We start from the raw sequence: 144,179 nt of genomic DNA, 5'->3' as shown, positions 1-144,179 counted from the left end.
GAAAATAAATAGACACTAGGATCAAAAGGAGTAACAACATGCTTGCATCCAACATAATTATATTTTTTAATAATTTTTCTACGTAATGCAATTGATCAAGAAAAATATCATCATATGTTTTGGTGATTTTCATACCCAAAATAACATTAGCCTCATCAAAATCTTTCATATTAAAATGATTACTCAGTATGTTTTTTGTTTCATCTATAACATGCAAATTAGAACCAAATATCAATAAATCATCCACCTATATGCTGATAATAACATGAAAATTATCTCAATATTTATAATAAATACATTTATCACTCTCGTTTGGCTTATAGTCATTCTCAATCATGCAAGAGTCAAATTTTTCATGCCATTTTTTCGGGGTCTGCTTTAAGCCATATAGGAGTTTTGTTAACTTACACACTTTTCTTTCTTGGCCTGACTCTATAAAGCCTTCGGGTTGATCCATATAGGTCCCTATTCAAAAAGGTTGTTTTAAGATCCATTTGATAAATTTTTAAATTATAAATTGCTGCAATGGTAATCAATAATCTAATGGATGTTATTCTTGTAACCAGAGAAAAGGTGTTGAAAAAATCAAGGTCTGTTTTTTGTTTAAAACTTTTTGCGACAAGCCTAGCCTTGAATTCTTCAACTGTTCCTTTCGGTCTAAATTTTTTCATAAGGACCCATTTATACCCTATGGTTTTGCAACCCGGTGGTAACTCAACTAATTTTCAAGTTTTATTAGAAATTAGTGAATCCATCTCATCATTTACAACCTCTTTCCAAAACACAAAATCAGGTGAAGTTAAAGCTTCTTGTAGAGTATTTGGATTTTCGTCAATATTATAAATATAATAGTTGGGACCAAAATCATTTTCAATTATAGCTTACTCCTTAATTCAAAATTTTCTTCATTTTGTTGAGGAGAATACTTGTTTCAGAAAAAATATTTTGTCTAAATTCTTGACCCCTACTATTTTTGAATTTAAAAGGAAATTTCTCTTCATGAAAAATCGCATTGCCTGATTCAAAAATCATTTTATTTTTAATATTAAAAAATCTATAAGCTGTGCTATTTTTTGGATATCCAAGAAAGACACAAGTAATAGTTCTAACACCCAATTTGGGCCTTTTAGGATCTTGTAGCCTTACAAATACCAAACAACCACAAATTTTAAAATATTCCAAACTTGGCTTATACCCTCTCTATAATTCAAAAGGTGTAGATTTTGAATTTTCATAAGGCACCTTATTTAAAGCATGACAAATAGTCAAAATTGCTTTATCCCAAAAACTTATGAGAACGCTTGAATCAATAAGCATGGCATTCGTCAATTCAATTAACGTTCTCTTTTTCTTTTCAGCCACACCTTGAGAAACATGTGAGTATGGGGCAGTAGTTTCATAGATAATTTCCAATGACTGAACAAAATAATTAAACTTATTTAAATTATACTCTAGGCATCTATCACTTCTAAATCTTTTAATTTTTCTACCAAATTGATTTTCAACTTCATGGAGGAATTCTTTAAACTTTTCAAAAGTATCACTTTTATTTTTTAATAAATAAACATACGTGTATTTTGAAAAATCATTAATAAAAGTGATAAAATATCTATTTCCTCCATGAGTTAAAATTCCTTCAAGTTCACAAAGATTGGTGTGAATTAAATCTAACAATTTGGTATTTTTTTCAACACTTTTATGAGACCGTTTTGTAATTTTTGCTTGACTACAAACTTCATATTTTTGAAAATTCTTTGTCAGTTTGGGAATTAATCCTAAACTACTCATGATGGCAACATATCTACTATTGATATGACATAAACGTGCATATTGAAAATTTAAAGAAGAAAGCATATAAATAGAAACATTCGATACTTTATTCTCAACGTTCAATTTAAACATTTCATCACAAACATAGCCATTGCCCACAAAAACTCCATTTTTTGTAATAGCATATTAATCAGATTCAATAGTTTGTTTGAAACCCGTTTTATTGAGTAAAAAGACTCCACATCAAATTTTTCCTCATAGACATGTATAGAGCACATATTTGAGCGTCAATATATGTCTAGATATGAATTTCAATTCAATCTCACCACTCTCAACGACCCTTGTTTTACTTGGACTTAGCTGATTCATCATGGGGTCAGGAATATGATGCCCAAGAAGTTTTCAGATGTATTCAGATTGGACTCCAATGTGTTCATGAATATTTAGCGGCATATCATCGGCCAAGCATGCTAGAAGTTGTTTGCATGTTGGGAAATGAAATAATCGTTCGATCTCCGAACAAGCCAGCATTTATCATCGGAAGATTCCTCAAATTCTACAGGAGTGCCTACTTCTCTAAATGGCCTGACCATTTTAGCCACAGAAGCTCGTTGAAGTTTTCTCTTACCAACCAAAATATAGTTTTCGTCCTTGAAACATAGTTTCTTGTATTATTATAGAAAAAAGTATCAATATTGATACTTTGAGTTTCAAGATTTTGTTGAACACTGATTGATTTCCTCTCCCCCAATTTTTGTTTTTTGTACAAATGTGTCTATATTATTGACGAAAAACTACACAAATCTTATTAGAGTGAGACTATAGCGTACTGTCGAAGTAATCTCCGTCGACGTTGAAAATAATAACTTATAACCTCTTTAATTTTGTCTAGACTTTACAAGAAAAACAATCCTTCAATTTTTTGGTTACAATTTGAGGATCTAAAGTGGAAACGAGAAAAATTTATGAATTGGGTTTTACAACATATATTAAATATTTCATGTAACATTAAACAAGCAATAAATGATATAGAGCCTACTTCGTATACTTATCTTTCTCCCACCTAATGTTTTTAAGTTTAGATTGAACATTGATCCCCTTACAATGACTTTTATGAATCCATTAAAAGACTTGACTAAATTTAAATGAAAAATGCTGATTTAATTTGATATGTTATATGCGATTAAATGACATGAACTTCAATTACATATATTATACAGTTGTACTTGAGTATATATATGGTTAGATGGGAGCAATATTTACACTATATAATAATAATAAAAATAATAGGATGAATATAGATAATGCAGAATAAATGACATTTTTTAAACTAGAATAAATGACATTATACGAAATACATTATTTTCAATTTTTTTTTTTATTTTCACCGGGTGTCCGAAAACAGCGACCCAACTAATCTTGCGGGTGCACTGTTGGGTTGGGTTGCATGTGGAGCTTGGTTTGTGAGTAGAAAAGGGCATAGACAGAAAGTTTGCTTAACTGTTGCTCGAGCAAAACTCAACCCGTGAGTTTGCTCGAGGTGCGCTTGAGCGAAGACCAGACATGTTGTTTTCTCAAGGTTCGCGTGATGCTAGGCTCGAGTGAAGCACTGTCCGTTCGCTCGAGCAATGCTTGATGGACTGTTCGAGCCAATATTCTATTGGTTGTCCGCTCGAGGTGTACTCGACACCCGCTTGAGCGAAAAATTTAGTTTTGTCATTTAGGGTTTTCAGCGTCGTTTTCACTATATATATATATGTAATGTTTGTTTTCTTGTAGGGAGATTCAACAAATCAAAGTGAACAAAAGAGGTAAAGGTTTGAGAGTATATTGAGAGAGTGAAAAAGTCCTTGATGGTGAGAGTTGAGATCGTGTGAGTAGAGTGACACTCTTGTAACTCACTGTATATGATTGTAATCTTATCTGAAATAAAAACTCCTGCAACTCTGTGGGAGTAGGCACGTTACCGAACCACGTTAATTTAAGAGATTATTTGCATCAAGTGAGATTCAAACCTTAAAATCTTGGAGGGAGCATATTGCATAATACCAAAATTAAGCTTTTATCACTTGAACCAACCTCGAATTACATTTTCACCAACTTATCTCCTGAGTTAGGTGTATTAGTTTTCTTTCTTTTTTTTTTTTTTTTTTCTTTAATATGAAAGTTGGGAGCAGTTGCGAGGGGAAATGGGCTAATAAAATGGACGAATGATTGAAACTGTAACGCCCCATCCCCGGAGGTTCGGAGAGTTAGCTTTTAGCCTTTTATAACCTAAAATCATCTCCCATAACATATTTATATACTCCAAATTTTTCATAAAATATAAATTCATTTATTCAAAACCAAAAATATATGTTCCTCCACGAAGGCTGGAGACACCGAAGAAATACTTCAATGAAATAAATTATAATCTCCACAACGACTCCGAAATATCCATTACTCAAAATACCAAAATAACATAAAATAATTTCCTTACTAAATAAAACTCTCCAATAAATATTTGTATCCTTTGACACTTATTCCTCTAAAACCATTAAACATTACTAACACTTTCTACTCTTAACTTTCAGTTGAGGTATCAAAATTATTTGAAAAATATTGTGGAGATACAGGGTCAGTTATCAACAGCTCAATAAACAAAGAATATATACTAGTATGTAAACATGAGTATTTACAGAGTTCAAAATGCAGAACAAAATATTTTTATTTACAGAATGCATAATTAGCATATGTTATAAAAAATATCAGAGCGAAATTTCAAAAATATTCTTATTCAAAATTCTTTTGACATAGCATAATTGAACATCATATTAGAACAAAATTCCATATTTAAACCTCGTGGTAGGGTTGTGCAAACCCCGGCGGCCAACTGAACAGAAACAAAATGTGAAATCTTCCCTTATTATTCTCAGAGTCCCGAGTGTGCACATAGGAAAGCCTACACAGAAAACCACTTTGCTTTCAAAGTGGGTGCACCAAAAATAAAAAAGTTGGTACCAACCTGAATAGAGGCCACAGTTTTATACCAGTGGTAAAGTCAGAACAGAACAGAAACAGAATGTCATGGTAGAGGTTTTCAGAAGTCACATCATATCATATCAGAGTACAGCACATATTCAGAACAAAACAAAATCATATCATAATCATATAATTATGCACAAATTTTCATATTCGCTCATTTTTGCACAGTTCATAAACAAAATGTCAAAAATAAGCTCATGTCTACACCAGTCATGACAGAAAATACTTTATTCTTATACAAAGTTTCATGAGTAATTTAGAACAAGTAATTGAGGTATTTCAAATTTATTTTCATAACAAAACATGTATATTTTTTAAAATCAACCTCAGTTCATTTCTTTTATGCAAAGTCTAGCATATGAACCCCGCTTACCTGAATTTTTTAGCTTTTCAGGATTTTCTCACGACAGTGCCGAGCAAATATTAATCGTTACTTATAAAATAGTCACGTAACTTCCTTAAATTTTCGATCGAACATGTATTTCGATACTTAAACTGAAATGCTAACATAACATATTTTTCCTAAATGTAAAAGATTCTCTTAACCCTAAAATATCAATATTTCCCAAATTTCATCAATATCCATTTAATTCCTCTAACTAATACATTGATTGTAAAATAAAATTTTTGTGCTAATATAAAGTGAGACTATGCCCACTAAAAATATTATACTAATTTTTTGCAAACCAACTGAGGCACATGGTAAAAATCACGCCCAACATAAAAATACGAGTTCAAACTTTAGCTTATAACTCAAAGGGCATAAGTGTAATTTCATCAAATTTACTCTACTCTATGCTAAGCTTTACGGGAAACTAAAGAAATTCTATTTTGAAAACAAGGCAAACACTAGAGAGGGTGGTACATCTGAGGCTTACTGAGAGGGTAGCAGGCGTGCATCGGATCAAGGGACTAGGCGGCGGTCGTGGTGGTTAGTGAGGTGGAAGAGTAGTACAGTGGTCCAGGGAGTAGAACTACTGAGCTGTGGCCGTGTCGTGGGGCCATTTTCGACGAGAAATGTTGGCTGACAATGGAGGAACGTGGGTCTACAATGGTGTCCAAAGTTGCTCTATTTCCCTTGCCTAAAACAGGAGCTTATGTGTTGTGGGTGCAGGAACGTCGTGGGTGTGGAGGACGTGCGATGGTGAAGGCTTCTTCTGGGGGTTTTTTGGTTTTCCACTTGACATTGGCGGGACTCTCATTCTGTGCTCCGGTGGTTGGCTTTCATGGCTCTCAGTCTGGAGCTTGGAGTGGCATTATTTGTGAATGAGGCAACTGGTGTGGGTAGTGGGTTGGTTGAGTCAAAACTGCTTTATTTTGGGGAGCAAAAATAGAGGTCTTTGTTGTGAGCCACCTTCTTGGATTTTGGTGATGGTGATGGACGTGCTGCAGGGTGCTAAGGAGAGGAGATGATAGCAACGGGGTGGCTGAAGTGGGCAGCAACAACAACAACATGGTGTTTAGGAGGAGTGGATGCTGGACTTCACGTGGGAAGGATATTCTCAACGGCAACAGCCTACTGCTGCGGCTGAGGCCGTGCAAAGGGGCTTGTCGTGTGGCGTTGCGGCGTGGAGAAACTTGGCAGTAGAGCTACCCTTCAGTGGTGGTGGTGCAAGGACGACAACGAGGACAGGCTTGACTTTGGGGCATGGCTAGCAGTAAAAACAAGGGATTGGACAGTTTCTCCATGCATGAGATAATATATGTGTATAATATATATATATATATATATACATATAGGTGATTGGAAAAACCCTAGAGATGAGGGGAGGAGAAACGTGCATGTGTATGGGAGTAAGCATGGTGGGGAGTTTTAAAAATAAGTGCATGTTGGTCTCCCAGTTTAGAGCAAACGGATGTGGGCCTTGGAGTGGATCGGGTAGGGTTCATTTCAAAGTATTTGGACCTACTTGTTGTGTATGAAATTAACAAACGAACTACGGTTATAGCAGTTTAAAAAATCTCTTTGGCTTGTTTGCAATTTTTCTCATGGGTTGGGTATTTTATCGATACTAATGGGCCTTGACTCAAATTATAAAACTAATACAACATGTCTCATAAATTTTTCAGCCCACGACTATATAAACAAATCTACTTGATTCATAAAATATTAAATGATTTTAACCTAATTATCAGGCCCAATAAGAATTTACTTCCTACAAAAATAAAATTTTAGACCCATAACCTATCCAAAAAATTAATCGTTAATCATAAGTAAGTTTTTCATACCTATAAACCCAAAAACTTTTAGAATGTGAGCTTGGTGCTGGGCCGGGTGTTACAAAAACAGTTAAAACGGTCAGATTTGGTCTCTACCCCAACTCATGGTTCCTACCGTTAAGCCCGTTTGGATATAATCCAAGCCCGCAACAGCTACGTCTTAAACCGTTCTTTCCGGACCTGAGATTCCATCTCCCTGTCTGAGCTGTTTCTAGATTTCGGTTTGTCTTCCTGGCTCTTGTTGCACACGAATTCAGTTTGTGTGCATGGATCCAGAGGTTTGGAGGGAGGGGAGGGAGGAGAAGGAGGGGAATGCGAAGCACGATACGGCGGAGGAGATGCTTCTGATATCCACGGAGTTGGACGACGTAACTCTGGCGGAGCTATCCAAGACTCCCAAGTCCAAGCGCATTTCTTGGCACTCTTCCTGCACCGTCTCTCTCTCTCTTCCCGTTTGCAAATCTTTTTCTTTTCCATTTGTTGTGTTCTTTTCTGGATGTCAATGATGTTTGATTCATTGTTGACAGGGCGAGAACAGGAAGGCGATGGATAATAAAAAAGAAAGGCTCTCGAACATCAAGAAGGGCAATCCGGAATCCAAAATTAAGCACGTAAGAGTTTATATTTGCCTCATAAATCTATACAGCATAATTTCTGTTTGTTATGGCTTTTCTATACCCAGAAAACGACAGATAGAAGAGAAAAAAAATTTGGTTTCAATATGCTAGACGAAAAATTTACTTGATGATGGTATGCGCGGTTAAGTAGAATATAAATGACATTGAGGAATTGGTTTATGTTTTATCTAAAAGTTTACATGCCTTACAACTTTCCGTGACAAGAAGAGAATGAGATGGAATTGTTGTTTTACGAAATGGAACACACAATTAATCGTTAAATCTTACAAATGCCTGAGCAGGCTATATCGAATCAGGCAGCAGAGAAGGCAATGAGGTCAGTTGGGCATCTTAAATATGCTTTTGATGTGCTTCAATGTACTTTTTCTCTATGCATTTTTTCTGTCTACTTCATGATGAAATGATGAAATTAAGAATCTAATTCTGCTCTTTATTTAAGCTCTAAACAAGGCAAAACTCTAATGGATGGACGTGCTGTGATTCGAGCTGAGGAAATTCGGTCAAATCTACCGCCTGAATACCCTAGCTTTGTCAAGTCATTGGTCAGATCACATGTTGCTAGTTGTTTTTGGATGGTAAGCTTTGTTCCAATTGCACGACTGTGGAATTCTTTAGCTGTGATAATGCTGAATTTGGACAATCTAAAACCATTTGATAGAAATCCTAATGCAGCTGATAGTATTATTGTTGGTGAAACCGAAGGAATTATGTGGGTCAAATGATTTTTTTCTCTTTTTAAACAAAATATCAGGGGCTTCCTGTGGCATTCTGTAAGGCACACTTACCAGATAAGGATACTCCCGTCATTTTGGAAGATGAATGTGGAAAACAACATGAGTTGAAATATATTGCGGTCAAGACAGGATTGAGTTCTGGTTGGAGGCAGTTTTCTGTTGCACACAAATTGCTCGAGGGAGATGTTTTGGTCTTCCAATTAGTTGAACCTACCAAATTTAAGGTGATGATTTAGATTGCTTTTTTATGTTTATATCGACTGTCACTTCAGTGCTTCTTAATATTCATATGATATGCCAAGATATATAATATTATCATTAAACATTTATGAGTGGATTTGCTATGTGTGGGGAAACTAATGAGATATCATAAAATACTAAAAATGTGTCCTTCCATAATTCTGTTAAATAATCTTTAGAATTTTGGAAATATAACAAATGTATTCCTGAGGGATGAGAGTGCATCAGGTATTTTGATTCCCCTTCACCCGAATCAGTACAATGGATGGGAGAAATGTACTGCCACTGTTGCTTGCGTGTTTCTAGGAATGTGAAGACTCCACTGGTTTTGGCCTGTGAGGAGGATAAACTTTCCAGTACAGTCAATGAGTTCTTTGCTTTCCGGTGTCCACTTCTCATACAATATATTGAGGTAGCTGGCTTTACCATCTAACCTTCTGCAAGAGAATACTGTAAATCAATACTACAGTAAACTGAGCGAAGGACATGATGTCCTTTGTACCATACTTTTTTCCTGGTACAAAGGGATATCAGATTAGGATGTAATACAGTCTGCAGTACATACTTCTTCCTTTTTATCACAATGATATTTTATTACCCTCTCTAAGTTAAATGTTTGTAGTATATATCAACCTCTTTGTGGGGGGTAATTTATAGATATATCAACGTCATTTTGTAGGTTTACATAATTAGGCCAAATGACTTGAATGAAGTGGATGGGACTCTTGGGCTTCTAAACTTGGATTCTCAGACAAAACTAAATGGTGCAGGCAAGTTCACTGATGTCTATGTTTGAAAATTGCAGTGATATATATATATATATATATATATATATCCCATGTATCACAGGAGGCATGCATGCATTTAATTTTGTTTCTCATTAATTTCTTTTTATAATTATTTCCCTTGGATTTCCTGATACGCAAATAAATATAATTCAGGGATGGGTAAAGCAACTTCTAGTAATCCAAAGAGGAAACTGCCGAAGTGTCTACCTATTGGTATCGATGACAAGAAGAAAAAGAGTGGTCTCCCAAAGTCGGTTCCTTACCTTCGGCAGCTGGCAGAACAATCTCAAAATGAAAGTACTGAAGAGGTCGTTTCAGAAGTTATTGAAGACTTTAAGTTTTCTGAGCGAGTTCTTAAGTTCGAAGACATCAAAAGTTTTTTGAATTTCAGGATTCTAGTTGATGGAATGTCCATAGATTCTGAGTTCCCCGATGATATTAGAAATAAATACTACAAGCTATGCTGCAGTCAGAATGCATTTCTTCACGACCATCTAGTGAAGGGCATCAATTACAAGTTGGTAGCTGGAATTATATCTGAGACTGTTAACATTGCTTATGCCATTAAAGCTAGCAACCTCGCTACCTCTCAGGGGGAATTTTCTACTTGGGACAAGACTTTGCTAGGCTTTGAGCATTTGGGCATGGACGTCAAGTTCTTACGCTCTCGGCTACACAGTATCGCAAGCCTTGCCAATGAATCAGAAAGTGAGTCTTACACCAGGAGTTATTTGGAAGTTAGAACTGAACGAGGTAGCATAGAAAATGAAATGAGGAATATCGAAGTAAAGCTATCGGAATTAAAGGAGGCATGTTATGGATTTGGTGCTTACATTGATAACATGAAGTCGAAAGCTGAAATCTACGAGCTCAATTTCCAGGGAGAGGTTACCGCTCCCTGGTGAAATTGTTCATATGTTTTGGACTTTCTTCAGTCGATTTGCATAGTGGATATGCTCTTCTAGTCTCCCTCTGTAACTTAACTTAGAGACAAGAAGACAAGTATATATATAGCTTCATACGATGAAACAATCACTGCATACATGGAAAATGAAACAGGAAAATTTCCTAAAGGCAGGAAAATTGTGGATAATGTGAGAGTTTTGTATTGTTGTTGGATGTAATTTTTCTCTTTCCATTAAGGTTTCGGATGTTGAGATAAGATGAGAAATTTGTAAATAATAGTGAAATAATATGTAAATAATAGGTCTGTAAAACAACAGACAAAACTGGTTGGCACCGACGCAAACCGCCTAAAGAAGCACCGAACCGGTAGAGAATCGGTCGGCCGACGCTAGAAATTCTTTAAAGCCGACGTTGGCCGGTTCGGTTACGGTTTGAACTTGACTCAAACCGCTAAACCGACCAATAATAAATATATATATTTTTTATATATATCTTAGTTAAAACGATATCGTTCCACTTAAGTTTAAGTGAAATGACATCGTTTTAACACTAACGTATACAAAATCGTGCCGATATGGTCGGTTTTCACCCCTAATAAATAGTAGTGAAATAGTTTATATGAAGATATTTTATGAAATTTCAAAAAATGAGAGAAAAAACTAAATAAAAAATTATAAAGTTAAAATATTATTAGAATATAACTTTTTAATATAATTTTTGTTTAGAAATTTGAAAAAGTTAAATTATTTTTTATATTTTTTTTTAAAGTTTAGAAAAATTGTAATAATTAGATAATAATTAGATGAAAATTAAATTAAAAATTAAAAATTAAAAATTTAAGAATATTTAAATTTAAATGATATTAAAATATTAAAATAAAATGAAATGAGATATCTCTCAACATCAAAAGGCCTTATTCTCTAAATTTAAAAGTACTATTTCGCTGTTCTCTTTTATATTTTTCTTATGGTCTAGTCTACAATTCGACTTTAATGATAAGTACTGCAACGAAACTTTATTTTTGGTGTACATATTCAGAGAGTATTGACTTGACACGTAAGATTTTTAGATGCATTTAAATTCACGTGTTATGTCAGTACGTACTATATATTAAAATATTATATTGAAATAATTACGTGATTTCATAATTTATAGTATTTTTAGCAAGATATTGTTTTAAATGTGCATTTGAACAACTAGCATGCAGTTTAAAGGCCTGAATCATTTTTTGAGCAGGGAGAATCAGGTATAGGAGAATTCATCTATCGAGAGGGAGTTAAAACATGAAAAAAATTAACGTTTTTTTTTTTTTTTTTTGATGGAAAATGAGACAAACCAAAAGTCGTAGGATCAATCACTGATCAGTACTCGTTGGAGTTGTTTTTTTCAGCTAAACGCTTCTTGGGATTTTAAAACGTGAAATTATATTTATTGTACAGAATGTTAAAACGTCAAAAAAAAAAAAAAAGGTATAGCACTGCATATTCCTCCTCCCTGGGAAGAGGGATTGCGGTGTCGTGCAGGTCAAGGGTCGCACACAACCATCGCCTTCATGGCGGACTACGTCGAGGTGAGACTCTCATCCTATGAATCTTCTTACTGCTTTTGTAAATAGATCACAGTGCTTTTGGTAACGATAATGTCAATTTTATCTTAGCAAAATATTAACAAAAAAACAGAGACAAAAACCAGAACGTGCATGGGAACGAAGGTTAGAAAAATGACAAACGACAGCTAATGCAGGTAAGAAGTACGAGCCTAGCTTTAAGCTTGAAGAGGAAAACGTTGACCGTTTGACTAATTAAATATTTATCGAGTTATGGTCAGGCAATTTACGTATGGACAGACCCCTGTCCCCAATGCATTGCCACCCATCCAACTTTGAGATTGTGATTTCTTTTCCTCCAACTATATTGTGAAGTGTGAACAGCCTGTGGCCAAGCTGTCACATTTATATCACCCTACATCCCAAGGTTGAGCTTTATTCATTTATTTTTGGGTGTTTAGAATATTCATTTATATATATATATATATATATATATATGGTTAATTTGAAAGATGCTGGAACACAAATCTTAAATTTGAATCTTGGAAAGTTGCATGGCTAAGCAATCTCACATGGAGTCATAACAATTCTCTTTCTGTAATCAGAAGGCAATAAGACTTCTAAAGCCTCCCAATTATAACAAAAATATGATAAAGATCATACAGATAGATCCTCCAATATAAGATACAATTCGGATCGGATTGGATTCCAAGTAAAAACAATAACCTCTTAATTGCTTAAGAGTAAGTTACAAACTGAATAGAAAATAGATCTAAATACGTACGGTGGCACATGAACATGATCATATCACAGGTCAAAACATGACTCGGGAAGTTCAATTAACAGCATGCATTTTGTACAGTAAACAGCTACACCAGCAGGAAGAAACATCTATCTAAGTTGAAAACCAACCCATGCACTAACGCAACACGCAGTTCAGACCGGACCCTCAAAAGTTCATCCAAACACGCCCATTTTCCTTCCCAAAAGAATGCTACTCACCTCTATGTATCTATCACCTTCAACAATGCCAGCACGGTATCCCCATCTCCACGTTAATTTGTGTCTTGGACAGCCTTAATTCAACATCTCCTGCATTAAGCGAATAACCCGATGACACAAGTCCGAGATAATAAAACAAGCTACGTACAAGCTGTTTTGATGCGCTAAACCGCTTATCATCACTTCATTAAACATTAAACAGATGCCTTACATTTAACATTGATGTGCGGAAAATGGTTGCAATAAAACTTTTCCACAAAACAAAATGAAGAAAGCAAAACAAAAAAAAAAAAAAAAAAAAAAAGTGTATTTTTCTGCCTCACCTGCGAAGTCTTGCTAGTATGGGCTTCCTCGTGGACCAAACCATACCTTTTACTTTCAACCACTCTTTCCACAGATCCTTCACTCTTATCAGCTTTCTTCGACCCTATGTGGGTTCTTTTCAGACCCAGAAGCCCCTTCCACCCAGTCGATCCCTTAGGTGGCCTTGGAGAGATATGTTCATGATCATCATCAACAAGAAGCTCTTCCCTCAGAGTTGTAGTCCTCTGCGTCTGGTTGTAATTGTCCTTGAAAGGCAAAAATCTGCCTTTGAAGAAAAGCTCGTCAGCGCTCATCATGGAATAGTTTGTCACAGAAAACTCAAAGTCGGAGGAAACTGGTGCTTCCCTAGAGCTTCTCTCTTGCTTGGTGTTCTGCTGGACATCAACAAAATCGCTGGAAAAGGAAATCCTTGGGCTCATTGGAGCGCAGTGGTGACCCTTATGCTCGGAGTTGTACATGTCTAAGCATGCCATGGAGTTTCAAACAAACATGGGAAAAATAAGAGTGAAACAAAAAGTAAAACCCTAATAAATTCGACTCGGGACCCTCTTCTACTATTACAACCTCAGTAGATGTTTGTATTTATATCTGAGGTGGTGAGAACCAAAGGGGTAGAGCTTGATGGGGGCCTTTGTTTCTCTACATATATATATATATATTTTTTTTTATGCAACACATGCCATGACAACTTGACAAGATGTTTTTGTCTTGACTTGTTAAATTGCCATTAAATGATATCCACTAATCTTGAAGATGCGGCCACGAAATCTTTACTGTCTGCATCTGATGTTGGTGAAGTTGCTAAGAAGCCCTGTTTCATCTATCGTAAACATAAACAAACCTTGAAATAAAAAAATAAAAATAAACAAAGCTAGCTTCGCTTTCTCTGACTCTTTTTGTCCTCTAATGGCCAATTCCCTTGTATATGCCTGGTGTTTAGGGTAACAATTGAATTCGAAGAAATTACGACGAGAGATTTTACGAAGTTTCCAAGAAAACGCACCTTTTTACTGTAATCTGATACAGTGGTCAAAACTTCCTGACTTTTGTCATAGATGTTCTTGGAATAATGTGGCAGAAGCAGCAACCTGACAAGATTCTATACGGATGATCAGCATGCATAAATCCAACGGCTATAAATGATGTGGATGCATAAATCCAACGGTTATAAATGATGTGGATAATATCATCTGAGTCATATTTTCATAGGAATAGTAATTACGTAGCACGATAAGAAAAGAATGCATGCAAGATTTACAAGCTTATCCGAAATGTGAAAAAAGAAAGAAACGAAAAGGAAGAGTAAGATTTTTAATTTTCTAAAAAATGAGAAGGTGAAAAATAGGTGGTGGTGAATGACGAAGGTCACTTAGTGGATGAGGACAGTGTATAAACCCTAAAAACTGATGGTTGGGAGATATGAAAAATGGGTTCTCTCATATAGCTCCAGGTTTAATGGATGTGATAAGCAACTGAATTATATTTAACTTCAAAAAATAAAAATAAAATCTCGAGTGTCATTTCGAACTTAAAGTAACTTGTATTGGCCTGCAAACTGGCCAATGCTTTTAAATTTTTCTAGTTCAGTTTTGAGAGAGAGAGAGAGAGAGAGAGGGAGGGGGGGGGGGGGGGGGGCACAGTGGCAGAGTGCAGAGGGAGTTGGCATGCATTGGCCTGGTTGACTGAGCTTTGACCTATAAGTAAATTAGCAGTCGATGAGCTGGTGATGCCGACGGATCAAAGGGACCACGTGATCCGCAGGTTTATTAGGGTTTTTAAATAAATAAAAAGTGTGTGTATATAGATAAATTAATATATATATATATTTTTTTAATCTCTGCCTGTAACCCAATATTTGGGATCAAATAGATCTTTCCTATGTGGCGGTAAGAATAATACGAAAGTGGCTCTAAAGAATCCATAAAATAAAGAAAAAATAACTTGCACCCAAAGGACAATGGTTGTCGCTCACATGGTTTAACCAGGACTATTGCAGCTGGTCAGTCAAGTAGGGATAGGACGCGTGGCGTTTTCCCACAAACCAATGCCATTCAAAATAACGACCAGTCAAAAGCTGCTGAATCAGCAAGACAAAGAGAGCATGCATGCAAGGCTTTTTGGGGCTTTTTTTGTTTTGTTTTCTGTTCCTCGATTTGGTTTCCCATACTGTTAGCAATAGCTAGAACTGGGTGTCTTTCGAAGCTCCTCATACTATAATTTAAAACTTGCTAAGTTTTATTGTATTATTCTCTACTCCATAGATTGTGTGCTTTTTAATTAATATAAGCTCAATTTCCAATTTCAGATCTGAAGGAATTAAGATGGAGCTAATGGTCGATCTAATCTCTGGGTGCCAATTTATGCGACATTATATGCTCTTGGGCTGATAGAGTAAGGACTACGGAGGTGTACGACTAGCAATCTCTTGCAAAACGCTGGATTGGGTTAGCACATAGCATGCACACAATAGCATATTTGGGCATAACGATTCAGTCTTCTAAATTAGTCAATGGAGATCACATATATTGCGAAGACAGAAACATTCGAATACTTTGTTATTTTCAATTGCTTGACTACTTATCAGATTGTGCATCGGCTTCGTCTATAATTTGAATCGAAGTAGCTTTTGCATGACATCTTCATAGATGTATACGATCGAGTGTATGCCCTGATCTCTTGATATTGGACTTGGATTTTTCTAATTAATGAAGTTTAACTCATCCAAAATATGATTCAATTCTCATCAATACCCTTTCATCATCTTTTAATGGCAATAAATGATTTGCAGATAATTAAAGAATTACAAATAGTTTTTCAATAATTTGATACCATATGAAGAATGATAAAAGTATGATAATGGATAAATAGTTATTAGTTTACAAGAATAACATTAGTTTTGGTATTGTTATTTCTAACCCTATTGTAATTATGTGACTTATTCATGGGTGGCCGGCGGGGCCCCACACCTTATCTGCTAGCCCTCCACAAGCAGCCCCCGCTTGGGCGAACGGGTGACCTTGAGCGTCTGATGTGGGGTGTGGGCTCCTACAGCACCTGAGCACAAACGTGGGGATGGGGCTAGGGCTGGGCTAGGCCATGGCTCATTTGCATTGGGTCTCGTCCATTCGCTTATTATATATATATATTAAATAAATTATTTCCTTTCATAAAACGACGTCGTTTTGGGAGTTGATGTTGTTTTGATATATGGTTCTAAATAAAAATCAACCAAACCCTTCCTCAGTCCATCGAGTCCTCGCCTCTATCTTTCTCCTTGAATTTCTCTACCGCTAGTTTTATGGCATCGCCGTCATCCCGAACTGTTTGCCGTTGTGGCCACAATTTCCCTCTCTTCGCCGACCCTAGCCGATGTCTCTTTCTCTAGTTGGTTTTTGTTCACTGGTGATTCTTGGTTCATTGAGCCATGGCCGAACCATGATGGTTTTTGACATTTTGTATGGTTGTTGTGTCCAATTGGTGTTTTTGGTGGTTGACTACAAATTTGGATTGCAAATTGGTATTTTTTGTTTGGTCACTGAGGGGTAGACATACAAGGGGGTCAGCCCCCGACATGTGGACGGGAACGAGATCAAGTCGGGGGGGGGGGGGGGGGGAAGGTTTTCCCCCTCCCATGCCAGGGGTGGGGTGTCAAAATGGGATATCCTCATCCGAGGAATGCAAGTAGCACCCTTAGAAAGAATATTAAGCGAACATGCAATTTCTTAAATGTAAAATCTCTTAAAATATGTCACATTAGTAATGTAAAGGTCTCAACAACAATTTCCAACTTTCTTAGAAAGAATATTTAAAGATGCTAAGTGACAGCTGATGTCTGATGATATCTCAATTTTTTTTATGTATGCTTTTGATCTTGTTTATGTTCATTCAAAATCTAGGTACTAACCTAGATGCAGAATTAATGACAAATTGATCATGATCATTAATGTTCTTCATTGGCTATATATATTGGTTAGAACTCTGAAATCTGATTGCCTACCCTGATCTTTGGTAGCAAAAATCGACGCTGAACTTCTAAGAGTAATGAGCTCATGACACTACTTCTATCATCGAAGTGATAGCTAGACTAGTGATTTGTACTTCACTATTTTCATTAACTGTTAAAGTCGTGTTTCGTACACCTTTAGTCTGGTTCTAGCAACTCAGGTCTTGAGCCTTTCTCCTACATACTTAAGTAAACACAGAGAGTGGGGGCCTTAGTGGAGGTTGTGGAGTCTTTGATGCTTAAGTTAATATATCTCCACAGTCATTTGTGCGTGAGTTTAGAGGAATCAAAGAGCGCTCTTCATATATGGGGGTCACCTTTTATATTAGGTTTCTGGGTGGGGTGAGCTCATACCTGACCTCGGAAAGTTCATATCACTTCAATTGTTCACTTAGTCAAAATTTAATGCGGCATGGCTCTTGGGCGACGTTATTAATATGGCGTAAAGTCCAAAAAGTGGCATCATTAATGCAACGTGGCTGCCTGACCCACTTTACCTTGTGGATGTTTCTTGTTAAACCTCTTCATGCTTGCTGTCAGGAGATTGAGAGTTCCTTGTATCTCTATCCCACCTGCCTGCACAGGTTCCCAAGGGTTAGGTATAGCCGGGGGGTGTCAAGGCAACGAGTCTCGTCTACCCCTACAGTCTGCTTTTTCCACACGTGGGTTGTTTCATGGGTGAGTTTTGCTCATGTGCTGAGTACTCAGAGGCCCACTAACTCCTTTTAGAGGAGGGTCATTGGGCTTGATCGGGCTCTCTGACTCACTCCCCTAGAAATCCCTCATGGGCTTGCCATATGGGCCAATAAGAGGGGAAAACCCCCTTACAGTTACCCCACAAATTCTTATCGAACTATTCCGATGAGAATTCATTTTTGCCTTTTTTCTATGCTATTATTTTCTCATAGTTGCTACCATTGAGATCCTCTTCTCTAAAAATGAGCGGTTAGTACTCTCCCTGGCTCTGCTACATGTTAGGTTCTGGGCTCTAGGTTATGCTCCTTTTTTTCATGATTTAAAGATGTCGGGCAACGGTTCCTCTCCCAACTTTATTGGCACATTTTCTAACGGTTGGATTTTGTACTTGATTATATCTTTCCAGTTCCCTCCGCATTGATGGTGTCAGACAGCTTCTTCTTCCCACGTCGCATCATACAATACATGCCGCAGAATTCGTGCACATTTTGCTGGCTTTGTAGGGGCACTTGTGTTTCCACGACTTTGGGATGCTAACCGCCGCTAGGGTCTATTTAAATCCCCCCATCATCGTTGGATCCCACTTTGCTCTCTCCTTATTTCTCATATTTCTTCATGCTTCCTTCCTTTCTCTTCAAATTTCTCTTTGTGTGTATTCTGTCTTCCATCTTTTCATTGACATGGCTCCAAAGAACCCTTCACGCCCTACTGCTAAAAACCCAAAGCCTGCCAAGCCTTCTGGTTCCTAGTAGACTCCCGAGGGCCTAGAACCTCCTAAGGTTCGTGCTGAGTCACAAAGATTTGACAGGTTCTCGTGGCAGTTGGAATTGACTCCTGGTGAGTTGGAGTCGCTGAAGTCAAACTACAAGGTGCCTAGCATTGTTGAATTTGAGGTGTTGTCCCCTAACGAAGGCGCCGTAGATTTCTAAGGCTACGCATCGAAGGTGACTGTGTACCCTATCATGTTTTTCAGCTGCCTTTCTGTCGTCTAGTTTGTGATGTGCTGGACTACTTGCATTTGGCTACTGCCCAACTCCACCCAAATGAGTGGAGGATCCTAGTATCATGTTGTTTCATCTAGCGGTGAGCGCTGGAGGAGGTAGGTTATGAGTACCCAGATCTCACTGCTCCCTAGTTCCTCCTTACCCACAATCTTCTGAAGTAAAGTGGCAACACATGCAGTTTCCGGTCCATTTAGGCATTGGCTCGTTCAGAGCCGTAGTATAACATGGTAAATGGGTGGAGTCGGCGCTTCTTTTTCTTATCTAGCAAAAGGTGGGAGTTCCTGGTTGGGTAGACCAACCAGTGTGACTACCTCGTTCGCGCCATCTATGTACTTGATTATATCCAACACGCATTCTGGAGCTCCTGGCTTTACTTTTACCACTTCAATTCTCACGACGGGTATCTTGACAGTCCTGACCACCATTCTTTCGGGTAAGGGAGAATCTTCTTGCCCAAACTCTCCTCGAGCTAGTTTATCCACCTTTTGATTCTCAGCTCTCGGCATTTGTTGGATATGAAAGTATCTGAAGTGGGTGTGCTGGGCTTCTATCAGTGTTAGATATTTCTTCAATTTTTTGCTCTTTGCAGCGAACTCCCCCCATATTGGGCCGGTACAGGTATCATATATATTTCATACCGGCCCAAATACTGGCTGTACCAGCCTATATTTCGGCCTGTACCGGCCGATATTTCGGCTTTTAATTTTTTTTTTTCATTTTTCAAACTAAAAGCTTATTTTTTGTCCTCCAATTCAGACTAGCCTATTTATAATTTATATATATGTATTTATATATAATTTATTCATATATAGACTATTATTTTGGAATATAATTTATATATATTTATATATATAATTTATTCATATATCCGAAATGATACACGAAACTGTACTGGTACCGAAATATTTCATTACAGTGTCTTGACCGGTACGACATATGGTACGGCATTCAAAACATTGGTCGGCTCGCACCTTTACTTCTTTGGCTCCCAAAGACCTGGTGATCACCAGACCAGAGAGTAGTGCCTCGCACTCTACCTCATTGCTCGTAGTTTTCAATGCCAATTTAATAGCATAATTATACTCTTCACCCTCGTCTGTAACAATATTCACCCCCACTCCCCCTCCAGCCAATTGTCAATGAAGACTTGTCAAGGCTTCATGGGAGGTGCATGTTCGACCCCTTCTAGAAAGTCAGTGAATTCTATCATAAAATCTGCCAACACTTGGCCTTTAATAGAATTTCATGATGCGTACTCGATGTCAAACTTACTCAACTCCATGGCCCAGTTCGTAAGGTGGCTTAAGGCGTTTGGTCTTTGTAGGATCTTCTTTAGGGGGGTCTTGGTGAGGACTTTTACTGGATGAACCTGGAAATACAAGCAGAGTCTTTGGGTGGTCGCCACTAAGAGGAAGGCGAGCTGCCCTATGCTTGGGTATGTAGTGTGCTCCTTGGTAAGCCCGGCCGGTGTAGTACACGGGCTTTTGGACCCCACCTGCATCTCGTATCAAGGCCAAGGAAGCCACCTGCGAGGAGACTGATAGCAGCCTGCGAGGAGACTGATAGACACAAGATCAAAGTTTCTCCACATCTGGGTTGAATGAGCAACAAAGAGTTGGTAAGGTATTTTTTGAGAGCCTCGAATGCCTAGTTGCACTCATCATCCCATGCTCGCACCTTCCGCAATACCTTAAAAAATGGTAGGCACTTGTCAGTAGACCTTGACACGAATATGTTAAGGGCCACTACCCGTCCGGCAAGTTTCTACACTTTGTTTATGCTTCGAGGAGAGGCCATGCGGAGTATGGCTTCCACTTTCTCCAGGTTAGCTTCTATCCCTGGACTATAGAGATTTCACAGACGGCGCCACTATTAACGTCGTATTTCGTACACCATTGGGCTGAGTTCTAGCAACTCGAGTCTTGGATCTTTCTCCTGCACACTTAAGAAAACATAGAGAATGGGGGGCCTTGGTGGAGGGCGGGAAGTTTCCGATGCTTAAGTTAGTATATCTCCTTAGTAGTTTGTGTGTGAGCGTATAGGAATCAAAGATAATTCTTCGTACCTCGAGGTCAATTTTTATACTAGGTTTCTGGGTGGGGACAACTCATACTTGGCCTCGAGGAGTTCATATTACTTTAATTGTTTACTTAGTCAGAATTGGCTCCTGGGGCGACATCATTAATGTGGCGTAAAGTCCAGCGAGTGGCGCAATTAATGCGGTGTGGTTCCCTGACTTACTTTACCTTGTGGATGTTTTTTGTTACGTCCCTTCATGCCTGCTATCAGGAGATTGAGGGTTTCCCGTATCTCTCGTCTACCTATCTGCGTAGGTTTCCAAGGGCTGGGTGTTATCGGGGGGTGTCAGGGCGACAAGTCCCGTCTGCCTCCACCATCTGTTTTTTCCACTAGTGGATTGTTTCATGGGCGAGTTTTGCTCATGGACTGAGTACTCTGTAGAGACTCACTGACTCCTTTTAGAGGATATTCGTTAGGCTTGATTGGGCTCTCTGACTCACTCCCTCATAGATCTCTCATGGGCTTGTTATAAGGGTCAATTGGAGGAAAAAACCCCTTTACATTAACCATTATTATTTTTAAACACAAATTTACACCTGATATGCATTATTATATATTGATGATCTATGGCCGTAAAATGTCCATGAAAAAGAACCAATTTTGCCACCTGGAGCTCGAGCTTTTTGGGTTATTAATGCACAACTGCGTTTAAAGGGAAATGATCATGGACATAAAAGTCCAACAAGCAACTAGCTGATGATCAGAAGCAAAACCCAAAATGAATGCGGAAATGATCAGAATTCATACACAAATTAATTATCCCAAACTCATACTTGGAACTAAAAACACAAGCTAGCCCACATGCATGCACGCACGTACATAATTTAATTTCATTAAACGTCAAGATCGATCATTAAATATTTATTCTCGATTAATTTTCATATGCAAACGTTGTTGGGCGTAGTTCACCAATTTCTCTATTTCGTTCACGTTGTGCAAGTCGATTTGGCTATCGCGATTGGAGTCAGCTTTCTTGATTCCTTGACGAGCCTTCCACCACGCAAACCACTTCCTCAAGCTGGCCAGGGCTTCTTTTAATTCCTCCCGGCTAATTCTTTCATCGTGATTCGCGTCAAACCCACGAAGCCAGGCTTTGAATTCTTCCTCTGTCATCTCTCGGTGAGGCTCCACTTGCACGGAGCGCATGATTATAGCCATCGATCTCTCTCTGTGCAGAACTGTATGGCAAATATGCAGATAATAAAGGCAAGGATAATGGTAGCTTAGGAATGCAAGCAGCTGATCTTAAAGCTCAGGCTTGAGGTGGAGAATCGAATCTCTATTGGCAAGCATGGCCAACTTTTCTGACGGCATCTTTAGCATTTCTTTAGGACTATATATCTTCTTTAATTTCTTTTTTTAAATCCGCAACTTTATTCTTGCAGCCATGCACGTTGGCAATTAGTTATGTGTGAATTATATATTAAAGTGCAAGACTACTACATACATACATACATATATATATATATATATATATATATGAGGTCAGGTATTATATTCTCATCAGTGTCATCACGGCTTCTTCCTTTGGGAACAAGCTGTCTTTTCGAAACTTCAATTCACATTTTAATGAAATTTAATTGCAAAGGTTTCTGATCTATTCTTTATTACACTTCAATTTAATTGTTAGCTACTAATTATCTGGTATTTTGAAACTTAATTTGTAGTACAGAAGCATTTATATCATTGATTATGATCAATAAGATACGGACATGAAAAATGTACGTGACCAAAATTCCATGGTTCTATTTGTGTGCGGATCTCTTGCGATTTTTAGTGAATTTTCAATGAGATTTGAGTCGTAGAGTTAGGCTTGGTAGGCCCAAGCCAAAGCGATACATTGTATTATTCTTTTATACAGTCGCCGCATTGCATTTACTTACAATCTGAAATAAATTCATCTACAGCTCTTTGGACATAAGTACGTACTTACCGAATCACGTAAATTTTATATCGTCTGTGTGATTAATTCTACTTTTTGCTTGAATTTTATTCATATCATTCTTAACAACTGCATGACAATCTGTCTAAAATTAGAATAGAACATTATTGAATCATATTAGTATAGTATTAATATCTTTTACGATTCTATTCCATGAGTGGCTGCCCAGATCTGCAAAGCAGATGCTTCTACTTGTTATCTGGATGAAGATCATGATATATTCCCATTTCTTTGTCAATGCTTTTAATCGTTACCTTTGCCAACAGACATGATATATAGTAATTATTTGACCAGGAAGAAAAAGGGGGAGAAAAAGAGTACCAATTAGAGTTTAATTCGATCGATAATATATGATAGGCCAGACACATGATCATACATGCGCAGCAGCAGGTAATATTATTGTGCATACCAAACGTTAATTGGACCGACTAATTCCTGACAAATAATTAAAGTAAGTAATATAGAAGTGATGATCAAGCTAGATCGTTTGAATGGCATAAACTAATCGTAGTTTTTCTTCTGATAAACTTTTGTTGTCGTTTTCTTTAATTGCTTCAATGGAGGAAGCTCCCCGAACTTGATTAGTCATTGATACTACTTTTTACTTTGCTAAAAGGTGGCCTTCAAGATATTCCTGCCCAACCTATTTTTCTATGCCCATAGAAAACTTGGCCCTTCACTGCAACAAATACTGCATTTTCCCACGAGTTTTTTTTCCTAAGGCCTACCACGGTGGGAAATAGATAGCTTCGTGGGGAAAGAATTGAATAATCTTTTGCAACCTTGTAACGTCCAGCAAATGGAATTCGGTGGAGAAAAAGGTATTTTGGGGCGAGAAGTTGTTGTCGCTAAAAGCTTATTGTTGCGGTTGTTGTTGTTATCATGGAAACTAATTACTCTAAAATCGTAGGCTTTTATTGTTGTGGTTGTTGTTGTTATTATATATTAAGGTAATACCTATGATATTGATATAAGAACGCAAGAAATTGCTAATTAAAGGATTGTTATTTTCATTTACAGGACATGTACACAAAATACATGAAAGAAGATAAATTATAGCCTAAAATTTACAGATTGCATCATAAAGGATAAATCTATGTAGCACATGATAAGATAAATATATAAACATAGAGTACATAATATTATTTGCGTAGTAACGGTAGAATTAGTAAGCTAGTCTTTAATTGGCTAATCTATGGCTTGATTTAGGCATGAATGCAGAGATGTTGATGAGATGGAACTATTTGAAGAGATCTCGCTAACACCCCCCCTCCCCCGCAAGCGGATGGGGAGCCAACAAATCTTTAACTTGTCAAGAAGGCCCTTGGTGAAAATATCAACATGTTGATCTGCAGAGGATATGTGTCTGAGCTGAATATCCTTGTTCAATACTTTAGAGCTGAACATATTTTCACAATGTGGTGATGCTTTCTTTCGGCTAGTCCATTTTGTTAGGCTATATGCGGACATGAATTGCAATAATGAATGCCATGTGTGGTGAGAAACTATTTGAATAGAACGGAGATGAATTCACCCCTTTAATTAGATTGGAAGCTTTTGATCTTGTGGGAGAGTAGGTTTTCAAAAAGAGACTTAAATTTGATGAAGCCAGCTAAAACATCAAATTTAAGCTTAAGGGGAAAGAGCCATGCGAATCTTGAGTAATCATCTATGAAGATTACATAATATTGAAATCCTTCAACATGTTTTATAAGCAAAGACCAAACATCAAGATGTATTAGGTCAAGAGGAGAAGATAGAACTTTTAGTAAAAAGTAATCTCTTATTCTTACATAATTGACAAGCTTCACATAGATGAGGAGAGCCTACAGTATTGACTGGTAATTGAAATTCTTAGACTATATGATTAACAATATCCTTAGAAGGATGCCCGAGCTAGTGTGCCAAGTGGGAAGGGAGGTTTTGACACCAAGAAAAGTTGTAGGTGGCTGGGCTTTACTGATGAACAATTGTTTGAGATGCATGGGATACAATCCATCTTCACTCTTGCCTTGCCTTGTAAAAGGATTCTCAGTATGTGGTTGTCCTTCACAAAGTAATTATCAACAGTGAGTATAAAATGAAAATGGTTATCAGTACTAAATTTTTGAATAGACAACAAATTATCTTCAGCTTGTGGACAATGAAGTATGTTATATAAGTGCAACAAAGAACCATTAGTGAGGAGAGAAGTTTAACCAATACTAGAAATGGGTAGACTTGACCCATTCCTAACATAAACCGCCTCAATACCATAAAATGGTTGGTTGAGTAAGTGATTTTCAAGCTGAGAAGTTATGTGATTATTGGCTGCACTATCTTTAAACCAAGGTTGATCATGATCTTCATTGGAGGCAGCATTGGTTTAGGCAATCAATGCAGCTAGTAGGGAGGGTGGATGGCGCCCTTGGTCGGAAAAGCCTATTAGGTGATAACAATCTAAGACTTGGCAAGGAACTCTATTTTGTGGAATAAAAACAGTAGTATTTTTAGACCTAGAGTTCTGGTTGGTGGTATTGGAAGAGGGTCGATTTGCTAATGTCGAAGATAAAAGTTCTTGAAAGAGGTTTGAGTTTTGTTCTTGCGAGGAGGAAATGATTTTCCTGGTTTGTTGGAGAACATAGCAAGAGAGTTTGAGTCAAGAAGCAGAGATTGATTGTGGGATTCTAGTAAAGTTGAGAAGTTCTAATTGAAAGGATTCAAAACTCATTGGATGGTCTCGGGTGGCCAAAGAGAAGTACTTTGAATCAGAAGAAATTGAAGTGGGCATGGCTCATTGCCATCGATAATGCCCACCAAGTCATAGGTACGCGATATAGAAAGGGATTGGGACAACCATAGAAGATAATTGTGTTGATCAAGTTTGATTGAGATAAATTGAGTAATGTTTGGAATAACAAACAAATAATAATCTTCCATAAATCAAAGGTATCAATCACCGGGCTGCTGATACCATGTAAAAAAGCAAGAAATGGTCAAAAATATTGTTATTTTCATTTACAAGAGATGTACACTTAAATACAAAAAAGAAGAGAAATTATAGCCTAAAATTTAGAGATTGCATCATAAAGGATGAATCTATACAGCACTTGATAACATAAATATGAAAACATAAGAGTACATCATGTTAATTTCTCAGTAACTGTAGGATTAGTGAGCTAGTCTTTAATTTTCTTATATGTGGCTTGATTCTTGCATAAATGCAGAGATGTTGATGAGCTGAAACTATCTGAAAAGTTCTTGTTAACAATCAATGTCTCACAATTTGAGGACAAAGAATTATCTCAAGCTTTTAAATATATATATATATATATATATATCTCTTAAATTATGTTTTTGATGGAGCAGGGTCACATTGTGGGCATCCTAAGCCTTGAACTGTTATTGGAGTAGCCTATTTTTTCTTAACAAGTCATTAATCTGACTAGTGCCTTGCTAGAAGCACGACGATGATCAATCCAATTAGTCATGATCAATGATAATGGAGTAAAAACTAGTGCTTGTTCTTACTCTTTTTTTTTTTTCCTGATTAGACTTCTTTAATTATTTTGCGCTTTGCATATGATAATTAATTACAATGTGAAACCTTATGAGATCACGTTCAACAAGTATATAAATAATTTGAATCATTGAGATTTAGATTGGGACTTTCTACAATTTTCTATCTACAAACACTTTCTGTAATCAGGCAAAGATAGGTACGATATGTTGAGTACCTTACAATATTTAATATTAGATCATCTATATTGCCTAACTAAGAACGACATTAAATATCGTGCAATCCACATATTGTCAATTTCACAGCAATTGTAGAAAGTAATTGCGAGCAGATAATTGTAGTGGATCTTTGTCCTTGGTCGGGCTTTTTCACACCAAACGTTAATCCGGGCCGGGTTTTTTCCGGCCCGGTCTAGAACCTAGGTTGCCAAAACCCATACTTGCCCGGTCCTGGTAAGGGTTTGAAACCCGTACCCTGGTCTTTTTGACTTGGAATTTAGCTTTAAGATTATTTTCTACTCCTCTTGCCAGTATAAATAGAACCATAGATATTCGACAACTTTAAAGAAAAAGCTGGCTAGGTAGATCAAATTAGATAAATATATAAACCAAACCAAACCAAACCCAACCCACAACCACAACACCCACCCACCCAGTTTTGCTAAATTTCAATCTTCCTTTTCTTAAAGCAATCACAATAACCTCATCTCAGACTCTCCTATGTATCTCATGGGCAACACCTTGTTAGAAGCTCTCAACAACTGTGTGGAAGGGTCCGGCCAAAAGTTCTTGGTCCTCACCCATGGCTTCGATATCGACCAGTCCGTCTGGAAAGGCATTCTCCCTTCCTTCACCCCTTACTACCGCGTCATTCTCTACGACCTCGTCTGTGCCAGCAGTGTCTATTCTGATTACTTTGATTTTTGCAGCTATACCACACTTGACTCCAACGTCGATGACTTAATCAATATCCCCGATGCTCTCAAAGTCTATTAGGTTCAACTCTGAATCCAGATTCATTTGTGTTCTAGCCCTGGTTTGAAACCCGGGTTCTGGTAAACCTAGGTTCCCAAGCCGGAACCCGGATGAACAGTCTTACTTGAGATTCATATGGACATTACGAAATATTGGGTCTTTTTTTAATAAGCTCCAAGCCTTTCTGATGGACACAAATGTGGACCAAGTCTTAAAGATCCTTTGCAAGTTTAAGATGGGGCAATCACAAAATCAAGAGCTAGAAAGTGCAAGGAAGAAATACAAAGATTTGTGCAATCCACTTTGGACGAGTCTAGTAAGAGCCGAATATTCTAGATGGGCTTGAGTGAAGGAGACCCAGTGATCATCCACATGATACAAGCTATGAAAGAGTACAACATAAATTAGGGCATATTATTATGTTTATGTGGTTGAAGGCCTTGGATTTGTTTATTTTATTTAAATGATTTATTTTATTAGTTATAAGAATTAGTTTAGAATAATCGGGCTTGAGGATGCTTGGCCTATATATGTTTTATTTTTTTGAACTAGGACTTCAAGAGTTACTATAGTCGCGTTACTATAGCTGCGATACTATTCATCCAGGGGCATTTTGGGTAAAAGTGACCTTGTTTTGGCCTAGGGTTAATTGAGGTTTAGGTATTTAAATTCCTTGTAGCCGTCCAACACAAGCTTTAGACAATATTGAATTTTCATTGTGAGTTGTGTTTACTGCTCTTGTTCTTGATTGAATTTTTGAACTTATCAAAGGTAAATCACAACATTTGTGGCATTCCTCCTTGTAATTTGGATTCTTGAGACAGGTTATTCAACGGATCTAGATTTTAATATAATCTAGATTCTTGAAACGAGTTCTCAACAAGTCTAGATTCTTCATCCATTGACTTGATTTTTGACTTTCTTGGGTAAGTTTTCAAATTGATTGTGGGTTCAAGATATTCCATTCCCATGAGTTCATATCATTCCTTTCTTTGCTATATACGTTTCAAATTCGGCGCTTATACAGTATATCCTTGGAAAGTGTTCTTGCCTCTATCAGTGGATCAAGTACTCCCGTGTCCCTTAATTATGGGCCATGAATTTCTCTCTTGAGTAATGAAAATAGTATTTTGAGCGGTTAATATTGTATTTTACCTCTTTATACAAAGAGAAAATATTAGGAAAAGATTGTTTAGTTAGCTAAGTGTAACCTAAAACTTGTAATTATCACTTTAATTCAATTAGTATGTCCTTATATATGCTTTTTTTTTTTTAATTATGGAAATAGACTTTATTTCATTCAATGAAACCGAAGTTACAGCTGTGACTTAACAATACAAGAAAAAAACCCAGACTGCAAGCCAAACTACACATCTACTCTGGAGCATCCCCGCACAAAAATTTCTTTGTAATGAATATTGTCCTAACTTCTATAAACTCTCTCCTAACAAACATTCTGGTTTGTCTAAGAGAAAAGCGTTTTGTAAAACAAAACTAAACGATCCATCTCTAAAAAAAGAGAAGTACTATCACTCTCCGTCCTCCCAATGAGGAGTATTATCACCTTGTCTCCTCTCAAAGGAAGAACGAGACTCTGCTATTACGGATATCAATTCTAATAGCCTATCTCTTTTTATTTTTACGTACAAACAAAAAAAACAAAAAAAAACATAGAGCGAGGAAAAACACTGGACAAGGGATTGTCTAATGGGCCCAACCAGTGTTGCTAAGCATATTGAGAAGATACAATGGGATTTTCTTTAGATTCCTTTTTTCTACCTCTCCCTCCCTTTGATGCGCACGCGGCCAACCCTCTCTTTCTCGATTTCACTCCCAAGCAGCCCAGCGCCGCCGCAGCCAGCCCACTCCGACGACATCACCCACTTCCTTTGCCGGCCACCTCCCTTTCCACCAGCCACCGGAGCCTTCCTCTTTCTCCCTTCTCCCCGAGTAGCACCTCCCTCTCACGGGTTCTCCCTATCTCGGCCCAGAACCACCGCCCCCAGCCGTGCATTGCTGCCCACGAGCATGCCAGACCTCCTCCCCTTGGCCATGGCGTCCCCCACTAGCCACCGCCTAGCCCAGCCGAGCCTCCCTCTCCCTTTCTCCAGTTCAAAACCCACAGCGCCGCCATGCTTCTTGCACCATGCTGTCCACCACTGCATAGGCAGCCCACCAAATCCAGTCCGACGAGCGTCTTGGTCTTGACGATAGCAAACTGAACCGACGCATGCCTTGAGCAACGATGCATAATTTTAATCATCACGGGCATGTCTTCTATGTGTAATAATTAAAAAATGGAAATGTACATCATGGCTCTATCCATGCATCTTGGGTGACCACATGCTACAGAAAAAAGAAAAGTATGTACTGGACAACATAATAATTACAAAGAGTATGTATTAATACAATATATAAATGTGTTACAATGAGAGTATATATAGATGTCATATGACAAATTCAATTAGTAAGAGGCAACATGAGTGTCTTTGGCTTTTGGTCCTACACATGAATGCTTTCATCAATTTTATATTGTCAAAGCACACAACTGATGGATACCATGTCTTGCAGTACACACTAATTCTTACCATGAAATTAATACATTTTTCAACCTTTTAAATAATACAAAATTAGTTTTGTATTGTGAACTTCAAATTATCAAAACTTATAAATGATGCAACATTTACACCCTTCGAGTTCGTTAGCCCAAATCACTCATCTTTTCACCTACTTTTCATCCATTCTAAGTCATAATTGGGAGAGGCTCTACATTGTGCAATATGTAATTTTTAATATTTTATAATGACGCACATTATAAAATGTGATCTAATTAGAGGGTGAGAAGCTGTATATTTTTCCCTTTTCTTATTTCTACTATTGGTTCATAAGAATAAGAAACTTCGAAAAATATTGATAATCTAATAACTACTGATTATTCATTATTTAAATGAAGAAATCAAACTATTTCCCTTGTATTCTAGAAACTTGAATCCTATCATGTTCTTAAGACAAAACCTACTAGCTAGCTATATATATATATGCTTATCCAAGTCCATTAATAAACACATCACAAATCGAAGTTTCAAAATATACATATATATATATGTATATACATATATATATACATGAACAAGGAAATTAAGCACAATAATAGAAATTAATGGATCCCATGCACATACATAAGCTTTTTTATTTTCTTACTTGATCATCTCATTTCAATTATTCCTGTTCAGATTATGGAAAGCTAATATTACATCCACACAAGTTCAAGTACTAGAAGACTAGAGTTCAAAGTGAAAACATTCATGGCCGTTTCTTGACGCCTGCCATCATGCTCATAAATTCATTTATGTCAACAAAACCATCCCCATCGGTGTCTACTGCTTTCACCATTTTCCGGCAAGCCTGCAGGCTGCAAACCTCTCCTAACTTTTTCAGAATCTGCAACAATTCCTCCGCACTTATTCTACCATCTCCATCCAAATCATACACCCGAAAAGCACTTTGAATGTCAGATGCATTTACCCCACCTCCAATGTTCATGAATATCTCCGTGAACTCCTTGAAATCAATGAACCCATCTCCATCAGAATCGATCATCTGAAATTCCTTAGCCATCTCAGTTTCAGGAACAGTTCCTCCATCCAGTAGTACCCTTTGTGCTAACTTGAATTCCTCCTTCGAGAGTTTCCCATCTTTGTTGGAGTCAAATTTATCGAACACCCGTCTCATCTCCTCCACATTTAGCTGTAAACACGTCGACGTGTTTGAGCATTGTCTCTCCTTGGAGATGCTCGACTGGGCTTGCTTTGCTGAGGGCTTGATTGAAATTCCATACTGGAAATTGAGAAAGCTCAAGTTCGACATTCTTTAATGGTGCTGCAAGTTGCAGTACTGTTGCTATTTGCGCGTATAAACATGTATATGTAGGCTTCACATTCGTGGTTTCATCTTTCAAAAAAGATCAATTAAGTTTAAGCTAGAACTTAATTAGAATTATTCTCTTTCTCGTTCTAATCTTAAAGAAGTGGACAATCATGAAACACTAATTTGCCTATTCCTTTCGACAGTCACTTTCAAGCAACTTGAAAAAAATTCGATTCCAAGCCTAAGAAGCTCATCACATGGAGATAAGGTATAAAGTTTGTGTAGAGAAAAAGGAATTCTCTCTCTAAAAAGTTGGAATGCGTTTCATTGATTCTCCTCCCAAATTCCATTTGCTTAAAATATATACGTGCGTTTGATCATCACGTCTGGAATATATAAAGCAGAAGTACTTTATATATGCTACGTTAAAGAGGGATAGAAATTGAAGGAAGTTGATTATACATGTAGAAGGAAATTACTACTTAATACTCTTAAGTTTATGAGTTTTGTTACACATAAGCTGGTTATATATACGTTAACAGAATCACTTACAGTGAGACCTAATATTATAGAGTTAGTCAACATACAGTCTCCATTTGAAGACAATTCATATAAATTCATGCAGTTATATTTAAAAAAAATTAAAATTACAGTAATATTATTTTTAAAATGATGTTTTTTTTTCCTTTTACCTCTATTCATCAATGAGACTGCACACGCAATCTTATACTTAAGACTGTAAATACAATTTCTCAATATTATAACCTTTAAAAAAATTAAATCATCAATCTTTTTTTAGCATAGTTGATGTAGAAAGATTCCACATCTACGGTGTGTTCATGGGTGTGTAAAAAATAAGGCTTATAAATAAATTTTCATTAAATTTATTGCATTCTATCACAAGATCTGATCCTGTCGTTAAAATTATTTAAGGCCTTATAATTATAAGATCAAAGTATCATGAATATCTATAAGCTAAAACTACTAAATAATTGCACAAAAATGCAATCACCATTGCTCAACATTTGCATTTCTTCTTCTTCGATGTCTTCTTGATCTTTTCAACAATATCTTAAGCAACTTAGCTAGCTAAGGACATGATAATTTGCACGTGAATGCACTTTCTTAATTCACTCCCTCTAGCTGCATGCTTTAATCTCGACCTCAACTAATTTTGTCGGATTCAACTAATTCTCCGACTCTCCCACCACTGCAGAAAGACTCGATTAATCTCATTTTATCAGACGACAGTTATTATATATACGTATCAACAGTTTAGAATTCAGTTTGGGCAATGTGAATAAATAAATCCTTATCATGATATTGTAACCAGTAATTCTATAACTCGTAGCTCTATATACAAGCAAAAAAGACAAGACAAAACGTACAGTACTGCAGATGAAAAATAGAAAAAATAAGAACAAAAGTTGTACTTATATATATATATATATATATATAGGAGTTATAATCGACTAGAAATATAATTTAAGAGGTGCCCGATATAATTCTAATTAAATAAGATCTAAAATAAATAAAACTTGAGTTAATTCATTATTGATTCTATTAGTTTAAGATATAACTTCCACGTACACCACTATATGCCAGAGTTTGATTTGCAAATAAAAGAAAGAATTAAAAATCAAATCATGTAGTGTGAATGATATGTATATCACAACAGCTCGCAAATTGAATTTAAGAAACCTAACCATATATCGTTTTAGAAGAATTACAAAATCCTTGGGGCTTCTTGTAGACCCCTCTTGGATTCGTCCACGGCCACGTTGGTCGCCGCATGCAAAAACCGACATAATAACTTTATAAGTGATATAATTATTAAGATTCGAAAGGAGTTGGATAATCAGGAGGTATATATATGAGTCGTGTTATCCATAAGCCTCACATCTTGCACACTCATTTAAAAGCATGTCATTTTATTTTTTTTTATCCTATTTTTCTTACAAACATGTCTAGAATCATTTTTATCACGTAAATAAAAAAATAAAATGATATGTTTTTAAGTAGGTGTGCAGAGTATGAGGTTTATGTTTAGAATTTTTCATATATATATATATATATATACTAGTAAAGGGCAAACACGTGCATTGCACGTGTGCCCAATTGCATAAATATAAAAAATATTTTTAAAAATAAGAATTTTCTGTAAAAATATGTAATAATAAAAAAATAGATTAATATATATAATTATGAAATGTAATAGTTTTATCTATATTTTAAGATTTTCTCATTGGTCATAAAAAATATTGAATATACTATCTACAGAATATCCATGAATGCATATCCAAAAGCAACTATTGGAGTTGATGTGCTATCATCATACGTTTCTAAATAAACTTGATATCTAATAACAGTAAATAACGTATTATTTATTAATATTAACAATTAATATATTCTAATTATAATGTAAAAATTTTGAACTCCAAATATGAGAAAAAATGTTTACCTTCATAGTGAAGTCTCTATTTTTTTGCAACTGTAACAAAAAACATTCTTATTTTTTTCATATTCAGTTGTTAGCTATCAAAGTAGCTGAATGGGTTTTGTTCCTAGTCTTTGCCGTGCCTATTCACACCAGAGTTTGATATGTTGGTTGAATGAATAGCCATATACATTTTAGATGTAAAGTGCATTTTGAAGTGTATGATATGCCTATATAGCTATTCATTTAGTCAACTTGTTGAACTTTGGTATGAATAGGCATGGCGAAAATCAGGAGCAAAACCCATTCAATTGTTTTGATACCTAGGTTGGGATGCTTGACGATTATAAAAGTCGGTCATATACATCTCAAAGTTGTGACTTAGTTCTTGTAAGTTATTGTATTATAGTTGTAAACATTATACAAATCATGTGTATAATATGTATTGTAAAAAATAAAAAAATTCTAAAAATATAGACATAAATCTGTCAATTTATAGTTAAAATTTTAATGTTATGGTTATCAAGTAACCAATCTGAATCCTAAGTTGAATTATGAGATGTTAATATTATTTTTTCGTGAGATGTGGAGATTTATTTGTTTTTGATATATTATATGTCTATTGTCTTAAACCGAAACCTTAGATGTTTGAAGTCTGGGATGTTAATATAATTTCTTTTTGAGATGTGGAGAGTTATTTGTTTGGGACACATATGTCTATTGTCTTAAACCTTTTGTGACATATTTAAATTCGAATTTTGATATGCTTGAAATCTGAAATGTTAATATTATTTCTATGTGAGATGAGAAGATTTATTTTTTTGTGACATATATGCTATGGTCTTAAATTTGAAATCTTAGATGTTTTGAGATAATAACAAATGTAATGAGTAAAATAACAGATCTACAGATTTACAAAAACACAAGAAAAATCAAAATTGTTCCAAAAAAAAAAAAACTAACTGTAACAAACAATCAACATTCTAAATTTAACAACATGCACTATTCTAAAGTTACAACACAATTCAGAAATTAATATCCTTCATCTCTATTTCATCCCAACCAACCTCCAATCTCCATATCGTTTCATCAGTTGTCATTTGTTATGGCAAATAACTGACGTTGCATGGATTTAACAGACAAATCTAAGAATTAAACAATAATATATTAGACATACAAATATGGCAAATGAATAAACAAAATAAATATTAAATAATAAATATAAAAAACATACTTTAAATAAAAGCCATAAAAAAAACAAGAGTACTAGAAAGTAAAGTAGAGGACAAACAAAAGTACATTGCTAAGTGCTAACTAATTTAATTATACACAAATAATTTTATACAGTTTATATTAAATGAACCAAATGAGATAGTATATCTTAAAATAAAACAAATATATTAAAAGAAATTAATATGATGAGAAAAAGAAATATTCATACAACAAGAATACAATGTGAACAATTTATTTTGACTACAGGTGCATTTATATAAATTAAAAAAAATGAATAACATTTTCTTAAATGACGTAGAAGAGAATATACCAGAAAGTAGACAAGGAGTAAAAGAACAGTTGAAATAGAGGAAATTGACAACAACCGGAACAAGGAACAGTTAAGTAAGAACAAAAGCAGCAAATCTGTAAAAAAAATACATTAGAAAATATTAGATTTATATTAATAAAATATATATTTTTACTTTATGAAGATTTATAATTATATTAATAAAACTATTATTGTTAAACCCATAGAGGCAGTGAAAACGGCACCGTTCGAAAGTATTATAAAAGCAGCAAACTATTATACAAAACGGAACCGTTATGAGCACAAAGCCGCCCAACTCACCCCATCCCAATTCAAAAATGGTATTGTTTTCATTAAGAGGAAACCCTAATTCTACATCCACCACTATAAATACATCCTTATCCAAGTCTGCCTCCATTTCGTCCATTCCAGAGTGTTCTTCCCATCTAACTCTCTCCCTTTCTTTCTTTTTCTCACATTTCTTCTTCTCCTTCTCTCACCTCTTCCCTTTCCGTCTAATCTCTCTCTCACAGCTCGTCTCTCTTGTTCTTGCGTCTCTCTCTCTCTGTTTCTTTCTTTTTCTCATCTTTGTATTCTCCTTTCTCTCGCCTCTTCCCTTTCCGTCTAATCTCTCTCTCACAGCTCCTCTCTCTTGTTCTTGCCAATCACTACATCTCTCTCAACAGAGAAACAAAAATCACCACCTTTGTTTTTCGAAATCCTAAGAATCTGAAGCTCCATCTTTCAGATCAAAGGAATTTTTTTTTTTTTTTGGTTCTTTTGTTTAATGTGCGTTGTTTTGATCTTTTTTTTCTTTCTTTGTGGTGGTTTGTTTATTTTGCATAAATATTGTTTTTGTGAACGCACAGATCTGAGATTTTTTTTCTCACATTTCGAGTTTTTTCTATTTTCTTGTTTTTTTTTGTGCCATGGGTTGTTGTGGCGAATATTTTGTGCAAAAGCATTTGTTGTTACGAATGCTTATACAGATCTCTAGATATCTAAAAATTGCCACCTCTGTCTTCCTTTTTAATTTCTGATTTTTCCCAAGTTTCTATTTCAAAACTCTACTAATTTGAAGCTCCATCTTTCAAATTCTTGTTTTTTTTTTTTAATAATTTTGTTCTTTCGCTTGATGTGTGCTGGTTTGTTCTTCTTGGTCTGTTTTGTCTCTTTTTCTGTGGTCATTGCTTTATTTAGTATAAATAGTTTTTTCTCAACCGACGCAAATTTCAGATTCTATCTTCTTATTTTTATTTTGGTTGCAAGTCTATTTTTTTTTAAATGCATAAAGATCTCTAGATCTGTTCTTCGAATCTCTTGCTACGATCGTTTTTTTGTTTGGTAGGTATTTTTTTTCTCAATAGATATAATAATGTATTCCTTGGATTTTTTTTTTTTTTTTGGCTATTTTGTTTTATTTGTGTTTTGGGTTGCAGTGGTGCTTTTTTTCGTTGAAGAGCTTTCTTTTCCAGATCCCTACAAATCTGTAGATCTGTTCTACTTGTTTAAAAATGTTAATATTTCCTTATTTTCTTTTTATATATTTTTTAGTAGTTGTTTTTTTAACAACTATCGTTTTCATCTTATTTTGGGTTGCAGTGATGATTTCTTTCGTTGAAGACCCTTTTGTCGTTAATATTTCCTTAATATTTCTTTAACTTGCATATGTAGCAACTATTTGATAAATGGTTTGTAGTTTGCATTTTAGGGATGGTCATATGTAGTTTTATTCTTTTAGTTTGTAGTCTATAGTTTTTTAAGTTGCATGTGTAGCAACTATCTCATAAACACTTCATGGTTTGCATTTTAGCATCTGTCTAGATGAGAATTTTATTTTATAAGTTTTAAAGATGACCATATAAAGTTTTATTCTTCTAGTTTGTAGTCTGTAAGTTTTTAATGTGCATGTGTAGCAACTATCTGATAAACATTATACGGTTTGTATTTTAGGTAGTTTGCAGCTTGTAACTTTTTAATTTGGAAGTTTGTGGTTTGGATTTTAACACATCTGTTTAGATGAGAACTTTATTTTATACATTTTAAGTAATTATTCATCTGTTTATAAATTAATGAGTGCTATATATAAACAGAGTGAGTGTGTCTATATATATTATATAACATTTCATCTATATATTCCATAAAAAAAATGACCCACTCTGTTTACAGATGTTGTTTTTGTTTTTTGTAGCTGTAATTTCTAGTTTTTACATTATTATTTGTACGTAGAATTTTTTTTTACTTGCAATTTCTACTTTCTTTGTCACGTAAATGTCTACTATGTTATGAATTTACGTTATAATTTTAGATTGTAAGTATTGGGTCTGAAATAATCCAAGCTAATTTTTTTTTTTTTTTAGTTTGAAATTTAATTACATGTGTGCTATTTCATTAAAGCATAGAAAAGTTCACAGTCAACTGAGCACAAATACAAACTGAAAGATACCTACTTGATTTCGAAATTCACAACTAAATTTAGATTTGTTATTCCAAATATTAATGTAACTTTTTATTGTTGTTCTTTCGTTTTGACGATTTTTTTTATTTATTTCTAACAATTAATTATTACATATAAATAAATAACTGAAAAAATAGTTAGAAATATTTAGTTCAGAATAATGAACATAAAAGAAGGGAATAATGAATATACGAAGACTTACTTGTGAAACTGAAAAACTAAGAGGTAAATTTAAAACCCAGAGCGGAGAAACAGATTTGTGAGCAACATTGTAATGGGAGGAGTCTATTTATAGTAAATAACCAAGCGGCAAACGGTGAAAACAACGAACAGGAAAAAAAATCAGAATATGATAAGAGTAAAACTGTAGCAAATAAAGAAGATGAATTTGATTTCTATTCATAGCAGAAAGTAGTGGAAGCGGTGGAAAACACTAAAAGCAAAAATCACAATCTAGAAAAAAAAAAAAAAAAAAGAACTGTTAAAATTAAGAGGAAAAAATTATTCTCATACGAAGCGTTGGAAGCGGTGGGAAGATGAGAGAAGAAAAATTCAGAAGAAAAAAATCCAGATGGAAGAGGTTGCAAGATAAGAGGAAAAAAGAAACAGTGGGAAGACGGGAGGGAAAAAATCCAGAATCTTACAGAAGCTAAGCGAAAGATTTGGAGGGCCAAAAAAAAAGGATAAAATTGTAAAAATGGAAACATAATAAAAAAGAAATCTCGGATAGAAAGGGGAAATAAATATAAAAGTAAGGGCAAAAATGAAAATATATTAATAGGTGACTGTAGAAGCCAATGATAGAAGGGGAAGACAAATAGAAAAGTAAAGGTAATCCTAGCAACAAAGCATGACACGGCAGCAATTGAAGGACATCAACGGAAAAAGAATAGGAAAAATGGGTAAAATTGAAAGAAATAGTGGACGATATCTACCTGCTTATTGGCACTTATTATATATAAGATATATACAGTGACGTTATTTACAAGTTTGGTGTGTACGTAACACACCAGTACTTATTATATATATCAAGGACTTGATAATATCTTTCTATATAATAAGCGCCACAGGCCTACAGGTGTTTATCCACCCTTTTTTTCTATTTTTACCCCTGCTACTGTGATTAAATTTCTGTATTATCTGCCTCTTGTTTTGAAATTTTGGAGTAATGCTACTCATCATCCTAATTTCTATCATCCTCCCATCATCCTATGATGTGGCATTAGGTGATTGGAAATTATTTATTACATTTTATTTGTAAACCTATTATCTAATGCCACATTATGGGATGATGGGAGGATGATGGAAGTTGAGATGATGAATAGATTTTTTCTATTTGTAAACTTATTTCTTTTCTAAAAGAAAAAATCTACACAACTTCTTAGTTCTTACTATTCACACAACTTTTACATACTATAATTTTTTAATTTTTATTTTTTTTATTTTATTAAATATTTAATATATGAATAATAAATAGAAGAATTAAATTAATTTAAAAAGAATAAATTAAAAAAAATTAAAAATTTTAAAAAATGTGATGTGTGGAGATTGAATAATTGCTCTTTCCAAAATAGCCTCTCTTTTTTTTTAATTCCATATTTGCCCTTTGCTTTTGTTACCGTGTTTCTCGAATTTTTAGGTTTTGTTGTTATCAGATTCATATTATTATTATTGTTTTTTTTAGTCTTTCACCGCTTGCCAATTATCTTTTATAATATCCCTATGTAGATTATGTTTACCGCTTGCCGCTTCGTATAAAAGCCTCCTCAAGAGTTGGTTTTACACTGTCCGCAAATCTACTTCCTTGCTCCTCAGTTCGAAATCGTCCTCTTTGCTCTTCAGTTCTCCAGCTCTTTCGGTATGATTTCTTATGTTCATTGATGTCAATTAAATATTTTTGATAATTTCTTCTATCATATATCTACATGCATGGAGTAGTTAATTCTAAAAAAATAAATAAATAATTTATTACTATAAAATAATTTTGGATAATTGGATAAAAAAGATCGAAAGGAAACAAGGACAAAACAATGAACATGAATATTTCGATTTAGAAAAATAAATTTAATAGAAAAGAGATGAGGGAATCTGATCAACTTGTACAAAAAAAAAAAAAAAATCAACTATAAAGAAAGAAAATAAACCCCAAACAGAATAAGATAATCAAACTTCTTACAGCTCAAATCTTCCATATAGTGTTAGGCCATGCAAAAAAAAATTATGCTTCATATCGACTAACATAAACCATAGGAAATGTATATGTAACTAAAATAACACTAGAATCCAATATAGAAAATGGGGAACAATAAATAAAAAATTTTATTTAAAAAATTATAACTGAGCGGGAAATAGAGAAACATGCATGTTGAAACAAACAAGAAATAATAAAACTCAATATACAGCAACAACGAAAAAAAATAAAAACCTGATATCTGCAAAAAAATATCTTCACTGAGAGGAAATGCAACACAGAGAGCAAATCGCATTAATATAAATGCGCATCTAAGAGCATTTTCATTAGTTTAGCTAAATTTATTTTCAAAATTTAGTCAATATCATACTTTTTTATATTTTTTTATTCCATTTAAATTCAATCTCCACATTGGATTAGCCATTTACTCTCTATATAATAATAAAATATTATTAATTTACTAATTTTTTTATTTAATTTATTTGTATCACATTTTATAATTCTACCAAATTAATATTAATAATAAGTATATTCTAATTAAATTAAATTTATATTTATTACATTTATTAAATATTTAATTAAATTGGAGATTACATTTATATTTATTATATTTTGTAATCAAGAAATTTGGTTCGATTTATTACATTTATTTGTATCACATTGGAGAATCACTGTAGCAGAAATCTAAAATTTTATAAAGATGTTCAATCCAATGTGGTGGTTTAATTTTGGCACATATTGGCTCAAGTTTAGCTATCATTGAACTTTGACCAAGCCAATGAAGATGTTCTAAAGCAGATAAGGAAAAAAAACCAAACAACATGAACTGAAAGAGTTAAAAAAAAGATGATATTTACTGAGATCCGTAAGAACTCAAGAATATTTGTTCATTCGTCTACACGGTAAAGAAGGAAAAGAGGAAATAAAATAATAATATTCAGATGTATTAAAAAAAAAAATACGAAAGGACAAGAACATTACTCAAAGAAAAATAAGAAATAAAGAACAATGGAAAAAATATATATTAAAAGAAGAAACAACAATGTTCGGATCTAAACAATAGCTATTCAAATCTATGAAGATCTTTTAAGGAGTCTACGGGAAAAACAATTTATTATGAAGAAAAAAATGAATTAAAAAAATATTTCATAATTGGTCAGATCTGTAAGAGATAATGAAGATTTATTCTTTACTCTACACGGGAAAAATTAAACGACCAATAAGAAGAGAAAGGTTAAAAAAATTGCATTGAAATCTACTCAGATCTATAAAGAATGAACACGATTTCTTCATTCACTTACCCGGGAAAAAAAAAAATATCCACGTCTACGAAAAAAATAAGCAACCCGATAGGAAAGCACAACATTAGTGAAAGAAAGAAACAATAAAGATCAACCGGAAAGATAAATAAAAAATAAAAAATAAAATAAAACTAAGCACACTGAGATATGAACACGATCTTTTCAAATATATCAATATCTGTTCGAATCTACAAGGGAAGAAAACCAACAACCGAAATAAAAGGTTTTTTAAAAAAATGTATATTAACTCAGATCTGTAGGAAATGTGTTCATTTCCCTGCAGATCCCCAATGGAAGAAAAAACAAACAAAAGAGAAAAAGAACAGAGAAAAGGAGACTGAAAGAAAAAGAAAAAATAATGATCAATTGAAAAGAAAAAAAAAAGTTAACAACGCTGACATCTAACACGATCTCTCAAAATATATGAAGATTTGTTCGGATCTAGAGAGAAAAAAAAAAAGCAACAAAAATAAAAGGAATTAAAAAATTGTGCAAGAACTCGGATCTATAGGAAATGAAACATGCGTTAATTTCCTACAGATCAGCGATAGAAGAGAAAAATAAGAAAACAAACAAATAATAGACAAGACCAGAAATGAGAGAACAAGAAGAAGAGTCAAGTCAGCGTGTCGTGATGAAGAAGGTGAGATGGCCACGCTGTTGGTGTTGGTGGGACTGAGAGGAGGAAGAGATGGTGATGTGTGGAGTGATGGTGAGCGTAGGAGAGAGAGAGAGAGAGAGTAGAAAAAGAGAGAAAGAGAGAGGACGGGAAGGAGCTTCTGAAAGGGTGAGCGTATAAGACGGTGAGAAAGAGAGAGAAGGGGAAGGGGCTTTCGGAAGATGTGTGTTAGGGGAGAGGTGGAAAAGGACAATGATACACAACTTAACATTAAAATATTCAAATGTTTTACTTGATTTAAAATTTCTGTATTTACAACAGTTTAATTTAAAATTTAATATAATAATAATTTATTTTTATGGTTAGTTGTAAATAAATTGTAGTATATTGTTCTTATATAATTTTCCTTGTGGGTTAGGGCGGCGAGAAACAAAGAATTGGGAGTGGTTTGGATTCAAATATGAGTTGAGATGAGTTAAGATGGTTTGTAAATAGAAAAATAAAAGTTGAATTATTTATTATATTTTGTGTGGAAATTTGATAAAGTTGTTTTAGAATTTGAAAAAATGAAATTATTTATTATATTTTGTATGAAAATTTAAGAAAATTGTAATGATAAGATGAGATGGTTTGAGATGAGTTGATGTGAGTTTTGAATTCAAACAAAGAATGATAGATATTTTAGAGGGAAAGGAATAGTTAGGGTTTTCTGATTTAATTAAAGGGTGTCGTTGGGAGGAATGGGTGGGCTATATTATTGTGCTTTTTCTTCCTCTATAGACTAAAGATATTTAAAAAAAAGTCTTTAAGAAAATTAAAATCTGAAAAAAAAAAATAATGTTATACAACATTTAATATTTTTTTAAATATATATTGTCTTTTTATTTCATTAATCAATTTCATTTAATGATTTCTTTACATGTACAATTTCGAAAAGTGATTTTTTTTAATTCTGAATAATTTTATTTTTTTAATAACAAATCTTATATTGATAGCAAGTTTCATATGTTGAAATTTTAATATTATTTCTAGAATATTAAATTTTATATTAGTAATAAATCTAATATTTACGACACTATAATATTGTTATTAATAACACTATTAGTAAGAACTCTGATTTCTTACAGTATTTTATTCTGTTTAAATTTAGATTATATAAATATTGAATTTATTTATGATATATGTTATTATTGTTAATATGTTAATATAGTGTTAATTAACAACTATGACTATATAATTATTGTCTCTATTTTCGTAATGTGTTCTTCCTACAAACATGTTGTCCTTGTCTTTATTCTATTCTTTGTCATTCTGTCTTTTTTTTATGTCTTCTATTTCGACAGTTGCTTTATTTGTCATCTACCTTCTACTTTTAGGTATGTTGTCTCATTTTTTCTATAAAAAATACTTATTCTATTTATTTTTTTAGCAATGTTTTTTTTTTTTTTTTTGATAATAAGGGATCACATTTCATTCATAAAAGAGGACATACAACTTTGACTTAAACAAGTCAGTTACATACGTCAATAGCTCCCTAGCACACTTTCGTGGTTGACATGATCTAGTCCAGACGATAGAACTCTAAACACCTAAGTCTAAGAGATCCGTCGTGTATATCTCTGTTCCCAACAGAGTAAACAGTAACCAAGTGATAAAATCCATATCCCGACTACGCGAAGTAGGGTGCACCAACCCCATACACCGCCTAAACGGAGAGGGGAGGTCCGAAGGGACAAAATTTTTGGATTTTTTTTTTATTTTTATAGGACACGAAAATTACAAAAGAAAACAACTGTAACAACAGAAAAAGACAAAGCTCGAAGCGGCTACGGAGGCGCGTGCAGTACACACGCCACCCTGGGAAAAAACCGACGACCGATCTAGGAGGTTCCAGACTCACAGACCCCAGCGACGCCGCACGTGGCGCTTGCAGAGGGCCTCCTGGAGGCACGAGGAAGCCACTCGCCGAACGCCTCTGATTGTTTTGGTCGCGCGTGCGAGCAACTCGCCGCTCTGTTTGGCGCCGCCTTCAGTAATCTTGAAGATCGGCGGCTGGGCAATGCCATGGAGAGCCGGGTGCTGATCTATAGTCGCCGGAAGTACCAAATCCGCAATTCTCCCTTATTTAGTTCGCAAAACACAAAATCAAAATTGGAGCTCTACACAGAGGGGACGGGGGTGGGAAGAGAAGGAGGGAGGGGGGAGGAGCTGAAGCTCCCACCCCTCGAGCCAGAACAGTAACGAGAGCCTTGAGGGAGACGGGTCTTTAGCAATGTTATTATACATTATATTTGTCTTTCTTTTACTACTTTGAATATATTTATAATAATTCAAACAATAACAAATTAATAAAATGCATATCTATTAAATTTTTGTTACTATATCACCAATGCCTTTGTGATACAACTAGATCCAAGACATCAAAGAGAAGCATATGAGTATCATTGGATATTAAATTCAAAAACCATCATTGCGGATATCGAAGATTGGGAAACAGGGCTTAAACTTCCAGAATACAATATTATCGCTTTAAATGAACTTGACGTGTACAAAGACATAGATGCCAAAATACGTAATTACTATATAAATATATGTATCTCTTTATATAGTTATCTTTCATTAGAAACAAAAAAATAACTTTGTAAATTAGATATTCTGGGAATTGCAATTCATATGAACCCGCTAAAGGAAGGGAATAGCAACTAGGGGAAAACATTAGTTCAAGACACACATTATTGATCCAAGGTATGAACATATATCTACTTCCATTTATCAAGTTTTTAATTTAATCTCTTGTAATACTATTATTATTATAATTTTATTTCTGTTTATAATTTTGACAGCCTAAAAGTGTTGCATTTGATGATGTGGAATTTTTTGCTCGTGATGAATACCAAGAAATTTCTAAGCTTATTCTAGCAAAACCAATCATTCTGGGAACATGAATCAGAGTTTCTTCTTATAATGGTAGTTACCGTTAAATTTAACATTCTTATCGATTAGACATTATATATTTGTATATTTATTCGTATATATTTATAATGTAGGCCTATCTCTATCATCAAGACCGACCAGTGTCTTCACCATCAAACTTCTTCTTCGATTTGTTGTTGCATTGCGTACATGGTAACAACTTATCTAAAAAAAACTGATTTCATTTCTTATTTAAACAGAATGTAAATTTCATATTAGTTTCATATAACATATTACCATATACGTCAAACATATATTATGTCCTGTTTTAATACTTTACTTTCATTGTCAATCCAAACTCTTTGTGCAACACAAAACAACGGATTACTTGAATAAATAATTGGAAACAATTTCAATATGCCAAGTGGATTAGTTTCAACCAATTCTGTCGACCCAATAGCAAAGATCTCCAAAATTGCAAAAGCCGTCAAATCTGCATCACCAATGACGGTAAAATTTTATTCTTTAATATCATATCTCTTATTTCTATCTAAAATCGTTTTACGAGGTATCTGTGTGTAGTTATAAATAGGTTTGTAGAAATGTTTGTATTATAGTTATCAATAGTTTGCAGAATATAATATATATGATATATGTTGTAAACATGGAGAAATTTCTAAAAATATAGACAAAATTCTGTCTGTTTATAGTTAAATATTTAAGATATAACAAAACTCATGAACTGGGCCGACTTTTAATACATTTAATGTGAGCTAACATGGCCGACTTTCACATCAATACCATGTTTGGTACATTAATAAATTAATAGATTCATCCTAAACAAAAAAGAAAAAAAAATAGTTTCATTTTCGTTTTCATGATGTCTAGATCTCACTTCGCAGGATTAATAAAGTTTGATCACGGAACTTAACTATATGAAATTTCAATAGGAAATTGATCACCTTTAAAAACATAACCTAGCTATTCCATATATAAGAGTCCTCTCATTAGTTGTGCCCTCATACATCCCGAAGTTTTCAAGTTAGTGAGAAAACAATATGTATGCATGCTCAATGTCAAAACACTATGTGATAAGGCTGACCAAGGATCGGATAAGGATAAAGCTCAACAACAAACATATAAAGATCAAGCTGATAAAAACAACCTGATAAAATTCAAGCTTCCTAAATCTTAGCTTCCTAAATCTAACGTGATTGTATTTGTATAGTTTAATGCTTATCAATACTCTGTATTCTACTCTATAAATATAATACAAATACTCTCTCTCATTTAAGGAGAGTTTCCAAAACAATATACTATTATGGAAGGCTCAAATAATCTCATACTTTCGTGGTCAGCAACTCTTTGGCTATCTTGTTGGTTATGTATCTACCCCTGCAGTTTTCCTGCCCAATCATACCTACCATACTTGGTGTCAACAAGACTAACTCATTCTCGGCACTCTTCTCTCTTCTCTATCTGAAAATATTCTCTATCAAGTCCACACTCATACTACTTCACATGCCCTTTGGACTGCTCTCGAAAAAATCTTTACGTCACATTCTCGTGCTTAGATTGTTCACTCTTATTTACAACATGCCACAACCAAGAAAGGTGATCTCTCCATGGATGATTATTTTCACAAAATCAAAGGGTTTGTTGACCTTCTCGCTGTTGCTGGACAACCTCTTCAAGAGCATGAGGGCATCCCATATCTTCTTGCAGGTCTTAGTCCTGATTATGATTCTTTTGTCACCTCTGTTACAACCAGAGTTGATCTACTATCCTTAGATGAGATTTATGACCACCTCTTTAGTGATGCAAAAGGGTCGGAGTCAGATGATGCTGAGTTTTCAGATTGCATGTTGATCTTATTGAAATACATTGAGGTGGTAGATCAGCGCAAAGATGACAGGAAATTGTGATCTTTCCTTGATTGGGGCAGTTTTGGGCACGTTTAGGTATTTTGGCCATAACTTTGGCTACGGGTATCAGAATCACGCATATAATCCCAATTCGGAAAGCTCTTTTTGGTGCGCACATCGTGGGCACCCAGCTATGCTCGGTGTGCATCATTTTTTAGGTCAAATTCCACTATTTTTCCTCTGAATTCCTATTTTTAGTTATTTTTACACTTTATGGTAATATTTCATTTATGGTTTAAGAAGTGATTCTGAACTCAATCTGAGCCAAATTTTTTACAGATTACTTCTTTTATTACATGTTTATTTTTTGTGTGAATATTGGAGTTTTGCTATTTTTGGTAAAATTTCTGATATGGTCGATTTTCAACTATTACAGCCCGACTTGTGTGTTGATTTCATCATTCTTGGATATTGATAATTTTGAATTGAACATCAGAGTCATTCTCTCTAAATTTTTTGGGCGATTCTTTTGTCTTCCTTCCCTGTGAATTATCTGTTAAAACTAACCTGCAAAATAATCAATATTCTATCCTGCGTCACTTAGCCATGAACTTCGTCTAGAAAAGCATTCCTCTCCAGTGGATCTTTCTCAACCCTCAGCCAATATTGTTGCTCGTTCTAGTATGTCTTCTCGCCAAGGACATTAGTCCTCTTCTCGGTTCAACTCCTCCTTTAGAGGAAGAGGACTTGGGTTTGGCCGATCTTCCTAGAATCTTAGTGGGACATCCTTTGGTAAAAAGCCCATATGTCAAGTCTGCCATCGCACCAGCCATACTGCACTTTGATGCTATCACAGGTTTGATCTCACTTATCAAGCTGATAGTGATGCAAACCCATCTGCTCTTCTGGCAACTCTTCAGCCATCTCAGGCAATTGGTATCCCAACACTAGAGCCATCAACCATATCACCTCAGACCTCAGTAATCTCTCACTTAGTGCTGAATTTTGTTGTGATAAGAATGTGTTTTTTGAGTTTCACTATTCTCATTTTCTTGTCAAGGATCAAGCCACAAGCAAACTACTCCTTCGCGATTCGAGTATTAGTGGTCTCTACCTCTTTTCTTCCTCTCTTCAAATCTCCAAGAATAAAGCTGCCTTCCTCAGTGTCAATACATCTTTACAAAATTCGCATTCAAGATTGGGGCACCCTTCCTTGCATCTAGTTCATCACATTATCTCCAAGTGCAATTTACCTCTATCATCTGTCAAAGCTACTGCTCAGTGTCCAGCTCGTTGTGCATCTAAAAGTCATCAACTTCCCTTCTCATATCAATATCTCATTTGAATAAACCTTTAGATTTAATTTATTCTAATGTATGAGGAATTATTCTTATGTATGGGGTCCTTCCCCTATTTGTTCTTTCAATGGCAATAATATTACATCTCCTTTGTGGATGATTTTAGTCAAATTACATAGCTATTTCCTTTAGCTTCTAAATCTCATGCTTATGCTATCTTTGTGAAATTTTAGCTTCATGTTGAGCGTCTTCTCAACTCAAAAAGAAAGTCCATAAAAACTTATTGGGGCGTCGAGTATCGTCGCCTCCATCAACTTCTTGAATCTCAAGGAATTACATATAAGGTCAGTTGTCCTCATACTCACCAGCAAAACAGTGTTGTCAAACGCAAGCACCACCACTTGGTTGAGAGTGGACTTGCCCTCTTATCACATGCTAGTGTTCCACATCTCTTTTGAGATGAAGCCTTCACCACTGCCTGTTATCTCATTAATCGACTTCCTACTACAATTTTAAGAAATACACAACCATATCAACGCTTATTTCACCAGTTACCAGATTATTCTTTTCTCAAAGTGTTTGGCTACAATTGTTGGCCTCATCTTTGCCCATTTAACTCCCACAAAATTGAATTTCAGTCTCGCTGCTGCATTTTCCTTGGGTATAGTCTTCATCACCATGGGTGTGTGCTTTGATCCTACCAATAAAAAATTCTATAGTTCACGAGATGTTGTCTTCGATGAGTCTTCTTTTCCTTTTCAATCTGTCTCCTTCGATACTCACTCTGTTTTGCAAGATTCCACACCTGTCTCATTACCTCTGCAGATGCCTCATCCTAGATCTGGTTCTTCTTCACTTTTGAGAGAACTACTGAGCTGAACTCTCCACCTATTGCACCACAAATAGTTCACGATGCTCTGCCCCTCCACTCTCTGGAAAACTCACCAGCAGACCATCATCCAATCATCCCAACTGCTCGGGTTCATCCCATGTGAACCTGTTCTTAGAATCACATACACAAGCCCAAACAATTCCATGATGGCTCCATCCGCTATCCCCTACCTCATCCCCTTCTCACCACCTGCCTACCTGAGCATCAGGAACTAACATCTTTTACCACTGCATTTAAATCTCCAGATTGGCACCAAGCAATGAATGTTGAGTTTAACGCTCTTCTTCGGAATGGAACTTGGACATTGGTTCCTCTTTCACCATCCATGAATTTCATCGGCTTAAAATGGGTGTTTAAAATCAAGCGAAAAGTTGATGGCTTGGTTGAGTGTTAAAAGGCTCGCGTTGTTGCCAAGGGCTTCCACCAACAACAGAGGCTTGATTTTGGAGAGACATTCAGTCATGTCATCAAGCCTACCACAATACGCATAGTTTTTTTCCTTGTTGTCTCTCATGGGTGGCGTTTTTAACAGATTGATATCTAGAATGCTTTTCTACATGGACATATTACTGAGGATGTATATATGGCCCAGCCTCCTGGATTCACTCATTCACAGTTTCCAAACCATGTATGCAAACTTCGCAAGGCCCTCTATGGCCTAAAATAAGCACCACGTGCATGGTTCTCAAGCCTCAGTCAGTGTTTCCTTGATCTCAGCTTTCATGGTTCTCATTCAGACTCCTCTCTCTTTATCTATCGAGATGGACCACTGATACTACTTATACTTATCTACGTCAACGACATCATTATCACATGTTCTAATTCTGGTGCTATCTCCATTTTACTTCACAATTTGAGCTCTGAATTTGCAGTCAAGGACTTAGGTGAGTTACATTTTTTCCACGGCATTGAAGCTCTACCTTTCCCGGATGGTTTACTTCTTACTCAGCAACGCTACATTACCAGATGGTTTACTTCTTACTCAGCAACGCTACATTATTGATCTTCTACAGCGTGCAAGTATGTTAACTGCCAAGCCTATTTCCTGCCCCATGTCATCTCTTACCCCCACTCTCATTATTTACTAGAGATCCTTTTCATGACCCAACACTATATAAGAGCATTGTGGGGGGAATCCAATACCTCTCCATCACTCGCCCAGATCTAGCGTTCGTTGTTAATAAGGTCTGTCAATTCCTTCACAGACTAACCAATGTTCACTTGCAGACTGTCAAACGCATATTGCGTTACCTCATACACATCATTCATCATAGTCTCCTTCTCAGACGCTCACAGTCAACACAACTGATGGGATTCTCGGTTGTGGATTGGGCTGGCTGCCCTGATGACAGACGATCTACCAAAGGCTTTTGTGTATTCCTGCATCTTAATCTTCTCTCTTGGAGCGTTAAGAAACAACACACGGTGGCTCGCTCAAGTACTAAAGTTGAGTATCGCGCGCTTGCTAATTGCACTGCTGAATTGGTTTGGTTTCAATCCCTACTTCGTGAGCTTGGTGTTCCTACTGACAAGCTACCGATCTTGTGGTGTGATAACATTAGTGCCACCTACCTTAGTGTCAATCTTACCTTTCACGCACGTACTAAGCATATAGAACTTGACTTCCGTTTTGTTAGAGATAAAGTCACCTTTCGCAATCTTGATGTTTAGTTCTTATCAAGTAAGGTTCAGATCGCTGACATCTTCATCAAACCAATTGTTTCTACTCGGTTTCATTTCCTGAGTTCCAAGCTCAACCTACATGTTGTACCATTGAACTTGAGGGGAGTTGTTGAAACACTAAGCGATAAGGCAGAGCAAGGATCGGATAAGGATAAGCCCAACAACAAACAGATAAAAGTCAAGCTGATAAGAACAAAGATCAGCAACAACCTGATAGAATTCAAGCTTCCTAAATCTTAGCTTGCTAAATCTTACGTGATTGTAAGTATTTGTATATTTTAATGTTTATCAATACTTTGTATTCTACTCTATAAATATAATACAAATACTCTCATTTAAGGAGAGTTTCCAAAATAATATACTTTAGTTGTGTGTTCTATTACTCAAAACCAATAAAATCCTTGACGACCATGGTATACATATGCATGATATATACATATTTACATAATTAAATAAACATCTTATGTCATTGATCATTATGCGTTATAAATTTGGGGAATAAAAATAATGCCACAAAAACGGAAAATAAATTCTACACATGCATCGTAATACATATCATTTTTCATTCAGGAAAAAACTCCTTGCAGGTAATCAGTACAAATAATATAAATGGAAAAATTAAGTTGTCCCATTCCTTGACCGGAAATACATCATGTAGCCATGAAAAAACTCCTTGCAACATAATTCGATGCATGCATGCATTAATATTCCTTCCTAGCTAGCTAGAACTTCAAATGTATCAATTGCCAGATTCGGTACACAGATCGATCGAAGTGATAGTACTACGAACAATAATATATAGCAGAAACTCGAAAGGACCTAATTATAATTATAAGCAAGCATGAAGAAATTAAAACTACACTAATTTACCACAGAAATTGCATATGATTCATGCTAAATTAGGAGAAGGGAATGAACTGAGCAATACCTAATTCATGTCTTATTATATAAAACTCTTCCAAATTAAAGGAACTTCAAATTTACAAAACTCTTTAAGGGCTGGGGATCAGTAAACACACGAAAAAAAAGACCAACTATATATGAACTCTCTCTCTCTCTCTCTCTCTCTCTCTCTCTTCCATCCTATGGTAACTTAATTAACTGTGAACTTATGAGCGCTAATCCTAATTTAAGAGCATGACTGATAGTAAGCCCTCAAGGTCACCTTCATCATCACTGCGTGCTTCCACCACACAAGTACCAGTGAGTTTTTTGGCTCTGTCTACTAGTAGTGGCCAATCTGTTCTCATCAACACAACCACCATTACAGCAGCACACACAGCCTGGGCAGCTAGCAAGCCGAACCAAAGGCCTAACAATCCCATGTCCATCACGAAGCCCATGAAAACTGCCACCGGCAATCCGAAGCCGTAGAAAGACACCAGGTTGATGTTTGCTCCCAAACTTGGCCTTGCACTGCCCCTCAGCACCCCACAAACTGTGGTCTGCGGGCAGTTCCCGAGTTCACAGAGTCCCACCACCTGCATTGCCGCCGCCGTCAATGATAGTATCTCTTCATCGGTGGTGAAAATCCAACCCCAAGCGTTTCTCATGGTCATCATGAACAGCATGGCCGTGAGGCCGGTGAGAATGGCACATGAGAGTGCAACAATGGAGGATTTCTTCGCTTTGTTAGGCCGGTTTGCGCCTAGCTCATTGCCAACCCGCGTTGACACGGCTTGGTTCAATGCAATTGGGAAGTTGTAAACTAATGCAGTTGCCTGTATAAGAATTCCCATGGTGGCCACAGCCTCGGCCGCGTTTGCGAGGAGCCCTGAAAGTAGTATAATTATCTCGTACCACCACCACTCTAAGCACACGGAGATACAACTAGGGATGGCTTGGCCGAGAATTGGTTTCCAGTCCTTGAAGCATTGGCGTGACCAGCCTTGCCATGATTGCTTACAAGTGCCAGAAAAGCGTATGTAAAGCAAAAGCATGACAAGGAGATTTAGGTCTGTTAAGGCGCCGGCCAAGGCAATACTCCGAATGCCGAGATTGAGATGATGGACGATGAAAAAGTTTATGGGTGCGTGAAGAGTGAGAGAAAAAGCGGCGCTGAGCATGAGAGGGAGTGTTATATTTTGGCTTCTGAGGTAGATTTTGAGAGGGTTGATGAGGGACTGGAAGAGGAGGTCTGGGAGAGAAAACGCGAGATAGGTACTGGCAATGGATGAAATGGTCGGGTTTTGGCCCCAGAAGACAAGGATGGGTTCAAAGTTCAGCCACAATAATGAAATGGGTATGCAGACTAAACTGAGCATAATTATTGTGCGCTGGAGGGTTTGAGCCATGAGAGGCCATTGCTTGGCCCCGCAGGCTTGGGAAGATATCCCTTCCATGCCCAGCGCAAGGCCGGAAATGACAGAGCAACCGGAGATGTTAGCTACGCTGATTCCGAGAGAACCACCAGCTAATGTCTCCTTCCCTAATTTCCCCATGAAGAACATTGATATTATAGATTTACCGTAGATGAAGAGGCCTGTGATTATCATTGGAATGGCTATGATGTATAGCTGTTTGATCTCTTCAGCCACCTGAGAGACAGATTCAAGATTAAAACAACATGAATGCTAGGGTATAGAGAACATGCAGAGAAAACTACAAGACGGCTGGCGTCACAAAACTAACCTCTGAAAGACTGAGTCGAAAGTGTTGAGAATTTTGTTCATCGACACCTAATGATGCATCATTCTCTGCACATCCTTCCAACTTCGACGAATTGTAGTAAGATAATAATGGGGCTAAAGGCGCATCCTCGTACATCTTCGAAACGCAACAATTTCCACTCCAAATTGTTGTTGATAAAACTGTGTTTGAGAATACGTTTGCTTACAGGACAGCAAAAGAACGTGAAAAAAAAAATTTTGAGAAGATGACAAGCAAACTCGAAGAAGAGGAGATTTTTTCAGGAAATAAAGTTGGGACTTCCCTCCCTTTCACAATCTCCCTGCTACTCTATCTCAGACGTTTAGATAGTTCCAGAGTTTCAAGTCCCTTCTCTCTCTCTCTCCGTGGGTTGGTTAAGTTTATACTGGTGAAGAGATCGAAGACGATGTAAGGAGGTGGTCATGCGGGTTGTTCGTCATTTTCTGGGAGGGACTTCAGACAGTTGGTGGCAGTCTCTGCAAATGCCAAAGCATGTAAAGCTGTCACAAATCACAAAATCAGTACCAATACCCAAAACAGTGTGTTTGATGTCGGGTCGGGTCTTGATTCTGTATCAATGTTCTGCACGTGTGCTAGTGGACACTGCAACTCACCCACGTGCCTTCAAGGAAGAAATGCAGGGTTTCATACCATATACAGTGTGCTGCATTAGGAACAGAGTTCTGCAGAATGTATCAGACATTGAACTTTTCAGGGGTTGCGTGATTCGTGCTATTTATGAAGTGCAGAAGAACTTTATGCACAAAATAGTAACGAAACCTGGCATTTTGGCATATTACTGAGCGTGGGTTTGGATAAAGAGATGCACGAGATGATTTTAGATAAATGAAGTAAAATATTATTATAATATTATTTTTTAATATTATTATTATTTAAAAATTTTAAATTATTTATTATATTTTATATAATAATTTAAAAAAATTATAATAATAAAATAAAATAAGATGAATTAAGAGTATTTCTATATTTAAACAAGTCACATAAACGGTGCGCTTCATTTCTATTACAATCTAGTCTTGCTAGGAAATAGAATCTTAGAACTGTTCTGACGTGAGGATGGGGATTTTTCTTCCCAAATGGCAGAAGCGAAGCACTGAGATGTAAAAAATAGGGTTAATTATATTTTGTCCCTTCAAATATTCATTTAATTTATAATGTATCTTTGAAACTAATAATTACATCAAAGTGAATCCTCGAACTTTCAAAACTTACCAATCTCTTCTTCTATCTATCAACAACGTTAAATCTAAAAGAAATTTACTGTAAAGATATAATTTTCATTTAATTTATTACTATTAGCCATATAAAATAATAAATGCTATCAATTAATAATAAATCATTAATCATTAAATAGTTTTTTTATTAATTTATATATGGTTGATGAATATCAAATAATTTCATTGTGTACATAGATTATTCATACTTGCTTGCAACTAAAGTATCAAATAATTTTATATATGGTTAATGATGCATGATTTATTATTAATTGATAGCATATATTATTTTATATTTCATATGATCAATGATAATAAGTTAGATAAAAATTACATCTTTGTAGTGAATTTCTATTATATTTAACATTGCTGGTAGACAGAAAGGGTGATTGGTAAGTTTTGAAAATTCGAGGGTCTATTTTGATGCAATTATTAGTTTCGGAGACACATTGTGAATTGAATGAAAATTCAAGAGGATAAAGTATAATTAACCCTAAAAAAATATGAATAGCAAGACTAGATTATAAATTTTTTAAATATTTATATGTTAATTATTTTTAATATATAATGACTAGCTTCTACTGCAAATAATATGTTGACTGACCATCTTATAAATAACATTAACCCAGCTATAAGTTAACTAAGGGTGTTTGGCGGGCCTCCTTCGAGACATCTCCTTCTCTCTCATTTCCAATTATCTACATATCTGTGCTAATATTTACGGATCTGTACGTGATTAATTTTTTGAATTGTTGAATGATATATAACTATATATATATATATATATATATATATATATATAGTGATCTGTGATCAGTTCAAACAATACTTTTGACCGAAAAGGGCAATTCAAAACTAACTTCTTCTCCGACTACTTTTTATGATTCTCTGCATGATGGCTTCCTGTACAGAGCAATGAGCATTCATACTCCAAGCGCCTACGGTTTTGCTTTAGTGATTAATAATATTAGTGCACGAGGAAAAGGAAGAGCCTAAGAACCTTTTTATCTATATACATGGCTGCAAGTTGCAACAAATGGCACCACAGCCAAGCCACTCTTTCCATTTGTCTCTCTTTGGTTTGTGGGGATACGAATTAGGGCAAATGGCAATACAGCCAAGCCACCAACGTCATACCTGTTCATTTTCACAAAACTTTTATCTCATCTCATATTATCTAACTATTACAATTTTTTTAAATTTTTATACAAAATAAAATAAACAATTCAACTTTTTCAAATGTCAAAGCAAAGATAATATTAAAAAAATATGTTCTAATAATAGTTTATTTAACTTTCAATTTTTATCTTAATTTATCTCATTTCATCTACGAAAACAAACGAGGCCTTACAAAGTACGTACATATATACATGGCATGGGACACGACTTCTCGAACTTATGGAACAATGTCACAAACCATAATTGAAAACGAAAAATTTTATTTTTTTTATTGGTGTGTATAGCATACCTATTAAAGTATTTAAATGACATAATTTGATTTAGAAGATAAATTTTAAAATTTAAATCATACAAATCAAATCTTATCATTTATGAGACGTAGATAATATGCTCTACACAGCGACTTGAGAATAGAATAACTTATCCTGCCCTTATTATCACAGACTATGAAGATTCAAAATCATTAATAACCTTCTCCAAATGATAGGGATATCATCTTTGAGATTTGAACTTGGTAGGAGCTCTGCAAAATGCCAAAATTTTTACTGTAGTTTTCTAATAGATAATCTTTGAGAAAATTAAAAGAAATGCAATAAACATTTAAAAAAAGGTATCCTATTTTGAATAAACCTCGCTAATGACGAAAGAATACTATTCTATATGAAAAAGTTTGAATTTCAGAGAAGAAATGCAAAAAGAGCTAATGTTGAATTTATTTCCATTATTGTGGACCAGCCAAATCACTATATCTATTTTGGGTCCATCATGGAATAGGCCTATCTTTAACACAGGTGAAAACCCCTTCTCTTACCCTATAGAATCAGCCCATTGAATTTTATCGGCAGTTTGTAAGCTGTTTCGTGGTATGTTTCATCAAATTTTGTAGTGAAAATCTATATCGATCACATTCTGCCAGAAGGAATGGGAAACAGTTGGGTTTTCCCTCAATGTTACCAATCCCCTCCCTGGGACATAACTTTTCTTTCCTGAGATACTACACGAACTAGAGCATTTTGTTTTCTACCTCAAGTTTTCCCTTGCTTCTGCTTCAAAATTTTGTGATTGAAATCAACCTATGCAACCAAGCCAAGGCAGTGCTTAAAATAACACATAAATTAGGATGAGCCTGTCCCTTGATCAAATTATTGCTATTTCTCTTGCTTCCATGTTTCTGGCTAACCAAACAGATCATTTACTTGAAGGTACAAGAACTTTGTCTGTTTTTTAATAAGCTGAGCAATTCAGGGCAAAAAATCTATATTGTTGCAACTACTCACTGAAAATATGATTTACACGTGCCTCAGCCATTAGAAAGAGTACATGGAATAAAGTCCCCTGACATGTTTCTGGCATTGCAAAAGACCAAACATCTTCACAAAATCTCAGAGATCTGCAGCAGACCACATTTCAAAACCATCTCAGACCCAAAAACAAAAGGCAATGTGAAAAAAAAAAAAAAAAAAAAGAAAGAGGATATCCGGTTAAATGTAGTGTCATTAAATTTACAAGTAATTATTAATCGGAAAAAAATTAATGGCAAGCCCTCACTGTAAGATGCAGTTGAATGGGATTTAGATTCATATTTGTCAAAATTCATGTTGAAACATATTAAGTACGGGAACAAAAAGAAAGGAAAGAACTTACACTTATTGGCATTTCAGCTATGACAAGATTGCTGCTTTCTTCTATGCTTTTGAGAGTCACCACTTCACCCCCAGCCACCATATTGATTACAATCCCATCTGCAGATATTTATACGATGTCACTGTGAGTGCATACGTCCATGCCATCTGACTAGTAAAATGTTTATGACATAGGTGAAAGAACCTGCTGCCAAGCAAGTTGTCGTGCGCCTCATGTATATTTCCTGAAAGTCAGCACAAACATGGGAAACAGGGCTAGAATCTGTTAGAGAGGGTATCCCCTTATTACTCTTTGCATATCACACTCAACACAATTTATGCATACAACACAAAATTCAAACAAACAAAACAAATGGACATGCATCAAAGATATTTCAGAAAATAGAGTCCTGCAGTCTTTAATGATCCTTTGAGTGCTCTGAAATGTCCATGTTCGGCGAGGTAAAAGAAATGATTAGGTCAGGGTCTTTTGTATCAAAAATCAAATACCACAAAGGTATGTTTCTTCCTCCTGCGCCTACCACAGCCCGGCCTGCATTACAGCGGAAGATTAGCAAAGTGAGGTTTTTCTTTCTATCTTTGACTCTGTGAATTAGACAAACAGATGGCAGAACATTAGGTAGGTTCTTGTCAGCTAGTCTTTACATGCCCTTGAAAGACCTCTCTAGGCACCAGGTAGAAGAACACGTTGGAATGCTGTATTGGCAACTGGGATATTATATCTGATCTGAGATAATAAATTAATTTTCATGATGCAACTATCCTTTGAAGATAGGGTCCATCTGTGCCAACAGGACCATCAAGAGAGAAAAACTCCAAACAAAAGTTTCATTCATTAAGAGATGTGGTTGTATGGGGTGCTCAACATGCAACAACAAAAACAATGTGTACAAACAACAAAACGTTGATCTCACAGTTGCAATCTACTGAAGCAGACCTAAGATCTGTAGGATCATTGCAAGGCCAAACAAGCTGAAAATGAAATTGCAAAAGGATATAAAGTGACTTATTACATGACAAGAGATAAAGAGTTATCAAAACAGCAAAAGTAAAACGCACAATTGTACAAAAAAAGGCATGGAATTGTCCCACATTTGAAGTCATAAATGAAGAATGGACTGCACCTTCTTCGTAGGTAATTCATAATTTATCAAAACATGAGCAGAAATGGGCAATTCCCCAGAAGCAAGAAGTGGGAGGCAAACGTCAGTCACAACTATCATATGAGACTTCTGTTCTTCTTTTCCAATTTCACTGTCATCTCCTGGTTGAACACTGATGTTCTTGATCCAGTTCATTGTGGCTTTCCGAAATTTTTCCAGAACTAGAGCACGTTCTGCTTCAGCAAGGTCACTGTACTGGAATTTTGGAAAACAATATGCATGCAATATTAACAAACATTCAAAGTTCAGGGAGTCAATAGTTCCCTAGTTTCAATATTGGTAAATATGGGTGCTGATGGTCACAAGTACATTTCTGAAACGAATACCTCAAAACAGAGTTAAACAGAATGTGTCAACCAGAGAGAGCTATGTATGTGTTGCAAAACATTTATGCAGAATGAGTAAATCTAATATTCATAATGGGAGAGGCCTATGATATATACTTCAATTTCATGGGAAAAAAACCTGTCCTACTAAAATGCAAATCCATAAATGGGAACAACCATGGCCAGTTTTACATGCAAATCCATAAATCCATACATGCTATAAGAGAGCATGCTGGATTTATGAAATGACTTGATAACATCTGTAAGGCAAGTAGAGCACACTTTTGATCCAAAGAATGTGGATTGGCCCTCATGGAGAGCACAACAAGGAAGCCAATCTATCTTATATGATTGAACAACGCCTATCTTATATTACATCTCGGGTTAAGGAAGCCAATCTTTGGATTAAAAGTGTGCTCTACTTGCCTTCCTGATGTTATCAAGCCATTTTATAAATTCAGCATGCTCTCTTATATCGCTACTTTTATAGATGAACATCAACAAAACACAATTTGCTAGACAGTAAATTGAGAGGAATATATGCAACTAATTACAATACAAAATTGCCCAAATTATGAAAGAAAATGAGAGAAAGAAGAGTTACCAGAGGGGCCAAAGAAATATTGGGGAGGTTGGATACGGCGGAGCAGACTGCGTCAAGCTCGTCGCGGGAACTACAGCACACGGCCATCGGCAGGAATGGACGCCGTCCCGCGACGCCTAACAAATCCACCAACGTCTCCTGCGCCCCCATTCATACAACAAAATCAAATAAATTGGTTTTCGGACCATAATTTGAAATGGGTTATTGTTATATTCAATTATAAATGGAGAATAAAATGGAAAGAAACCATTTTGAACTGAAGCCTGTCCACAGCAACATAGAAATGGCGTTGTTGACTGCAATAGACAAGTTTTAAAATTAGTGGAAAGTTTTAAAAGTTATATAAAAATGGAAATAGGGAAAGAAAAATAAAAGAAAGAAACAAGAGCAAGAATAAACGTTGCCTGAAATGGGAAGGGGGCTGAAAAGGAGGAGAGGGAGCTTCGACGGCGTCCATCGACACGCCTTCCACAAACACTCCCTGTGCAACTCTCGACTTTGTGCAACTCTAAGCACGTCGTCGTTTCAAAGCACCCTTTTATTTCCTTTCCACGCTCTAATGAAAAACACGAGGCGTCAAGCCAAGTCAGACCTTTCGATCAATTCATAACAGGTTGATTTTTTATTAAAAGAATCAAGATCGACTCCCATGTATTTAAAAAAAAAAAATTTAAAAAAAAAAAAAAAAAAAAAGAAAGAAAACGAAGCATCAAATTTTTATAGAAAAAAAAAACACATATATACTAAATTAATTTCATAGAAAAAAAAAAAGAAAATTTAGAAAATAAGAGATAAAAAATTAGGATGGCTTATCCTACTGAGGATAGACTCAAGAAGAGGAGCCCGCCAATTCAGGATGAGATCGGACACCCCAAGTTATTCATCCTCCCTTTGAACATTTTGGCTTCATTTCGTTACAAAATTGAAGTTAATCTAATTTTAAGTTAAGTTTAAAATTATTAATATTTAAATACTTAATTTTTAAATTATTAAATTCATCTTAACTTAAAATATTTTTACACATAAAACTTATAATTTTTTTTAACTTAATCTATCTTTATATGTGAAACTCATAATTTTTTTTAATTTTTTATAAAAAATATTAAATTTATTTTAATATTTAAATATACTTTAAATTCAATTTAGATGAATTTCATATCATTCATAAGTTGAATGCTGAAAAAATGGCTTACTTGAGGGCGGGCAAATGCCAAGTGGAGGGTGATCTTTCCACCTGGTAAGGTGGGGCCTCCCACAAATCCGCTTGACAGGTAACACCCTTGGTATTAGCAATAGTATGGAAAAAGCCGGCATCCCCTTTCCATCGTGTCACTAAGGTGCCGTTTGGATTCGAAAATAAATTGAGATGAATTGTAAATAGTAATAAGATGAATTGAGATGATTTATAAATAATAGTGAAATGAGTTGAGATAAATTATAAATAGTAATGAGATGAATTGTTAGTTAATATGGTTTTAACTTTTTTTTAAATGAGATAGTTGTTATTTATAAATATATTATAATAAGTAATAATAAATTATTAATTAACTAACTACCTAATTTTTATTTTTTTTAATATAGTGAATAATAATATATTCCGGATTACAATTTTTTTGTAACGGAATTTTTTTGTAAAATATCAAATAAAAATTAATTAATAAAAAATGTTTCCAAAATGATTTTTAATTGTTTCCAAAATCGTTAAATAATACTAATATATATAAAATAATTGTATATATATAATGGTAAATGATAATAAATTAGAAAAAATAACATCATTAAATTATAAAATCACTTCTTTTTTTTTATAATTTTAGCAGTATAAAATTTACATATCGACCAATCATTGCATTAAACTTAATTTACGTGTATAGCTCATAAAATTAGCAACCATATTTTCTAAACAAATTTGGTACAAACTTCCCCATGTATGGAAATAAGTAATATATTGCCACACCAAATTCAAGTTTGTAATACATTTGAATCTCTAACTACGCCCTTATAATTTCAATATTTATTACATACATATCAATGATCACCCCTAGCTTCCCACATACGAATGGCAATGTCATCCCTAATTCCAGCCATAGCTCGGGCTGATTCGACGATCATGTCAGGATGACATACTGAAGCTGCGGCGTCACTATATGCACGACCGCTTGGACTCATCTCCCTATTTCTCCAGTCCTCGAACAACCAGTCATTCGGCATCATCATTTTAATAAAATTGTGTAACGTACAACATGCAATGATCAGATCCCCTTGCCTCCCGACTTTATACGCAGGCATGAGTCTTAAAATTCTAAATCGTGATTTCAAGACCCCAAATATACGTTCTATTTCGTTACGAATGCATGAATGACGATGATTAAAATAATCCTTATACCCCCTAAATCCCCTCTAACCCTGACTGTCACTTTTATGATATCTCTCTCTGGGATAGGGGCATAAATCCCCGAATACATGGGTACGCCGAATCGACTAGATAATAATGACTTGTTACATTAACGGGGAAAAAATCAGACCCTTACCAACCATTCCCACAGATGTAACAAAATACATATAAAGAGAAAGAATTTGCAAACAAAAATTATTATAATAATATAAATATTTTTACCATCGAGAGGCATTGGAAATTGGTTGCGGCCCTGACTCAATGCATCGATGAATACGCGTGCATCATGTGAACTTCCCTCCCAACCAGTGTACAGGAATGTGAACTTCATGTCCAAGTCACATATACACAACACGTTTTGGGCAACTCGCCCATGTCGGTTGCGATATGCCTCGCGTACCTCTGCAGGTACAACAGCGTCAATCATCGTCCCATCAATTGCACCAATGCATCCCTGCAAACGAAGAACCCATCTAGATATGATTGCATACGGTTCAAATAATTTATTAAACAATGACCTAATATAATCAAAATTATAATTAATTATCTACCATAAACAACTTACCTCAAACCAAGGATAACACCCCGAATTGGCTGCGATTGTTGGGCACCTCGGATGTGTGAGTTGGGTAAATAAGATGTGTCCCAAGCCTACACAGGGACTGCATAACTTTCTTTACGTGGGAGTTAACAGTTTCCGTTGAATGTTGAAATCATTGCCCCACTCCCCGTTGTTCTTCTCCAGCCGCCACTACCGATGTGAACATGCCTAATTGTTCCTCGACGGTCACCCCTTTTCTAGTGTCCTTCAACAATCTATTTGGACGTAACAAACTGCATAATGCGCAAAAGGCATCAACCTCCATTTGAAATAACTCGCAAGAATTCATTGGATTCCCATTCAAAACTTCCAAAATATATTGATGTCCCAGTAGATCGATATTATGTTGTGGTTGTCTAAGATGTTGTTGCGCTTGTCTTCTGGCCCTCTCAAGAAATGCGAGTGTCTCAAGATCATCAATTGCAAGTTCATCTCCACTACTATCAATCGAACCCACATCAGTAACAATGTCATCTGCATCAAGGTTCATGTTCATCGAGTAGCTTCCTGCTGACCAATTCGCATGGTGCACAGTGGGTTAATTCGCACTTTTATTTTAACAACAGTTTTAAGTAATCTCCCAAGTTTACAAAATAATCATGCATTATTATATTCAGATAATTATTATGCATTAAGGTGAACAATCATGCATAATCCAAACACTGCCTTAACCCTTAAAATCAGGCCCTCATCTACTTCATCTAAATGAATGGTCCAGACAACAATGGTCGAAAAATTAGCAGTTCATAAACTCATCAAACCAATAAATCATCTCATAAAATGTATGAGAATATAAATAGAGCCACAATGGCCTAAAGAATAAAATATAACTCATTATAAATGCTAATTTAACAATTAAGGGCCTAATCGTCCCCCCCGCAGCATCCATTGACAAGAAGAACTGCCGCATATCTGAGTTTAGTAATTCCTTAACTGCACGAACAAACTGTTGAGGTTCCAGCCTTGGGGAAAGCTTGCTGAGCAATGTCGCACAATGACTAATCGGATCATAACTGCCATTGGTGCGATCACTAGGCTGTGATCATTTGTTGCGCTTTGCTGAATTCACAACTTCCTGATCCTCATACTTCCTACGACGCGCAATCTACATGCGTTTCACCTCCTCAACGGCCTCAGAAAGTTTTACCTCAAACTCACTCTTTTTCTTCTTCGTTCTACGTGTTGATTGTGTCGGTGCATCGATTGAAGGTGACCCGATCCCCATCAAGTCAATAAAGTCATCATTGTCAATGGGCAATCCCTGTCGATTGCCAAATGCGGGAGGCCGCCGAGCTCGCATCTCCTGATCAAGCCGGCGCTCATCGTCGCTATCTGCGGGCAACTGTGTTGACGCATGTTGCATAGTCCCGTATGCAACAGAAGCGCCAAATATAGTGCACAACTCCTCGTACTTTGGGCAGCCAAAAGTACGAAACCTCCCCCATTTGGATTTAACCTAACAATTACATATTATACATACATGTTAATAATCAGATGAGTAGTGAGCAAACTTGCTTTTTGGTTAAAGAAAGATGGTGGGAAAGTTAAGTTTTACCCTAATAGCATTTTCCCAGCAGTCGTCGCTCGCGACTACTGTCTTCGTATCGGGATCCCAACCCATCCCGGTTTGGCTCAATAAATCGGTGAACAAACGTTGTAAACCCTTAAGCCTCGTAAGTTTGCCTCGAACCTGGTTCGCGTCAAACACTTTTACACCAACAGCGGTTAGTCGCTGAGCATAAATTGAATGCTCTCTAAACGTGATCTTTCCACCCTTTAATCTACCCTGAAGGGCATCCTGGTAGAGCATGTCAATGAATATATCCTCCATGCCATCGCCCCAAATCTCACGATCCCGGATCGTGTTTTCCAGATCATCCATTTCGAATAGCTAAGAAATTAGTAATATAACACAGAAAAAGACATTGGTTGTCAACTATGCAACATTAAAGGCAATATGCCTTAATATGAGTAATGATCCGGAATTAAAATATGAACCATACCTGTTGATATGGGCGATGTCTAGCAGATGAGCGTAAGGAGTATCGCTAGAAGATGAGTCATGACGGAAGTTTAAGGCCAAAAGTAAATTTTGTTATATAAAAATACACTACAATAGCATAACAAATAACAAAAATCAAGCATGCATACCACTACCACATTTAGGTATGCATACCAAAAACAAAAAGCAAAACAGACGACAATAATTATTTTTTTAAGTGAGCTGAAATGAGCCCCCAAGCAAACTACCATATTCAAGTATGCAAACCCAAATCCAAACCACACCACATGCACGGCAGTAGCAGACCAAAATACAGGAAAAAAAACACCCCACTACCACATTCAAGTATGCATACCAAAAACATAAACATAACACACCATAATAATTATTTTTTAAGTGACTTCAAATGAGGCCCCAGCCAAAGATCCAAATTCAAGCATGCATACCCAAAAAAAGAACCACATGCACGGCAGTAGCAGAACAAATAATAGGAAAAAAAAAAAAAAACCCCACTACAACATTCAAGTGTGCATACCAAAAACATAAACAAAACACACCACAATAATTTTTTTTTAAGTGACTTCAAATGAGGCCCCAACCAAAGATCCACATTCAAGTATGCATACCCAAAAATAAAATCACATGCACAGCAGTAGCAGAACAAATAACAGGAAAAAAAACTATAACCACATGCACGGCAATTCGGAACAAATAACAGGAAAGAAATCAGGCGCCAACCAAACTACCACATTCAAGTATGCAAATCCAAAAAAAAAAACTACATGCACAGCAAACCATAAACATCACAGCATTATGCATTGTTAAATAATCTCATTATGCATCATCATTATGCAATTTCAAACCATAACATCTAAACAAATGAAATGGGTAAACTGCATAAATATTTTCTAAACACCTAAATTTACAAATGAAAATAAGAATAACATGAAACTTAGCACTGTCGTGCTCATGAGCACAGCTTGCATAATATGGATAATAATCTTTCTCGATCAGTAACCACTACACAACAAATTTTCCCAGCAAATTCATCTCCCAACTAGAGTCACGCCAACTGAAATTTGTGCATTGCATACATAACAGCTAAAAATGATTTGAGATGAGTTAGATTCACATACTTGGAAGGACTGTGTTCTTGGAGCCGTGGTGGTGATAGAAATACCCCGTGGGTGTTTATGGTAGGATTTGAATCTTGAGGTGCGCTGTTTGTAGATTTTATGAAGGGTGGGTTTCATTTGTGTAGGTAATTTGTGAATTTATCATGCAAGAGGCAATGGAAATAAAATAATTCTACAGTATTAAACGCGAATCTCATGATCAAAACCCTAAAAGTGTGTTTGCAGGCTTTGGATCAGGGGGTAGGGGAATCTCTGTAAAAGGAAGGGGGATGTGATGTGGTACGGTTACCAGGCAGTACCTCAAACCCAGCTCGATTGGTGGGGATGGTGTCTCTCACGCGATCAACGGACCTGGGTTGCCTACGCCGTAGGTCTTGAGATGCTTCCAATTTGTGCGATTAGTTGGGCTGCCTACCAATTCGTGCGTTTCGTAGAGATTTCAGATGAGATGGCCCCTCAGCAATGCCGTGAAGTGGGCTGAACTGGTGAGCTTTGGCGTCGATGACGGCAGGAGATGGGTCTGGCATCGAGTAGGAGCTCTGCGTGGTGATGAAGATGAAGGGTGCGTGAAAGGGGTAGGTGAGGGATTTCAAAACCTCTGCGTCGAGATGAGGGTGCGTTTCGAGCTTGGGTGAAGGGGTGGGTGAGCTTCGTTCGCCTTCATTACACCCGTGTAATGGAAACAGTCGAAAAGTAAAGTAATGGTAAGAAGGGTTTTGTCTTATATGAGAACACATCAAAGACTTTTCCGTCAAACGGGTTCAAAAATATTGAAGTCATCTTCAATATTACTTTCCGTACGAAATGAGCTGAAGTCTCCTCAAGTCTCCTCCGAATCCAAACCGCACCTAACACTTTTTTCTTTTCTTTTCTTTTTTTTTATCGTCTCACTAATACGTGTTGGATAATATCATCTCAGTCCAACCTGTCCGCATAAGGATAATATGTTGTCATATGATAAAATTTTTTAATTGTCTATAAATAAGTTGGGTAGAGTTTAGGTTGAAATTGGAAGAGAAAGTGCTCAGATTGCAAATTCGCAATAACTAAGGAGATCAACCTATCTAGAATATATCGGTTATAACTTTTGATTTCCTTATCAATGGAGGTGATCTCATGTCATGTTAGGAAGCTAACTCAATTATATATAAATTTATTTTTGACAAGGATCTTCAAATTCCAAGATTAAAGAAATTGTACTGAAAGTTCACTCAACACTTGCTCGATAGTTTACTAGAACAAGAATTTGGAAATCTAATTTTTCATTAGGATTTGAACTTGATAAATAGTCTATCCAAGCCTTAAGTATATATAGAATAATATATATGACTTTTTAAGTCGTGTAGAGATGCCAGAATTGTTGTATTTATTGCATTCTTAAAAGAAGATTCTATAAAGATCCATTAAACATTGAAATTTGATTCTCTCTTAATAAATAGGCCTCCATAATATTATGCTCATGTTTGAGTACAGTTGAATCCATTGATGTGGACGTGTTCTTTGGCCAGAATAATTTTTGAAGCTACCGTTGATGCAAAGATCGAGTTGGGGCTCATGGTCAAACTATAAAAAGGTCAATGGTGCAAAGCCACCAGTGTGCAAAAATCGAGAGGGATACTCATAGTGTTGCAAGCAAGATTTAGTTATTTCAAGGATCTTGTAAATATTTCTAAATTGGTTGTAGCGAATTCGATTTCTGTAGGGGATTTTAGGTGGTCACTTATACCATGAGTGGTTTTAGATTTTGAAGAGACGTTTTTCAAATAAGTTTCCACTTCGTTACCAAAATTATTGTATTGATTATTTTTTGTGATTTGATTCAATAATAGGTGCTTAGAAAACACCTATTCACCCACTCTAGATGTATTTGGGATATGAACCACAAGTTTTTCCCAACCAATATATGAGTTTTGTTTCTCTTGTACAAAAAATGTTAAAATAATAGAAGAATAAAATAAATTCTTTAATTTTATCTGGTTGAAGAGAAAAAAAAAAAAAAAGATGAATGAACATTTATATTAAATTTATGACTGCACAAATTAAAATACAATTAATTAGCACGAACTCATAATTTAAAAAGTATTTATCTTCTTAATATATAAATGAGGATATTCGAGATAAAAATAAATAAATACACTTGTGGTAACAAAAATAAATCACATTCTCATTGATAATGTCGTATCTCATTCAAACGCAAATAATTAAGAGAGAGAGAATATACATATATAAACACCTAAATATTGCAATTTGCAAAGCTAACCCCCACAAGCTAGTTTTTTAATTCGAATTTCGTCTTTGCCATTACACGTACGTACGGGTAGAAATTCTAGAGCTACACGACTCACTCAAATAGCCCAACGCATAAGCATTTGACCAAGAGAAAACGTACGCCAACAGGATGAGACTTTTCTGACCTTAATTTCTACGAGCTAGCCAAAGCTTCATGCATGTTTTGAACCGTACGTTTTCCTTGCATCTTCTTTCGGTCTTATTCCACTTGTTCTGTCTTTTTGTACTAGTAAATATATAGTTATTTCCATGAAATGGGCGCTTTTTCGTTTTTTCTGTCATAAGCACGCGTTTGTAAAGAAAAAGATGGATCGATAGACAAAATAAAAAAGAAGAGGTATGTTGGGCAGCCGGATACTGAATATGGATCGTTAATTAATATGAGATGTAAAATCAATACCAAACCGACCAGTTTGTACTAATTATTAGCATAATCCAATCCATGCATGCATGGCTGGCTCTAACTTTGAGTTCCCTGATGTAAACGTTTACGCGCGCGGTTAGAATTACAAAGATAGGTGCATGGCTGGAACCCAGATTGGGCGTGTCACTCGGAAATCGGAATAACCCTAAAACATATGTAGTACTACTACTTACCGCTACTTACCGTCCCCCACCTTCGCTTTCTTGGCCGGTTCGATTAGGCTGACTTAGGTTACGTTTTGACGTTGACATCATAAATTGAATTGAGTTAAATTATAAATAATAATATTTTGTAAATCTAATGAAAATAAAATTAATTTTTTTAAGTTGAGATGGTTTAACTTTTTAGATTAAAATGTATCGAATAAGTTGAGATAAGTTTAATTTTTTTATGAAAAGTTGAAAAAATAATAAGTTTCATCACTGATTTGTTTGAGATGATTATAGTTTAATTTGATTCAACAACTAAATATAACTTTAATTCGAATCAACTGAAAGTGATTTGAAATTGTGTTTTTTTAATTATATTTTATTAATTTCGCGTATCATATCATTTGTTTTTTAGTAGTACTACTATGCCGTCTAGATTTGACTATTGGACGTGCCCCTAGTGCAAATTATAATTTTTTTTTTTTTTACTTTTTGTTCTAATATGTTTTAAACATCTTTAAATATTTTAAAAAATACTAATACATTAAAAATCACTTTTTTAACTATTAAATAAAAAAATTAAAATAAAATATATAGACAGTCAAATTAAGGGAGTAAACTCAGGCCGCATAGTATATATATATTTTTTTTTTTAGTTCTTTAGTAGAACCTCTTTGACTTATGATCTTTTCTAGACATAATGAAGAGGTTCGGTACTTATTACATCAGATTGATTAACTAGTTCTATTAAATATTAATATGAGATCAATAAAAAAAATCTAAAAAATAAGGTCTTAAAAGGAAAGAAATTAGGACATTAATTAAGATCACTAAATTGAAAACACAACAAAAATTAAGCTATAAAGTCCAGCTAGCTAGCTACAACAGCAAGTCCCATCAAGTTTGCTCAATATATTAATCACCATATTAATGGATTAAGATGAGAAGGATCGAGAGAAATATTAGGTACCTATCAGAAATAGTACTGAGGATCGATCGATCCTTGTGATGATCAACCGATTGATCGAATTGGGATCTCCTAGACTATTTTCAAAATTAATACATATCTGGCAAAAATATTGATAATAGTACTATTTTTGCTTCTTCTCATAAAAGAAAAATACTCTATTTATAAAAAAGTTACATAAAAATAATCTTATAAATTTATTTAATTATAAATTTATTTTTATTGTAAAGTAAATTTAACAGATAACATAAAATCACGTCAATTTATAAAATTATTTTAGATAATCTCTTTGTGTCTATAATATTCTTCTTTTCAAAATACATATCATGCGAATTTTTCTACTTTTTCTTTTTTTTTTATTTGTTTGCATCTACATATTCTAGAATGAGTCATCTAAAGTAGTCTACTCAATCGGATCGTTTGGCTAAATTGAACGTTTTATATTTTAAAAATTTTTTAATTCACATTTTTTTTTCATTTTAAAATAATTTTAAAAAATATAAAAAAAATCAATATATAAATAATCATTTTTTTAACTATTAAATAAAAAAATTTTAAAAAATAAAATACAAGTATCAAAATGAAGAGATAAAATAAATAGACAAAGTAACATTTTCTTTTAGAATTTGATCGTGATTTTCTCCAACTGTACGTACGTTCTAGCAACAACTCAAAACGCTCGCTAGTACGTACGTAGCTTATATACGAAAGATGTAAGACGCGTCACTCTCTAATATCACTATCGGCCGGCTAAGCAGTTTGACCTCTGAAATGTTGATCGACCTGTCCGCGTTTCTTCATTGACCCCTGTACGTACCTACCAGGTACGAATACTATAGTCTTGCGAAACTTGGTCGGAACCCGTTTTATTATTGGGTAATAATATATACACAATAAATTATATAATATATTATATAATAATATTATAAAAAGAGAATACTTTTAAAAATTATTTTATTTTTATAAGATATTTTATAAAAATATTTTTTATTTAATACATTATTATATAATATATTGTATAAAATATTATGCGGAGATCATTTTCTTTATTATAAGGCCAACTGCATAAGTAAACATACGGTTTTGACCCAAACATTGCACCCCCGTTTGACTTTGCTTTCTTCGTTTTTTTTTTTTGTTGGATTGACTTGCTTTCTGTTTCACTGATCCCTCTCATCATTCTCCTCAATATTAAATACAAAACTCTATTCAATTTGATCGAAACAAATAAATTGAATTTCATAATTCTCCTAATTAATTAACTTAATAAATGCAATTTAAAGTCTAGAACCTTTCCTTCTCATCCCTTCACTACTGATTATTATTATAAATCCCAAACTTAAAACCGTAAAATTTAATATTAAACTACGGTTTTCACTAATTTTCAACTCTTAATTCCGAGGGACTAAAAAATCCCCTCATTTTTAATTTCGACCCTTAAGTTCTAAGTACATATTTTGATAAATTTTATTCATCAGTCACAGTTTAGTTCCATATCCAACAGTAGCTGGAACGTCGTCGTGTTTCCGCCCAGTTTATTTTTGAGCAAACCGCCCAGTTGATTGTTTGTCTGGTCATCAAAGCTCATTCATTATTCCTCTAAGTTCGTCCTCCGTAAACAAATCCCATAGCTCCTCTTCCATGCTGCTCTCTCCGACAGCATTAATCTCTGTCTCGCTCGTTGTCTCCGTTTTATTCGACTCGTTCGCTACGTTTGGCTTCTGCTCGCGAGCTTCTTCATGCTCTGCACTTTGCCTTTTCTCTGTATTGTAGTCTGACACTGGGAAGTTCAGCTTGGCTCTGGTTCCCCGGAATTCTATGGCGGCTCTGTCGTAAGCCCTTGCGGCTTGCTCCGCCGTCGCAAACGTGCCGAGCCACACCCTCACTGCTCGCCTCGGGTCCCGAATCTCCGCTGCCCATTTCCCCCACGGCCTCAGCCTCACTCCCCTGTAGTTCCTCTTCTCCTTCTTCTTCTTCTTTGTCGTCTTCTTCTCCGACGTATGGATGTTCGAATTGCAGCCCGAACAGCCGTTGGAATTGCAAACCGGGCACGGGACGCCGTCGGAGAGTGGTAGCATTCGGTTGGTACAGTTGGTCCAGCTGGTCGAAGGGAACGAGGATGATGTGGCAGTCAGGGAGGAGGCTGCAGGTAGTAGTAGTTGAAGCTGTAGCTCTCGGGTCACATCATCAATGCCGCCGCCGCTGATCACGTGCTTGAGAGCTGATACCATGATCTCGTGCTCCACTTCCAAAGACACACTACAAGGTGTTGCAGGAGAGGGCATGCCCGTATGATCCAGATCCAGTCCGGAGGCCATCAAAGAATTTCTCGTTCTGTTGGGTCCGCTCGCGAAAGGAAAATAAACAACAGAGAAGAGTAGTACGAGGAATTCCAAAATGGTACGAGTTTGGAAGGCTCGGAAAAGAAGATCGAATATATTTATAAGAGGAGGTCGGGAGTCCAACGGGTGCCAGCTGGTACGGCGTTTACACGCGGTCTTATGCCAAGGTTCTAGATGTTTCGGAGTGAAATCGCTTTGAGACTGTGCTGACCCGGTTTATTTTACTGCCACGTATGATGCTGCAGAGTTTATGGCTAACGTACTGAAGTGACACGCGGCATCCTCGACGGGTCTTAATCCCACATCATGTCTTGTCCTTTTCAATTGTCGTGGCTACATTGAAGCTTTACAGCGCAACTTTTCTCAACTGTCTGAAACAGTCAAACGCCTTATTGGATAACGACATTTAGATAAAATATCTGCTTGCATGTTTGTTTTCTTGACACACCCAACGTATTACTAGCCGGTTTGGATGCATATAAATATTTCATCTTATTTTATTTTTTTTTTATAATTTTTTTAAATATTAAAATAAAATTAATATTAAAAAATTATATTCTAATAATATTTTATTTAACTTTTAACAAAAGATCTTATCTCATCTAATCTGAATTGCATAACCAAACGAGACCTTAAAATAAAAAATTATTATAAAAAAGATTATATTTTAAATTCATAAATTGATGTGATTTTACATGATGTGTTAAATCTATTTTATATTAAAAATAACTTTACAATTTGGCGTACTGCATCATGTCATGTCAGCTTATGAATTTACTTTTATGTAATCTCTTCGTAGTTAAAGTATTTCTCTTACCCATTTGGATACTAAAACGGTTTCATCTCATCTAATTTCATCATTATAATTTTTATAAATTTTCACACAAAATATAATAAACAATTCGATTTTTTCAAATTTTAAAATAATAATAATATTACTAAATAATATTCTAATAATATTTTATTCAACTTTTAACTTTCATTTAAAACTATATCATCTCATTTTACTATCCAAACGAAACCTTAAAGTAAATTAAATAATGATAAAAAAAACCTGTCCTAATTTAACATTTTTTTAATTATAAGAAATTTTAAAACAAATAATGTGTTAACATACAGGACTTACCAAAAAAAAAAAAAAAACTTAAACAAAAGAGATTCTCTCGCATTTCTTTTACAATTAATAATTTTAAACTGAAGGGGAAGAATATTCTTTCAACGATTTTTATAATTTTATAGAATATAAACTAAGGAATATTTAAAGTTTGGGTTAATTACACTTTGCCCTTTCAAACTTTCACTCAATTCACAATGTGCCTCCAAAACTAATAATTGCATCAAAATGGACCCTCGAACTTTCAAAGTTCCTCAATCTGCCCATTCCGTCTATCAGCAACGTTAAATCTAACAAAAATTCACTGCACGTACTACTCATGTGTATAACATTCACTGCAAATATATAATTTTTATCTAATTAATTATTATTGACCATATAAAATAATATATGTTATCAATTAATAATAAATTACAAATCATTAAATAATTTTTTTATTAATTTATATATGATTAATGAATATCAAATAATTTCATTATGTACATAGATTATTCATACTTGCTTGTAACTTAGGTATAAAATAATTTTATATATGGTTAATGATTTATTATTAATTGATAACATATATTATTTTATATTTTATATGATCAATTATCATAAATTAGATGAAAATCACATCTTTGTAATGAATTTCCGTTAGATTGACATTGTTGGTAGATGGAAGGAGGGATTAAGAAGTTTTGAAATTTTGAGAGTCCACTTTGATGCAATTATTAATTTCGGATGCACATTATAGATTGAGTGAAAGTTCGAAGAGATAAAATGTAATTAACCCTTAATGTTTTAAACGAAATGACACCATCATAATGGTTTATTATAAAATAATTGTAGAAATGCCATTACCTTTTTTAGACAAAAGAAATGCCATAAATAAAACACAAAATAATTTATAAAATTATATAATAATATTATTTGTAATACCATGGTCCATAAGTATAACACCCACTACACATCATGCATTACTCATAAAATGTCTAAAATTTTAAAAGTTATACCAGAACCTTCAATTTATATATATATATATATATATATATATATATTTACCGAACAATGCTATTCATCATTCTTGTATTTATCCATGTCTCATTATATAATAATGTAAAATCAAATAATAAAAAATTACATGTTATATTCTGCTAATTAATTGATCTCGTATCATGAGATGTTGAACTATGATAGGTAAAAGGATAATAATTAGTAATATTTTACAGATATACCTTCTTGTTCATGTTATTAGGTGATGAACTATTTCTCAAAAATGTTGAAAATTTTAGTCCGATTTGGATACAAGAAATGTTTCATCTCATCTAATCTCATATCATCTCATCTCATCGTTACATCTTTTTTAAATTTACATATAAAATATAATAAATAATTTAATTTGTTTAAATATTAAAATAATAATAATATTAAAAAAATATTTTAATAATATTTTATTTAATTTTAATAAGATCCCTTTTCAACTCAATCGCAACTTTATCGATGATCTTCATATTTAATTACTTCATACGGGGCTTTTTAAGTTTTTCGAGCATTATCTTCGCGAGCACATCAATCAGTTGGCCACCCAAATCTGCGGCAGCTGTATATAAAATTGTACTCAGAGGAGAGAATGCTTTGACTTTGAGTTGAGCGAGACCAAGTCAGACCGCGGAGGCAAAGGCCAATCGCCGCAGCTAAAGCTGCCATGCCGCCCAAAGTAAAAAGTGAACATGAGCTGTTGCCACAGTGGATGGGGATGACAAGGACATGTTGTGAAGTGTAGGTAAGATATAGATATTTGTGGTGGGGGCAGCTGTGCTTTTTGTAATTAATGGGCTGTCCCCAAACTCTTTGGGAGGATGACGCAACGGCTGAGCTATTATAGATATGAGTGGATGTGCAAAGTGTCAAAATCACACAAAAGTTCAAACCTCAGGTGGCAAAACCAAGCGTGAACGTACGCGTTCCTCCATGCTTACCCTACTAGCTGGTTCTACGGACAGTTTGCCAACTTGACTGCCTCCCTCGTTTTTTCTATGTTCCATTTAAGCACTTCCAGTCTGGCTGAAGCTCTCATCTTTAATGTTCCCACTCCATGACCCAATCTGATCAGATACCCAAAACTTTCATCGTGCGATTAGAGACCGACCAAATTTGGGTTTTTAGATATGGCATCCGCCTTTGTATAGCACCTGTTGCTAGCAGCATTAGGCCACCATGTCATGATTCGAAACAAGTATGCATTCTCTCGGTTTTTTTTTTTCAAAAGAAAAAATCTTTATTTTTTTTTTAAGAAGAAGACGAAACCATAATTTTATTGATAAGTTCTTACTTATGGTGGATGAATACCGTGGTTATAACCTGATACTTGGAGGTTACAAAAAAAAAGAAGCCACACTCAAGTATGCAAGATTCACTAGAAATAAACCAAAGAACAAATTTAATTACAAATACACAACCTTAATAAAAACGACTAAACCTAAAGAAAGACAAACCATGTAAATAACCTGCACTTATTTCCTTTTCAAATATGGCAAACCGCCCTCATCAAGTCTTTGGAAACCTCTGGCCGTCCGTATAAGATCCAACGCAAAAGAATAAATAACATTACTCCGGCCTTTAGCACCAGATTTAGCCAGAATGTCAGCAACCGCATTACACTCCCGATAGATGTGTCTACAAGTGAAACGAATCTAACCAAGAAAGCTCATGATTTCTTCCCAGTAGTCTTCTAGATACCACAATCCACACCTTCGATTTCCAATTCAGTCAATAATCAATTTTAAATCCATTTTAATCTCAATAGCATAAAAACCCATACGCCTAGCATGCCTCAAGCCATAAAGCAAACCCATAACCTCAGCATGATTATTAGAACAACAACCAATAGGAGTAGAAAAACCCAAAGGCAACTCCCCATCATCTTGATTATATATGAAAACATCTTGAAAATGTAATCCAAAAATTAAGGAAAAAAAAGTTAATTATTAAATGGGTTGACTGAGTAGTGTCGTGTTACTATATATAAAACTATTAATTAAAGAGGTCGGATCGAATTTTAAGATCGATCTAATTCATTTAATTAATCGATTCTGATTTATATTGATCCATATAATCTAATACTCATGAAATGATACGACACAAAAACTATCTGTGAACTATATGAAAACATCTTGAAAATGTAATCCAAAAATTAAGGAAAAAAAAGTTAATTATTAAATGGGTTGACTGAGTAGTGTCGTGTTACTATATATAAAACTATTAATTAAAGAGGTCGGATCGAATTTTAAGATCGATCTAATTCATTTAATTAATCGATTCTGATTTATATTGATCCATATAATCTAATACTAATGAAATGATACGACACAAAAACTATCTGTGAACACGAATTTGTCAAAAATATTTTCAAAATAATTCATTATATATTATATTTATTAATAATATTTTTGGGTTGATTTTGGAAGTTGTGAATTATTTTGGAAAGAGAGAAGTTATGGAAAGTGTATGAGGCTTATAGTATTTTGTGTTTATTAGTGGTATTGAAGCTCTAAATTTGCCCGAAGGGCTGAGGTTTGGTTCACCCCCATGATCAAGATGACTTTTATTTATATTTATTGTGCGGCAACTGAGGCCATTGAAGGGTGTGCTTGTGCGCTACAACGCTTGGGGCTCAAGGGACATGCTGCTTGAAGCCAACGCATGAGGAACATATCAGGGGCACAATAGCGAAGTACTACAATGCTTGGGAAAAATAAAACCCACAAAGTGCGCCTTCCGTGGTGTGAACTGGTGCCAACCAATTGAAGAAGAAACAAGGCAACCATTGGACTTAGTCCAATTGTTGAGTCATATGGCAACAGACACAATATATATACCTATTCCGAACAGTTTTCACTAACTTTTCGTTCACAACTTTTGGTCATCTATAAATAGACCCATTAGTCTGCCATTTGAAGATCCCATAATTGAATTTCGAATTCTCTCTCTCTCCCAAATTTTTCACTTCTTCAAAACTTGTTAGAACTTGTTAGAATCTGTTAGTTATCGAGAGAACAGATTTCTAATTTCTTGGTTGAATAGAAAAATCTGAGAGTATTCGAGGTCTAATTTCGTGTGTGCATAACGCGGTTAGACAAACAGACTTGTTCTGGGCTTCATTGTATCTTGGAGGTAAATTTACTTGTAACCCGTGTGTCTACCGTTATTAGTGGGGGCGAATATTGTTTTAAAGAAAACGACATTGTAACGCACCTTGAGGCAAACTTTTCTCTCACTATTGTCTCTTTGGTAGCCCCTTTTTTTACGAACAAAATTGCCACCTGTTAAAGAGAAAATCCATGTGTATTTCCCCTTTTCCAACTGTTTTCGTTCCATATCTTCAGACCTCACTTAATCAACATCAGTTCGCCAACTTCCAGCTGCTGCGTAGATACGTTAAAGCATCACACATATGATCTCTAATTTTTCAAGGTCCATCTCAAAGAGCGATCGAGCATGCCTGCCACCAATTCTCTCTGAGTTTCAACACTCTCTGAGTTTCAACACAGCCATGGATTTTTTAAAAGCACCTAAATAAATACTCAACCAGACTTACAAAAGGTTTCCAAGCCAGTCTTTTAAACCTTAATAGCGACATAAGCCTCATTCGAGCGATCTGAAGTGATGTTAAAAGGTTCAAATCAATAATGGGTGTTACATACGTGCAGCAAGATGAGGGCGGATATACAGACACACAAGCAGAAGTCCATCAAGGAAGCATACTGGGGTAGAGTAATTTACCTCTTCGCTCATGATTTCAAAACCAAGCCAATGAACTTAAAAGTGCTTTAATACCTTACGTCACGGCAACATTCAGCTCCTTGGCAATGCAAGCCAAATATGGTGACACGCCATTTTAATAATACCTGACTTAATATCGTCAGGTCAAACAACTCAAATGCTTCCCTAATGATCTCTTGCCTAATCTTCTACAAAGTTAAACCTTGATGACATGATGCCCCCTAGGTTTGTCTTTCCTAGATGCACAAAAAAGAGAAATGCTATAGCTATAAAAAAAAATACTATAAAATTAAACTCGCAAACTAAAATGACTTTATACGATAGATTAGATATATTTTTCAATAAAAATAGATTTACAATCTAACGTACCACATCAAACTACATCAATTTTTGGATGACTTTTGTGGGATCTCTTTGTAGCTAAACCATTTCTCTTATAAAAAGTTGTCTGATTGAAAATTGCATAATTAAAAATAAATTGAAGGAAATTATGTCAACATTATTTTTCTTTTAATGACATGATCACCCCGATTCCTTTGCATTTTTCTTGGCAATTTCTTCATATTTGAAGGAAATTTCACAAGTACAACATGATGAAGCATCAACCAATCGATTAATGCTAATAATCCAACGATCACAAGCCAAAACCCAATTCATAATATAATTAGAATTAGCAAAATGCCAAGAAGATTAAGCATTATTAAAGTTGGAAATTTCTAAATCTCCGAAATTCAAATATTTGAAATTTTTTATGAACAACGCACCATGGCTTCACTCATTGAGTTAGGGAAAATGTCTTTTTTCATGAGGTTGGATCAAGAGTACGCGATGATGTTTTGTCAACATAAGCCGAAAGTTTGTGGGCTCGTCCCATTTTATTCGTCTTGTTAATAGTCCTATTAATAATTTCATTTGTCTTGCAGTCGGATGGGGTAACCGCGGCGTAATCGGCGTCCACATGGAAACAAATGAAACGGTTTGTTTCATTCAAAAAAGCCAAACGATGTGTTTTCCATCTCCTTCTCCCCGAGGCTTACCTTCTCTCTCTCTCTCTCTGTGTTTCTCCCCATCTTCTCTCCTTCCTTCTCCGAATCAAACCTTCTCCCTTTCATGTTCCCCTCTTCTCCAAGGCTTGATCTTCTGCATTTGTTTCGACTAATTGGCCTGTGTTTTCTCTCTGTACTGCATCTATTTCTTCAATTTACCTAGCTGAGATTTTCACCCAATGTTCGGCTGCACAAATTCATTCGAATCTTTGAGATCTTTATGTTCGACTGCATAGATTCATTCATTTGAATCTTTGAATTTTCCCCCTTCGACCCTAAGTCTAACCCTAACCCTAACCTAGCTTCTTCCTCTTCATCCTGAAACCGTAACCCTAACCTAGCCCTTCCTCTTTATCCCGACCTTTTCGTTCCTGACCCCTTCTCCTTCATCGCGAATGGGCACTGAACAAATGATTGGCTGAGAAGCTGAAAGCTTGGTAAGCTCTCTCACACAATTCTGAAAAGTAATGATTTTTAATCTAGTAAGCTCTCTGATTTATATGACCACTCTTAAAAGTTGTATAGCTCACATTTGATGATTCATTGTTTCATTTGTAGGTTTGAGTGTGCAAGATCTTTAAAGTAAATCAATTTTGTCTGGTTTGGACTGTCACCATACTGTCTCCTAATTTAATGAAGAATCCAATTTTTGCATGTTCTAATTCAAGTTAGCTACTATTAGATTGTTCTGTTTATATTCTTGATTATGGACTCACATTTTGGCAGGCTAAATTAATAGAGTGTTGGTTGAGGTTGTAATTTTCATTAATGCAAGGAAAGCCTCTGCCTAATTGGTCCCTGTAGACTTTAATACATGGTAGCTCTGTCCTTGGGAATCCGCTTTGATTGGCTCTGTTGTTGTATTATTAATATGTATAATTTACAAAAAATACATTCCATATATACTATTTTCTGCATGCAGTTTCTTAGAACTCTTAATACATTGCATATAAAGGCCATGAGTAATAATATCATGGCCTATAGAGATGTCTATACTATGTTGTCAAAATGGGCAGTGAATAAAGATGTTTATTTTGTTCTTTTAATTTTTGATGCACATACATTCAATTTATATAACTGAAATTTCAACGGACTATAGGATTAGGGAGGAGGGTAACAAGTTAACTTGCCCTTATTCCCTGATTCTCATATCTTCATTGCATATATGATCCAACTACAAGGATTGGTGGACTGGGTTTTGGACTCTTTTTAGTTTAAGTTATCCTAACTCAAATGATCCATATTATCCTAAATGATGCATTGGCATTTAGGGCCATGAGCAATGGGTGATTTTGCTTTTGATATGTTTAAAATCATTAAGCATGTAAATTGGTTGTAGAATTTTTATTAATAAGTAACTACTGAGAAGAAATTGTAGTATGCTGCTTGTTAGTATTTGTTGTAATCAAATTCATGTAATAACCATCTTTTTCTCGAGTATTCAGCTTCACCACTTCTGCTTAGTCAACTACTGTTAACTCCTTCAAGTAACATGATCTGAAGTAAAAAATAGTAAATGCTCTTATGGTTGTGATCTCCTACTTTAAAATCAAAGCTTGAGTACATATGTTATTTCTCAAATTCAAAATAGGCTTAAGTACAGGTTCTAGTCTTTCTTCTGCTTGAATTTTGGGGACTTCACTCTTAATCTTTTTGTATTGTTCTGTTTTTAATTTTTTAGTGTTTAGATTATAGGATTGTGAGTAAATGTCACATTTAGATTCTTGTGATTAGTTTGTTGGATTGATATGGACTCAAATTGTGCCATGTAAATTTCAATGTGCGTCTAGGTGTGAACGTTGTTTTGTAAAATATATGTTTGGTTTTTTTTCTTAATTATTGAATGTGAGTAAAATATTTTTTTCTGTTGTTTAGATTATTGTATTGTGAATTTGGTTTTGGTTAGAATGTCATCATTATTATCAATGTCTTCTTCATCTTTCGTTAAACGTACTTCTGTGAGATTGAAGCTATACTAAGATACTCAAATACTGCAAAAAATCCTGGACGAGTCTTCTTAGGGTATCCAAAGTACAAAACAAAAGAAACTACAACGTTTGTTAAACGTTTAATATATGTGTTCCTAGTCCCACTCAATATTATGTGCATCTAACATTTTCTTTATATGTCTAAAATGATTAGGGATTACCATACCGCAAGAATTTCAAGTGGGTAGATAGTCAAGAAATAGAGCAAGAACTTCTAAAAAGAAAAAATGAACTATTAAGGAAGGAAAGAGGGAGTTTCAGCTCCGAAAGAGAGCGGATTAGATCAAGAAGAGAGAGATGGTGCTATACAATAAAAACGAGGAGATTGTGAAGAATGAGTTGGTGCTTCTTCTGCAATAAGCTAAAATACGGCATTCACACACACACTGATCCAGGTGTATTGGGCTATTACCGTTATTGTTTCATGTTACTAGATAGTATCTAAGTGATTTACGATTTTATTAGAAGTTATTTGATAGTATTTAGGTTATTTCATTGTATCTAAGTTATTAGTCTAAGTTAGTCAAAGCAGTGTCCTTTCAAACTTGCATATTATTATTGTCATTGCTATGCCTTCCCAAAATTGGCAATGAAATTCTTTGAGAAAGTAAACTACAAAAAACAAAACAAAAAAAAACAAAAACAAAATCCTTGAACATAGTATAAGGGAATATGACATACTTTTTTGTATATATAATGAAAAAAAAAAAAAAAAGCTTACAAACTGTTTGAGAAAAGATGATTGGTTTAACAATGTGATGTGCACATGCACTCACCGCTAAAAAAATGCAAGTTCTGCAATGACGGTACCCAATTGAATAAAATCGTGACCTCTTTATAACAATATTATAAAATTATTACCCCAAAACAGACTTCAAATTTGTAGTCAACCAATTACATATTACAAAGTTCCAACCACAAGAACCTTTGCTTTCTTCTTGGCGTTTCCTTTCTTCTTGGAATATCTGAACCTGTATGATACCTTCATTGAAGTCTTCATGGTTCACATGAAATTGAATAATATCATCACTCTAATTAATACCTATTAATTAGTTTGCGATCCATCCAAGCAAAGATGAACCGGTTGTGATCCATCCAACCCAAGTTTCATATTTAATGAATAATATTCAATTAAGGAATTATGTGATATGTATAATACGGTTCGTATGTAAATAATCAAAAACCTATTCTAGTGTGAAAAAAATCATTACACTTTCTTGAGTCTCAATCACTACTTCTCGAAGCTACGTTCCACTAATGTAAAAAACTGAGCTATCTAGCACAGTTTGGAGATAATAATAAAAAAATCCAAATATCCATCTAATGTTCACAATGTCTATCAATTACTTCTTCCATAGCCAAACAACAAATCAAATATAAGTAAAAGGGATTATATACTAATATTTGCATGCCTTTACACTTGTTTTGTAAATTAACGAAGTTCAATACGTGTTAATATACCTACATGTGTCCAACATTGGGCATATCTATCTCTAATAGGCCAAATAAATTCATGCACGTGTACATGACTAGTGTATCTCCTTCAACTCGCTAAGAATCAAGTAACAAAGCCAATTTTTATTAATCAAATATATATAAACATGTATACATTTAATATTATGAGTAATAATTATTAAAAATGTGCACTTGTTTACATTTCCCCTTTGAAGCTGCTTTCTTCTTCTTGGCTTTAACCTTTAGCATGTCTTTCTCCATCCTGGAATCCCGGATTCTCATGACAAGTGGACTAAGTACTTGTTTTGAGCTCCCAACTATAGTTGTGTCAACTGTCATACAACCAACATTGGAACCCGTTCAAGTCATAGACAGGGGTTGTTGATTGGTGTGATATAAGTCAATCATTGCATATCACTTTTGAGCTGTATCCACACTATGCTCATTGGAAACTGCTGCATGAGTTATCTCATAACATATATTCAATAGGCGTGAGTATCTGTTAACATGTAACTCACGCCTATGATTCCCTACGTCATATCTACTGCAGATTAAAGTGTATCTCCTTTTGATGTCCTTCCTCCATCGATCTAAAATGTATCTATCTAGCAATGATTTTATTTGATTGGCTTTGAATATGGCTAGAATATGTCTACATAGTATCCCCTCATCTGAAATAATCCGCATGAATATTTTGTATCGTAGTCGTCCTCATTAAAGTCCACAAGATGTGTAACTGTCTTAGTGAGCTCTTCAACACAAACTTCATCCTCTACCAGATAGGTTTTTATTACACTATCCCTTTTAAATAGAGCTAGATCTATATCAAGCACACCCATGACTTGCTGCTGAACTTTCCTAAATTTAGCGTCCGTGTACAACTCTTGAAATCTATTATCAATTGGATATCTAGATATGCAGGGAATTGTAACGTTAAATGAGTGAAAGTCTACGCCATTTTCATTCTCAACTTTCTTCCTCAACTCCTTCAAATTTGTCCTTGCATGAACATATCCGTCAGAGAAAGCATTTGTGCTCTCGCTTCGCTAGGTTGTACTCATTCCAGCCAAAAGAACTCTTTTAGAAATACCAGTACCAAATGCCCACGCTCAGAGTATAAATTTTGCAACAGAGCATTCTCATGCAAGTTGTACGTGTTAATTAACCATTCCCAACAACTCTCAAACTCTTCAATAGTTTGACTGTCATACATACAGTTCATCAACTAATTTTTCAGCCCGCTTTTGTAGACATCATAGGAACCAAGTTTCTTGGGGACTTCTTTTAGTATATGCTACAGGAAGAATCTTTGTCGGATTTTTGGAAAGACAATAGTAATTGTATTTTTCATTGTTGTCTTGATATGTGATAATAGCTTTTGAAGGTATACCATCCATACACTACAACCAGGTTTAGAATAACCATGTAAAGGTCTCTGTATCCTCGCTAGACAACAACCCTGCTCCTAAAAGAATTGACTGTCCATGGTGGTTTACACCAACAAAGGGTGCAAAGGGCTTCTCATATATATTTGTCAGGTATGTGATGTCAAATGTTACCAAATCACCAAAATATTGGTAGACTGGCCTACTATGTGCATCTGCCAAAAAGATATTATTTAACCTCATGTCATCATCTAAATCTATTAGTACAAAAAACCCGTCATTCTTTTACTACATCCTACAAAAATACTCTCAGAACGCTCCAACATCACCTTTCTCGCGTCGTAGATGTCGTGCCTTATGGATGTAATTGTTACAATCTTTTTTCGAAAATAGAAGGTTTTCGAATCCACCCATGCCAACGACAAGAGAGTCGAAGCTCTTATTCATTTTGATGTCAACCAAGTCGTTTGTATTTAGGACTCTTTTTACGGACTCACTCACTTCTTTATTATATCAAAAGAATCAAAATTTATGTGGATTTAGGCCATGATTATGGGTATTATGAACTGTTGTCAACCAAAACATTTCCTCGACTTTTAAGACCTTTATCTTTGCCTTACAGTCCGTCTTTCCTATCGTACGTGATTTGGCGACATTTAAGGTCCTATTCCAAGCCTTCCCACCACGGGCACAATGAAGGGCGACATATCTAACACTCTCATCCTCTCCCCTATCACTCTTTCGTGTCATCACCCCAAACCCACATATCGCTTATAATAACTCATTAATTCTTCAAAAGAATTAAACTGCATCCTCAACTTTGGCTTCTCAATCATATCACCCCCATCCATTTGCACTATTTGAGATGTCTCGGCACTGCAATTGTCAGTTTTTCTAGAATCTGATCTATCTTCTTTACTTTCTTCAACAACTCTAGAGGAGGTATGTGACACTTCAGTTTTCCTACAATCAGGTGTAACCTCTTTACCAACTCTTGCGCTTGTAGCGAAGCTTGTAGTGATGAAAGGAGTCGGAGGTCCCATTCCATATTGAAATGGGTAACCAATATTTTGCTTAAAACACAAAGAATCTGCAATTAAATTTTCAAATAATTCCATTGCTAAGAACAAAAATAGAAAAAAAAACTTCTAATTTTCATTGGATAATGGGAGTACAAAAAATGCAAGCTTATAAAAAAAAAATAGCAATAGAGTTGCATCACCTGGATGTTGCTTGGATATAGGTTGCCATCTGGATTTGGCACAAAAGGCGTTGACCATCATACGTGTAATTTGCAAAGTTTTGACAAGTTATTGGTATGTCCTAATATAAAAACAATAATGATAATTAGCAAGCACTAGGTTGATGTATTCTAAAAATAAACATCAACTCAACACATTCTAATACTCACCAATTAATGCTTCCAAGTATAAAAGCAAGTTTAAATGCAAAGGGAACTTCCAAGGTCGTCTCCACGGGGACAATTTTGTCAACACAATCAATCAAGCAAAGGTTCAAATGGAACGTAGTAGAAAAAGAATATATCTCCTTATACTTAAAAGCGTCTATCGCCTAATGAACAGTAATGAACAGTATTATTGTTTTACACTTTTCTTCTTCCACAAAATCACCACGGCGTCCCTCTCTACACCAAAAAATCACCACGCTGCACCACCACACCGTCCATGGGACCCACCATGGTAATGTCCCTCTTTACATCCTCACAACAATATTCTTCCAAAATACCACACAATAGATCACAAAATCACCACACAACAGATCCCGTGAAAAGAGAGGGCATGAGAGGAGCTGGGGCTTCGGCTAAAGGAAATGAGGAAGTAGAAGGGTCGTCGGCAAAGAAAGAGGTTGGTGGTGGTGGTGTGGTGGCGTGGGAGAGGCTAACGGCGACGCTACGGGGAGAAACCCGTGCATTTAGAGGGGCTGTGTGCGTGGGGCTAGGGAGGAGCTACAGGTCGTGGGTTCCATGGAAGTGGTCCATGGCGTGAGGAGAACTCGGTGGTGGTGCTTGATGGAGCTACGGCTGAGCCGCGGTGGCTCAAGTGTGGAGAACCCGTGCGTCGAGACCCATTTCGGGTTGCTTGCGTGCGGCTGAGGGAGGAGCTTCGAAGGTGGGATTTGGTCGTCGGCGTGAGGGAAAGCCAGTGAAGTGGTCGGTTATGCCGCGGGGTGGCGCACGACCGCATTGGGCTGCTTGAGGGAGGAGATCCGGTGAGGGAGGAGAAAGATGTACGGGTAAGGGGAAGGAGAGAGAGAGAGAGGGAGAAAGGGAAAGTGAGGGGAAAAGGCTAGGTTTGGTGTTTTAAATCCCAACCCTTCATTTTGAATCCTCATATTTAATCTAACAGTGAATGTTTAAATATTGATTTCAATTAACTTAAAATAGAAAATTCAAATATAAATATTATATCATACACTTAAAATCAACTTGAATTTATAAAATACTAATCTTTCATCATTAAATAAATGATGAAGTTTTGCTAAACATTTTTAAAAGAATAAAACCATCTAATTAATTAGAATTTTCAACATAATTCAAATCCCGTAATAAATGAAGAACTTGAATGAACAATAATTTTGCTCTTATGCATTAGACTATTTTCAATGTTTAGAATTTTTTCTTTCAATTAAGCAAATGTGGATACTCAAAAAAATAAAATAAAATAAATTGCTAGTGTGTGTGTGTATATATATATATATATAGACTTTCTTGTTGAGTGAATTTAGGGTTATTTATTGAGAAAATAGTATGAATTATGTGCACTGAATTTAGACAAAATGTGGGATGAATTTGTAGTTTGTCATCAGAAGTAAGGGATTGTAATTTTAGTTTGTCATCTAGAAACATTAATTCCAATTAACATAACTTTTAGTTCCTAGCAAGTGGGTTGATAAACAAAAGCAAATAGCACTAAAAAATTGTTTTAAAGCTTAAGAACCGAGAATGTACTTGTTAAGAAAATAAACACTAGGGTTACAAGGTTAGGGTTTCCGCGACCATCGAGTTGTTTGTCAAAGGTGCATCTGCTTGTGTCAAACCAGTCAAGATATTAACACTAAACCCAAACAAACATTCATACTCAAATTATAGCACCAGTAAGAAAAATTCCCTCAATATATTAATCATCATTTTCTTTTCAAGACTCTTAGGCTGAGGGATCCTTGATTATTTTATAATCCTGTTGTGCCGTGAGTCTACAATAGGTCAAGAACAAGAGATTCTTTCAAAACTAATAGTAAATCGTGAATGAAAATATAGAGACAGATTCATGCTAAACATCGCAACAACCAACAACATTCAGAAAGGGTGAAGAAAACCCATTCCCTGCAACCTTAGTTGCAGAAATTAGCCTTGAACCATCCTATAAAATATGATTCCAAGACTTTATCAAAATCCAAACATAACAATGTTTATAATGGAAACATAATAAAATGAAGAACACTAAAACTGATGCAAAAACGATCCTCCTCATCCTTGCGCCTCGACTCCTTTTATCCCCTCTTAACTTCATCATCTCTCTTTCTCTCTCTTCTAATTGTCACTTTTCCCTTTCTCCATTCTACTCTCTAGAAGAACACATTTTTCTCAAGATTCTCCTGATAACCCTTCGGTCCTTTGTTCCCTTCAACAGATGGAGAAAGTGGTAGAAGGTTCTCATGCAATGAGGCCTGGTTGGGAGTTCAGCTTCACAATAGAATTGGGCTTCAAGTTTAAAGTTGGGCTTTCAAGTGTAGAGTTGGGCTTTCAACACCTCCATGTTTAAACTATTTGTTAGCCCATGAAAAATGTAATCAAATAGTGAAATATAACTCCTAAACTTACAACCCATGAGACAAGGTCCATTTTCTTATAACATTTAATCACATTTATACAACTAATGAGCCTCCAACTTTCTCACTTTATTTTAATCAAAATATCTTGGCAATCACATTCCAACAAATTTTTTAAATAATATAACATACCTGGGTTGGTGGATTTAAGCTAGATGATGTTAGGGCAGATGTGTGTTCTTTCCTTTTTCCCATGGTGACAATCCCAATAAGAGCTATATATACAAACAATACAACAACCAACTGAATGAGTTATCCAAATGATTTTGCATTTGGTAAAGATAATTTCCAAAATAATCAGCAATGCAATATTTCAGTCTACCTATATACAGCTAGATTAATGAAGCATTTGCATACAGCAACTAAGCATGGCAAGAAGAAATATTTTAGATCGTTTATGCATTATTTTTCATGACGAAGTGATGATATTAATTAGTATATTATGAGATAAAATATTACAGGGATTTATATAAATATATATATATAGGAGCATATGAAACTTCATAATCGAGGATATTAAATTAGCTTTTAAAATTAAGAAAAAATGTTTGGAATGGCAAAAGAGACTTCTACTCTGTTTGGAATGAGCACTTGCAACCAGCATTGGATAGATATGATCTTGTCTTCCCTACATATCCCTATCACTGCATTTTCCACACGGATCAGTGAATAGATGTTTGAACAACTTAAATGCTGCACTCCATTTTCTTTTTCTTCCAGTATTAAACAACCTGGATCAGCCCTTTTGGTTTGACTAACAACAATCATACTCTGGTCCCTATAAAATATTTTATATAGACTAACAACAATCATACTCTGGTCCCTATAAAATATTATATATATATATATATATATATATATCTTAAATACTAATCCATTTTCTTTTTTATCATCATCTTCTTAAATAATTTTCAACTATTTGATACCGCATAAAAGAATATTAAAAAGATGATAATATCATTTCTTTCAGTCAAAAGCAAGAACTCTCAGGAAACGGGATTAGTTTGTTTTCAGAGATGAGATGAGATGAGATTAAAGTTAAAAAGTTGAATAAAATATTGTTAGAATATATTTTTTAATATTATTTTTATTTTAGGATTTAAAAAAGTTGAATTATTTATTTTATTTTATGTGAAAATTTAATAAAATTATAATGATAAAGTGAGATAAGATAAAATGAGATATTTTCTGAAAACAAACGAATCCTAACTACAAAAGCAGGCAAATTTTCAGCCAAAAAGATAGCAGCCATAGCAATTAGCATCTGAGAAAAGCAGGAAACTTTAGCAACAAAAGCATGCAAAATACGCAAAATCAAAAATAATGATTGCCCGAACTCCCAACAAAATTCAGATCGATTATATTCACAGCAATGAAGCAACCTACCAACGTTAATGAACAGATCCAAACATCAGAAGTAAAGAAAATTTTTACCCAACCGAGAGAGAGCGAGAGAGAGAGAGAGAGAGTGAGAGGAAGTGCAGCAGATTGATTATGCACAGATCTGTTCCAAAATTTTCGTGGCTTAAATGTGGAAGAAACCACCGACGACAAGCTACACGAAGTTGTCAGTTACGAAGATGAATCTTGGCTCTGCTGGTACGAAGACGAAGAGAAGCTTAAGCTGATACGAAGACGAAGAGAAGTTCAAGCTCCACCCATGTGGACGAAGAGAGCTCTGCATCTGCGTATTTCTCTTCCTGTTTTCTATTTCTATTTTCTTTCACTTTTTTAATTAAATCGGTTGACGTGGCATTGTGCCATGTCAATCGATTGCACCACGATTATGATGGCGACTATACGTAAAACTGATAAACAAATAAAACCCATTTTTGAAAATTAAAAAAATAAATAAATAGATAGTACAAGAAGCATAAAAATAACAAACATTTAAAAAAATAACAAACAAGAAGTCTTATTAAAAAATAAAAACAAAAATAAAATTCTAAATTTTAAAATTACGAAACAATTTATTAAAAAAAACTTGTAAATCTTATATGTCAAAATTGTAGAATGTGATTCTACGTGATCAATAAATATATAGATAATACTTTATCTACTGACAAAAGCCTGTGGTTACCTATTGAATTCTATAGAATCTTAGATAGTGAAGAAAATTCATTGATTTCAAAATTGATGTGCGCATAATATAGCGCAATGGGCAACCTCGATCAATCTCTATGTAAGCATACACCTCTCCTCAATTCCCCTAGTTTACTTAATTTTCATAGTGACAAAGACCTCCTTAATTTGGTTTGTTGTACATTAATATTGTATGAACATTTATCTTTATTAATAAAGTAAATTTAATGAAGTATTTTTTTAATAATATTGTAATATTTTTTAAATATTTAAAGTACGAAAAAAATTTTAAAAAAAAGTCATTTGACCTTATCGGCGACATGTCTCGTGCTACACTGACAGACATGACTCTAAATATATATGTGTGTGTTTATGCCGGTCTAATGCATGTTTTGGCGAATATTGTATTTGCTTTCATCTTGCAAAAAATATAAATCGATCAAAGACGGCAAGTAAAGCCAAATTAAAGCATCTCATCTGCTCTTTCATTCTTTATATATAATTTATTTGGTACGATGAGAAATCAATTACACAGCTGAGCTGAGACCCTCGAAACAAATATGCATCGATCGATCATGTAACATTGTAGGCACTTTTTATAACTCGCAAGACTCGGTCTGCCACTTCATGCCCAAACTGCTTAGGCATGCTAGAGCTCAAGTCCATCTCTATTGCCTTTCTCTTTATTAGCATGTCCCTCTTCTCCAGCTCTGCTCTCTGTTCTATCTCCGAAACCTCTCTTCCCCCACCATCAACACACATATCCACCCAAATTCCCATAACCTCCTTCGCAATGGGACCGACATGTTCCCGTATGATTTCTTCCACACGTTCTGTTCCTGTTCTGGTTCCACCATCCTCGCATTTTATGCCAACCAAGATTCCGGTGGACGATACGACGCGACGGAAGTAGAGGGACGACGAGAAGTAGGGTTGCACTTCGGGGAGTCGAGCCAATCTTTGCCTGCATGCTTCGAGTTGGGTATCTTCGTAGAAGGTTTTGAGGTAGTCAGGATGAAGAACAGTGTCCTTGCGAGGGATTAAGTCGAGGAAGAGGATGAGAAAGGTGGGGCTGCATTGCACAAGTTCGAATTGGAAGTGGGGAATGTCTGTTGATGATTTGAGGTAGCCGGCGATGTTGGTTATCTCCAAGGCACCACCACCGGATGGTTGCTCCAAGTGTAGCCAACTTGCCAATATGAAATCAATCTGCCGGAAACCATGCATTATAAAAGAGATCTTGTTCACAACTCCTTATGGCAGATATATATATATATATATATATATATATATATATATATATATATAAAGTCCAAGCAATCATATATAATATTTTTAGAAGCAAAGCAAAATACATGATCTTCTTTGTGAGCATATAATATACACAGACACTTTAGAAGTATGGATATCCAATTACAAATGTCATAATAATATGACATGTTATGATGTAATACTCCTCTATCCAATCACATAAGCACTAAAGTTTAAAAATTTTTCAACATAATGTGAAATGACCGAAATATCATATCCATCTGCTTCTATTAAAACTCATTTTTCTTGTCAAATTTATTTATAGGCCAAGTGGGATATTGCATTTTAGGCCTCAAGGGTCATTTCAAAAGGTGACAAGGAAAAGAGAATTGCAGTTTTACACGTTTAAATTTCAGGGTTCAGCCATGGCATATCCCAATTATATTATAAAATATATTGCCACCAAGTCAAGTAAACTTGAGAGGGACACGACAGACGTGGCAGTCAATTCTAGATCATTCAGTTTTGTCCTTGTTTTTCCCTTATGGGCCTTATCTATTCATTCAGCTAGCATTGCCAATTTATCTGAAGAGTTCCTGATATTCTAGCTTGCAGGAATCATTACCCTGGAAATCTAAGTGCATGCATACATACATACATACATAATATATATATATATATATATATATATTAATATGATGAAAGGATAACCAGAAGTATAATGAATAATATTATACACCACACTCTCATTCTATTTTGATCATACTAAATGGTATGTGACATATTCATCACCATTAGATGATAAAGAAGTATACAATAAATAATCATTTAATAGTAATAAATGTATCACATCATATTTAGTAGAATAAAAGTAAGATGATAGTATGATGTATAGAATTTTCCATATATAATTTTTAGATAAATGTACAAATGAAGCAATACGACATGCCTGCACCCCAAAGAGAATAAAAGCCACACAAAATAATTAGATATTTTCGTTTTCCATTGTCAAACCCGTGGTCCCCAAGCCCCAAAAACTAAAAGAACTAGTAAAGGCAAATCCTTCTGGATCTAATTAGAAAAAAAAAAAAAATCATATCATAAATGGTATAAAATGAGAAAACTTGGAGAAAATTAAAGCAAAATTAAGTTGTGCAAAATTAAGTTGTGGAGATGTAGAAGGTAGTTAAAATTAAGTACCTGCTTATGATAATATGAACAATTATTGGGAGCAACACCCATCCATGGCTTGCCAATTACCCAAGAATACGGAAAAATTGACACTTTTGGGGATATATAAAGCCCTGAGCTAAACTTTACAAGGTTAAGATCCCAGGAAGATGTTTAATTTATCTAGTCATGTAGTAAAATGCAACAAAACAAGAGTAAAATGGCAGATTTGTGCCGTATGTAACAACTACAGACATATATTTTGTGTGGATGAAAGAGAGAGAGGGAGAGAGAGTACAGGAGATGTGTCGACGCCGCATCTAATTGAAAGAGTGCCCTGAGAAGTACCACTTTCATTCTGGTAGTATTCAACATCGGAGGGGACAGAAGAAGGAAGAAGTTGGTTGCCGAGGCGATTCTCTATGGCCGAGATGAGGCCGAGCATCGTGTCTCTGTGTGGGGCTAGTAGGTGCGGGAACTCCATAAGTTTCGACGCTCTTGTCTGTTGCTCCATACGAGACGGTATTAATGGTGGTGGTGTTGGAAAGGCAGGAAAAGAAGAAGATGATGGGCAAGGACAGGAAGGACCTGCTCTTGATAACCTCAGGGGAACAACATGTGGTGGCGATGGAAAAGTAAAAGCCATTCAGAAATTCTCTGTCCAAGTCCCACGCATATGATAGTTTTCCTTTCTGGTATACTTACAAAGTCCTTATCCACAATTTTTTTGCCTAAAATGCTAGAAGGAATAGAAATTACATTTGTAGTTTAGATTTTGTGTGATTTGTTTAACGATATATCTCTTGATAAAATTATATTAATAAATTTTAAATGAGTAATTGTAAAATAGTTATAAAAAAAAAATAATGTAATTTTAATGCTTCTTTGATTTAAAATCATCCTCTGAAGTCAGTAATTTTGATAAAATCACCTCCCAAAAGATCAAAATATTTCCCTAAAGTCCACAAAGCTTGACATATATCTTGATGGTTCGGTAACGAAACTAGAGAGATTAAAATTAATTATTATACATAAAAACTACAAACTTTACTACAAGAAGAAATCTGCAGTTTTGCAGTAACATTCAACCATATTCCACGATAACTATTATTTTAATTATCTTAATTACATAGAATGAAGAAAAAAGAGATGTGCCGTCCAGACTTGTCTAGCTTAAAACAAGCAACGCTAGCCTGAAGGCGGTGCACCAGGCCTTATCCTACGCACCCCGCCCCCTCCCTACGTGGCACACGTACGTTGTTTCGTTAATTACAAACCTTCATTTCCTTCGCTTCGGACCTACCAAAACCAATTTTCTCATTGCGCCCCCTCTTCTTCCCATTTCCTTTCAACCAAACACCGAACAGTTTCAAACTCTCCTCGTTTTGTTCAATCCTATTATTTTCATCATCATCTTCTTCGTTGGAATCAACTCCGTTCATCCCACCAACCAATCCATCGCGGCTGGACCCACTTATTCCTTGCCGCATTATGCCATTGATTTGATCGGGCCCCACCTTCAAATACCCAGTCAGAAACGCTACCAACTCCTCGCACTGCTGCTTCATCAGTGCCAGCTCCGAGCTCAGAATTTCGTTGTCCTTCCTCAATTTCTCGTTCTCGCCGGACAAATCGGTCACCTGCACTGTTGTTGTCGTCTCCAATGACCCCGGGTTCTTCGAATCCGGGGAAGAAGTGGAGGTGGACCCCAAGTCCTCGCCAGAGTTTGACGCCGAAGAGGGACCATCGCCGGTGGATTTAACCCCAGCAGGATCAAGTGACGGAGCTGCACTCACGGTCTTCCGACGTCGGATCTGAGAGAGGAGCTCCTTCTGCCCTCGCTTAAAATTCTCGTTTGCGAACTCCCACTTATCCGGCACGATCTTACGGAAGCCCTGCATCATCAACATTCAAGAATCAGTTAATTCTTCATTTTATTTTTATTTAATAATTTATGGTGTCGTATAAATTTGAAATTCTCGTGTAAATTTAGTAGCCGTCGTATTGGAAAAAAACAAATCTAAAATAAATAATAGTAATGTTTTACTCTCGCTCTATTTTGACTATATTAATCAATTTTTTGTAATAAATAATAATTTAATATTAATAAATATATTACATCATATTTAATAGAATAAAAATAATATAATATATACAATTTTTTAATAAATATCCGAATAATGATGCCTTACCCATTTTTATTTTTTCCTTTTATTTTTTAAATTTAAACTAAAAATCTTAAAACATTCTTGCATAATTTAAAAATAAATAAATTTAATTAAAAATAAATTTCATCCGAATCTGTACGAAACTACCCGAATAATTATGCCTTACCCATTTTTATTTTTTCCTTTTATTTTTAAATTTAAACTAAAAATCTTAAAACATAATGTTCTTGAATAATTTAAAAATAAATAAATTTAATTATATAATTTAATTAAAAATAAATTCTATTTTATGAAAATTATCTTCTTTTTACTCTTTAAATTAATTTTATAAAATTAAATTTATTTTTAATTAAATTAAATAATTATTAAATTTAATCTGAATTCAAAAGACTGAAACGATAAAAAAAAAACGGATATAAGGATATTATTACGGTTTTAATAATCCTTCCAGAAATTTCTCCATGAATATGGAGTGGGGTCCGGCAGATTAGCTGTACCTCCAATCGTACAGTAGCAGAGACCAAAGGACTGATATGGCCCTCAACAACCGACCTATTTGCACGCAGAATAAGGACAAGATCGTCTTATCAAATCGAGTGTGAACCTACTACTATTTAGAACCTTCTGGGAGTAATTTCTGTTTTCTCATCCTCCTACGACATAACTACTCAAGGGGCGTGAATTGACAATATATTTCAGAACGGGATATGATTTCAGAAAATTAAAAAACCTCATATTAACATAATCATGAAGATAAATCGATGTTTGTTTATAAACTGAATAGATAGAAAGATTGATGTTTTAAATATTTTATTTAAATTCAGAGATATCGATGTAATATATCTTATTCTGGGCAATATTAGTATGAGAGTAAGAAAAATGAAAAGAAGAATCGTTGAGAATCTGATAAATGGGAATTTGTGATGGTAGAGACGGGAATTAGGAGGATGTGATTGTGAACACTTACGTATGTGTTAAGCTGGCGGACGAAGCTGGAGAAATTGTTGTGCTTGAAATATTTAGGCAGCAAATCCTTGGCGAAATCTGCAGTCTTCCATACCACAAAAGTGGTGCCGCTTTCTCCCCACGAAACCACATCGTCCGTCTCCGGATCATCCACCAACTGATACGTCTTCGTCAGGAACGGCGCCGGTACACACCTTTGCGCCATTTCTCTCCGATTTGTCCCCCCTCGACGAGCGTCAACAACCACCCAAACTAATTGATGCTCCTTATTTTTAATCTAACAGAAAGAAAGAAAGCAAGCAAATCTGAAAATAAAAAAATCAAACGAAAATAGAAACGATCGATCGTTTAATTCTTTTCAGCAACTGAAGAGCAAGAGAGCAGTCAAGAATTCCCAGCCCCAGCAGTAGAAACCGGAGAGAAGGAACCGAAAGTGAACCGGATTATTGCTCAGATCAGATTCCATTAGTCAACACGGAAACCGGTTGTCGTGGTTGATGAGTAGCGAAAAATACCATAACTTCCTGTGAAAGAGTAGGGATAGTATTCCTCTTCAAAGTTCTGGGAAGCTACACATTTATATCAGAAAAAGGGGAAGAGACGACGTCACGGAAAAGAAAGATGTACGTGGGTTCTAGAAATCTTGAGAAACATCAATAAAAAAAAAAAAGAAACCCCACTGTGGTTTATTAGTCGTCTTTCAAAGCTAAAGAAAACGGAACGAGTAAATCCACACGCTATTATTATATAAATAAATACAATAACTTTTTTCCTTTCTTCCCAGACGAAAATGATGATGGGAGAATGAGAAAGAAAGGGAAGTTTTCTTGAAATGGGATTGGTGGAATTTATTATTTGGTCTTTTCTCTCTGGTGGTGGGGGAAGCTTCTAATACATTTCAACCGCACAGCAGGGAGCGTTATAAACGCGTGGATTTCAAAACACCACCCCAAGAAGAAAGAAGAAGAAACCCTACCACCTACCTTCCATATTTTCTTCAATTGCTTCTTTTCATCGTCACTTGCAGAAGATGAATCTGCCCTTTCAGCCGACACCACAGCTCCCTACAATTTAGCCCCCTTTGGATCGATCTTATTACGCACGCAAGCTCGAAGCTGGCTGCCCCCTTTCCCACCACCCCAAACTTTTTTTTTTCTAATATTTTATTTTTCTTGACCCGATTTTTACTACGTAATTTGAGTTGAAAAAAAAAATAAAAATAAAAACCAAATTGTACTTCAACCTCTAGTTTATCAATTTAAAGAGAGAATAAAATTATAAAATTAGGACTCATAATTATACGTTCATTTATATTCATTTGAATTTAGAAATAAGTTGAGATAATTTTATATGAGTTAAATAAAATATTATTATAATATTATTATTTAATATTATTATTATTTTAAAATTTAAAAAGTTAAATTATTTATTATATTTTGTTTGAAAATTTAAAAAAATTATAATAATGAGACGAGATGAGTTGAGGTGAGTTTCCAATCCAAACAGGATCTAATATTTTAACTTAATATTTTTCTTCAACTTTTTCACTTATTTTTCAAAATCTTATAAAACATTTTAACTCAAATAATTTTATTACTGTTCATAAATTATATCACTATTATTTACAGATTTTTCCTATCATACTCATATTATCTCATATGTCTGACCAAACGAAGTCTTAATAAATGTTATTTTCTCATTTTTATACTAGGGATAGGCAATAGGGCTCTACATCTTTTCTACCCGCCTCCACCGACCGACCTCGCCTGGGCAACACGAGCTACCCAATCGTCAGATGCAGGGGTGGGGTGTCCCGCTCGCATTTGTGGTGAACCAAGCGGAGGCTGGGAGCAGGCTTGGCCCAAGCTTGCTTGCACAATACCCTACAACCCTGCCTAGCCTATATATATTAAAAATAATAATTTTTAATAATAAAACGACGTCATTTTAAAACAAAATATTTATCTTAAAAAAATAGAGTTTTATTTTAAATTGAGGTTTTTTTTTTATATATTAAATTCCATATTTTTAATGAAAAAGTATAATAGGTTGAGATAAATAGTTTTGTATATTTGAGAAAGAAGTTGGGATTTTCTTTTTTCTTTTTTTTTACCGTAGATGAAAAATAACTCCATTTTAGGCCCGTAGGTTTTCAAAACTCACCATGGTGGTCTTTTTCTACGTAAGAGTAAGGCTGCGTTTGGACGACGTGTCTCCTTTCCAATTCCCGTAGAAAGATTTGCAATACCTTTCTTTATAATATAATTTGAAATTCAAAGTTTTAGTTCGGTAAAATTAGGCCTAGATTTGGTCCAAACCTAAATTCAATCTTTAATTTATGATCTAAGTGTAGGGTTTAAATTTGGAAGGTCTAAGGCTCCGTTTGAATGTTGAGATAGTCTATATCATCTTATTTTATCTTATATCAACATCCAAACATCACTTAAATATAAATATTTTTTTAATTCTTAATTTTTAACTTTTAATTTTTTATTTAATTACTACCTAATCATTTAAATGAGACATAAACCCAAGTCCTTTCCTCTGCATTCAAGCGACCATCAAAATGTACTACCAACATAAATAAAAAGGTCTCTTTAGGAAAGTGCTTTAAAAAAAAAAAGGTATCTTTAGGAAAGTATATTTATGTTGAATTAATGCTAGACATACCACCTACTGTTTTAAGTAGTTGGCTATGTTTAGAATCAGCTATCTTAACTAGGTGATTATTATTACTATTATAGTCTATAGAAAAATACTACTCTTACCATTTATTTCTATCCCTAGTTTTTATTACTGTGAGTTTTTTATTTTTTTTATTATTTTTTACTTAATGATTAAGTAAATATTTTTTAATAGTATTGTAAATTTTATTTTTTAAAAAATATTTAAATGTGTTAAAAAAATACATGTAAAAAATATTAAAAAAAAAAATCTCAAAATCACTAGCAGGAGCCCCTCCCTGCGGTGGGAGAGCACCGCCCTAGTACATATATGAGGAGATATAGATTCAACAAATTTAAGGGAATTTTCTGTGTACTTGTTTGGTTAATGAAACACATCTACACATATCTCCATTCAGAAATCAATTTGAGCCCCCATTAAATCGAAGAACACCATCTCTGCCCACCGTCGCACGACACCATTACCAGTCCATCAACACCATTAGTAATAAAAAAAAGAAAAGAAACATAATTTTTTAAAGAGAAAAAAATTAACTTTCGAATCAGAAACACAAAACATAGGAGGAAAGCACTGTGCTCGTTGCATCACAATTTCTTGGTCTGCTTCACACAGTCTTCCATGTCCTACTTCTCCGCATCTCAAACGCTTAAGGGCTAGCAGTAAATTTCCCACCTTAAAAAATAAAACCAAAATTAATTATTACTTGTGATTACAACTATCCAACAATTGAAAACCAAACCTAAATAAATTGTTGAAGTAGCCTTTTACCCGTTGGTTTCATTCCCTCCCAGATTCTAAAAATCCAGGATGATTACAGAAGTAGCCTTCTACCTTCCATTTTTCTTTGTCTATTTCCTAGCCCCAAAATCTCAAGCAAAAACCAGAGAGGACATACTCTTTATTCTCAGCTAACCCTTCTTTTTAATTTATTTGAAAAATATTATGTATTTGTTGTGAAGTTGTCTGCCTTTTTGGACCGAAACTTTTTTCGATTCAATTCAATTGCCTCCTTTCGGCTCGAAATTGGATTACTTGGGGAGAAGGTGGCCGTAGAGGCCGCGCCGAAGAAGGTGAGCAAATCAGAGATGAGGGATTTTTCACTTGGAGAGATTTCGGTGGAAGAGGGAGATGAGGACGCTTCGATTTGAGGAAAGGCTTTTCACTTAAGAATTTTTCACTTATCACCTATAGACAGGTCTATGAAATGAAAAATAGAGAAGCGACGTGGCAACATGTCATTGAAAGGCTGTTATTTAAACTTCAGCATATTGAACACTTTGAAGATTTTCTCATGGTTATATACTTGAGATTTGTACAAATTATTAGCCTAATTTAATTACTTTTCCACTCTTGATTGCACAATTTGCGGATGGGAAAGGTTTGAATGATTCCTCATCTTGGGGAATACAAATGTTCATGTGATCAATACAGAGATATTTGGAACACGACTACTGCGTGGAGTTGCCGTTAGTTGCCACATATTCACAAGCTTTCGAACATAATCGGTCTCACTCTTATTTTTTACGGTATTAAATTGAATTAAATTGAGTTGATCTGTGATGATAAAATATTATTTTTTAATATTATTATTTTAAAATTTAAAAAAATTAAATTATTTATTATATTTTATATTAAAATATATAAAAATTATAATGATAAGTTGATATAAATTTAAGTTCTAAACAAACCTAAATTAGTTTGAATATAAATATTATTAAAATGGATCAAAGATTTTGTTGACTTTCTCGAACGTCAAGTATTGCGAAATCACATTTTTCGGTTACCATCGAGAAATGTTCGTAATATAATTTTAAGGAGTGTTATCATTAACGTTATATTTTTTGGAATGATATTCTCTTTTATGACGATGGTTTTCATTGGAGTGATGGTTTAAAAAGTGCTAAGAGACACTGTTATTTACTAGTAGGTGTGCTCTTTGCTAATAAATACCTAATAATCTATAAATAGAGACTATTTATATACTTGAATTCGTTTTTATCCATCACTAACTTATGAAATATATACTTTTACGAGTGTCACCGTCTTTTCAAAATTTCTTTCATATTTATTTTATAAAATTCTACATGTAGTTCAATATATATGTATATATATAAAAAATGCTAAAGTCACACATGGGGCTCTGACAGTATTTTTTTTTTTAAATTTGATAATTAAGAAAGTGTTTTTTTATTGATATTGTAATTTTTTTTAAATATTTAAAAGTATTCAAATAAATAAATAAAACAAAACAAAACAAAAATTACACTGTCAGGATCGTCGGGATCCCAGGTGTGGAAGTAGAGCCACACTCAACGCGGCTTTCGTTTTCTCGGACCCAAAATAAAAAATATCTTTATAGGTGGCGTGAACCCAAGGAAACCTCCTCCCTCGTTTTCATATTCGTGCCTTCTCGCTGGACGTTGAAAATTTAGCCTAGTTTGATTGTACAGACTAGATTAAATAAAAAATAGATGAATAATAATGAAATAATTTATAAATAATAGTGAAATAATTTAAATTAATATAATTTATAAAATTGAAAAAAAAATATAAAAAAAAAATTGAAGAAAAATATTATAAAGTTAAAATATTATTAAAATATAATTTTTTAATAAAATTTTTGTTTTGAGATTTGAAAATGCTAAATTTTATATTGTATTTTATTTAGAAGTTAAGAAAAGTTATAATGATTAGATAATAATTAAACGAGAAAGTTAAAAATTTTAATATTTGGAATTAAAAAGTATTTGTATTTGAATAATATTTAGATGTTGATATGATATGAGATGAAATGAGATATGTCGAGATTATCTGTTAAACCAAACGAGGTCTTAATCATTTGTAGTCATGCCAATGCCAATTGTTAGCGTCGTGTTTCGCACATCTTTAAACCAAGCTTTGACAGCTCAGATCTTCGAAAGCGAGCCATGCACAAGGTAGAAAACTTTATTGCTTTGAAAGAGCGGCCTTAGGATCGGGGAGCATTCGGTGCCAAAGTTAGTAAATATTATTAGAGTGTAGTAAATAAGTAAGAGAATTTAAAGATTAGAGATAGTTTTTCGGTACCTGAGGTTTGTTATTTATACCGTGTCTGGGAATGGTGCAGCTTGTCTTTTCCCATGAAGTTCAAGCTTCTCTTTTGGTGTATGTTGTCATACTTTCTTTAATGTAGCGTGACTCCTTGTTGGCTTCATGATTGTTGTGTTTGATTTAATTAGCAGCGCCATTAATGTGAAGTGGTTTCTTGAACCCCAATTCGATTTATATGAGCCGTAGATGACTTGATGTCAATAAATCGAAAGTTCTTCGTGTTCTATATGTGTTTCATGCATATTATGTTCTTGAAAGCGACCTCAGTGTGTTAGGTCATTCTGTCTTGTCGATCAATCGGCGCCCTTACCTAATTGTTATTCCGTTCCTTGTTTTTGAGTAAGAGACCCCACTAGGCTAACTTCCTCGCCCCGTGGGCTTTTCCAAGAGAAAAATTCTCCTTACACCAATCATATTGACTTTTGGAACATAGTCAATTTTATAAATTTTTACACAGTATTATTTTTTAAACGTGCGATGTTTTTACAAGACATCAGTTCGGGGCATGACCGTTCCTAGAATCCTAATCGTCTAATTTACCCATTTCAAAATCAATAATACGTAGTTTGGTGGTAGAAAGTGTAATGTTCTCAAAAATCATTCTCATAATAGATTTTCAGTAATCTTGTTTTATCCGTATCCTACTTCTTCTTCTTTTTTTTCTTTTTTTTTTAATGCAAGCAAACTTCATTAAAATAAAAGATGATACATGCTAGGGGTGAAATTCCCAACAAATGCCCCAATAAAATAACCACAGTGCAAGAGTGGTAATAAAAAAGAAAAAAAAATAGATTTTGAGACTAATTTCTTAGTCACTACCCAAACTTTACAAAGAGGGTACCGTCTTAAAAGACGTTCAAAAGGTAAGCCACCGTTGGAAACGTATAAGTAGGTGCACTGTAGTCTGTTGTCTTGAGATATTTTTTAGAGAGATCTTTAGTCCCTTTTACAAAATCACCGGTTATAGAAAGCGATAACGTGGATAGACTGGCATCGGAAGATCAAATCTGCAACAAGATAGTAAACTCGCGCCTTTGGAGTGGCGCGTGAGTGCCACGCACAGGTGGTATGGAGGTGGTGTCGGGTTGATATGAAGGATTAGAGGGTAGAGAATCTGCTAGTGCGGCGCGTGTAGCCAGCGGAGCTGTTGGAGGGCAGAGGTGCGTGAAGACCACGCGCAGGCATTTTGAGTGCGGTTCTACGTCATCCCAACAGATCGGTAGCAGGAGAACTTCATGGTGGGGCGCATCTCGACTTTCCATAGCCGAAGTGCAACAGATTTGAGAAAATCCGAACATATAAGTACATTTACATATAGGTAGTGGAAAATAAAAGAAAAAATAAAAGGAGATGGAGAGGAAGGTAGAGTCGAGACTCACACCTTCCTCTCTGGCAATACCGAACGAAAAGATAGGTTTTTTTCTTAGAGAGAAGTCAGAGAGAGAGAGAGGACCGATTTATCCATATCCTACTTATTTATTCGTACTATACTCAATTTTAGACTGTGTCCTATTTATATACATAAAAATAAGTAATGTTAAATATAGTTTTAGGGTATGTAAGTGTTGTATATTTATTTTAAAAAAGTAAGATCCACCATTAGAAAAATAATTTTTTTCATGTGTCCTAGATTTTATCACTTTTTTCAATGAAAATGCGCGAGGTTTGTGCATCTTAAAATTACTAATATCATTTCTCCATAAAAATTCATCACAAGAAATACACATTATTTATATTCGGTATAATTTCTTCTTCCTATCTTCTTAATTACTTGGTCGATCTTAATAGTATGGTTTTTTTTTTTTTTGTTAAAAATGCGTGAGACTTGCACATCTTAAGATTACTAATATCATTTCTTCATAAAAATGCATCACGAGAATACACTGTATAATTTCTTCTTCCCATCTTCTTAATTACTTGGTCGATCTTAATAGTAAGGCTTGCCTTTTTTTTTTTCTTTCTTTTGTTGATAATATTTAATGTAACTAGGAGTTTTAGAACATTTATTTGTAACTAATTATTTTCTGTAAAAATGATTATTTTTTTATTAAAATGAGTTTATCTTTGTTATAAATAGTTATTTTCGTCACAAATAATCTGTCACAAATGCTTTTTTTTTTTATAGTGTATATAATTACTTGATTGATCTTAATAGTAAGGCTTGTATTTTTTTTTTCTTTTGTTGATAATATTTAACGTAACTAGGAGTTTTACAACACTTTTGCCAGATTTGGATAGATAGATGTATTTATTTCATTCAATCTCATTTTAATATTTAAATGTTATAAATATAAACATTTTTTAAATTCAAATTTTCAAATTTTCTTTTTAAAAATTAATGTAAGCAGGCTCGATCAGCTCCACGTACGTACGTACGCTAGCTAACGAACGGTCTTGAACATGAGGTACTTGCATTGACAAATACAAATAATTCAAAACTAAAAAAATAATTACTTAAATTAGTTGGAATCATTAGAATTAAGTGTGTAATTAATACGATCCGCTGGCTGTGAATCGGGCTGTGAATCGCGTACTGACTTATTCCCGAAGCACACATCTCATGATGATCATGAAGAGTGAAAAATCTGTCTTCATTTTCTTTTCAGTTTTTGTTGAATCCAAGCTTCAGATCATGCGTCAAATATTATACAGTCAGAATCATTGAAAAGTTGACCAAATCGACCATTTATGTTTTTATATACTTGTCCGGACATGCATCGTTATATCTTCAGTTGAACTTGAATAGCCATGGCATGCCTAACAAGGGAGCCTACCGACAAGAAAAAATGAGTCGATTGATGTTAGGTTTAAATTTTAAATAGATACTTTTTATATAAGTCTTTTATAAAAATGTGAATCTTATTAATAAAGAAAAAAATTTTAACATTTTTTTCTAAATAGAATCTACTTTCTTTACAAAAATTTATATGAAACTTATCTATTCAATACTTGTATAAATTATTTTTTTATTATAATTAACTTTTTTATTGCAAATATATGGACATGAATTTTAGGCATATACTCAAACTTTATATAAAAAAATCTAGACAATGATATGGTTTAATGTAAAGAGTATATCTCCAGACACTATGTATCATGATATATTTAATGAAGTAGATTTAATGAATATGTATGTCGATCCACATTAATTGATAAATTTTTTACGATAAGAATGACTATTTATGATGAGAATATACTTATTTTGATAAGAAATAGTCATTTTAGTATAAGAAAACTTATAATAAATAAATAATTTTCTTATAGTGTCATACCCATTAATTAATATTCATACGAATTTAATCATGTATTGCTAGGAGCCATATTTGAACTGATCTAATTTATAATAAAAGAAATTTTATAATATGATAAATCTGGCATTTTGTAAAGTTCTTTGGATAAGGTTTATCTTACAGGTTGAGTAGACTGCACATATATACATAAATTCTTTGGATAAGAGAGAGTCGAGACTGAGTCTTCCATGTATTATTGATTGACTAGACTGCACATACATACATAAATTTGCTAAAAAAGTTATTATTATTATTATTATTATTTTCTTGGGGTGTCTAGTTCTAGAGGATGATCGTTTTCAAATTTGGAAGATGAATGAGTCCGATCAGAAGGTGGCTATAGAAAAATGTTTTATCGATTATATAAATAAATTTACAAATTAACAGCCTGGTCTTGATGTTGTATTACTTTTATTATAAAATATATTTATTATAGTATATAAAGATATTTTAATTTATAAATTTACTTTTATAAAAACCGTATCTATTCCATTTAGAATATTCTATTTGTTTCATTCTTATCCTCCTGATTGAGAAATTAGATCTGGTTTGATTTGATCGATGAGCTCATCTTATTTTATATAATTATTATAATTTTTTAAGTTTTTATATAAAATATAATAAATAATTTAATTTTTTTAAAATTTTAAAATAAAAATTATATTATAATAATATTTTATTTAATTTTTAATTATATTTCATCATATTTTATTTGTGTAACTAAGGCCAGCAAAAGACAGACGCACCTCCCACATCATCATGACCTAACTAGCTTGTACCTGCCAGCTCTTTCCTACGAACTTACGGACGTACGTACGACTCTCGGTTTATCACATGCTTTGAGATATTATGGGTTTACATCGATCCATCTACATTTTCTTCTTCTGTTTCAATGCTACGACGTCAACGACCTTTAGTAAAAGATTCTTTAGAAGCACGCGGATAAAAAATATGTTGATTAATATATATATGTAGCTTCTTTAAATATTTCCAAAAAACCATCAAATTGTCATAAAAATTATTATCCTAGTTGTCATTTTGCCTACCTTCAAGCTAACAAGTCCATTGCAATTTGTGGATCAAATCATAAAATTATGTTCCAAATTGGAGGTACTTGTTGATCAATATCCTTCGCTCCAAAGATTCGTCACATATTGTTGATATATTACATTAAGGCTGCGTTTAGTTGCAAGACTCAACTGAAATCAGTCTAATTTTAAACTGACTCTAACATTTAAATACTCACTTTTTAAATTACTAAATTCATCTCAATTCAAAATTACCTTATACGTGGGATCCACAATTTAATACATTTTTATACGTAAGATCCATAATTTTTTTTAACTTTTCATAAAAAGTATTAAATTCGTCTTAATATCGAAACACACTTTAAATCCAATTTAGATGGACCTCACATAACTCATTCCACTACTCAACTCACTACTATTCATAAAAAACTGAGCTCAGCTAAATTTAGTTCAACATCTAAACGCAACCTAAATAAATCATTAACTTTTGAGAAGAATCCAAGTGATCAGAAAGAGCAATCATACATATAAAGGAGATTGTGATGTGCATGGGGGATTGAACCTAGAACAAGACCTCTAATATCCTTATGGTGAAACTGGCCTCGTTTATTTTACGGGAAAAAAGTTGAATTATTTATTTTATTTTGTATAAGAATTTAATAAAATTGTAATAATTAGATTAGATGAAATGAGATGAAAAATTTTATGAAAGTGAACGAGGCCCAAAGCAGGCCAAATATTTACACCGTTAATTGGCAATGCATTTCTTCTCTCTATATGTGTATACGTTGTTGCATGTTTCTTGAAGCTGCTGGCTATGTTATGCATTTCTTCAAGCACGTTCTAGTACATAATAAATTATCAAAATGAAGTGTGCATCTCTTTGTTTAAGGTCACAACGGCCATCCAATCATGAGTTTGGAAATTCAGAGAAATTAATCCCATTAAACTACTAATTTAGAAGTGACCGGAAACTTGAAGAATTAATGGAAGAGTATAAAAGTAGAGACTAGGCATTGAAAACAACATATATTTGAAAAGCATCGAGTACTGTAGGGTCCGAACCGTCCAATTAATTGGGTAATGGAACTACGTAGTCTTTGATGTGAAAAGGATTTAAAAAAAAAAAAAGGGAAGAATTCGAATTCAAAAATATGGACGGCTTGTTTGTATATCCCACTGTCAATCACACATGTATCATCCTTTTTCTATATTTAATATATGCTGTTTATTTTTAAAAATATGTACACATGAAATGCGCCCACACAAAAGAATGGTTTAGATTTAGAGATGAACGGTTGAGATAATTTGTGAATAATAAAATAAAAGTTAAATTATTTATTATATTTTATCTAAAAATTTAAAAAAATTATTTTAAAATTTGAAAAAGTTGAATTGTTTATTATATTTTGTATGAGAAATTGAAAAAATTATAATGATAAAGATGAGATGAATTTTAAATACAAACAAGACAGATTTACAACTGGTTTTGATCCGCTGTAGGCGTTGCTGGACCCCATTAAGTGACAAGAGGCCGGCCCCATGACTTATAAGGGCAACAGCCCGCAATCATGCAGCCCAACAAATGGGGTCTATACTCTATACTTCGGTCCCTCATTCTACAATCACAAAAGTGATGCCCTGTTCAAAATAGTGGAGCACTGTTCTGGGCACATGCAGCTTTGGTCGGTGAGAAATGATATTTGCAATTCGATGCAAACGATAAAAATTTGTACTATTAAACATGATATGATTTGATTTGTATGATCAAATCTTATTATATAAATGTTATATGCGAATGATGTGTTCTCCGCACCAACTTACGAATAGAATTACTTATCATGAAAATTTTGTTTGGAGCGTCTCGCTCCTCCTCTTATACCATCTTGATTTAAAAATAAAAAATAAAAATCTCTAAGTCCTGACCATTTAAAAAAGGTATCATAATGCTTGGCAGAAGTTAATTATAATATCATGGGTCCGACCCATAATTTTGAGCTGTTTTACTTGAGTTGTTTAATTTTATCTTTCCAACCCAATAAAACTAAAAAAGAAAGAAAGTCTTGGAAGCCACCTCTAGCTACCTCGTTTTATACGCGTAATTCAACTTGATTTAAATTAATTTAATTTAAATTATACGACTCCTTTTGTTATTCGGATCAGGAAGTGTTCCAAGCGTTGATTCTATATATATATATGCAATCATGTATTCTTATCAAAATCAAAAACTTCTTCCAGCATCATTATATCTAACCTTGGATTACACTCAAGTGCCTTTCCTTTTCACGAAAGGAATTAATAAGTTCTATCCCATGAAAGAAAACGAGCTGTAGCCATTAAGAAAGGTGATTCTTATTCCAGTCCAGACAAAAAGCTTTACCAACATTGAGAGAGAGAGAGAGAGAGAGCTTTTGTTGTCTTTCCTTAACCTAAACTTCCCGGCCAAAAAGACGGAAATTACAAAACCCTATTCAATCAGACACAAGTATCTTCCTTTTCATGACGACCCTTTTATACCTAGAGTTCAGACAAAGAAATCTAGCTACCAATCCACCAAAACCAAGTGAAAAGATCAGAAGACAGCTGGGCACTAGCAAATTAACAACACCACCGAATACAACCAATTAAAGCAACCAAAAAAAAAAAAAAAGAAGTCAAACAGTACAAGTTGGTTTCCATTTAAAAGGGTTTTCGTTCACATTTACTTTCATAATCTCGCTAATTAAAAATAACTAAAACAAGCAAAGAGTCGGTAGGGGAAGGGAATCATATCAAGTTGGTTGACGTTGGTGTCTGGTTACTTTGACAACTCTGGTTTGGTTCGCACTTAAACCTCATACAATATCGATATATATCATTCATTCATTAGCTTGAACATTGCCGCACAGAACAAGCAACCACTTGCGCCCACTGTTTCAACCTTGTCTTCACCGTCTGAGGATTATCACCTTCACCGATCGATTTCCCGAAAAGAACAAGAATAAGATTTCAGCACCACATAAATATATAAAACATATATGTTTCTGATAAGGAGATCTATGCATTGCTATATATATACAAACAAATACTAGCTATAAGCCTATATGATCATTGAGCTAATTTCACGTGTAGTAACTAACACGTTGAGATGAAACAGATAGTAAATCTAATTAATTGGTATAACATGAAGGAATTCATATTCATGGAATCAAAAGTTTTTGGTTAAAAATGATGCTTTGAAGTTAAGGGAACGAAAAATATATGGAGGGATTCATGAATACATGATATTTACCGGGGCCGAAGAGGTTGAGGGGACTACCGAGGGGAGACGGAGTGCTGTCGCACTCCGAAGCCGTGGAAGAAGACGGCGGCGTGGTGGTTGACTTGGAAACGGTGTCGTTATATTGCTTGTTGACGGCGTAATAGAGGCCCAGAGCGGGCAAAGTATCAGACAAGCGCTTATAATCCACCTCGGGCGAAGGCGAGTCTTCGAAGCCGAATCCCAACTCGATGCAGGCCTTGAGCTCGTCGAGATCCTCGTCGGTCACGCTCTTGCTCCGGCGGTTCTTGCTGTTTCCTTTGCGCCGGAGCCACGCCTCGTCGCGATAGGCGTCCGGGGACCACGAGTGCTGCTTGTAAAGAGGAGATATCATCCGCGGTTGAGCCAGCGACGGCGTTTTCGATGGTTGAGGTGGCGTTGGCGAGTGTGGCCGAGACATGGGGGCGGCGGAGACCTCGAGCACAGCCCCTAGGGCGGGCATGTGCAGAGGTCTGAGGACCTCGGGCGCTGGGTCTGAGAGCGCTATGGCTTTTTCCTTATTCTGATGAAATGGTTGGGCATTGGGATATATGGAAGGGGATGCGTTCTAAAGGGAAGGCTGTAACTTGTGGTGGGAATGGCAGTGGGCCAGTGGAGCCGGGTATGACTTAGCTGTGGGGTTGGTCCGAGTCATCATGATCTGTCGTTTAGCTTTGCTTCAGTTTTTCTTTACCTTCTTTTTTCCTGGAAAGTTATATATATATTCCGTTTGCTTGCCGAGAAAAATTAGGACAGAAATTATTTAATTATACACGTCATAATTTAGGAGTCTTCTGGAAGTTAGTTAATAGGTGGGAGAATTGGCTGTACAGTCGTAGCCAGACATTTATCAACAAGTTAGTTAATAGGTGGGAGAATTGGCTGTACAGTCGTAGCCAGACATTTATCAACACAGAGTTTCATAATATCTACTGCATGTGTAATTAATTAACCTCGACAAAAAGTAGCTAAATTTAGTGCAGTTTAGATAAGGACTCGTTGGTTTTGAATATAAAATCATAGATATTTTCTTAGTTGCCAAACAGAAGACGTATATATAAGTTACTGCATGCACTGTAATTTTCCAAGGCTTCGTGGTGAAGAGAAATCCAGTCAAAGAAATTAAGAGAATGAAGACTTTTTGCAGGTGATGACAGATCAATGACAGATCCGCTGAATAAGAAATACAAGACAGCATAAAACGACCCTACATGATCAATCAAAATTGAGTTGAAAATTGAAGATATTAATGGACTTCTAAATTTCCTTTTAATAAAGCATATACCGTATTGATGCTTGGGTTTCCATGTACAAAGTAATCAAAGATATTAATGGGGGTGATGCCGTCACGAGTCTGCTTATCATCTACTAAGGCTATATGTGGTTCACAAAGTGATATTAATCATTAATTAATGTGATTTATTACCTTTTTAATTTTTTATAAAAAGCTAAATCTATCTTAACTTATTTCTTATATTAAAACACATATATTAAAACAAATCTCAATAGAGCATATAAAATACTACTATTTATAAATTAATTAATCAAGTTGCGTACACTACCACAAGTATACGATCCAATTGTGTCCCAATCTGAGGTGGCGGCTAGCTTGCTGTTGCCGCTTTCCTCGGACATATTTATTAGTTCTTGTTTACTCGACAACTTGACAGAACATGCTTCGTTTTATTGCAAAACAGGGATTTGTTTTCTGGGATTGCTCGCTTCTCTTTCTTCTAAGGAAATGATATGATCTCTTTCTTTCTTCAAGGGAACGATCGATATCATATGTACAGGGCAAGTTACGTGCATGTTGCAATTTGAGACCAGGTCAAGGCTGCCAATAGTGGAACTCCAATACATTTCACGATCTTCCCATCTTTAATTCATATATAGAAACAACTGTTGACACATCTTTAATTTGAATCGTGTCTACATTTATTGTGCTTCCCTATACTCCACTACTCATGCAACCACTTTCTCTATTAGCCAATAACACTAGCTACTTTATAATTTGACGAACTATGTATTCAAGCGGTCACATCAATTTGTAAGATTTCTTTTGTGTAATCTCTTTGTAGTTATAGTATTTTTCTAACTCTAGTATTACATTTTTCCTCTTTTCTTCTTCTTGTAAGTTACAAATATGAAAAATTGAAATTGACCACTGGTTTTTGCATCCATACTTTGTTATTGAGTACTATCTACCAAATAGATAAAAATTAATACTAGATGTAGTTTTAAGGTATGCAAACTCGCACATTTCTTTTGAAAAAATTGGGGTTCACCATGAAAAAGCTGATTCTTTCATGTGCATATCAAATTTCTCTACTTTTTTAAAGAGAATACATAGAATTTGCACACTTTAGAACTATATAAATCGTTTCGCGTTGATAAATTTGTTTGCATGTATTACTACTTTTAATGTTGTGTTTTGTACGACTTTGGGCCGGGTTCTCGCAACTTAGGTCGTAGGTCTTTCACCTGCAGACTAAAGAAAATACGAAGAGTGGGGGGCGTTGGTAGGAGCCGGGGAGCCTCTGATGCTTAAGTCAGTATCTCCTTAGTAGTTTGTGCAAGAGCTTAGAGAAATCAGAGAGAGTTCTCCGTACTTAGAAATTGGCTTTTATACTAGGTTTCTGGGTGAGGACAACGCATACCTGACCTCAGGGAGTTCATGTCATTTCAACTATTCACTTAATCAGAATCCTTTAAGGTAGCGTGGCTCTTGGGGTGGCATCACTAATACGACATAGAGTCTAGGGAGAGGCGCCATTAATGCGGCGTGGCTCGTTGACTCACTTTATCCTGCGGACGTTCCTTATCAACCATCTCTATGCCTGTTGTCAGGAGATCAAGGGTTTCCCGTATCTCCTGCCCACCTGCTTGCACAAGTTCTCGAGGATTGGGTGTCAACGGGGGGTGTCAGGGTGGCCAATCCCATCTACCCCTTACCATCTGCTTTTTCCACTTGTGGATTGCATCATGGGTGAGTTTTGCTCATGGGCCGAGTGTTCTGCAAGGGCCCACAGACTCCTTTTAGAGGAGAGTTGTTGGGCATTGGTTGGGCTTTCTGACTCACTCCCCATAGATCCCTCATGGGCTTGCCATAAGGGCTGAGAGGAGGGAAAAATCCCCTTACAATTACCCAGCCAATTCCTATTGGACTGGTCCAATGGTAGTTCCTTTTTGCAATTATCTTTGGGCTATTATTTTTCAGTGGATGCGACCGTTGAGCCCGTCTTCCTTATAAATGGGCAGTTATTACTCTCCCCCGGCTGTGTTACATGTTAGGCCCTTGGTTATATCCTACATGGTTTTTACATAATTTAATGGTGTCATGAGACGGTTCCTCTTCCGACTTTATGGGCATATTTTTTTACAGTTGTATTCAGTACTTGATTGCGTCCATTCTGTTCCCTCAGCATTGATGGTGTCAAGCAGCTCCTCCCTCCCTACATCACATCATACAATGCGTTATGCTGGATTCGTGTTTTTCCTGCTAGCTCCGTGGGGTGCATGCGTTCCCATAACTTTGGGATGCTAACTGTTGTAGGGGTCTATTTAAGTTCCCCCATTGGTCGTTGGAGCCCACTTTGCTCTTTCTTCCTTTCAGAGTTCTTTCCGCTTCCATCTTTCCTCTTCAAATTTCTTTCTGTGTGCGTCTTGTGCCTTTCTCTCTTCCATTTTTCTATCAGCTCCCAAGAACCCTTCACACCTTGATCCTAAAACCTCTCATCCTGCCAAGCCTTTGAGCTCCTTGCAGACTCCTGGGGGCCTGAACCCTCCTAAGGTTCGTACTGAGTCGCAGAGATTCGACGGGTTCTCGTGGCGATCGGTGGTGACTGCTGGTGAGTTTGAGTCCCTGAAGATGACCTACAAGGTGCCTGGCATCATCAAGTTGGAGGTGCCATCCCTCGATGAAAGCGTTGTAGATTCTGAAGGGTACGCGTAAAAGGTGACCCTGTACCCCCAACATGTTCTCCAGTGGCCTTAGGTTGCCTTTCTGCCGTCCATTCCGCGATATGCTGGATTGTGTTTGGCACCTGCTCAACTCCACCCAAATGCATGGAGGATCTTGGTGTCGTGTCGTGTCATCTAGCGGCGAGGGCTGGAGAAGGTTGGTTTTGAGCACCCTGATCTTACTGCTCACGAGTTTCTCTTGACCTACAACCTTCTGAAGCAAAGTGGGAACACTTGCAACTTTCGGTCCATCCAGGCATTGGCTCGTTTAGAACCATAGTACAACAAGGTGAAAGGGTGGAGTCGGCGCTTCTTGTTCGTGTCATCTGGGGGTTTATGGGTGATGACAAGAGTTTCAGACGCTCGACGACTCTTGAGGCAGTCAGTCGGATCGAGAATGTTCGTGCCTGGGTGAAAGCCCACCCGAATGTTATTTTCTCCGAGGGTCTGTTGGACGAGGGCAGCCTTCAACGATACTTGCCTCCCCCGGCCAACTTGCGTTTTGCTGACTGGGTCATCTCGATGTAGGTGACCGTTCCTCAAGTCAGGGGGAATGAGTCAGTAGGCATTCCCCCAACTGGCCGGGGGAGGGGAAAGGGAAGAAACCCAAGAGGGAATCTCTCACCAAAAGCGATTTTGACGACATCGTGCCTGTGCTTCCCCCGGGGCAATCTTTTATCATGGTACTCTTCCAGGGGCCCCAACCCTCATCGAAAAGGCGAGAAGAGGTTGTATCGTCTCCCAATGTCTCGCCTTCTTTTCCTTCCCCACGAGAGGTGGACGGTGCTGATTCCTTTCAGCGAGTTCATGCTGACCCTTTGACAGCCAGTCTTACACAGCCCCTAGGGGGGAGGAGTTGCTCCCCTTGCATTTTTACGGGGTCCTTTTGGACCGTTCTGTTCGGGAGTCTCAGATAGTGCCCTCATCTCCTGACATTGGCCTCGAGAGGGTTCATTGGCCCTTATCCGAGGAGCATCCTACCGGGGGCGAGGATTTTCTGGATCGGGTTTCTATTCCGGAGTCTCCTATTGCTTATTCTCCTGAAGTCGAGATTGTCTCGACCGAGCCCAATTTGGAAGACGACGGGGATGAAGATGCTGTGTTTGGGAGGGAAATAGCAAGGGTCGTGTCATGGGCCGAGGGGGTTTTAGTGGACGTACTTGAGACTGAGGTTGCAATGATGTCGATGGAGGTCAACGAAGCTTCGACTGTTGATGTCAATGTTGGGGCTCCATTGCCCTTCACCTACACCATCCCGGCCTTGACCTCCGTGGAAGTTAAAGCTGGGGCTTGAGTTGGCGAGGGTGATGAGGTCCCAACCACTTTGGTAGACGCTGGTGCTTATTTGTCCTTCACTAACACCATCCCGGCCTTGGTGTTGACTGGAGTTGGTGCCGAGGCAGGGATAAGAGCGGCGAGGGAGATTGAAGGAGAAGTTCCTATACGTGCTGCGGGAGGTGAAGGCAAGGATGAAGTCCAGGAAAGTCCATCCCCGACAAAGTTCGTGATGGGTATTGGGATGTCAGAGAGAAGTGGCACGGCGATCGGGGACCCCTCTGAAAAGAGGACCGATGCTGCTCCAAGCCTGCTGTGGGCGAGGCCCGCCCTGACCCTATCCAAGAAATGGTTGGGAGGCTCAGGGAGCTCTTCTCCAAGGTCAGCTATCAACTCGTTACACTTCCTTTCAAGTTTTCTTGGTGTTTCTTCCTTTCATACTAACTTGAACTTTCATGGCAGAGCGTAGAGCAGTTGGAAACATTCATTGTGGATGATCGGGAGGGGCTGGAAGGCGAGAATCAGGCGCTTCTATCTCTAGCGAGGTTGAAGTTGAACCATGGTAAGGAAGAGAGGGACAGAAAGCAGAAGTTGGAGGAAACCCTCATCAAGGAGCAATTCAGTCGGTGGCGTAGGCAGATGAGGATACTCCAACTTCGTTGACGCAATGCCCAACTTAAGTCTGACCTGGCGAGGTCCCGGTAGGAGGTCGGTTCGCATCGTCTTGAAGTGGGGCTTACTAAGGAAGAAAGGGACAACCTTCAGGAATCTCTCGATCGCTAGCAATAGGACCTGGAAAAGTTTCAAGAAAAAAATTCGCAGTTGAAAAAGTAGCAAGACTCCGATGCTCGATCTTACAAGTGGATCGAGGGGAAGTTTGAGGACGCTTCCCTGTCCTTCCAGGAAAAGAAAGATCTTATCAAGGCCAAGTTCCAAAAGGCGAAGGACTTGGAGGCTGAAAAGGCCCTGGCCTGTGCTAGGGAGGCTAGTGAAAAGAGTTGAGCGGCAGAGTTGAAGACCCGGCTTGTTGAGGCTGGCTGCGTGATAGCCGCCCATGAGGCTACTATCCAGGACCTGCATTCTCACCTTGAGAGTGACTAAACCGCCCTTCCCTGGCTGCGCGAGGAGTTGTCACACATCCATTTGGTCAGTGACGACGCCTGGAATTACAGCTACTTGGAAAGCTTGGAGAGAATGAGGGATCGCATACTTCTAAACCCTAAGAGCAATTTGAGGGCATTGAAGGTGTAAGACCTCCCTATGGACCCGGCGGCCTTGAAGTGGAGTGCCTCGATAGGAAAGAAGCTGATCCAGAGCGTTCTTTCAGACAACCCTGCCAACTAAATATTTTTCCTCTTATATTGGTGTATTTCTATTTTTCTCTGTTTGTAATGTACTTCGTAATAATATTAAAGGAATTCTTTATACATGCTCTTCTTTCTTCTTGGGTTCTTCTTTTTCTTCTTTGCTTTTAACTTTTCATTTGTATGATTTGAAGAGTGCTTTGGGCGAGGAGTGTAGGGGTGATGCCACTTGTGTGATGAATAATCATAAGTAGAATTTGTCTATTATTGCGATCATAACTTGGATTGCCTCGATTTGTTGTTGTCAGCCTGGGGGGTGGGGGCTCTTCAAGAACCTACATTGTGTAGTGGAGAGAACGACTCATATTCTGCAAGAAGAGAGGGCGGGATGCCTTGAACTAAGCCCTCATCTTTTGTCTCCTCGGGGGGTGTGAGTCGCCGTGTAGTCAAGGAGTTGTCTTGCTATTTGCCGTAAGGCAGGTAGGAGATGTTTAATAACGCTAAAAAAACTAAACAAATTAACATAACTTATCAGCAACTACGAGTGCGAAGCTTGCAAACTTTGAGTTGTTTTGCTAGAGACATGAGGTGATATTCTAAGGCATTACTTGTTTGGCATTACGTTGTTGGAGATGGCGTCGTAGGAGTAGTGTCGGGTAATCAAAAAACTAAACCTGCTCTCAATTGGGGGAGGGGTCAGGATGCCTCAAGCTAAGCCTGCCCGTTTGGTCCATGTTAGGGACCCCGGTCTTGTCCCTAAATATTAAGTCCACGAGCTCGTCTTGGTGATGATGGTGACCGAGTGATGTTGCCAACTAGCTTGGCCTTCAATAATGGGTAGGTGTTTTGGTGATGGGGTGATGGTGGAATTGGGTAAGCTAAGTGTTTAGGGCTTGTAATTCAAAGTGGACGGCTAGGGTTTGTTCCTTTAGTGTGGCGCCAAGTAGGTGGAGCTAGGGTTGATGAATGGTAGTTAGGCTAGGGTTTCGTGTATGGTGCAATTGAGGTTGCCGAAATTGGCTAATGGGAATTAGGGTTGTCGCCCAAGGGGAATGGAGGCTAGGGTTTCGGGTGCCAAGGCAACTAGGGTTGCCGAAAATGGTGTTTGGAGGGAATTATGGAAAGATTCCTAAGTGATAGGAATCTTGGAGGATTCGATGAAGCTAATTGGGAAAGTCAAAGTTGACTTGAGTGATTTAAAGGATGAGAGATTTAAGGGATTGAAGGGGATGATCAATTCCTTAAATCAAGGGATTTGAATTGGGAAAGTCAAGACTCCTAAAAGGAAAATATTTTCATATGGAGAATTGAGTGTTTCAGCTAGGGCACAAGGAAATGGAAGAAGGGTAAAGATTGCCTCATGATCGTAAGTGAGGGTGAATGGGGTTTCTCCCGTCGGGGTTCGCACAGTTAGGGGTGTAATTGGTCCGGTCTGGTCCGGTTTTGGATAAAATTTAGGACCAAACCGGTATATACCGGTTTTGCATTTTCCAAAATCGATTACGCACCGGTTACCCTCCTAAACCAGTATCTTCGGTTTTACCGGTTTCCGGTCTGATTTTTCAGTTTTTTAAAATGTAAGTTTGTCATTAAAAAAATTAAAAAAAAACTGCTTCAAAAAATCTATTCGCATTACAAAATTTGCACTACTAAAATCTGTAATACTTTAGTTATAGTGATTAGTATTAGTTATATATTAGTATAAGTATAACTATATTGTATGTTAGACTATTTGTATTAGTTACAAACTTATATATTAATATAGTTATATAATATATTAGACTATATAATAGTATTAATATTATATTGTTAGTATAGTTATATATTAGTACTAGTTATAAACTTATAGTGATTTAGTATAACTATATTAGTATAAGTATAACTATAGTCTATATTAGACTATTAGTATTAGTTATAAACTTATATATTAGTATAGCTATATAATATATTAGACTATATATAATATAATTTAGTATATATATTTTATGTTTAAAGCATAAAATCAATTAAATTTTCATCTTTAAGATTAAATTTTATTTTATAAATTATAATATAAAATTATTTCATATATGATATATAATTATATATAAAAATTTCACATATAATTATATATTATATATAAAACTTATATATATAAAATATTTTGTATAATATTAATTTTGTATAAAACTTATATATAAAATATTAATTTTATTTTTTTCCCCAACCGGATCGGTTCCAGCTGTTTGCATAATTCAAGAACCGGTCCCGGACCGAACCGGTTCAAACCGTCCGGACCGGTTTTCCAGTTTCCCGGTTTAAATTCACACCCCTACTCACAGTGATTTGGTATGCCCATAGCTTCTTTTTGAGTTTTCCCATCAGTGTTTTGTTGGTCACCTCCACCTATCCATTGGACTAAGGATGTCTCGAAGACAAGTAGTGGAATTTGATCCCCAGTTTCCAGCACCAGTCTCGGTAGTGGTCAGAGTTAAACTGTCTCCCATTATTCGATATGATGACACGGGGAATGCCAAATCTACACATAATCGTCTTCCACAAGAAGCGTGTGATGCTGCTCACCGTGATTTTTGCCAACACCTCTACCTCGACCCACTTTTTGAAGTAGTCCACTTCCACCACTACAAATCTCACTCCTCATTTACCTGGAGGGAGGGGGCCTACAAGGTCAATTCCCCATTAGGCGAAGGGCCATATTGAAGTGATTGACGTTAGTTCTTCCAGCGGGTTATGGGGCACTTTGGAGTATTCTTCGCATTTATTGCACTTTCGCACATACTACTCGGCATCCTGAAGGCCGCGAGGCCAGTAGTACCTCACCTTCATCACTTTGTTTGCCAGCACCTTTCCTCCAGAGTGGTCACCCCAAATTCCCTCATGCACTTCCGCTAGCACGTATTGAACTTTTTCGAACAAGATGAGTTTCAGGAGAGGTGTGGAGTATCCCTTTCTATATAGGACTTCCTTGATCAGAGTGTAATGCGTTGCTCTATTCCTGACCATTCTAGCTTCCCACTTGTTGTCGAGTAGCTCGTTGGCATTTATGTATTTGATAATATCCAATGCCTATTCTGGAGCTACCGACTTTACGTCTGCCACTTCAATTCCCACAGCGGGTATCTCGACAATCCTGATCACCGTCAGTTCCAACAGGGGAGAATCTTCTTGCCCGGACGCCTCTCGCTCTAATTTATCCTCCTTTTGATTCTCGACTCTCAGAACTTGTTGGATCTGGAAGTATCTAAAGTTGGCGCGCTTGGCTTCTATCAGTGTTAGATACTTCTTTAATGTTTCACTCTTTGCGGTGAACTCCCCCCGTACTTGATTAACCACTACCTAAGAATCGGCTAGCACCTCCATTTCTTTGGCGCCCAAGGACCAGGCAATCACCATACCAATGAACAGTGACTCGTATTCTGCCTCGTCGTTCGTGATTTTGAATGCCAACTTAGTGGCATAATCATGCTCCTTATCCTCGTCTGTAACAATATGCATCCCCACGCCCCTTCCAGCTTGGTAGGACGAGCTGTCAACGAAGACCAGCTACGACTTCATGAGAGGTGCATATTCAACCTCTTCTGAGAAGCCGGTGAATTCTGCTACAAAAGTTGCCAACACTTGCCCTTTAATAGAATTTCATGGTGCGTACTTGATGCCGAACTCGCTCAGCTCCATAACCCAATTCGTAAGGCGGCCCGAAGTGTCTGATCTTTGCATTATCTTCTTCAGAGGGTCTTGGTGAGGACCTTTATTAGATGAGCCTAGAAATATAGGTGGAGTTTTCGGGTGGTCACCACAAAGGCAAAGGTGAGCTTTTCTATACACAGATATCTAGCCTCTACTTCTCGGTAAGCATGACTGGTGTAGTATACGGGCTTTTGGAACCCTCCTTCGTCTCGTACCAAGGCCGAGGAAGCTGCTTGCGGGAAGATCGATAGGTACAAGATCAAAGTTTCTCCGCATTTAGGTTGGCTGAGCAGTGAAGGGCTGGTGAGATATTTCTTGAGAGCCTAAAACTTCTCATTGCACTCACCATCCCATGCTCGCGCCTTCCGCAATACTTTAAAAAATAGTAGGCACTTGTCGGTGGATCTCGACACGAACCTGCTAAAGGCCATTATCCGCTCAGCGATTCTCTGTACTTCGTTTATGCTTCGAGGAGAGGTCATGCAGAGTATGACTTCCACCTTCTCCAGGTCTGCTTTTATCCCCCGTTTCGACATCATGAAACCCAGGAATTTCCTAGAGCCCACATTAAAGGCACACTTCGCGGGGTTGAACTTCTTCTAGTATTGCCTCAATACCGTAAAGGCTTCAAGGAGGTCGTCTAGGTGTTGCTCAGGCGTTTCGCTCTTGATTAGCAGATCGTCCATATATACCTCCATATTTCTCCCGATCTGACTCTTGAACATGAGATTTACCAGCCGCTGGTAAATGCCCCCACATTTTTCAGCCTATACAGCATGGCAAAGTAGCAGTATAATCCTCAATCGGTGATGAACAAAATCTTCTCCTCATTGTTAGGATTTATGCGGATTTGATTATACCTAGAGTATGCGTCCATAAAGTTGAGCATGCACTGACCCGCAGTGGAGTCTATGATCAGGTCAATGAGGGGTAGTGGGAAACTGTCTTTTGGACATGAATTATTTAAGTCGATGAAGTCAACACACATTCTTCACTTACCATTTTGCTTCTTTACTAACACCACGTTTGACAACCAGTCAGGGTAATGGGCCTCTCGTATGAAGCCCATCGCAAGTAATCGATCGACTTCTTTAGCGATGGCAACATTCTTCTCAACGCTGAAGTTTCAGTGTTTCTGCCTTACCCCCTTAGCTTTTAGGTCCACGCTCAGGTGGTGTTGCATGACCTTTGGGTCGATTTTGGGCATGTCATTTTGACTCCATACGAAGACATCCTGGTGCTCCGTGAGGAGCTACTACATGGTGGTCTGCATTTCGAGCATCATCCCACTGCCAATATTGGTGACGGCTTCTAGGCGACTCAGGTTCAAGGGGACCAACTCTAATGGCTCATTCGACTCTACCTTCCTAAGCGTCTGTTCATCTTGAATTTCTCTATCTGTCGTGGTATGTTCGGGCAGGGGCGGAAGCACGTGGTCATTGCCTGGATCTGCTTTCCTCAGATCTCGCCCACTCCTCAAGGGGTCAGGAACTTCATCTTCAAGTGGTAGGTCGATGTCACTGCCCTTAAATTGTTGAGGGTAGGTTTGCCGATTATGGCAGGGCATTTTCTTTTTCTGTTTGCCATAACTGTGTAAGGAACAGGCAGGCCAGCTCCCCAAAGCTGTTTATGGACCCGAACCATACTCTCGCCGGTCCCTTCAAAGTTAGCTGGAAAGCTTTGCAAAGTACCTCCCTTGGGAAGCCATGCAAGGTCATGTGGGTTCTGAAGGTCTCCAGGTGTTCAAGGGGGTCTCTAGCCCCATCGCACATATCCATGAGTAGAGCATGGAACTTCGGTGGTAGGGGCACAACCATCACCTCCTCACTGTAGGGCAGGCCAGTAGTGGTGAGCAATTTGTCTACCGATGATGATGTGCACATCTTTTAGCCATCTCTTCGTACTTTCCTTTGAGATTACGCATCTCGTCGTGCATGTTTTTTCTTTCTTCCTCCGCGTCACCTCCCCCCTCTTGCGTTTCTGGACTTTACATGTTCACTGTTGCTTAGTCCTGCATCATTCTCTAGTCCGTTGGTGGCTACTCTGAGTGTCTCGTTCTGCTTTCAGAAGATCTCTACTTCAGTAGTTAGCTTCCCTACTAGCTGTTCCATCGCCTTCCATGTTCACTAATGTTGCTTCTTCTAGTCCCCGAGTCGTCTGAGAACAGGTTATCACAAGCATACGAAGGACACATGAAGTTTATAGGAATCCCACAGACAACACCATTGTTAATATCGTGTTTTGTACACCTTCGAGTTGGGTTCTTGTAACTCGGGTCTTGGGTCTTTCAGTTATACACTAAAGAAAACACAAAGAGTGGGGGGCCTTGGTGGGAGTTTGGGAGTCTCCGATGCTTAAGTCAGTATCTCCTTAGTAGCTTGTTCAAGAGCTTAGAGGAATAAAAAATAGTTTTTCGTACCTAGAGGTTGGCTTTTATACTAGGTTTCTGGGTGGGGACAGCCCATAGCTGGCCTCAGGGAGTTCATGTCACTTCAATTGTTTATGAAAGTCGTTTGGATTCGGAGATGAGTTGAGATGAGTTGTGAATTGTAGTGAGATTTGTGAATTAAAGTTGATGAATAGTAGTGAATAGTAATGAGATGAGTTGTGAATCCAAACCGGGCCCGTCAAAATCCTTTAATGCGGTGTGGCTCCTAGAGTGGCGTCATTAATGTGTCATAGAGTCCGGGGAGTAGTACCATTAATACAACGTGGCTCCTTGACTCACTTTAGCCTGCGGATGTTCCTTATCAACCATCTCCATGCCTGTTGTCAGGAGATCAAGAATTCCCTGTATCTCCTGCCCACCTACCTGCTCAGTTTCTCGAGGGTTGGGTGTCAATGAGGAATGTCAGGGCGGGGAGTCTCATCTATCCCTTACCATCTGCTTTCTCACTCGTGGGTTGCTTTATGGGCGGGTTTTACTCATGGGCCAAGTGTTCTGCAGGGGCCCACAGACTCCTTTCCGAGAGGGGTCATTGGGTCTTGGTCGGGCTCTCTGACTCACTCCTTAAAGATCTCTCATGGGCTTGCAATAAGGGCTGAGAGGATAGGAAAACCCCCTTAAAGCTACAATGCTCGTTACAAATTTATTTTTGGCTTTCGAAAATGAAGACTACCATTTGCTGAAACCTTTGTTGAATATATGTCTACATCCATTCAATATGGTAGATGTGTTATTTTTGGAATTAAGGGTCCGTTTGGCAACACAACTATTCTCAAATATTATCATATATTTTCAGATATTTCATTCTCAAATATCACTCAAACACAAAACACTTTCAATTTTAAATTTTTCATCTAATCATTACCTAATATTTAAAAGTTTTTCAAACTTCCATTCCAAATAAAACAGAAAAACAATACCACTTTTCAAATTTCAAAATAAAAATATTATTCAAATATTATATTCAAATAAATTTTTAACATTATAATTTCTTATTCAATTTTTCTCTCTCAATATTTATCAAAACTCAATAAAATATCTTAATTCAAATTATTTCATTACTATTAACAAATACACTGAAATATTCTAAATATATTGGATCTAAACTTTAGTGCAACTCATGTAAATACTACTAGGTGATTTTTTGTTTTTCAGAATTTTGCAAAAGGGAAGATATGGGCCATGAAGTTGGGCCTATTACTACCTAAAGCCCACTTTAGACCGACCCAATCGAATTGTGACATGGACGGTCCAGATTCAAAGTTGACCCACATTCATCGAACAGATCGAGGAAGCCGGGTACAAGACACTGTGCATTGCGCTCACTCCAAAAAAAGCGCGCTAGGGTTTCGTTTCACCCAGCGAATAACGTAATCGTAATTGACTCGAGGCACAGAGAGAGAGAGCGAAGATGTGGCACGAGGCGAGGCGGTCGGAGAGGAAGGTCCACGACATGATGGACGCGGCTCGGAAGCGAGCGCAGAGACGAGCCGTGTTCTTAGCTAAGCGGCGTGGCGATCCTCAGCAATCGATCCAGGCCCTTGGCGCTCGCTCGCGAGTGTACCGGGATGATGCCCTCTACCAAGCCACTCAGGACCAGCAAGGCCTGTAAGATTCATAGTAAAATTGCCTTTTCCCAATATAAATATTGTAGGGATTATGGTGCGATTTGGAATCGACTACGACTCTTCGAAATCAGATTATTGCGTGTTTCTTATGACAATAATACAAGCTTTAGATCATAATTATATTTTTAGACGGATCGGAAGAAACAAATTTGGAGTTTTTTTTTTAGATTAAACTTAGATTTTGCCATTAAATTTTAGGTTTATTCTATATTTATATTTTATACATACTGATCAGTTAGAAATCAGGATACCGAAGGTTCACAACGGTTTCTGTTTGATGAAAGTTGAATAAGAGTCAAAAGGGCGCACTTTTGTTTTCCCTTCAATTCTCAAGTTGCATCATATTTTTGGTTAATTTTCATTAATGCCATCTATTCTAAAGTTCTATATACCTTCTATCACAGGATACCTTGGAATGGGAAACAGGAAATTTTGATTGATAGGTGCGATGTTTCTCCTTCGTTGTTTTCTTTTTGGGCTAAAACTCATCTTTCTGCTGTCACTTCTCTTGACCGATAAATTAATATTGGATGCTACTTCTTTATAAGCAGATTTGATGGCCGTGCACTTCTGGATTTCATTCGGGATTCTGGGTCCCGACATTTTCGGGTTCAGGAGAAGTCTGAAGAAGAAGAAGAAGTAGAAGAGTTTGTTAATTTTGAGCGTTATCGGGATTTAATTAAGCACCGGCGTAGAGGATGTCGGTACTTTTTTATTTTTTATTTTTTGATGATGTCTTAAATTCTGTAACATTTTGAAAATATTTCTCAGTTTATACTTCTTGTTTAATGAAAAGGAAGTACAATAATATCATCCGTCTTTTGGATTGAATCATCTGACTAGGGTTTAAGTTTCAAACTTATTTGACAAGAGAAACTTTGTAAATTAACAGTTACCGATGAGGAGGGTTTGCAACATGTAAACCAGGAGATGGAAGCGAAGGTTGTGGCTCCATTTATGTCAGACAGGTTTGCCTCTACTATTTTTTTACCCCATTTTTTGTTGTCAGTTAATTCTTGCTTTCTATATTTTCTTGTAAGTAATTATTTAATAATTACGTAATATCAGGCATGAAACTATGGAATAAACTGAGACCAGCATGTATAAAATGTTCTAAGGCTGAATTAAATATTGACTACGCATCACTGATCTAAAAGAAAAAACATGGACTTTGTCGTATAGGTTTCTGATTAATTCTTATGTTTTCATAATAATCTGGATTAATTCTTACTTGTTTGTTTTCCGAAAATAAATAAATTCCTATCAAATTTAAATTTGATGTTGATTTTCCTCCAAACTTGCTAATTATATTTAAGAAATAACTCATTTCTGTTGATAATGATTTTCGATCAAATAGAGTGAATTTATGGTCAAATTCTGTGTAATTGGTAGTAAGAAGGATGCCATGAATCTTATTTATCAAAATTGTCTCTATGTAATGTTTTATAGCTAGAGAAGTTTTTATGATTGGTAGTAAAAATAGTTTTTGGATTTGTCCGCAAAAGGGTCCGTTAAATAAAGAATCACATTTTTTAGGTAAATATTCTTATAGTATGACGTTAAACACGTGCCAATATGTGATTATCTAGCGTTAGAGAAGTTTTCTCTAGTTTGTTAAAGGTGTTAACATGTTGGAAAAAATTGAAGACTGTTTCTCAAACAATAATTTTTGCCTCCCCCAAAAATATTTTCATTCATCATTAGTGGTCACCACCGCTTAATTAAACCCCCAAAAAAGGTTAAAACCACTTTTGCAAAACCTCAAAGAAACACTCTCACAAAAGTTTTATACTTGAAGTGGACCCCACCAGTTTCACAAACAGCAAAAATACACATCTCAATCATTTTTCTTTCTAAAGATCTTTTCAATGGGTCACACCACTCCCACAAACTCAAGCATAAAACCACTTTAAATTTTCAAAATTCGTGATATGCAGACATGCTCAAAGTTTTATTTGGGCTTGAGTTTTCACGGAGATTTAGAAAATGAGTTGTGCTGATTTCTCGAGATACATTTGATTGATGTTGCCAATTGAATTCTTATTTTCGTCTGTTTAAGTTGTCAGGGCTCCCAAATCGTTTAAAATAAAAATGATTTGGATACCTTAGCAATGGCTTGCATTTCTCCTTTTTAAAACTTCTGAGTCGTTTTTTTCTTCTTTGTCTAGCATGGTATTCTAGACAGAGATTGGAGGTTACTTCTGTGGTGTTCTGTGTGGGTTATTCATGGTCAAATTGCTTCTGTTTGTTTTTTAAGCCTAGATTTGAATTGATGAAGTTTCCTAAGCTGTTTTCATCACTTTGTTAAGATGTGCTTTATTTCTAGTGTCCCATTCATAAATGTGGTGGACAGTGTTTCAAGATATATTGTCTTCATTACTTTGTGAAGCTGTGAACACTTATGCTTAGACATTTTTTTCTTTTGTTGTTTTGGGGGCTGAGGGGTGGAGATTATATTATTTTTGTATCTGTTCTCTTTTCATGCAGATCTCAACCGCAACCTCCTGCAAGCAAAGGCTCTTATTCGCAGGTGGGATTTTCTTATGAGGGGGAGGGGAAAGAGGAAGCCCATCTTTCTGATGCTGATGATAATGAGGATGATGATGAGGATGAAGACGACGAAGATTTCAACAGTGATGATAGCAATGACGAAGGGATGGATATTATAGCAAAAGAATTTGGTGTAAAAAGGTATGGATGGCTTGTTTACATGGATAAAAAGGCTAAGGAGGAAGAGAAAAGGCAAAAGGAAGTTATCAAAGGTGATCCTGCAATTGTAAGTTTTGCACAAGCCACATGGGCTGTTGAAGGAATATATATTATTTTATACTGGATTTAACACTGCATGCATTTTATGGTTTTGAATCTAAAATTCTTGACATCTCTAGAGGAAGCTGAGCCGCAAGGAAAGAAGGAAGGTTTCTCAAATAGAAAGGGAGAGAGAAAGAGAAGTTGCACGAGTGACTGGTGCCAGAGTGCTCCATCACGATCCATACCGGTAGATAGTGTTTTCTGACTTCTGTTTCCTAGTGTTGCAAATGATGATGCTGTTATGCTTTTTATAGCAGTGTTTTCCCTATTAATGCAGGGAGCCTAGACGAAGTCCAACTTATGAAGCTTATCCTCGCTCTAGAAGGCATGCTCTTAGAGTTCTGTTTGGAAGTTTAATTTCTGGTTTAATTTCATGTAAAAGGAATAGTTTACACACTTGATTCTAATTATTGTGTCTGCAGATCTAGATCACGGTCGTATTCCCCATCATATTCAAGGCGCTATTCTCGTGGAGGGCATTCTGATGATGTTCATCGAAGCAAACCAAGGACACCAAAAATAGAATACATTACTGAATTTGGGGGCTCCGGTGATGGGGATGAACTGAAGCTTGAACGATTTTCTCCACCCCCATCTCCACCATCTCAAGCTGACATGTTGAACCGGTCGGCGCACTCGACCTTTAATTCTTGCAAAGATAGATTCGACAATCTTTACTCTGCTGCAGCTTATCCCCCTTTTGTTGCCCGAGGCAAACTTTTCTGGTTTAGAATAGATCAGGCTTAGGATTATCAGCATACTGCCAGAGGAAGAGAGAAGGAAGCTTCCGTTTTGAAGCTTATTGTTTTCCCTGAAATGGATTGTTTTAGAAAATCTTCTGACTTGCATGGAACCAGTGATTTGGGTGTCCCTAATACTACTACTTTTGTGCAGGCCATCATCCGGTCGCATACTTGAGGCGTTGCATGTTGATCCTGCATCTAATGTGTCTCTTGATAAGGAAAAGAGTGCTAAAGTTTTGAAACCAGCAGTAAGGTATCTCATGGTGTCCGAGATAAGGTTTCTTTATTTTCATTTTTTGGCAGTGTCTTGAGGAGTTCAAGTAGATAAGCATGTCCATTAGGAGGTTTCATAACTTTGTGATTCTTTGAGTTTGTGCTCCATAGTTTCTCATTTATGTTTTATATTTACATAAATTTAGAATTATCATTCTTCTAAACTTGTTTTGTTTCCTTTTCACAGCACAACTTCAGCAATAGCGAAGTTAAGTAAGGCAAGTACCTCTGGGGGGACTTTAAAACAACAACAGGGGGAGAAGAAGGAAACTCCTCAAGAACGACTTAAAAGGATTATGAGCAGGCAGCTGAACAAACAAAGTATGAGAATCTATGCCATCAGACAGACACTGGTAGACAAAAACAAAAAATTGTCGAAAAGATATTAACTATTGTGTAACGAATTCCTTTTGTAGTTAAAAAAGATACTGCTGCTGAAATGGCTAAAAAACGTGAGCAAGAGCGCCAGAGGCTTGAAAAGCTTGCAGAAACAAGTCGTTTAGGTCGATATGGGCATCGGAGCCGCAGCCGCAGCTACAGCCGTTCTCCTTCAAGGTAGTTAAATTTATAGTATACTGTGCATGCGGGACCTATGCTTTTTTAAATTAAATGTCACTTATGGAGAGTGCCTAATCTTCTTTTCGTTTTATTATAGTAAGTGTGGCTAATGTTGTAAGTACCATAAAGCATAGACTTGTCTCCTTCTCAGACTTGATAAATTCACCTTAGATTAATTTTGCTTTGGGGTTGATGACGATGCCTGAAATTGCAGTTTCTAGCAAGAGTAATGCTACCCATAATCTCTTTTACCATCATCCTCTAGCCATCCCATGATGTGATATTAAATGATTAGAAATTATTTGTTATGCTTTACTTCTTTGCCAATCATTTGATATTTACATTAATGGATGTTGAGAGGATGATAAAAAGGATTATGAATATAATTGTTTGAGGATTAGAGATCCCTTTTATGCTTGCTACCTCTGGTTGGTTTGAACATACATATGCAAGTATTATTATGGACAAATGCCCTGTTTACTGCAGAAGATACAGGCATAGTAGAAGTCCAAGTAGAAGCAGGAGTTCACGAAGATATTATTCCCGTTCCCGCTCTCGTTCCCATTCCCCCACCCGTTCCCGTTCCCGCTCTCACTCTTACTCCCGTTCTCCAAGGTTAACACTGTTATCCTGTTACCTTGTAGACTAGACTTGTTTGTACAATTTCTGGTGCCTGATTCCGGGAGCTAATATTGCAGGGTAAGAAGCCGTTCAAGATACCGATAGAGATATTTCTGTAAAGATGGCAGTCAAGGATTTAGATATTATTGTGCATGGAGGCTTTTGTATCCTCAAGAATGTAACTAATGGACAGCATTTCCCTGGTGCTTAAATTGTTGGGTCTTGTTAATGTGAGGGAAGATTAGGTAGCATGAATACTCGACTCATTCACAATCTCTTCCTTTTTTTTAGGCTTCTATTGATTGGTTTGCTAAAATAACGTGTATATAATAACATCGATAACAAGTAATTTTGATGTGCTGTGCTGTGCTGTATTTCACGCTGAAATCGAAGGCCTTTATGGAAAACCCAGAGGTGCTTATATACCACGTGCTCCGAACCTTGCACAAAATGCGCACCTCGTGCGAATCCTGATAGAGATTCTGATTAAAGCCAGTTTGGAACTTTATTATAGGGGTGTCTGGTAGATACATGATGGACGTGGTTGCTGAGTGGGAACACTCAGAAGACACCAGTGCTGGTCTGGCTGCCTAAGTTGCTGCAGTGCCGCCTAGAGTGTAGCCTTCCTGTTCAAGACCATAACTTTGTCGATAAATGAGTTATGTTGGTGGAGTATATCATTATTCAATGACTAAACCCGTCGAACAGATTGATAGGACTGGGCTTCAAGGCAGGAAACATGAAAAAAATTGGCGGTCTTTTGCGCGTTGCAGTGGAATAGCCTAACGAGTTTTGTACTCATCATTTCTATACACCATATTTTTTTTTTACTATTATTCCTTCTAATTGGACTCTTCTATTTATCATTTATACACTACACATTTATCAAGAGAAAAAAAATAAAAAATAAAAAAATTATATGTGCAGTGTGATACGAGGATGATTTAATGCTTAATTGATAGTAGAGGAGCCGAAAAGGCAGTGGGGTGGATCCATTTTTGTGTTCAATAAACAAATATTCATATTCGGTGATCCAAGTAACGGTGGATTGTTACAGCCCGTCTGTGGGACAAAGCCAGTGCCATATTTTTTGGGTATTTAGCTAACATTTCTATAATTTGGAGAAAAATAGACATAAAACAGTTTGTCTATCCTGCAGCAGCATCCAACGCAATTGCTATGTGGAAGTGGATACAGTAGAAGACTTCTAGGAAACAGTAAAAAAAATTTTTTTGACTAATTCCGTATAAATCCCATGAAATACTCTCGTGTCTCTGTAGTCTGTCCAAACTCTTACACAAGAGTTAATGGTTATTCGTGTGTGTGTATTATCAATAGACAGGTACGTACGTGGCAGAGATCAGGTAGCCTCAAAATACGGAAAGAAAAATGTTACGGTTCGATGACAGTTTGGCTACTCGGACAAGGCCTCAGTCTCAGAGCAATTCTTCTTTCTTTGAGCTTAGATTGGAGATAATAGGATTGGGAAACGATATAGTTTACTGTCTTCTGCAACACATCCTTCAATTTTTGATTGGACATCCACCATCACTAATGGATTTATGGTGGCAGAGAATTCAAGTACCAATGAATTTGGTGTATTCTTTATGTCAGAGATGAACTTTCTCATTTCATAAACCAAAGACATGTAATTTGTTTATTGGACACTTGAATGTCGAGTTCATCATGTTGGGTCACATCTTCAACGATCTCAATGTTTGATTATTCTTTGAATGTGTAGTCCGCATCCTCTAAGATGCAATTATTATTATTTGCTCATGAACTAGCTTTTGGACAAGAAAAATTGATAAAGAATAAAGCTAAGATAGGCTTGGATTAATGTAAGAATTATCTGATTGCCTAAAAAACAAAGTAAAATAATAATGTGATAATTCATGAATCATTACTGCAGGCCTCAATCGTATCAGGAGGAAAGAGGACCCTTTGAAGCAACATTATTCACTAAAAAAAAGGTTCTTTTGTTTGTGGGTGTGTCTTGCGATTGGCTGGTTGTTTGAAAACTTAATCAGTATTTTCCATCTGTGGAAATGGGCAAAAAAGCTGAAAAATTATGTTTCAAGCCGCCTGATCATCAGTGCTGGCTACTGTAGTAGGATGTGGAAGTGATAGTATTATTCTATTCTACCTAATATAGTATTATGATATCCTTGTCAACCCACACTACATGATTAATATCTAAAAAAGTCATAATTGTTTCTTAGATTTTCTACCTAAGCTAAATTTGGTAAAGTAAAATTAGTTATTATTCACTACTCCACATTACATATCTTATGAAAAATATTCTCATATTTTATAAAAAACATTATCGCATCCTATGAAAAAATTATATATTGAGTATATTCATAATAAATTTCTTTTACAAAATACATGTATCTTTATAGGCACCCTCAATTACTATATTGTCCATGGATGGCCTTTGAATCAACCTCTGTTTTTTTAATGTTATAATTAAAAGCATAGAAATGAGAATGAATCTAAGCATGGGTTCGAGCCCAAAAATCTTCGATTTATCTACAAAATAACTTCAAAAAAAGGGGGGTTTTGAATCAAGCGCTTGAGTTCCTTCAATGCGACGAATGAATCAGAAAAGACCATAAAGAGCAGACTGACAGAGATGGAAAAGGTTAATAAAATCTGGAAAACTAGCTGCAGATGATCAAAGTATGCCTAGTTGCAATAATATTAAATCTTTCTTTTTGGGAGGGGTGCCTTTTTAATCTTTTTGCAGCACTTTGGCATCGCTTGAAGCTCAAGGTATATATCTTTACGTTCCAGGTTCTTTTAAAGCTGCAAAACCCATCAAATTTACATATAGAAAAACCCCACTTTATTCCATCATCCGTATTGCACGCACGCATCTCATGTCTCCATGAAAGCGATGGATGTTCCTCGATCACTCTGCCTTTAGCCTTGCCCTAGCTATACATTATCACCTTTAACTTATTCCTCTGCCTCGCTCTTTCCTACTGATCATAGAGAGATCTGAAAGTAATCTTATAAAATATTGTTACCACCACACGAGCGGCCGGCGCCGATCGACTTTATAGCTAACGTTTAACTTCACAAGTAGTAGGATTCTAAATATTTAAAATAGTTAGATTTAAATCTATATTATAAATTTATATTATTTGATGTGAGTCGTTAGATTATTTTATAATAATAAAAAATTATGTTATAACTTCACAAGTAGTAGGATTCTAAATATTAATTCACGTTACGTTAGTTCATTTCTTTGAAAGAATTTCTTTTTCTTTCAAAGAAGAGATCGTCTGAGCTAATCAAAAGAAAACAGAAGATGGAGGTGGGATGTTTGAACCACAGATATGGTCCTTGGTCACTTTGCTTGATAATGCAGGCTGCATGCAGTTAGGCAGATATTACAGTGGACCTCCTGATCTCTAATTAAAATGGCTTTAGCCGAAAGATTCCACAATGTGTATTCGGCAATTAAGCACATTCTTTTGCAATATTCTCGCCAATCCCAGAATAAACTAAGAAGAAATCAATCCATTTCTTAACAATTATGCATGTTTGAGGCTTGACCAACCTAATATTCCTAGAAACCTATATTGCAAAACCCACTTATTTTCAAGGAAGAAGAATTAAAATATATATATATATGTTGGATCGAAGTTAAATGAATGAATCACATGGGATGGTGCGTGTTTATATCCTAGTTAGCTGCCTCCTGGTTATTATATAAAACTTTCAATCCAAGAGTCTATATTTTAAGATGGGAGTTAGCTAGGTTAGATCCTTACCCTACAAAATGATTTTATTCTTCTAAGCATGCGTTTTATCTTTAATTTATAACCGCTTCTATACTATATTTTCATCATAATCACCTTTGATCATCACTTTCAAAATTCTCTTCATTTCTTTAGTTATCCCCGGTCTATATTTGAGGCTAGATCTTAGTTCCAATATGATATTCTACTAGTACTTTGATCTCTCCCTCTCTCTCAAACATCATTGTGACATCACCTTAATTTGTTCCTACCAAAATTTGAGTCAACCGGAGGATCATGCCAAAACATTGCCAACAAATTATAATTTGAGCCTCTCTGATCTCTAGAATAGGAGTGACAATATGTGACGCAATCCGTGAACTCAATACGAACATGATACAAAGTTAGCAAATTTGAGTTTGATGTTAACGGGTTCGGGTCAAAACAAGTTGACCCGTTAAGACGATTTATAAACGAATCAATAACGGGTCAACCAACTTAACTTGGAATCAACCTATTTTGACCTATTTAGATTTTATTTCAAAATTACAATTTTATTGTTGTTAAGTTGTAATTTGGTATTTATCAGTATGTTTATGTTTTTATTGTTGTGATTATAATTCTAGACCTATGCTCATATATGTTATTGTACAGTTTGTAATATTAGTTTTATTATATGTTAAAAATTGAAAAATATTTTTATATATAATTTTTAAGATATTGTGGCTACTAATAAATATATATTATAACTTTTATGTGAAATTATATTAATTAGATCAAATGAGTTATGTATATTAGTCCAACCCATTTACAAGAAATGAGTTTAAATAAGTCATGTCGTATTAACCTATTTCTTATAATTAATTATTAAACGGATCAAAATGGATGACACGGCACGACCCTCTATATAAATGGATTGGGTTAGGGTTGGAAAGTTTGACTCGTTTAGTTTAACGGGTCGAATTTCGGTTAACTTATATAATCGAATGTTCATGATTTGACACGATACGAACGCGATCCGAAAATACATATCCTCACTCCTACTTTAGAGCACCCAAAAAAAATGTGAATTTTATTGGGTTAAGTAACTCTGTACCCCCTAAATTATCCGGTTTTTTTTTAATACTTTTTATTACCATAAAGTATTAAAACTAACACATTACATCCACCAACTACCGTCGAGTACTATTAAAATATACCACCCTCCATTTTAATGGGAGCAACCATCAATATGATTCAGCGCTAGAGCTTCAAAAATCTCCAAGAACTATATATGTTAAACTCTATGGGACGATCATTAGTTTTTTATTTAGATGAGGAAGTACTCACTATAAGAAAAACGGATTTTTGTGACCAATTTATTGTAACTAAAAGACTATTCGCAATCAATTTTAGTTGCAAATAATCATTTCGCTAGAATTAACTGGTCACAAAAATCCATTTTTCTTGTAGTGACTGGAACTTTTCTTACAAGGGTAAGTCATATTCATTTGTTAGTGGTACGTATTTGGTACATTATTGATGCCGACCTCGAGATATCTCTCAAGGGTCATGAGATCCGAAGTTTGAATCCGCCATTAATCGGCCTATTATCTAGAAAGAAAATGAAGTGTCATATTCATTCATTTTCTTAAGAAATTCAAAATTTCCTCCAATCGATTAATGAAGCGTACGTACGTGTACGTGTGTGCGCTTGATGATCTTTGAATAGGGCATGCACGGTACCTAACTGAATTTATGATGAAAGCTTTACATATCATTACAAAAGCCGACCCCGCCATGCATGCGATTGATCTCCTACATATATGCCATGTCCCTCTTCTACATGCAAGAGCCAAAGAGAAGAGGATTGATTGCCTGACTAATCAGTGTTAATTAGAGGAACATAAATGTTGGATTGAGGAAGACAAGCAAGCAAAGTTGCCCACTACGTTCAATAAGAGAATATTCATCCGGCCATTTTGTTAATTAATGTTAAATATATATGGACCCCTCCAACACCTTTGCCCACCAATGTTCCTAACTATATATACAAAAGACAATGGCATATATCCAATTACGCGGTACGTCTATCTATTGAGGAGAACTGATGCCCCAACTGGTTCCTCGTCGACACAACCATTTGGTGACATTTCCTAGAATTGTGTAACCTATGATTTGGATTGGAGAGACCGTGCTGTTTAATCTGTTCTTGCACGCATGCATGCATGCATGCACCCAACCAAATCTAATCCATTTTTTATTTGTAGCTCTTGTTGCGAGTTAATAGACCATGCATGCATGCATGCTTCTCATCAGCTTGGTCCATCCAAAGCCCCACCAATCTAAGCAGAAGTCTCTCTCTTTCTCAAGAGCTACTAGCGGCCTTCTTAAATAATTAATGGTACTGGAAAAATGGTTGGATTGAAAATAGTGCATTAAGGTGGTGGTGGTGGTGGTCCAATAATCTCATATCACTTTCACAGAGTTTGGTGGTAAACAGTTATTGGGATTGAGCTTGGGGACAGCATTATCTGGACCATGCTCATCTGAAGCCTTAGCCTGAATTCCCCATTCTGATAATTCCCGGCCGCTAGGATAAGATCAATTTTTCTAGCACAAGTTACTCCATTCTTTATTTAATTTCTTTAAAAAAAAGTGGTATATTTTTGCTTCAATTCGGAGCAATATTGCTGTTCTTTATCATGAATTTGTCAGTTCACTATAACAATTTCCTGTGAAATGACTATTTTTTCACAAAATGAATTTGTTTTAGTCATAAATAGTTATTTTCATCTCAAATAATTTATTATAAATGTTCGTTTTTCTTATAGTCGCTTCGAAGATGGTAATCAATTATGTAAAAAACTTTAAGTGATTCCTTATAATGCCAACCACTCAAATGATCAAAAGTCAGTTAAAACGTAATATATCAACCGATATATATATATATAAAGGCCGGTGTGGAAGTTATTTCAGATTTTATATATAGTATATATATACTAATTGAGACATTGCAAGTGGATGATTACAATTTGCTGTGACAGTTGCATTAATATGGCATGAATAGAATTGAACACTTCAAAGCTTATAAAAATCTACCTCGCAAATGAAGATCGATATATGTTGATCACGCTTTACATCTTACAGATCCCTATATATATATATATATATATATGAATATAGTGACCATGATAAACTTTTTTTTTTCCGTGGACTACTACCATGTGATGAAAGACCGACGTACGTTCAAGGTGGCCGCTCTCACATGTTAGCTTCTTTTCATTCTATTTAATTTTTGCAAGTCAATCCGACATGATCTGATAACAATTAATCTCGCGCTTGGTCAGCTCATGAAGAAGTAACACATAATTTTTGTTATAAGGTCACGTTACATATTATGTTATTTTTCATACAATAAATACATAAAATATTTTTTTTAAAGTTATTTATTTCTTCGTGTTTACCTAATTTTGAAATAGAATATATATATATATGCAAATAATTAATGGCATTAATGGGGTGCCGGCCTTTGCTTCCACTCCACATTATATATTATATATGCCCTCTTGATCATCATGAGGTTATATATATATATATATATATATATATATATATATATATATATATAACACTTTTGAATCGATCGATCACTTCAGTCCAACTACTAAATCTTAGGCCTGTGCAAAAAGGGTCTTGGCCGATCCGTCGAAAGACCTGCATTTTTCAACCTGAATAAACACGGGTTCATCGGGTCAAAAGTTAATTACAGGTTTTACACCAACAACCCGTCTAAACTGAAAGAAAAACCCTGTCGAAGACTTGAAAACGAAAACATTTGACTCAAAAATGAAGACTCGCGTTCGCCATCACCTTCTTCTGTCATTGCAGAGGCTCTCTCTCTCTCTCTCTCTCTCGGGTAAGATTTAGGTTTTCTACTATTGGGTAGGCTTGTGAGTCGAAGAGGGAGTGGTGAGGCTGGGGATGTGTTTGGGACTTTGGGTCTGTTACGGGATGAAGGGAGAGAACGTGGTGGGTGTGTCATTGTCGTTGTTTCCTGACTTCAAGTGAAGATGCGTGAGATCCTTCACATCCAAGGTGGGCAATGCGTTGTTCTCATAGATTTGGAGCCTGTTACCATGGATCTGGTATGGGTACCCTTTTGATCTCAAAGATCATAGAGGAATACCCAAACCGAATGATGCTCACCTTCTTCATCTTCCCATCCCCGAAGGTCTCCGACACCGTTGTTGAGCCTTACAACACAATCATGTCTTCGACACCTCTCTCTCTCTGTGTTTGTTTCTTGAGAAATTTTGTTTTTCTCTTCTTTTTTTTTTTCTCTTGTCGGTAGTGTAAGAAGAGACGGCTGAAATGCTGCTATCCAAAATTTTGAATGACTCTCACCACGCTAAGCCATCGATGATTCGACGACTACATCGGGTTTCTACAGACGACTTCTGCAAACAACTACATCTAAATGACTCTTCTGCAAAGTTTTGCTCTTTTCATTTTTTTTGTTCTTTAGGGTTTTTCTTGAGATTGAGAGGAATATTGTCTATTTGCTAAGATAAATTGATGTGCAGAAAGTTGTAATTTTTTTTTTTTTTTTTTTGGGTAAAGGTCAGGTCATATGGGTTCAACCCAATTCTAGTTCATTCGGATACGGTCGATTCGGTTTGGCACCTTAAACGGGGAAAATCGAGTCAGATCAGGTACAAACCCAGTTGTGGTGGCTCGGGTTGCAGCCCTACTAAATATTTATTACAATGAAGCACTAAAGATTCCATTAAAATTAATTCTGAAAACATGAATAAAAGACATAAAATTTAAACCAGCTGGCCTCAGATCTATTTGTTTTGTCCTTTTGTGTAACACCCCGTATTTTAGTGTATTTTTACTGAATGATTATTTTTTATTGTTCAAAAATTTATCCTCTTATTTTAAAATTGGTTGGATTTTTAGTGAGTTTATTTCTATGATTTTAATTTGGTGAAAATTATTTTTATGTGCTTTCCAAATATTTATTTATTGTTATGCATTTAAATTGCTTTTAATATTTAAATTAATTACTGTGGGATTTAATTATTTCAATTTGACTTTACCATTACGTTTAAATTATTTTATTTAACTTGTGGTTTTAAAATCATCTCCGTTGGATCATTTTTGTGACCCAAGTTATGAGGATTGGACTTCATTTCTTTTCCCTCTATTTTTCTTTCCTTCCTTTTCTTTTCTTTCTTTTCTTTTTTCTTCTTTATTTCTCCCCTCCCCGCGCGCAACTCCCTCTCCCTCCCTCTCTCTCCGTCCATTCTTCCTCTCCCCAGCCCGCCGCCGTGCGCCGGCTGTGGTCGACACCGCCCAGCCGACCAGCTCCCCTCCCTCCGGCGACCTCACCCCCCAAAATCTCAGCCCCTACCTCGCCGCCGGTAGCCCACACGCACCCCACGAAGCCGCGGGCCACTTTCACGCCAGCGCCGCCGTGAGCCGGCGGTGGCCTTCACCGCCCAGCCGCCGGCGACCTCACCCCACCAATATCACCTCCGTTCCTGCCGCCGTTAGCCCCCACGAAGCCCACGAAGCCCATGAAGCCGCGGCACTCTTTCCGCCGTTGCGCCGCCGTCGCACCGCCATTGGCCACCATCTTCCTACCACTTCATCCCCAACCTCTTGGCAACCCATTGGACCCAACCCCAGCTCCGATCCGTCACCGGTGAAGCCCCACCAAGCCTATTTCCGATTTGTGCATTTTTAGCCTAAAACCACACCTTGCGCCGCCACCCACGGCAAACCACCACCACCATTGGCTTCACCGACCTCTCTAGGCCCTACCCTACCATTTTTGGGTCTTCGTTTGTCCTCGTTGAAAAGTGGGTATCTGTGACCCACGGCCACAGTGTATTTTACACTGTGGTGTTGCTCAGACATCACCACTTGCAACTTCGTGATCCTTCGGAAATTATTATATTGCACTGTAAGTATTTTCCTTAAAGAACTTTCGTGATTTAAATGTATTTTTGCACTAACACATATTATCTGTGAATTTGTTTGTTTTGCCGGACTGAGTCCGAGGAGTTTCGAGGGTCGGATGGATTGTGGACGGAGTTGTGTGTTTGTTTGTATTGTGAATTGTGGATGTTGGTTTGGATATTGTGTTGGTACATGTGCATTTCATATTGCATGCATGATCATGTTTGTAAAGAAAACTGGGTTTTCGCATGATTGCATACATGTTCATGTGTTTATTGGAATTGGATTCTCATGTGAGTAAAAGGAAAAGAGACTGTAGGGATGGTGGTAAGCAGGGATGGTGGTTGTGTCCCGCCTGTGATTCCCGCCTACAGTGCTCTATTAAGTATGTGTAAAGGAACTGTAGGGATGGTGGTAGAGTCCCGCCTGCGATTCCCGCCTACGGTGCACGCGATAGGAATGGTGGTAAGCAGGGATGGTGGTTGTGTCCCGCCTGTGATTCCCGCCTACGGTGCACGCGGTAGGGATGGTGGTAAGCAGGGACGGTGGTAGAGTCCCGCCTGCGATTCCCGCCTACAGTGTCCGATAAGTGGGTTGTTTGTGTGAATCATTTTATAGGAAAATGTTTTACGGATATTTTGGGCCAAAATGGGATTTTTTGGCGTGTGTTGGAAATAATCATTTTTCTGGGAAAAAATGGTATTTTATGGCTAAATGTATTTTGCTATATTGTTGGTTGCATTAATGTATTTTTATCCCGAGAGTTGTTTGGTTTATACTTACCTGTGGTACCATTTTATGGTATCGCAGATTTTGATGCAGATGATGATGACGAGCCTTAGCTTGGCTCCGTTGGAGGAGTGATCTGGGATTGCTCCTGTTTAGTGAGTTATGTTTTTATCAATTTATGTATTTACCTTTTGTATTATATTTGGGATGACTGTATAATTTTTAAAGATAAATTGTGTTAAATATTTGTATTTAAATTTCTGGTACTTAATTGACTTATTTATATTATCTGCTGCGACTTTTATTGTGCACCTTTGCATGTTGCACACACACTTGAGCACATTTCGTTGGGATGCGTGACCGTGTTGTCACCATTCTGACGTTACGATTTCCTTGTTTTTGTACGTGAGAGTCGGGGCGTCACATTTTGATATTTTTTCATATATATATATATATATGTTTATGATGAAGAGTTATACGTATCTCAAATTAAACAGATGATCATTATCAAATTCACAAACAGCAGCATCTCATGTTTTATTCTTTAATTGGAAACTTCAGCATCCTCTCGTTTGCGTGCATGCATGATGCAGTACTACTACTTGACAACTGCATCCATGCTGCTTTGTTTTATCGATGGAATATTCAGTACTAGTGCTGCTCCAGAAAAAGAGATTTTGAGATTTTAAAATTATTGTATATAAATCATGATGAACAAATATAAACCCATTCAAAAAAACCCGACCATTAATTTCATGTAATTAGTTTCTTATTGACATGTACGTCCAATAAATTGCTTCCAGCCTTCAACAACAGTTAGCCTCAGTTTAAATACAAAAAGTATTTTATCTCATCTCATGATTTCATTATTACAATTTTTTTAAATTTCTACGTAAAATATAATAAACAATTCAACTTTTTTAGATTTCAAAACAATATTAATAATATTAAAAATAATATTTTAATAGTATTTTATTCAATTTTTAACTTTCATCTCAACTCAATATCTAAACCGCACCTAATTAAAATAAAAAATATTGACGTTAATTTTGACATTTAATAATTGGAATAAATCTCGCATTAGGTTAATATATATTTACGAACGCGTACCGATCGATCTGTAAATAATTGGGTTCAAAATACATTAATTTTAATTCGTTGGCAACGGCATGCACGTGACTACGTACTTACAACATGAACTCTTTTCTTAAAATATGTGATCCCAATTATACTTCAATTTTGAAAAAAAACAAAAACAAAAACTTTAGTTTTAATTTGAACATTAATGAGAGGATAGGTAGGGCGGTGTAGTTCCAACGTCCTCTCAACAATATATAACCTTTGAGGATGGAAGCTCGGGCAGCCCGTGATGAGTCATGTCATGATCATCTTAGCCTTTATAAATTTTTTCATGTGATCTTAAAAAAAATTAATTTAATTTCCTCATTATCCTATTGAAATAATATTAATTGATTGATTGTTTAAATAAATTGAAAAATAATTTATTGTTTAAATAAATTGTAAAATAATTATATTGATATGATCATTATTTTAATTGCCACGCAATTAGTGGAGTGGAACTAGCACACCGGCCTAAATATATATGGTAAAAACAAAAAACAACCTTAATTAGCAAAAAGAAAATGTGGTGAATGGCATATAATGTACATAGGGGTCTCTTTTCGGCCAAAAAGGGAGCAAACTAGGGAAGACCGACATGATATTTATTGAGATGGTACTTGGGATCATGAAAAAGATGAAGCCAAGTGTATCCTAACCTTGAGGAAAAACTCCCAATGCAATCTAATTTTATCTTTGACGACCAATAATTAGTTTGATTAGCTTTTTTTTTTTTTTTTTTTTTTTTTTAAATGGAGTCAAGTATATATATCATAATAAAAATTATTCTCATCGGTTATTATTCACCATGCATCTCACACTCCACATTTTATGAAAAATTTCTTCACACTCGATGAAAACACTCACATCCTATAAAAAAAAATATCGTTGTGGGATGTGAAAGTGAATATTGACTAATACATAACATTCCTTGTATCACAGAAGTGAAAATAAGAAAAATAAAAAGAAGAAAAAGATGTAGTTAACGTTAGAGTACAACTATGTGGCATGATGATTGTTGTGCTTTTGCTTTATCTTGCTGTCCATCTATACCAATGCATAATTACTTATGGGCCATACATTGCTCATACCAGACACTAAATTATTTAATAAACCATAAGCTTCTTTCATTGACTGACTGGATTAAGGAATTCCAAGACATAAATAAAATGTTGATCAGATCATGATCATGTTACTTTCACTTTCCACTTGCATCATGGTAAGTTGGCGCCACCACTGATCTATCTCCACAAGACACAATAATCCGATAACTTCTAAAAAGATTTATGGGTCTAAAAAACTAACATGCGGATAACTCTTTACTTGACGGAATTAATATTCTCAAAGATTAAAGAAAAGTTCTTGAAAATATATATATATATATATAAAAGATGTAAAGTTCTGTTTAAAAATTTTCATATAGAATTAATAAGGAGGGAGTAGATTCCGAATTGTTCACGTTCATAAGCTATGAAAAGAGCCGTTGCCCAACGACTCTAACTGTAATTAACATTAAAAGAGAAAAACTAACTTTTGTAATTATTTTAGTCATTCAGTCAGCCAGTCAACAAGGGGTAAACTCCACTCCCCTCAAGGGGTAACCAAGGGAAATTACTCAGTACTCGGTATAACGTCTCCGTTTCCGTTTCCGATGCCCAAAATCTCAGAGTGGGCTCCAGCTTTTCCCCACCACATCCCGCCTATATATATATCTCAAGCAACCTTCCTTTCCTTTGCATGCCAGAGTAATCTCTCTCTGCCTCTCTCCAGTCTCAACCCCCCTTGAAAAGCACTCTGCTCCTACACTTTTCCCTGTTTCTGCTTCACAATCCCCACCCACAAACAGTTCTCTGGAAGAAAAATCTGACCCAAAAAGCACTGAACAAAACCATCTTTGGCAATATCAGAATCTCATAATAAGAAGACAAGACACGACAAAACAAAACAAAACCAGCACAAAATCTCTCCTTTTTGAACGACAATGGTCGACGTTGACCGGAGAATTACCGGTCTGAATCCTGCCCATGTTGCTGGTCTCCGCCGACTCTCTGCTCGTGCCGCGGCCTCTTCTGCCACTGCGTCCCTCCCTCTCCGCAACGGTCTCCTTTCGTTCTCTTCCCTGGCCGATAAGGTCATAACCCATCTTCGGAATTCCGGAATTCGGGTGCAACCCGGCCTCTCGGACGCCGAGTTTGCACGCGCAGAAGCGCAGTTCGGTTTCGCATTCCCTCCCGACCTCCGTGCCGTACTCTCTGCTGGATTGCCCGTCGGCCCAGGATTTCCTGACTGGAGAGCCTCTGGCGCTCGGCTCCATCTCCGCGCCTCGCTCGACCTCCCCATCGCAGCGATTTCCTTCCAGATCGCTAGAAACACTCTGTGGTCCAAGTCTTGGGGCCCCAGACCCGCCGACCCAGAAAAGGCTTTACGTGTTGCCCGGAATGCTCTAAAGAGAGCGCCCCTTTTGATTCCCATTTTTAACCATTGCTACATTCCTTGCAACCCGTGTTTAGCCGGAAATCCGACTTTCTTCGTCGACGAGAACCGGATCTTCTGCTGTGGTTTGGATCTCTCAGATTTCTTTGAGCGGGAATCCCTCTTTCGGAGCTCCGAGTCCGATCCTCAGGTTCTCAAAAGACAAAGATCCGTGAGCGAGAAATCGGCCGGGTCGTCCTCGAATTTCTCACGAAGGAGCCTGGACACGGGCCTCGCATCAGCCGGAGCGAGAACACCACGATGGGTAGAGTTCTGGAGCGACGCAGCTGTCGATCGTCGCCGGAGGAACTCATCATCGTCGTCGTCCTCATCACCGGAACGGTTCTTTGAGATGCCCAGGTCCGAAATCCCGAAATGGGTCGAGGAATACATCGAACAAATAGGATCCGTGTTGAGAGCGGGCGGGTGGAGCGAATCGGATATATCCGAAATCGCACAAGTATCAGCCTCCGGATTCTTCGAAGGAGGAGAGATGGTTTTATTAGATAATCAAGCGATTCTGGATGCTCTACTCCTGAAAGCGGACCGATTCTCCGATTTGCTCCGGAAATCCGGGTGGAGCTCCGAGGAGGTGTCCGATGCGTTGGGTTTCGATTATCGACCGGAGAAGGAGAGGAAACCGGTTAAGAAGCTGTCCCCAGAGCTCGTGGAAAGAATAGGGAAACTGGCTGAATCAGTATCCCGGTCATGAGATGAGTCATCCGGTTCTTTTCCTCTTTATCTTTTTTTCGTTTTTTGGGGGTTTTATTTTCTTTTTTCAAAAAAATTAAAGCCTCGGTATTTGGTTTTTCATCGTTGGGAGAAAAAAAAAAAAAAATTACGAGGAAACGCGTTGTTGTACTATGAAACATAACGTGTAAAAGATCAAAGTGTTGTTTATTGTTATTTTTATAGCAATTTCATAATTTTTTTATATGTAATATAACATAATAAAACTAATATATATATATATATCTATGTTTTCATTTGTATATTCCCTTCTTTAATTTCCGTTTTGAATCGAATATAAAGGAACTAAGGAAAGCTTTTAAGGACTCATTGTTGGAAGTTGGAACTCAAAAAAAAACGGTGGAGCTCTAGAATTGTTATTAGTTTTCTTTTTAAAAAAAATATTATGGAAATGAAAAGTGGGGGAAGATGGTGTGTTTGAGGAAATCTCTTCTTTCAAGAGAGGGATAGGGATATTTTTTATTTTATTTTATTTTTTATCCTTTTCTCTTCCTTGGAATTGGGGAAACGATAGGGGGGTTGATATGCCAGAGGAAATCTGACACAGAAAACCTTCTCACCTTAGGATGATTTTAAGGAATTTCATCTAGTACGATGTTATAAATTAATTAAAATTAATATTTACTAAAGTAAATTACTAAATTGTATGATACATCAGGATGGAATAAAAATACCATATTATTATTCGTATTTTAAAAATATTAATAATTTTAAAATTCTTCTACGCAGCAATTTTACATCATAAATTTATTTTATATATATATTTCAATAGATATTTCAATAGTATAAGGCTGTCGACTTTGGAGTGAATGTTCTGGTTTATTGAAGTGGCAGTGGATGGAAATGATGTTGGGCAGGCGGGTCCAAAGGGCAGGGTTCGTACTTAGAGATGGGGATGGTTTGGAGGGTTGTGGCCGCTTTGCAAAAGTGTGGAGGGCTTCCACACCTTTTTTTTTTTTTTTTCTTCCTATGATTTGTTTGGTATCGGATGTGAGGGTTGTTGGGTGGATGAGTAGTACTTTGGAGATTTTTATTTGTTTTGGGTTCAATCAAAGCTTATTTTGAACACATTTGGCTAGGGAGGGAGGCATCATCTTGTTTAGGTAGGTCCTCATGTGCATGAGAACTATGTGTAAAATAGAGACAGATTTTTAAAAATTTAATGTGGGATTAGTTTAGATAAATGGGTTTAAGTGGGGCTATGGGGTGTGACTTTGGCTTTCAAAGTTTAGAGAAGTTGTTAGCTTGCAATTTTAGGTTGGTTCATTGATGCAATTAATTTCTTCTTTTTTGGGTAGGAACCTTCAACATACAGACACTTCCAATGCATACAATCCCAATAATTGAGCTGAAATTTATGAATTCTCTGAAAATTTACCTATATATAGAGGTAAGTGAATAATAAGAAAAGAGCACTTATACAAAATAGAACAGTCGTATTAATCCCGCGAAATGTCCGTGTTTTTATCATTTGTGATTAGAAAAAGAGCCTGAAATATAGGGTTTCAAATACAAACCGTTCATTAGATAGAATTAATTCAGGTTGATGATGGCATTGGGAAGTCTTCTTTGAAATGATATATATTTGTTCCTAAAGTCATGCATTTCATCAAGTTTGTGTGCAATAAATCCATAATAAATGAAAAGATTAAATCAATCATCTATAGATAGATATGAATTTAGAACCCCATCATACAGGAACAATCATAATATCTGTAAAAATACGTATAACTAATAGTTTTTTTTTTATTTCCTTAGATGGTATGGACCTCAAGGTTAAAAGTTAAGAGCATGATATACGTACGATCATTTTCATGACTTTTTATATAATGAAAAATTATATTTATAATTTTAAAATATGTCATTCTTACGCTCTATCTTTAAAAAATACAAGAAAATCTAAAATTTATATGTTGAAATTATTTTTTAATAATAGATTCAATTTTTTCTTTTAAATA

General features: G+C 35.9%; 11 protein-coding genes, 3 long non-coding RNA genes and 1 other non-coding gene across 19 annotated transcripts; 6 read left to right on the top strand and 9 right to left on the bottom strand.

Moving 5' to 3' along the window:
* Positions 1-7,181: 7,181 nt before the first annotated feature.
* On the top strand, positions 7,182-10,600 carry LOC121249536 (B3 domain-containing protein Os01g0234100-like). The gene is made up of 7 exons (XM_041148239.1): positions 7,182-7,448; positions 7,542-7,625; positions 7,934-7,968; positions 8,092-8,227; positions 8,404-8,610; positions 9,306-9,396; positions 9,568-10,600. The coding sequence occupies exons 1-7, from the start codon at positions 7,281-7,283 to the stop codon at positions 10,317-10,319; spliced, it is 1,473 nt and encodes a 490-aa protein (XP_041004173.1). The 5' UTR covers positions 7,182-7,280; the 3' UTR covers positions 10,320-10,600.
* Positions 10,601-12,544: 1,944 nt separating this feature from the next.
* Positions 12,545-13,779, bottom strand: LOC121249953. The gene is made up of 2 exons (XM_041148839.1): positions 13,192-13,779; positions 12,545-12,958 (listed from the first exon to the last, which is right to left on the bottom strand). The coding sequence occupies exons 1-2, from the start codon at positions 13,663-13,665 to the stop codon at positions 12,944-12,946; spliced, it is 489 nt and encodes a 162-aa protein (XP_041004773.1). The 5' UTR covers positions 13,666-13,779; the 3' UTR covers positions 12,545-12,943.
* Positions 13,780-25,834: 12,055 nt separating this feature from the next.
* Positions 25,835-47,918, top strand: LOC121250033. The gene is made up of 3 exons (XR_005937695.1): positions 25,835-25,844; positions 33,705-33,711; positions 46,514-47,918. It is a non-coding gene; the product is annotated as an uncharacterized LOC121250033 (long non-coding RNA).
* Positions 30,541-31,366, bottom strand: LOC121249910 (calmodulin-like protein 30). The gene has a single exon (XM_041148769.1). It carries the CDS (start codon positions 31,254-31,256, stop codon positions 30,693-30,695), a length of 564 nt encoding a protein of 187 aa, XP_041004703.1. The 5' UTR covers positions 31,257-31,366; the 3' UTR covers positions 30,541-30,692.
* On the top strand, positions 46,383-46,519 carry LOC121243440. Its single transcript, XR_005936140.1, has one exon. It is a non-coding gene; the product is annotated as a small nucleolar RNA Z247 (small nucleolar RNA).
* A 3,401-nt stretch (positions 47,919-51,319) lies between the features above and the next one.
* Positions 51,320-53,562, bottom strand: LOC121249484 (protein DETOXIFICATION 49-like). Its single transcript, XM_041148192.1, has 2 exons — positions 53,067-53,562; positions 51,320-52,972 (listed from the first exon to the last, which is right to left on the bottom strand). The coding sequence occupies exons 1-2, from the start codon at positions 53,199-53,201 to the stop codon at positions 51,560-51,562; spliced, it is 1,548 nt and encodes a 515-aa protein (XP_041004126.1). The 5' UTR covers positions 53,202-53,562; the 3' UTR covers positions 51,320-51,559.
* A 3,069-nt stretch (positions 53,563-56,631) lies between these two features.
* Positions 56,632-59,778, bottom strand: LOC121249896 (eukaryotic initiation factor 4A). The gene is made up of 7 exons (XM_041148747.1): positions 59,639-59,778; positions 59,482-59,530; positions 59,235-59,372; positions 58,266-58,499; positions 57,326-57,365; positions 57,143-57,240; positions 56,632-56,888 (listed from the first exon to the last, which is right to left on the bottom strand). Exons 1-7 carry the CDS (start codon positions 59,689-59,691, stop codon positions 56,871-56,873), a joined length of 630 nt encoding a protein of 209 aa, XP_041004681.1. The 5' UTR covers positions 59,692-59,778; the 3' UTR covers positions 56,632-56,870.
* Positions 59,779-70,494: 10,716 nt separating this feature from the next.
* Positions 70,495-71,603, bottom strand: LOC121249882 (ethylene-responsive transcription factor ERF109-like). The gene has a single exon (XM_041148722.1). The coding sequence runs from the start codon at positions 71,513-71,515 to the stop codon at positions 70,775-70,777; it is 741 nt and encodes a 246-aa protein (XP_041004656.1). The 5' UTR covers positions 71,516-71,603; the 3' UTR covers positions 70,495-70,774.
* Positions 71,604-78,783: 7,180 nt separating this feature from the next.
* LOC121249999 lies at positions 78,784-79,509 on the top strand. Its single transcript, XR_005937681.1, has 2 exons — positions 78,784-78,900; positions 79,022-79,509. It is a non-coding gene; the product is annotated as an uncharacterized LOC121249999 (long non-coding RNA).
* A 2,613-nt stretch (positions 79,510-82,122) lies between these two features.
* LOC121250019 lies at positions 82,123-88,940 on the bottom strand. The gene is made up of 3 exons (XR_005937686.1): positions 88,575-88,940; positions 87,273-87,355; positions 82,123-84,614 (listed from the first exon to the last, which is right to left on the bottom strand). It is a non-coding gene; the product is annotated as an uncharacterized LOC121250019 (long non-coding RNA).
* A 738-nt stretch (positions 88,941-89,678) lies between these two features.
* Positions 89,679-92,403, bottom strand: LOC121249794 (red chlorophyll catabolite reductase). Its single transcript, XM_041148599.1, has 2 exons — positions 91,942-92,403; positions 89,679-90,431 (listed from the first exon to the last, which is right to left on the bottom strand). The coding sequence occupies exons 1-2, from the start codon at positions 92,287-92,289 to the stop codon at positions 89,796-89,798; spliced, it is 984 nt and encodes a 327-aa protein (XP_041004533.1). The 5' UTR covers positions 92,290-92,403; the 3' UTR covers positions 89,679-89,795.
* A 194-nt stretch (positions 92,404-92,597) lies between these two features.
* LOC121249854 (heat shock factor protein HSF24) lies at positions 92,598-95,432 on the bottom strand. The gene is made up of 2 exons (XM_041148679.1): positions 94,779-95,432; positions 92,598-93,538 (listed from the first exon to the last, which is right to left on the bottom strand). The coding sequence occupies exons 1-2, from the start codon at positions 94,980-94,982 to the stop codon at positions 92,909-92,911; spliced, it is 834 nt and encodes a 277-aa protein (XP_041004613.1). The 5' UTR covers positions 94,983-95,432; the 3' UTR covers positions 92,598-92,908.
* Positions 95,433-107,521: 12,089 nt separating this feature from the next.
* On the bottom strand, positions 107,522-108,739 carry LOC121249919. 3 transcript variants are annotated; one of them, XM_041148790.1, is made up of 2 exons: positions 108,169-108,739; positions 107,522-107,818 (listed from the first exon to the last, which is right to left on the bottom strand). In XM_041148790.1, exons 1-2 carry the CDS (start codon positions 108,608-108,610, stop codon positions 107,736-107,738), a joined length of 525 nt encoding a protein of 174 aa, XP_041004724.1. In that variant the 5' UTR covers positions 108,611-108,739; the 3' UTR covers positions 107,522-107,735. The 3 variants fall into 3 exon arrangements, with proteins under 3 accessions (XP_041004724.1, XP_041004733.1, XP_041004715.1); XM_041148799.1 differs by having other exon boundaries at positions 108,131-108,706; XM_041148781.1 differs by having other exon boundaries at positions 108,142-108,702.
* Positions 108,740-122,115: 13,376 nt separating this feature from the next.
* Positions 122,116-127,802, top strand: LOC121249459 (CLK4-associating serine/arginine rich protein). Of its 3 annotated transcripts, none has more exons than XM_041148179.1 (13): positions 122,116-122,427; positions 122,852-122,890; positions 122,999-123,147; positions 123,340-123,415; positions 124,935-125,223; positions 125,336-125,445; positions 125,536-125,583; positions 125,681-125,884; positions 126,153-126,254; positions 126,462-126,595; positions 126,691-126,829; positions 127,322-127,447; positions 127,531-127,802. In XM_041148179.1, the coding sequence occupies exons 1-13, from the start codon at positions 122,231-122,233 to the stop codon at positions 127,556-127,558; spliced, it is 1,641 nt and encodes a 546-aa protein (XP_041004113.1). In that variant the 5' UTR covers positions 122,116-122,230; the 3' UTR covers positions 127,559-127,802. The 3 variants fall into 3 exon arrangements, 2 of the variants coding, with proteins under 2 accessions (XP_041004113.1, XP_041004106.1); XM_041148172.1 differs by having other exon boundaries at positions 127,319-127,447; XR_005937616.1 differs by lacking the exons at positions 127,322-127,447; positions 127,531-127,802 and adding an exon at positions 126,951-127,004 and having other exon boundaries at positions 126,691-126,883.
* A 12,837-nt stretch (positions 127,803-140,639) lies between these two features.
* Positions 140,640-142,446, top strand: LOC121249636. The gene has a single exon (XM_041148363.1). It carries the CDS (start codon positions 140,981-140,983, stop codon positions 142,181-142,183), a length of 1,203 nt encoding a protein of 400 aa, XP_041004297.1. The 5' UTR covers positions 140,640-140,980; the 3' UTR covers positions 142,184-142,446.
* The last annotated feature ends 1,733 nt before the right edge of the window (positions 142,447-144,179 follow it).

This window comes from Juglans microcarpa x Juglans regia, chromosome 1D (genome assembly GCF_004785595.1).
Source record: "Juglans microcarpa x Juglans regia isolate MS1-56 chromosome 1D, Jm3101_v1.0, whole genome shotgun sequence".
NCBI lineage: Eukaryota > Viridiplantae > Streptophyta > Magnoliopsida > Fagales > Juglandaceae > Juglans > Juglans microcarpa x Juglans regia.
The sequence above is the reverse complement of the archived record's forward strand: the minus strand, read 5'-3'. Positions and strand labels throughout refer to the sequence as shown.

Bases quoted from the DNA above. Each gene is read 5' to 3' on its own strand.
- LOC121249536 (XM_041148239.1), top strand. From the start codon at position 7,281: ATGGATCCAGAGGTTTGGAGGGAGGGGAGGGAGGAGAAGGAGGGGAAT. The intron at 7,969-8,091 runs GTCAGTTGGGCA...TCTTTATTTAAG, and splicing joins GCAGCAGAGAAGGCAATGAG to CTCTAAACAAGGCAAAACTC. The intron at 8,611-9,305 runs GTGATGATTTAG...GTCATTTTGTAG, and splicing joins TTGAACCTACCAAATTTAAG to GTTTACATAATTAGGCCAAA.
- LOC121249953 (XM_041148839.1), bottom strand. From the start codon at position 13,665: ATGGCATGCTTAGACATGTACAACTCCGAGCATAAGGGTCACCACTGC.
- LOC121249910 (XM_041148769.1), bottom strand. From the start codon at position 31,256: ATGTCGAACTTGAGCTTTCTCAATTTCCAGTATGGAATTTCAATCAAG.
- LOC121249484 (XM_041148192.1), bottom strand. From the start codon at position 53,201: ATGTACGAGGATGCGCCTTTAGCCCCATTATTATCTTACTACAATTCG. The intron at 52,973-53,066 runs GTTAGTTTTGTG...TCTGTCTCTCAG, and splicing joins TTCGACTCAGTCTTTCAGAG to GTGGCTGAAGAGATCAAACA.
- LOC121249896 (XM_041148747.1), bottom strand. From the start codon at position 59,691: ATGGACGCCGTCGAAGCTCCCTCTCCTCCTTTTCAGCCCCCTTCCCAT. The intron at 58,500-59,234 runs GTAACTCTTCTT...CCAAAATTCCAG, and splicing joins ATATTTCTTTGGCCCCTCTG to TACAGTGACCTTGCTGAAGC. The intron at 57,366-58,265 runs GTGCAGTCCATT...GCTGACTTTCAG, and splicing joins ATGAATTACCTACGAAGAAG to GAAATATACATGAGGCGCAC.
- LOC121249882 (XM_041148722.1), bottom strand. From the start codon at position 71,515: ATGGCCTCCGGACTGGATCTGGATCATACGGGCATGCCCTCTCCTGCA.
- LOC121249794 (XM_041148599.1), bottom strand. From the start codon at position 92,289: ATGGCTTTTACTTTTCCATCGCCACCACATGTTGTTCCCCTGAGGTTA. The intron at 90,432-91,941 runs GTACTCTCTCTC...GGTTTCCGGCAG, and splicing joins GCGGCGTCGACACATCTCCT to ATTGATTTCATATTGGCAAG.
- LOC121249854 (XM_041148679.1), bottom strand. From the start codon at position 94,982: ATGGCGCAAAGGTGTGTACCGGCGCCGTTCCTGACGAAGACGTATCAG. The intron at 93,539-94,778 runs GTAAGTGTTCAC...TTGATGATGCAG, and splicing joins TCCGCCAGCTTAACACATAC to GGCTTCCGTAAGATCGTGCC.
- LOC121249919 (XM_041148781.1), bottom strand. From the start codon at position 108,610: ATGCCCGCCCTAGGGGCTGTGCTCGAGGTCTCCGCCGCCCCCATGTCT. The intron at 107,819-108,141 runs GTAAATATCATG...CGATCGGTGAAG, and splicing joins CCTCAACCTCTTCGGCCCCG to GTGATAATCCTCAGACGGTG.
- LOC121249459 (XM_041148172.1), top strand. From the start codon at position 122,231: ATGTGGCACGAGGCGAGGCGGTCGGAGAGGAAGGTCCACGACATGATG. The intron at 125,446-125,535 runs GTAGATAGTGTT...CTATTAATGCAG, and splicing joins CTCCATCACGATCCATACCG to GGAGCCTAGACGAAGTCCAA. The intron at 126,830-127,318 runs GTAGTTAAATTT...TGTTTACTGCAG, and splicing joins TACAGCCGTTCTCCTTCAAG to AAGATACAGGCATAGTAGAA.
- LOC121249636 (XM_041148363.1), top strand. From the start codon at position 140,981: ATGGTCGACGTTGACCGGAGAATTACCGGTCTGAATCCTGCCCATGTT.